General features: G+C 35.2%; 8 protein-coding genes across 16 annotated transcripts; 4 read left to right on the top strand and 4 right to left on the bottom strand.

Moving 5' to 3' along the window:
• Window positions 1-19,676: 19,676 nt before the first annotated feature.
• LOC114306746 (uncharacterized) lies at window positions 19,677-20,472 on the top strand. The gene has a single exon (XM_028252029.2). The coding sequence runs from the start codon at window positions 19,844-19,846 to the stop codon at window positions 20,294-20,296; it is 453 nt and encodes a 150-aa protein (XP_028107830.2). The 5' UTR covers window positions 19,677-19,843; the 3' UTR covers window positions 20,297-20,472.
• A 3,760-nt stretch (window positions 20,473-24,232) lies between these two features.
• Window positions 24,233-30,936, top strand: LOC114306800 (uncharacterized). Its single transcript, XM_028252102.2, has 5 exons — window positions 24,233-24,503; window positions 24,699-24,862; window positions 26,515-26,733; window positions 29,344-29,563; window positions 30,461-30,936. The coding sequence occupies exons 2-5, from the start codon at window positions 24,729-24,731 to the stop codon at window positions 30,725-30,727; spliced, it is 840 nt and encodes a 279-aa protein (XP_028107903.1). The 5' UTR covers window positions 24,233-24,503; window positions 24,699-24,728; the 3' UTR covers window positions 30,728-30,936.
• A 28,302-nt stretch (window positions 30,937-59,238) lies between these two features.
• Window positions 59,239-72,656, bottom strand: LOC114306801 (phosphatidylinositol 4-phosphate 5-kinase 7). Of its 6 annotated transcripts, none has more exons than XM_028252105.2 (10): window positions 72,407-72,656; window positions 71,497-71,631; window positions 70,318-71,364; window positions 69,949-70,116; window positions 68,992-69,157; window positions 66,741-66,851; window positions 62,770-62,957; window positions 61,860-62,017; window positions 60,509-60,667; window positions 59,239-59,915 (listed from the first exon to the last, which is right to left on the bottom strand). In XM_028252105.2, exons 2-10 carry the CDS (start codon window positions 71,520-71,522, stop codon window positions 59,899-59,901), a joined length of 2,040 nt encoding a protein of 679 aa, XP_028107906.2. In that variant the 5' UTR covers window positions 71,523-71,631; window positions 72,407-72,656; the 3' UTR covers window positions 59,239-59,898. The 6 variants fall into 6 exon arrangements, 4 of the variants coding, with proteins under 4 accessions (XP_028107906.2, XP_082753843.1, XP_082753845.1 ...); XM_082897717.1 differs by having other exon boundaries at window positions 60,499-60,667; XR_014345714.1 differs by having other exon boundaries at window positions 59,378-59,915; window positions 60,509-60,695.
• A 1,866-nt stretch (window positions 72,657-74,522) lies between these two features.
• LOC114306802 (RNA demethylase ALKBH9B) lies at window positions 74,523-79,131 on the bottom strand. Its single transcript, XM_028252106.2, has 6 exons — window positions 78,644-79,131; window positions 76,970-77,419; window positions 76,122-76,207; window positions 75,724-76,034; window positions 75,048-75,119; window positions 74,523-74,943 (listed from the first exon to the last, which is right to left on the bottom strand). The coding sequence occupies exons 1-6, from the start codon at window positions 78,813-78,815 to the stop codon at window positions 74,655-74,657; spliced, it is 1,380 nt and encodes a 459-aa protein (XP_028107907.2). The 5' UTR covers window positions 78,816-79,131; the 3' UTR covers window positions 74,523-74,654.
• Window positions 79,132-97,070: 17,939 nt separating this feature from the next.
• EMB3103 (Pentatricopeptide repeat (PPR) superfamily protein) lies at window positions 97,071-111,800 on the top strand. Of its 4 annotated transcripts, none has more exons than XM_028200428.2 (11): window positions 97,071-97,462; window positions 100,053-100,137; window positions 100,475-100,738; window positions 102,691-102,993; window positions 103,671-103,775; window positions 105,145-105,244; window positions 109,484-109,803; window positions 109,961-110,137; window positions 110,221-110,349; window positions 111,072-111,327; window positions 111,417-111,800. In XM_028200428.2, the coding sequence occupies exons 1-10, from the start codon at window positions 97,173-97,175 to the stop codon at window positions 111,300-111,302; spliced, it is 2,004 nt and encodes a 667-aa protein (XP_028056229.1). In that variant the 5' UTR covers window positions 97,071-97,172; the 3' UTR covers window positions 111,303-111,327; window positions 111,417-111,800. The 4 variants fall into 4 exon arrangements, with proteins under 4 accessions (XP_028056229.1, XP_028056230.1, XP_082753847.1 ...); XM_028200429.2 differs by having other exon boundaries at window positions 97,098-97,462; window positions 111,466-111,800; XM_082897721.1 differs by having other exon boundaries at window positions 97,112-97,462; window positions 100,053-100,249.
• Window positions 107,310-108,217, bottom strand: LOC114305242 (protein TIFY 6b-like). Its single transcript, XM_082898039.1, has 3 exons — window positions 108,083-108,217; window positions 107,713-107,813; window positions 107,310-107,678 (listed from the first exon to the last, which is right to left on the bottom strand). The coding sequence occupies exons 1-3, from the start codon at window positions 108,215-108,217 to the stop codon at window positions 107,315-107,317; spliced, it is 600 nt and encodes a 199-aa protein (XP_082754165.1). The 3' UTR covers window positions 107,310-107,314.
• A 3,228-nt stretch (window positions 111,801-115,028) lies between the features above and the next one.
• LOC145803973 (protein CLAVATA3 INSENSITIVE RECEPTOR KINASE 5-like) lies at window positions 115,029-118,199 on the bottom strand. Its single transcript, XM_082897373.1, has 7 exons — window positions 117,799-118,199; window positions 117,658-117,743; window positions 117,378-117,541; window positions 116,990-117,063; window positions 116,699-116,837; window positions 115,602-115,757; window positions 115,029-115,076 (listed from the first exon to the last, which is right to left on the bottom strand). The coding sequence occupies exons 1-7, from the start codon at window positions 118,197-118,199 to the stop codon at window positions 115,029-115,031; spliced, it is 1,068 nt and encodes a 355-aa protein (XP_082753499.1).
• An 8,155-nt stretch (window positions 118,200-126,354) lies between these two features.
• LOC114260342 (putative 3-hydroxyisobutyrate dehydrogenase-like 3, mitochondrial) lies at window positions 126,355-127,889 on the top strand. The gene has a single exon (XM_028200427.2). The coding sequence runs from the start codon at window positions 126,603-126,605 to the stop codon at window positions 127,518-127,520; it is 918 nt and encodes a 305-aa protein (XP_028056228.1). The 5' UTR covers window positions 126,355-126,602; the 3' UTR covers window positions 127,521-127,889.
• Window positions 127,890-144,179: the final 16,290 nt, after the last annotated feature.

Consider the following 144,179-nt stretch of genomic DNA (forward strand, 5'->3'; position numbering starts at 1 on the left):
TTCTCTCCACTCTTCTTTGCAAAAATTTCTCCAACTTCTAAAATTTCTAAGTGTTCAAGTCTTTCAGAATCTCAAAGTCTGTAACATAATCTTTGTAAGTATACTACATATTAATATGCAGTGTGAGTAATCTCTCTTTTTCCTTAGATATTTCAAAAGGGTAATTCTTCTGTTCTAAAATTTATTTTCTTTTTGGAAAAACTAAGTTTATGGAATGCTTGCTTGCTCATTAATATTACATGCTTTGAACCTTCATAGTATCTATTGTTTTCAATTTTATTACTGAGTGACCTTAGTTGAAGAACCCGTGTGAGCCATGGTTTGGCATTGAGGGTAAATTGTAGGCAGAAAGGGAAAGGTAGGGAATAGAAAATAAAAATATACTATGTTAAACGAGGCTTAGGTTCAAGGTGGGAATGCATGTAATAAAAGCAAACATTGCTTAAAAATAATTTTACCAAATAAGAAAAGAATTTAGAATATAAGGAGAGCAACCTGAGTAGAAATATCAAGGAAATATTTTTCATAAAATAATTTTAAAATCAAAATTATATGCTTTTAAAAGAAGAACTTAGAATTAAAATCAGATCCAGTACTGAGCTTATACAAGAATTAGAAGATCAAAAATTAAGATATCAATTTATGTTATCATTAACCTCGGGTAGATCTCTAATACATCATAGTTTGAAAATCACACAAATAAATGGACAATAACTATAAAACAAGAAGCCTTACAGCTAGCCATACAACAGCTTGAGGATTTATTAGCATAACTATAGAATTAATCAGATAATTCTTAGCCCAACTTCAAAATAGTGGTAAACCACTAACTCACCCTCAAAAAATGGTATCAGATCAGTGTTCGGTTTTAGGACAGTTTAAGTTAGTCTATGTATTTTGTTTATGGAAATAAAGTAGTTTTTATTTTTGGACAATTTAGTTATAAATTTCATATTATAGTAGCTTTTAATGATTTTAAAGTAAGATTTAATTTTGTGTATGAAAAAAGTAGAATATTTAGATTTAGAACAAAACAATCATAACCATCGTCTTAATATAAATAAAAATAAATTTCGTTGTAATTTGAAGGTACTTTTACACATTAGCTCCATAGCGAATATAATTCTCAGCTAAATAGTATTATAGATCATCAGATTAATTTCGTAGAAAACATTAGAAAAGATGTAGATAAAATTAGTAATCTTTTTACTTCATCTATAGACCATCTTCGTAATACTCGCAATATAATTAAAAATCAAGATTAAAAATTATATTATTTTCAAGATCAGGGTAGTTCAATCCTACAAAAATGAATAGATTTAAATTTAGAAAATTTCCCCTCCAAACTAGAAATAGAAACTCTAATTTCAGTTATAAATATTAGTAGCTCAAAGCAAATAGAGTTAGAATTTAAGCAACTAATTGAAAAAATTCATAATCAGATAAATTAAATAACTAGACAAATATAACAGATCAACCAAATTCAAGATAATTTAAAACAGAAATTAAAAATTTTAGAACAACTAATAAGATCTTAATTTATGATTAGTGATAAAAAAAAAAAACAAACAAACAAACAGAGACTACCAGATTATTTTAAAACAATCAGAAGACTTTCATAATAACCTAGAGAGAATTAGTAGCTATCAAGGAATAAATCAGTCAGATAAAATATCAGTAAAACAAAATAATATAGAAATTTTATTTCTTATCCGATTATGTGAAAAAATTGAAGAATTATCAAAACAACTACACAGTTTAGAAAATCATTTAGCTTTGTTAAAAAGATTAATACTTCAAAAAGGAAAAGGAGTAGAAGGACAAGCAAGTAAAACCCAATCCCGAATAAACGAAGAAGATATAGCTAAATATTTTGAAAAGCTAAAATTACCAAAGAAATCTACTTGTAGAACTTATAAAAAAAAATGTTTAAACAGTTTATAAAAGGAAATAACAGTAAAAAGCCTAATGGGGATGAAGATGTTAGAGTAGAAGAATTTATAGATGTAGAACAACAAATAGAAAAATCTTAAAAAGAAAAACTATGATTAATTCCAGCTAAATATGTATATAAGTTAGGAAAAATTCATAAAAAACAATATTTATTTAAACACTATAGTGAACAAATGATTAGTGTAACTTAAGAAGATGAAAAAATATAGCTAAATTTAATAAATAGAGAAAGTTATAAATATGCTGTAAATGAACACCTCAAAATGACTCACTTAGGATTAGTTGTGATAGGAGTTAAGGCTTTAACTAGAGAAAATTTAGGAGCTAAATTTTTTGTATGTCTTTATAATGGTAGGTTTAAAGATGTAGGACAAAGTATCTTAGGTAGCTACGAATTAGATATGAATTCGAAAGGAGGAATAGTTTATTTTACACCAAATTTCCTTTTACCGACTTCTGCCTTTCATAAAAAGATAAAAGTATGAATAAAAAGTAGATGATACAAAATGAAAAAAAAGAGAAAAGAATTTATTAGTTTGCACAGGGTTTTTAGGCTTAGCGGTCTCAAAAAGCAATACACATTATAGACTTACAAATGATCAAATAGTTAAGATATTAGGTGCAAAAGGAATAAAGGCACTACCAGTTAAAAAATATAATTCTGAAGATAATGCAGCACTAGATTGGAATTTAGGAGATTTTTTAGGACAAAAGAGGTTAGCCCTTAAGATAATTTATTATTTCAAAAAGCAGATGGAAGTTATGCAGTAAGATTTACTCAGTACACATATGTAGCACCGAAAAAATCCGAAGATGATGAATTTAGTAATGTAGATAGAGAAGAAAGTCAAAATAATCATAGTGACATAAATCGGCTTTATGTAATGACAGAAGAAAAAACAATATCACAAAATAAGATATATAATATTGATGAGATAGATTTGAAAAATTTCACCATATGAATAAAATATTAGATACCAGATACTATGAATATACAGCTAGGCGAGATACCCATAATGAAGCAGTATCATTTTTAGACCAATAATTTCATACGAAATATGTAGATGATATTTTAGAAGATGAAATACATCCTAACAAAATATTTAAAATACCAAAACAATCTAACTTAGAAAACACTTTTTATACGAACACTCGAACAACAGAATGCACAGGAACTAGCAACACACAACATACGGTAGAAGATCCAGTAGAACCAATATATTATGAAGTAGAAGGAAGAAGACCATTAACCAATACAAGACGTGGTACAGTAGATCCTAACAAAAAGTATAAATTTCATGGAAAGCGAAGACAACCATATATGAGTATACAATTACAGCCAGCAACTAACCAAGGAACCCTTTTAGACTTAGCAAGATTTGACTCTCAAATATGGCAAGAAGTGATAGAAAAATGGGAAAAAGATACGGTAAATGCATAGATGAACAATCCCTTTGAATCAACTGATATGTGGGAATATATGGAAAAACTTTTAGGAGATTCAACTTTTAATATATATTTTTCTTTTAAAGGAAAATATGAGGAGACAATTAGACAGCTTAAAGAACTAGGAGATAATCCCTGAAATTTTACTAGTTTTATAAAAGAAATGCTTATAGGATACGACCATTTTAGAAGAAATGATTATACTCAAAGTACAACATTAACTAAGTTGGATCACATAACATTAGGAAGTTGGAAATATGTTGTACCCTTTAGCAAAGAATATTTAGCCATAACAGCCAGAACTAGAAAAAGTTTTGATGAAGAAATATGAAATAAATATTTTAGGAAATTACCAAGAGAATTAGAAAGAGAGATAGAAAATAAATGGTCAATTTATTATACCAACTTACCAGGAAGAATAGCATCAGGAGAAGTAAACATAAGAGAAGCTTTAGGAATAGGATCTAGAATAGTTTTTACATTTCAAAGACTTAGAGAAAAATGTATAGAAGTCAAAATACAGAAAGACTTGAAAAAACAAAACTATGATTTTTGTAGCAGCATAATATATACTCCTCAGCAATGTAGATAAATATAATAAGAAAAAATATAAAAAAATATGAAAAATATAGGAAGGAAAAATATTGGAAGAGAAAATACAGAAAACCATAGAGAAAACAAAAATTCATTAGAAAAAGTAGAACTTTTAATAGAAAAAATTGTAAACGACTACCTAAAGAAGAGAAAGATAAAAGAAAACAAAAATATGTTAGAAAACCTAGTAGTAAAAAATGCAATTGTTTTATATGTGGAAAACTGTAGACACCCCATTTTTGACCGTCCTCAAGACTTGGACGTCACCGCTTGAAGACTCGGTGATCATCCATGTTTGTGTTCGTCTTGAGTTCCCAGAGGTCTCGGTTGCACGCCTTGCCTCAGGATCTCTCGACTCGACTGTTTTGTGTCTGGTTTTGCACCAAACACTTGTGTTTTGCCTTGAAGGGGCAGGGAATGCCTTGTGAGGCATCCCCACACATCACCGGCCATGGCTCGAGGCCACCGGCCAGTGATTTTATGCCATCGGCAATATATATTGCCGGTCGGCATTGTTTGTTGCCGATCGGCCATTTATTTTGTCAAAATGACAATTTTGGATGGCTGATCACTGTTCATCTACTTTTAGTAGATATTTTGTGCCAGCTGTGATAGCTGGCACCCACTCTGTTCCCCTCCATACACGTGTATGGAGGGATTTCCCTCTTGAATGGCTTGTTTTGGAAACCTTACAAGAGGGAGTTGCCTATAAGAAGAGGCTTCCTCTCTTGGCATTAGGGTTAGAAAACATTGTTAAAGAAGCTCTGGTTCTAGGTTTAGGGTTTTATATCTATCCTATATCTATATCTCTCCTTCTCTTGTATTGTGTGTGTTTAAGCCTTAGTTTTGTACACAAACACCTACTACTACACCTTTCTCTTGGAACTGAGGTTCTAGAGGGTTGTTTTTGAAATTTTGAAACTGGTTTGGACCTAAGGAGACTGCTGGTCCACCATTTGTGAAGAGGGTCTACAAGGGTAAGACTTTTGTCCCTTTTTATCCCATTTTTGCAAAGCTTTTTAGCCTATCTTGCATCTATATTTGATCTTAGTGTATAACATATAAAAGTTGTGTTTTTACTTGCTCTAAGTAGTTGCTTAAGGGTGCTTCAAGCTTTGGGGTTGTTTGACCCCTCTTAAGCCTTGAAAGGCTCCATTTTGTGCCATTTTGGTTGAGCTCCGGGATCATTGTGTTTGGGCCTCCTCACCACTGAAATCTTGAGGGATTTCAGAGGTGAGGATGGTGCCTTGAGGTCCCAAGAAGGAGAGGGCCACCCCCTCTCCTTGTTGTCCTTGAAAATGATCATTTTTGCCTCTTGAGGGAGCACCTAGCTTAGGCTCATGTTGACCATGCCTCGGCTATTTTTTATGCTTATTATGCCATGATATGGCATTGTTTTAAGTTAGTTTTGGTACACCATGCTTGCTTAGCATACATGCCTTGTAATGCCATTTTGTTGCCTTAACATGCCTTAGGTTGTAAACCATTGTTCTAGCATGCTTTAGGCTTGGCTTTGTGAAGCTTTCATGTTTATTTCGCCATGTTTAAGGTCTATCCTTAGTTGTTTGGGTCGACTTTAGCATGCATTGCATAGCCCCTTTGCATTTTAGCTTGTAGGCTTCAAGTATGTGAGTGTATAGCATGCATTACTTGCTTTGATTTAGTGAGTTGGGACTATTTTCCATGTCATTTCAGTCCACTTAGCATGCTTGTATACTTGCATTTCATGGCTCTTTGATGTTTCAAGAGTTTGTGTTTCATGCTCCTTGAAAGTGCATTTGTGCATGCTTCCATGTGTAAGTCATTTAGATGTCATCTAAGTGGTTTTTGGGGTTCATTTTGACATGCTAAAACCCTGATTTTAGTTGCTTAAATCATGCCATGTTTGGTCTTGATAAGTGTAGTCCAATGCCTCTTTGGTGAGCCTTAGGCGTTGGGCTTGGTTGCATGATATGCTTGCTTTGTTTAGTTGGTTTGGCACCTCCTATAGCATGATTTTCAGAGCTTCATTTGCATGTTAATTGTCCATGATATGCCTCTTTTAAAGTGCGCTTAAAAGTTGCCTTTATGTGCTTAAATGTTGGTCCATGTTGTCATGTATGCTTGCATGTGCATTTGGCCTCATTTCCTTGGTTGATGGCCACTATTTTGGGCTTCCTTAAGGGCTGCCCAAACGAGCTTAAGTCCATCCTTTGCTTGTTTGCATGCTTGCCTTGCATGTTTGCTTGCATACTTGCATAAATGCATTGTATGCCCATGTTGCATGCTAGTTCACATGCCTAGGTTGCACTCCATCTAGCATGCATGCCTTGTTCCTTCATTTAGTGATGGGAGTTGGGCCTTTGTTTGTTGGTTTGCATTGCATTTGAAATCAACATGCATAACTTGGTCTCTTGGGCCATCACACATTGAAATGCGCGATTGATGGTCCGAGAACCAAGGACCATGCCCCTTTGAGTCATAAACATGATAAGGGATATGGTTGGTGCATACATTGCTTGAATTGCATTGCCATGCAAAGCTCTGTCCTCTACTGCTGTCAAACAGATTCTGCAGGAACTTTTTGCCGATCGACTGCACAGAGTGCCGACCGGCAATCCATCGGTGGCCGATGGATTCATTTTTGGTCGATCGACACCAAATCACAGCCGATGATGATTCCCTCCAGCCGGTGGCATTCCCCAACACCCAGTGAGCACATCCTGAGACTTTGGCAATTTTCAGAGGAGTATAGGAGGGAAAACAGAGGCAGCTTGTGCATGGCAGTGGACTTTCGAGCAAGACCGAGCATGCATTACATTGGGCTCTTTTCCCGAGGCCGTTTATCGCTTTCTTAGATTAGTTGATTTGCTTAACTAATTTAGTTGGTCTGTAATAATTAATTAGCTAGGATAGTTGGTTTGTTATTCGGACTGTATTATTCTTTTGGACCCTCCGAGCGAGGGCAATTATGTAATAAATGTGGGTGTGTGTATGCATGTCTTCCAACCCTCGCTTCTTTCTCCCTTTTACTTACCGGCTTTGATGGCTAGTATTAGGACATGTTTACTTTAGCATACCTCATGCTATGCATGCGTGCATCATTCATCAGTATTGCATGCACCGGGCTCGGCGCATCATGCTAACTGCATCGTATTTCAAATCTGACTTGAATACACGCTACTTGCCGCACTTTACATGCCATTTTAGGATTAGCCGAGCCTATCCTAATTGCATTCTGTATGCGTTGCATTAGCCATTTTAACATGAACTAGGATCATGCATATGATTACTAACTAGTTTTTGTTTTGGCTCGGAGTACTCTGTAAGCATTTATGCTTTAGCATACCGCATGCGTGTGAGTGTTGCCATAATAGCTTGATTACCATGAGGCTAGATGCTTATGTGATATAAACTGCTTGAATGCCTGTGGGTGAAGGTTAGATTGTTTGAGTTGGAACAACTCGTTAAAATCCGTGCTTTAGCCTACTTGCGAGTAGCAAATTTTAAACTGTTTTTCAAACAAACGGATATCCAATACTTCGTTCCAATTCAGGCGATTTGGTCTATATTTGTTTGCTGTGCGCATAACATAGTAATTCTAGGCTAATAACCGGAATAAGAACACATAACGTTTTCAAAAATGGATATCACGGTTAGTAGAGGCCGATCTTCGGATCGGGCGAGAGAGGGTGCTCATAGCTGACCTTCCCCAATCGTACCCTAGCTCCAGAGCCGAGGCAACTTTGGTGATGATGGACATGTGGCCTTTGGCACCGAGTCAGAGTTTCCTAAATTCCCCCTTAAAAAAAATATTTAGGTGGCGACTCTATATCTGGCAAAGCAGTCCATGTTTGGCACTTCTTTTCTAAAAATCTGTTTTCTCAAAACGATTTGTCGGATTTGGACTCTTTGGTTCAGATTAAGAACCGTGACACTAATTGAGTCCGAACTGTAGCACGAAGGCCTCACGTGGGCGCGTCTACAATAACCCAATCATTTTGTAAAAAATTTCCCAAAAAGACAGAGGCTTAATACTAATAAACAGATAGAAAGACTACATATTATAGAAGATTTAAAAGAAAATATAGTTAGTATAAACAGTGATGACTTAGAAGTCTATAGCATAGTCAGTGATTATGGATACCAAATAAAAGCCATAAGTTTAGATAGTGATTCAGAAAGTGATACAGACATAGACAATCTGTTAGGACAACTTAACCAAAAATAGGAATACCTCCTTCCCATGATTATTTCTTTATGATGGAATGCAATGGAAATACTGAATGTTAGCATAATTTTAGGATAGGACTAGGATTTGATATCACTAGATGCAGTTATTGTAATTGGTCTCCTGCTAAAAGTAAAAGAGCTCAATGTTTATTATGCATTACAACCTATTGTATAGTTTGTCTAGAAAAATTAAATATGACACATAAGATAACATTAGAAACTAACGATGAGATGCAAGAAGATCAAAGTATAGAAAACAAAGAATTATATCTAACAATTAGAGAATTAGAAATACAAATAAGAAAACTTAAACTACAAATACGTGAGATAGAAACTAAAGGTAATTTTGACATAGAATGTCTAGAAGCATAAAATAAACAGCTTAAACAACAGATAGAACAATTTCATACTAAATACGCGTTAAAAGATAAACTTGTTGAAAAACATATAAACTCTTTGGAATTACTAAACCTAGTTGATTCTCAACCCTTTAGTCAATATTCCCAAGCACAATCTGACAACACATATTTACCATTTAATTACCCTGTCATACCCAAGCAAAATTTAGTTGAGATCTCTCGTGTAATCAAATTCTTAGTATAGATGCCATGATAGATACAGGAGCCAGTAAACCATATATTGAACAACACATAGTTCCACCAGGATAGAATACAGCTTTAATAACCCCAGCTTTACTCAGTATAGCCGATGGCACTAAACAGACATATGCACATTGCATCAATGGAGCACAAATTAGTTTTCATCACATAAGCTCTCAAACTCAGCATATAGAGTGGTTCCCTTTACCCCAAGTTTGGATTGGCAATACTCGACAAAACCATCCCTTTATATTAGGCCTTAATTTCATACTTAGTCTACAAGGTGGCATGTTTATAAGCCATAGCAGCATTAGTTTCTTTAAATGAACAGTACACACACCCACAACATATGCCCTCAGTACCATTGCCCGTTCATCAGAGTTGAGCGCGAAACGTGATGGTACCATAGGAGTAGATTCAGTTCCTGCTAGTTTTATATTTCCTAGTAGAAACATTTTTCTTGAGCTAGCCCAAAAGTATATACTAAATGAAGAGATAGCAAATACTTCTTTAGAAAATTTAGACATAGAAGATTTTGAATTCGAAGAAAAATGTGACTATTGGAACCCAAAAGACTTTCAACAAATTAATTTAGAATTAATTTTCGCAAAAATAGGAAAGCTAAAGAAAAAACCAGTATACAGCAGAACAGAAAATGATTTATATGAAATAATAAAATTAGCTGAAACAACATAAATTTTAGGAGAACAACCTATAAAATACTGGGAAATAAATAAAGTTTTAGCTAGTTTAGATATAAAAAATAAAGATTATAGGATTGCATCAACACAAATAGATCATACTCCAGTAGATATAGAAGAATTTAGAACACAGATTAAGGAGTTATTAGATTTAGGAGTAATTCGATCTAGTAATAGCCCACATAGGAGCGCCGCATTTATGGTCAGAAATCATGTAAAAATAAAAGGAGGGAAAGCTAGAATGGTTATAAATTATAAAAGATTAAATGGCAATACAGAATATAATAAATATAATATACCAGATAAAGATCAGCTTATAAATAGAATATAGACAGCAAAAATATTATCAAATTTGATTACAAGTCAGGGTTTTGACAAATCAAAATGGAAAAGGAAAGCATACCTTGGACAGTCTTTTGTTGCCCACAAGAACACTATAAATGGCTAGTCATGCCTTTTGGACTAAAAAATGCACCTTCCATATTTCAGTGTAAGATGGATAGTATATTTAATAAATATAGTTTTATACTGGTATTGTACGAGCAAAGAAAAATCACGTACTTGTTGATAAATAAATTCAACAAAGAAAATGAATAGTACCACCACACAATCGCTATCTGCAAGACAAAACACCCCTAGCTGTAGCCGGGGGTCCTCCGACGCCCAAGTTAGTCTTCCAATATTATCAAAATATTTAATGGACTAATTCATAGAGAGAAATTGCATACCTTAACTCATAAGAGTGTTGCCTATTTATAATATCCAATGACTTACCTCTCAAGTAATTTGAATGTTCCAGAAGTCCTATCCCAAACAATTTCCAGTTGTTCAGGACTTCTATATCAATAAGTTTTCATATCCTGATAAGTTTTGCATAACATAAAACACTAATGCAGTGTTTGATAAGAATTTGATAACTGTCATATACATGATAATCCATAACCATGCCACATGGCAATGCCTGGACTCACATAATTCTTGTGGTTATTTTTATTCCCTCTCAATTGCCCCCAAGTTTTCATTCTCTTTGAACCCAGTGAAAGAGTGGAAGCTTTCTGTTGTTATAATAAAAATAGCCGTGTAATAATGCCTAGCTAAAACCATACATATGTGCTAAGGCTTATTCCAAAATGCATAACTTTATTGGGACTTATTTTGAAAATGTCTAGCCTTGCTGAAACTTATTCCAAGAATGCCTAACCTAGTTAGGACTTATTCCGAAAATGCCTAATTTTGTTAGGAACTACCAAAACACCAACTTGCTTATTGGCAAGCAAAACCTGCTTGGCAAGGAATCCCATTGTTGGACAAACCACCAAGCTGCTCTAAAAAATTTTCAAAGTTTGTCAAACTTGCCAACCCACTTTGCCAAGCAAAACCCGTTCGACAAAGATTTTTCAAGTTGGTCAAACTTGCCAACCTACTTTGTTGAGCAAAACCCGCTTTACAAAGATCTTCAAAATTGGTCAAACCTGCCAATCTACTTCACTAAGCAAAACCCGCTCGATAAAGATTTTTCAAGTTAGTCAAACCTGCCAACCTACTTCGCCAAGCAAAACCCGTTCGACAAAGATTTTTCAAAATTGGTCAAACCTGCCAATCTACTTCACCAAGCAAAACCCACTCGATAAAGATTTTTCAAGTTAGTCAAACTTGCCAACCTACTTCGGCAAGCAAAACCCCCTCGACAAAGATTTTCAAAATTGGTCAAACCTGCCAATCTACTTCGCCAAGCAAAACCCGCTCGACAAAGATTTTCAAAATTGGTCAAACCTGCCAATCTACTTCACCAAGCAAAACTTGCTCGACAAAGATTTTTTAAGTTGGTTAAACCTACCAACCTACTTCGCCAAGCAAAACCCGCTAGACAAAGATTTTCAAAATTGGTCAAACCTGCCAATCTACTTCACCAAGCAAAACCCGCTCGATAAAGATTTTTTAAGTTGGTCAATACCTGCCAACTTATCTCTTGCCCAAACCAACTTGGCAAAGAGATAAAATTTGTAACCAAAAGGTATTGTAATTCATCTTGCCCCCATGATTCATAAAACGCGAACTCCATCTCAGCATATTTCACCCAAATAATAGTCTTCATCCACGTTTGGTATAAAAACTCATATTTTTCAGATAATAAAAATCTGATATAATAATTTGATCTTCCATGTATTTACCAAGGTGTAGTACGGTAAGCCCATAAAATCTGAAGGCTAACGATTGTGATTCCGGTTGGCTTATAGTATACAACTTTGGGTTGTATTATTAGAAAAGAATCATCCACAATAAGGTCACACGAACGAGATTAATTTTGTCTTCTTCTATGAATTTCATCGATTTCCACAGACGGCGCCAATTGTACGGGCAACGAAAAATCACGTACCTGTTGATAAAGAAATTCAACAAAGAAGATGAATAGTACCACCACACAATCGCTATCTGCAAGACAAAACACCCCCAGCCGTAGCCGGGGGTCCTCCGACACCCAAGTCAGTCTTCCAATATTATCAAAATATTTAATAGACTAATTCATAGAGAGAAATTGCATACCTCAACCCATAAGAGTGTTGCCTATTTATAATATCCAATGACTTACCTCTTAAGTAATTTGAATGTCCCAGAAGTTCTATCCCAAACAATTTCCGGTTGTTCAAGACTTCTATATCAATAAGTTTTCATATCCTGATAAGTTTTGCATAACATAAAACACTAATGCAGTGTTTGATAAGAATTTGATAACTGTCATATACATGATAATCCATAACCATGCCACATGGCAATGCCTGGACTCACATAATTCTTGTGGTTATTTTTATTCCCTCTCGGGTATATATAGATGACATACAAGTATTTAGCTAGGGGTGTACACGATCTGGATTGGTTCGGTTCTAAGAGAATCCAAGAACTGAACCGATCTTAACGGTTCTGTGATTTTAAGGACCAGACCAAACCAGACCATTACCCTTGTAAAACCTGTCCAGAACCAAACTGAAATAACGGTTCGGTTTCGGTTCGGTTCACAATTCCAAAAATTTCTATTTACAAAAATAAATTATTAATATTAGCAAAATAATTACTCAAATTAATTACATTTAACTCTGATAAAAACTAATAATATTAAAGCTTTACTCAACATTACATATCTATATCATCCTAATATCATTAAAATTACAAAAAACGAATTAATAAAAATAAAACTTGATATTTTATATATATATATATATATATATCTTTTAAAATTCGATTCGGATCGGTTTAAACTATGGTTTTTTCATAAAATCGATTAACCGAACCGTTTTTACGGTTCCCATATTTCTTAAACTGAAACCGAACCAAATTGTACAATTCGGTCTGGTTCGGTCCAGATTACCGGTTTGAATGAATTTTTGAACAGCCCTATATTTAGCCCAAATAAAAATAGTCACATAGATCATTTATATATAATATTAGAAAACTTTATAAACAATGGAATAATAATTAGTAAGAGAAAAATGGTATTAAATAAACCTCATATAGAATTTTTAGGAATGGAGTTAGGAGATGGAAAAATCAGACTACAACCCCACATAGTTAAAAAAAAAATTAGATTACCTAGATAAATTAGAAGATATAAAACAACTTCAATCATTTTTAGAGATTTTAAATTATGCACGAATGTATATTCCTAACCTTCGTAAAATAATAGGACATCTATATAGCAAGACCACACCCACAGGACAAAAATATTTTAACCAACAAGATATAGCTTTAGTAAGAAACATTAAAGACATTTGTAGAAATTTACCTGACCTACAATTTCCCTTAGAATTAGAATATATAGTCGTAGAAACAGATGCAAGTCAATTACAATGGGGAACAGTACTATTAGCTAAACCTAGCAAGTATGATAGTAAAAATAAAGAGCGTATTTGTATATATAGTTCTGAAAAATTTAAAGAAAAAGATACAACCATGACCAGCTTAGATTTTGAAATATTAGGAATAGTATATGTAATAAACAAATTTAGATTATTTTTACACAAGCCCTTTACAATTAGAACAAACTGCGAGACTATAATTAGATTTCATAATAAACTTAATAAGTGTAAACTTAGTAGTAGAAGATGGGCAAAAATTTTAGATTGTATAGTAGGATAATGATATAAAGTAGAATTTAAACATATTAAATAGAGTGATAATAAATTAATAGATTGGCTAAGTAGGAAAAATTATTTAGTTTAATTTTTGTGCAGATAATGGAGAATAACAAAACAATGAACTTCGGGAGATTTGCTCTTCCCATTTATGAAGGCAAAAACAAATTCAAACCATTAATAGGAATCGAGCTAGACCCAGTTCAACAGTGTCTTTTAGATAACCTTTGGAACAATATCAATCACCCAGCCAAACGTTTGTCAGCCTTAAACTCTCTCAGTATATATTTTTCAAAAATCCAGAATAAACCTTTATCTAAAAGCTTTTCCTTCTATGTAGTAGCAAAAGGAACCAAGCCTGGTATTTACCATGACTAGATAAAAGTTGAACCTTTTGTTAAAAATTTTCTCGTACCTCAGTTTAAAGGATTTTATGATTTTGAGTCAGCCGATACATATGCCCGCAAACAAATAGGAACCAGATACTTTATTAGCCAAATAGCTAAAAAATATCTGAACACATTAAACAAGATGCAGTCAACTATTCTTGCTACTAGTAGAGTTCCAGTTAGCCAGATAACAGGAAGCAGTAGTACTAACCCTCGGCTAGATTCTCAAAATCCTCTCCAAATGTGCAGACATTGTAAAGGTCTTATCAGAAATTTCAAGAAAATTATGGATAAAGGTAAAAAGGTCAGTGACGAACTAGACCAGCTTCGAGATGAGAAAAAACAATTGAGAACAACCATTCAAACCCTAACCAACCAGCTTAAAAAACTAACTCCAGAAAAAGCACCTACTCCCTTTCCTAACCTAGAAATCAAACAACTTACCAGTTAGGAATTTGAACAATTGGGTGATAGAATGTATTTCTTCAGGCATTCTATCATTCAATCTTTTTGTAAGAAAAGTCGAGAAATAGAAGACCTTAAACTTTATATATACACCTTAGCCGAAGATAGCAGAAATAGTGAGTTAGTCACTATACAGCAGTTTTTTGAAGACCTCTCCATAGCAGGAGTTCAGTGCCTTGGTATGGCATATCAATGGACTTATCTCTATGAGGATGAAGAACAACCCTGTTTACAAGAAGAAACATGTATAGATAGGCTAGAATATTTTGGAAGATGTCGGTGTAATTTAGATTTCAGCATCTGCTTTTGCTATCTGGCAACTTTTGAGCCACTAGAGAAAGAGATTAAAGGCAAAACGAGTCATCTAATAGCCGCACAATTGTTAGATTACGGCTTTGTTTCTAGAATAATTTTTTCAAATCCATATCAAACAAACAATTTTGAAAATAAACTTGCTCATTCAGTACTTTGTGTACTGAAGAGCATCACCCGTTTGTAGAAGTATTAATTCATAGCAAGCTACCAGAATGGAAAGGAATAAGGTGCATTCCAGCTAAACATAAAATGTACCTCAGAGGAACTTCGACATTTCCAAGATACTTCTCAATCGGAGACCCTGGCCATGTAGAAAATTTTCACTCAAAGATGAGCTCAATAAATAGAGGAAATTTGCTAGTAATCCATTATTAGCATATAATGGAAGCTATGGTAATCCCGTCTGCAAAGATAGAAATCAGAAGATATACTGCAATTTAGCCATTCTAGGTTTTCCATTCAGCAAAGAAACATTTATAGATGAAAGCCGGTACCCCAACTATCAGCATAGTGTCTCTCATGATTCACCAATATTTGAAGAAGAAGGTAACCAATGGGAGAATGAACAAGATAATAAGGACGATTTTTACAATCAACTCTCAACAACAGATCTTGAAGATCTTGAAGATAGAATGTATGGGTGGAAAAAAAAAATTACTTATCAATTCACTCAAAATGTAAATATATGGCCTTTGTACCCATTGTGAGTTCTCAATAATATAAATATTTTTTTTGATATTGCCAAATATATCAACTTTTTAATAATAATTAAATTTTAAAAAATATATATAAACTTATAAAAATAATAAAAATACATTTGCCAAAGCAGCCTTAAACACAACTGTACATTTTTTATGAAAGCAACCAGATTTACTTTGCCAATAGCCCTCATTGCACTAGTTCAAAAAAATAAAATAAAACAAAACAAAAAAAATAGCCCTCATTGCAATAAATTATAGTAATTGTACTGAAGGGAGATTTGGGGCCCACACAGTAGGTCCAGATAGACGACACTGTTTGGGTCGGGTCAATGTTTAGAGCCAAGGTTCTCTCATTGCAGCTTCGTACTTGCGTCTGTCCTTACAGGCCTTCGGGTCTATTTTTAGGCCCAATTTTGATAATCCGAACCGTTCATATTTTATAATTTATTCAGTATATCATACCTGTAAAAAATCAAGTTGATCGAATATCAGAAAGCATGTGTTCGAAAAATTGAACTAAAAATTATTTTTTAAAGAATTTAATAAACAGTTTTCCGAACACATGCTTTCTGATATCCGATCAACTTGATTTTTGACAGGTATGATATACTGAATAAATTATAAAATATGAACTGTTCGGATTATCAAAATTGAGCCTAAAAATAGACCCGAAGGCCTGCAAGGACGGGCGTAAGGATGAGGGCTGCAAGGAGAATATCGTCATTCCAATGTTTATGGGCATGTGACCTTTTCTATATATTGCTTCGTGGGTTTGACTTATACACTCGAGGCAATCTATTTTGGGCCGGCCTTGGGTTCATTAACTTTTGGGCCATTGTTGCTGGTCCAAAATTTAGGGGTTGCTTGGGATGTTCTAAATAAGTATATTTTTTAACTTTTTATAAAAAGATATAGAGAAGATATGTTAATTAATGTGATCCAAAAAAGATAAAAAAATAAAAAGTATGGACTTTTTTAATCTACCCAAACTAGGCCTTAGTTTTTTTTAGTAGTAGTTGGCCCACATTTTAGTTGATCTACTTAGGCACTATTTCACATCACTATATTAATATACTTTTTTATTTTTCTATTTTTTTAAGCCCTCGTTTGGGAACAGACTAATTTAGTAACTTTTTGGCTATTTGGCTAAAATATGAGCTAAAAAAAACTAGTATGTTTGGGATGATTTTTTGACTTTTTACGAAAAGATGTGCAAAAAGTAGAGAGAAGAGAGAATCTTTGACTTTTTGGTATGGGTTGTTGGCTTTTTGGCTAATTTAGTAACTTTTTGACTTTTTTGCCAAAAAGGAGGGTTCCCAAACGAGGCTTAAGTCATATTTTATCTCTATTTTTTTTTGTATATCTTTTCATAAAAAATTAAAAATATACTTATTTAAATTATTCTAAACACACTCTTAATGAGTCTTCCAAAATAAGTTATTTAAATTATAAAAATAGACTTAGGGTAAATCTCACTAAAGAGTACAACAAATTGTCAGCACACTAGGGATCCCTAATCCATAATTGGATCGTTTGTGAACAGATTAATTTAGTAACTTTTTGACTATTTGGCTAAAAAGGTAGATAAAAAAAACTTACATGTTTGAGATGACTTTTTGGCTAATTACGAAAAGATGTGCAAAAAGTAGAGAGAAAAGAGAATCTTTGACTTTTTGGTATGAGTTGTTGGCTTTTTGGTTAAAATGGTAATTTTTTAACTTTTTGACTAAAAAGGTAAGTCCCCAAACGGGACCTAAATTTTGGATACTATCACATACGTCACTATGTTTTAGAATGAAACATAAATTGTTAAAAAACATGTAAATCCAGCCAAACAACCAAGTTTGGCTTCTTAAAAAACTCATTCATTTAATGGTGACTTAATGGTAAGTCATCATCCAAACCCTATTTCATGCATCAAGACTTGTGTAGATTCTGATTAACTTAGTTTAGTAAATAGAATGTAGATTTTTATTTCATGTAATAATATTTTAACTTGCCCTTCTTAAAAAAACAATAGTTTATAACTACTATATTGTCATTATAACCTCTATAACTTTTGTTATATTTAATATAAATATATCATAAATCTTTAATCACCATTGATAATATAAAAAGAATAGCTCCATTCCATATGTGAAATGCGAGAATTTAGATTCGAGTTGTATAATAGCCTGCCCTATTTATTGATACGAGAAATATTAGAGATTTATAATTTAAATTTATAAAATAATTATGATAAAGGAGGTTTTTTTTTTTTGTTTATATTTTTTTATCAAATGTGATAAAGGAGTTGAATCCTATATATTTAAATGTGTGTGAATCAAATTAAAATAATTTTGAGCGAATTATACTAATAATCCTTATAATTTGAGACTCGTATCATTTTGATCCATAACTTTTTAATTGTGACACATTTGATCATGGATTTTGAATCTTATTCCAAATAAAGACAATTGAAGATACTATTACTCAATTTTAAGGATAAAGTCATCAATTTGATAAAATATAAACTAATTTGACAAAAATAAATGTCAAATTTTTTTTAAAAATTATTTATATCCACCAAAGATAAAATTATGTAAAATTTTTACGCATTTATTTATTTACCAAATTAATTTTTATTATGTGTTTGGATGATGGTCATATAATGTGTGGTTATTAGGCTTTTAATGTGTAATCAATATATTTAATATATGAAATGTTTTTAATTTTGAATTTTTTGATTTAGTGAATTGGTTTAATAATGATATTAAAGTTGTCACCAAATTTGAGTTTTAAAAAAATAAAAACTAATTTAATAAAAATAAAAATAACTATTCATTACATGACCGTAATCTAAATACATAATAAAAACTAATTTGGTAATAAATAAATAAATAAATATGTAAAAGATTTATCAATTGTACATAATTTTTATCTTTGGTAGGTAAAAATAATTTTTGAAGATTTAAAAATATTTTTTTGGACATTTATTTTTATCAAATTAGTTTATATTTTATTAAATTGACGACTATTTCCTGGAAATTGAATAATAGTATCTTCAATTATTTTTATTTGAAATAAGATTTAAAATTTAAGATCAAAAAATCAAAAATTAAAATGATACAAATTCTAAATTATAAGGACTGTTAGTATAATTTACCCAATATTTTTTTTTTTTAAAATCACAAACATTTTCTTCTAGTGTTGTATAATCATGCACATTGTAATAAATGAAATGATAAAAAAGGAAGCATGAGAAAGGAAAGCCACTTTTGTGATCTAGAATTCGAAAGGAGACAGCTAGATTGGTGCAATGTTGACTAAAGCCTCACTTGGCGAATGATGATTTTAATTAGAAAGTTAAAAAATTATTTTTTAAAAAATCAATAATTTATATTAAAAAATTAAAATATATATATATTTTATTTTTTACACATTTTTTCGTTAAAAATTAAAAAATTATAGTAAGTTTGAGGTCAATACATTCAGAATAATCGTTTTTTACACATTTTTTCGTTAAAAATTAAAAAATTATCTCAAATATATTAATTTTTTTACATCATATTTTAGTCAAAAAATTAAAAAATTATTAAAAAAACTGTTTCTAAACCAGGCATAAATACATTTTTTTTTTTTTTTTTACATTGGAAAGTAACTAAATGCAATACTCATCTCATACCTAAAAGAAAGAAAAAAAGAAAAAGAAAAAAAAAACAGCAATACTCATCCATGACCCCACTCTACACCAATCTAGATTCCCAAACAATGAATGAGATAAGGTAACCTATTCCCATCTCCATCTCCATCTCCACCCATATTATGAATAAATAAAATCATTTTGAGCACTCTAATTAGAATTCCATAAAATCAACCAAATTAATTATTAATCATAATTCTTGCATTTTATTAGAAAGTAAATAATTAAGTTTTGTCATAGGCAAAATTCTCTCACAAAACAACATATATATTTAAAATGCCTTAATGAGTGAGAATACTTTGTTTTTCACCGATACTCAAATTCAAATTTTTTATTCTTACTGGTAGTAAAAAAGAAATGAGAGAGATAGAAAATAAAATAAACGAATTCAATTCTGAAATGTGTTTTGTTTTGAATATTCAAAAAATACTCCTTGTGTAGTTTAAATTTATTTTATATATAAAATAAATTTAAAATTTGTAACATTATTGCATTAGTCCAAACCTACCGTTGCCAGTATTGCTCATAGTGAAAACTTTTTCCACATTCCACTCCCTAAAATACCCTTCATTATACAAATAAACAACCCCCATTAAATCATTCTCATCCCCACTCTGCAACACTCCACACCACAAAGAAAGAAAGAAAGAAAATCAAGAATGGAAGATCTCTTCTCCCAATTCATCATCCTCTCAGACCAATCACTCTATGACAAGAACTTTGATCCTTCCACCATTGAAGACCTCATGAAGCTCTTTGAATTAGAGTCCTACAAATCATGGGCTGCCATGGAACTTGAGCATGAAAATGAAGTGGAACAAGCAGAGGAGTCCATGAAGGAGGCAGAGGATGAGCTTGACTCTGCCATGGAAAGTGCCATGGAAGAGTTTCGGCTTTTCGAGGAGGAAATGGAGAGGGAAGCCAAGGCTGAGCTGCAGGGGTTGGTTAGGATTGGTGAGTCTGCTTGGAAGATGGGAAAATCAATGGAAAAAGCAGCATCCATTGCCTCAAGAAAATATGTGGAGGCTGCTATGAATTCTGCTAGTGCATCGATGAAATCGGCTTGGAAGGGACTCTCTTCTTCTAATACCAACAAGGTTCATCCTTCTTGAAGAAACTGTAATTGCCTTGAATTTAATATTGTGTCCAAGATTTTTTTTTTTTTTTTTTTGGGTGTTGGAGAATAGTAGATCCATGGACTTGTTTGGAAAAAAATCAACTACTCTTCTTGATCTTAGTCTTGGGAGAATATTTTTATTAAAAAATTCAACTACTCTTCTTGTTCCAAGGACGATTTTTCTGGGAAATCATTTACTTTTTTTTTTTTTAATACTCTCATGATGCCTTTGTTTCTCACCTTGCTCATTGATTTGGTTTATGTTTGGATTATGGAATTGAGTAGAGATTTGTGGAGTGAAAAGAAAAGGGTTTTTGCTCCACAAATCAATATTAAAATTGAAGATCCAAACACTAGTCATTGTGACAGTGATAGTAATAGCGATGATGATAAGGATGATTAATGGTATTATTCATGGAAGGTAAGCAAGAACACTTGTTTTCATGGATTTTCTTGATCTAAAACAAGATTATGATTTAACAAAATTACATTCAAAAGTATTCTTTTATGATCTCTTGGTTGAGGCCTAAAGTGTACATCATATGAATGATTTTTGCTATGAGCTAGTTATGGTATTAAACTACAGAAGGAGCTCTGTGTGCAATGTGCAAAGGGAGAAAAAGGTTGTGCTTCTTTTTTCTTTTTCTTTTTTTCAATCAGTAGAAGAAGAATCGGGAAAGTAATAATAATGCGTTCGTATCAGTAAGGAGCCAGACATTGCACCTAATAATACACCACCTACCAAACTTATTTAGGCTTCGTTTGGCAACTATATATTTTAATTAAAAAATCATTATAAATGGTTATATCACTTTCTTTATTTTTCGACACATTTTTTTATAAAAAGTCTAAAAATTACTAAAATAGCTTATTGTCAAACGTGGCCTTAGTCTTAAAACTATTATGGAATAATGTAAAATTTGTGTGATCAATACTTTGTTATTTGGAGGAATGCTTTCCAATTAATAATGCTACACTTACCAAGTCATACCATGTGGTATTACAATCGCTCAATCAATACTCATTTAACAATTCACACTCATGCAATATGACTTGATGATATACACATCATTTGTAATATTTTTCAGAAAATTGAAGGATCCTAATTCCTATGGATGTACTAGATTTTTTAATTGCTATTCATAACTAGAGTAAGAAGATGCTCTTGAAAGAGGGACATGTCATCAGCTCAACAATGCTCATATCTCAAATTTGGTAATTGGTGAATCTGGGACTGTTGCCTTTGGACTAATAGCATGATTGCTTGATTTGTCTGTGCTTGAACTTGAAGGATAGTGTGGATTAGGTAAGACTTAATTAAGAGGTTTTATTATCGTTTAGTCAAAAATGAAGGTAATTAACAAAAGCAAGGATCCTCTAAAGTGATTTTTTCCTAAAGTTTCCTAGAGTACTACATTGTGTGGTTGAGATTTACTGGCAAGTCACTTCAATTTTTTTGATGTGACTTGTCAATAAATCTCAACCACACAATATAGCACTCTAGGAAACTTTAGAGAAATTTCACTCTAGAGGATCCTTGGTGAATTAACAATGAGTTAATGATGGCAAGTACATTGATCGTCCCGTGCCTTTTTTTCATCTACTTTTTTTTCTATTACAAAAATTCATAGTTGGGTCAAAATATAATTTGATGAGAAATGTAAGAGTTAATTGTCAAAATGAAAAATTAACAGACCGAAGTGGTACTTCCTGTGAAATGTAGGGATAATAAGAGTAATTCACGCGTAACAGGTTTATACATGCCCCAGCCTTAGATAAAGAATAGTTGCATAGAGATATATCTGTTTCTTCATGCATTGTTAAGATCAATATTGGTTTTTACATGTAAAACAAAAAAAACAAAAACAAAAACAAAATCAGTGGTAAAGCTAATGGAACATATCTACACTGAATTTTTTTTCTTCTCTCTACTCTCTTTTCAAATCTCTATCTCTATTCAAATTTATAATCCAAACATAATTTTAATAAAACTCATTTTTTCTTTTTATGTTGCTTTTAGTCTCACTAGATTGTGTTTGGACTATAGATATGGGTAGGAATTTGAAAAGGAAAGAGAAAAGTTAATGTAAATGAAATATAAGTTTAATTTTTTCTACATTTGTTTTTTCATTTTTCAATTCTTTATTTAAATTCATTATAGGCCTCATTAGAAAACATATTATTTTAGTAACGTTTTGACTTTTTACGAAAAAATATGCAGAAAAGTAAAGAAAGTGATGTAATAACTTGTAATGACTTTTTTTTATTTTTTTTATTAAAATGTATAATAAACAAATGAGCCATAAATATAAGGACAATGAATATAAAAACGCTTCAAATTTACGCTGGAGAGCAATATCAATAATTATATTCCATTTTCTTTTTTAGTATACTCTATGATTTTTTTCTTAATATTTTCATGTTTTCAAAATTTTAAGTATTAAGGTAGAAATAAATATTTCAAGATAGTGAATGCCAACCAAACTATACCTAACAATGCAATTATTGTCAATTTTCAAGCTACAAATGCGTTAACTAAAATATTTGGTCTAGTAGTTATATAACGTGGGTGTTTGGAAAATAACTATTTTAGTAGGTTATTTTAGTTTTTGGTTATTTTAAGAGGTTAAAATTTTTTGTTTGGAAAGATAGTTATATTTTTTTGTAGTTAGATGTGATATTTATGAGAAAAAAAATGAAATGATTATGAATTTGATGTGACATTTTGCCTTATTAATTATTTTAACTTATTTTCTTTTTTTAGTGTTATTTTAACCAAAAAAGCTAAAAAAAGCACTTCACAAACACCCCTAGGGGTGTTTGTATATTGTATATTTAATTTTTATGAAGAAGAATTTTATATTCAAAGTGTTTGTTTCTCCTCTATTACAAAGATTATACGTTGTTAGTTATTTGGGTCTGTTTGACAATCATTTCGTTTTGAGTTTTTAGTTTATATTTACAAAAATTTTTAAAAATGTCATAAAAATTTATTTGATAATTTTTTTTTAATTTATAAATGATTGTCTCCGTTTGTAAATTTAAGGAAAAAACGTAAACTCAAAAATTGAGTTTACGTTAATTTTTAAACAAAAATTTAAAAATTTGACTTACAAATTATTTTTTTCAATTAATTTTGTTTTCAAATAATTTTTTTTTTCAAATAATTTTTTTCAATTATTATTTTTTTAATTATGCTTGGATTTTGATAAATAGCAGTTTTATATCATACTTTTAAAATAAAATGATTATGTTTTTTTTTTAATGTATTTTGTTTATCATTGTACAAGAGGAGACTACCAAAATAACTTTTTCACAAAGGACTCACTTGTGTAACTTCATACAAGCTATAAAATAGTAACTGTTAAAAAATAAAAAAATTATTCATTAAGTAGGTTAAAATTTATTTTTTTTTGATTTTTTTATAAAAAAAATATGTAAAAATAAATAAATAGAGAAGTGATGTTACTTAAAAAAATCAAAAAATTAACTTTTTAACTTTTAATTCAATTGCCAAAAATAGGCGAAACTCTTTTAAACTTATTTAATTGCACCACAAAATTTTGGATAAATTACAATTTTTATTCCAGGTTTGACCCTATATTAAAATAAATATTACGTTTTTAATTTTATCAATTATAAATTTAACCTTTTGATATGTTTTGAATCTAAATTATTTGTTTATTTATATTAAATAAAAATAATAAAAAAATATTTTACTCATTAAATTTAACAAAAAATAATATTCTAGATATTTTATACATACTTACATTGAATTTAATAATTAAAATACTATTTTTGTTGATTTTTTTTTTTAAATAAATTAATAATTTGGATTAGAAAAAAATCAAAAAAAAAGATTTAAATTAATAAAATTTAAAGTTTTTTATTTTTATTTTTAATAAGGGGTCATATGTTTTTGTTTGTTTGTTTTTTAGATTAAAAAAAAAAAAAAAAACTATAACTATAACCAAACATGCCAGAGAGAATCAACTTGACCCAACTCCCAAATTCCTGATATCTCTTCTTCATCGTCCTCACATAGCCTCTCTTTCGAGAGGCCAAACCCTAACTTTCAAATACTCCATCGAGACTATTTGTTTCCTTAAATTTACATTTTCCAACTCATTCACTCTCTCTCTTAGGGTTTAGATAAAGATCGTCATGCATAGATCTGATTCATCTCAGAGATTTTTCTTAAGGTAAATACAAATCCCCAACTGAGCAAAGCCCTGTTTGCTTTCCCGGAAAATTTCGCACCCAAAATCTTCCCTAGAAAGTAAAACTAAGATCTTCAAGTTCAAATACACATATTTCTCACAATTTTTTTTTTTTTAAAAAATACAAGTTAATGGACATAAATAAACCAATTTATCAATGGAATTTTGAATTTGCAGGTGATATTGTTGTTGTTGCGTAATCAGTTGATGGGTAGGGATAAGGATTTGTCGAGGTCGCCGTCGTACCGGCGGAGGTATTCGCCGTCGCCGGCACCGGTGCGGGACAGGTATAGCAGGAGGAGTAGAAGAGATAGAAGCCGATCTCCATATTCTTATAGCAGGTGATATGATACCTGATTACTTTCTCTATCCATGTCTGTGATCAGTTTATTCATGTTAACTATGGAGACTCACATATCTGATCTTTTGTTGTTTATCTGTGCTTTTTGTTTTCCCCTTGAAGAGTGTATTCAATTCAGAATCACAGTGGTAATTTGTTTAGCAGAGAGTTTGGGGTTATGTAATTTTACATTTCAGGCAAAAATATGGGGTGGGTTGGTGATCACTGACACTTGAGCACACGTGTATGTGTAGTTTGTTAGAGGGGTTTTTTGCTGAATTTCTTGTTAGTGCTGGGATTTACGTGGCTTGAATTCATGGATGCTCACATTTGAAAAAAAATGGTTTCTTTTCCTTGTCGGACTCTTTGTTATGGTTTATTTTGAACTGGGTGCAAATTTTAAGTTCATTGCTAAGTTTGTTTTTTGGATTTGGTGAGCGAAAAGAAAAGGAAAGGGGAGAAGGAAGGAAAAGGAAAATGAGGTGGGAAAGCTAAATTTCTTATTTTTGAGGCCTCGTTTGGCAAGAGGCTATTTTAGTCAAAAAGTCAAAAAGTTACTAAAAAAGTCAAAAAGCCAACAACCCATATCAAAAAGTCAAAGATTCTTTTTTCTCTCTACTTTTTGCACATCTTTTCGTAAAGAGCCAAAAAGTCATCTCAAACATACTAATTTTTTTTACATTACATTTTAGCTAAATAGTCAAAAAGTTACTAAATTAGCATGTTCCCAAACGAAGCCTGGGTTGAGAAAATGAATAGGCATTTATCAGAAAAGCCATTTTTTGGTTGGTTACCTACAAAAAAATGCATAGGTACAAGTAACTTCACTTGCCTTTTTATCTTTCTTTCCGTCAACAAATTTAAGATCCACATATTGCTCAATTCTCTGAAGAATCTAGGGCACCAACTTTATGCTACTGCAAAACAAAATGATATTTGCATGAGATGAAGTTTTGTATGTACCTAAACTTCTTTGCCAAATTTGAGTTTCCAACCAAAGACTGACCTTGACATCATTGGACATGATTATTTTACATGATGTTGCTCATTTTATTGGCTTCTTTGTTTTACTTTTTATAGGCAGACGGGTATGGATAGTTGTATACTCTTGGTATTGCTTATGACGCATTGCTGCACTGAGAGTTTTCACTTTCCATGACTGTGCTTACAGTTGATGACCATCATTCTTTCCGCGAGTATTGCGCATTCTTTGCTCATTCTGATGATTATGTTACCCAATTTGTAAGCAGTAGTGATTGGGCTATTGACTTCTGGGGAATTTTATATTTTGCACTGCATTGTGGAAATATGCTAAAGAGAGATATTTGTAGCATAACATTAAAAATGTTTCTTAGATGAGTGTGATAGAATACATTATTTTTTTCATAGAAATTTAAAAAGACGCAGTTGCTTCCCTTAAAATGGGAAGTGAGCAGGTGATGGGTGCCGATAAGTGTCCTTTTGTTGCTTGCTTCTTTAGCTGTTTCATGGGATAGAAGAGGCTGCACCCAGTTTATTCTTAGCAATGTTTGAGGTAACTGTACATGTTCCTATATTATGTTGCTAGATGGTGGGTTGGCATGATGCTATAAATGTATATACTATGATTTGCAAAATCATAGTCGTTGCTCAGTAACATATGTTATTACACAGACGAAGAAGTCGTTCAATCTCCCCTCGACGCCGCAAAAGTCCTTCCCCAACTCCAAGACGCCGTAAGAGTCGCTCTCCTACACCAAGGCATTATAAGAGACAAACAAGTATTAGTAATTCATTGTCTCCACCTAGTAAATCTCACAGTCCAAGTAGCGGGTCAATTGAGCGCAAAAATGCCATTGAAAAACTGAGAAAAGAAGAAGAAGAGAAGAAAAGGTATTAATCACTTTATATCCTGATTCTGATTCACTCTTTTTTATATATAATTTTTTTTGGGCACATCTTTAGAGTATAATAATGTGTTTGTTTCTATCCTTATTTCACCGTTGTCAGCATTTTTAAGTTTGATTTCCTATGAACTATCTTTTCTTCATGTTTCCTATCATCTCTACTTGGTACAAAACAAGTTTGCAGTCAATATATTTTGACCTGTCCATGTTCCCTTTTGTTTCCTTCAAATGATTTATCGAGCAAAAAAGAATGAAATTAAATTAGTTCATTTTTAAAGGGGAAATAAAATGTAAGTTAAGGTACTAGTATTTATAAGTTCATTTTTGTCAATGATTTATTAAGACAGGAAGAGGTTTTTGTCTTTTATGTGGCTATATGATACCAAGTTAGCATTGTCAGCGCGTGCAAGGTAGAACATTTATTCGCTCTTACTTACCCCCCAAAAAAAGTCGCTTGCAATTTATTATGATGTCAGATAAATGAGACTCTTAAGGGAGTTATCATCCTCCTTTTGGGAGAATGTTTCCTAAGAAATTCCCATGTCTAGGTTTTCATAAATAGTCAATGCAGATTTTGTTCTTAGAAAGCTTTTCAACAAGCTTTGGGTAAATTATTGATTCTTCGTAGATCAATTAGCCATATGATCTGGGTATTATACCCTTCCATTCATATTGCTTTCTTTATGGTAACCATGCTCCTGTTGCCAATTGTGGTTGGGTGCCTTCTGATTATAAGAAATGTAGCAAACTGTCACATTGGATGCAAGTTGAGCCTAAATCAGCTAACCTGGATATTACATCCTTGCTTTCGTAATGATGGCCATGCACCTGTGACTAAAACGTAGTTTGTTGCTTTCTAATTGTAAGAAATGTAATGTAACTAACTGCCATATTGGATGTGAACCTAAATTACTGAAGTGCAAGAAAATAAAGTGGTGAGGTTGGCTTACATTTTGGCCCTTTTGGGACATAGGATTTGGATTGAGTTGAGGCTTTATTGCTCTCAAGTTACAAGAATGTGATGTGTGTAACTTTGTAATATTGAAAAAACATCGTAGACTTAAACTTTTTGTCTTCACCATTCACCTCTTTTTTCTTGTATCAAATGTTATTTTTCTTCTTGCAAGTGATGAGATTTTAGTTTGTGTTTTTAAATTCAACATTTGTTTTCAGATGGCCAAGTTCTTTATCTTTCGAACTTTTCTTTCTTTCTCTTGTATTTTCCTTATTTTATCTCGGATCTGATTGAGGCATTGAAACCAAGGCCATTGAACAGGATAACCCTCCTATACTTGTAAACCCTAGACCTTGGTGAAGGTAAAAATTTAATTCACGCATCAAGTAACTGTCTAGTTAGGTTGATTGATAGACTTGCTGGCATCTTCTAGTTCTATTGTATAGTTAGTGATAGTACCTTCTGGTGGGGGTGGGGGTTGAGAGAGGTTCTCTGATTTTTTCTATCTGTTCGGGCCCCCCATAGGTAAGAAATTTCTTTAAGTTATTTTTTGTCGTGCACCGTCTAGGATTTTTTGTTGTGCACCGTCTGGGAAGTTGATGTAACTTGACTGGAGTGATGGAGATTGCGTTAGCCTGGTTGGAAAAGCTGAGTTCTGTTTGCTCTTGGGGTAGGTTGGCCTCTGGGATATTTTGTCCCACTTGCCCAAGTTGAAGTGTCATTTGTCATTTTTTTTTAATGCTATATTTGGTACATGGGGTGGAAAGTAGGAAAGAAGGGGAAGGAGGGATGGAATTGGCATCCCTGGTAATGGATTGTGGGTTCTGGCCAAGTTGTTTGGTTGAGTGGAAGGAAAAGAGGACGGAGCAATGGTTCTAACATCATTTTTACAATTATATGCTTATTTTGTTAAAAATTGAACAAAAAATTGAGGGACAAGAGGTAGCTGTTTCCCTCCTCTCTCCTGCCCAAAATTTGGGCAGATTGGTTTTTTTGGGCCAGAGAGGATTTCTTTACGTCTCTTCCTATCCCTTCCATCTTCTCATCCCTTCTGCCAAACAAGGGAATATGGTTCTTTCCCTCCCTTCTTCCCTCTTTTTCCCCATCTTTTCCTCATACCAAACATAGCTTAACTATTTTCCTGCAAGTAATTTTACAAACAATGGAATCACTAGTGTTTTGTCATTGTGTTCTGCTTTGACAAAACTATTTTAATGCAAGGATTGAAGTATGATGGTGATTAGTTTTAAAATTGCCACAGGTTACTTAACATTCTTCTCCACAGGCTTTTTTGAAGGAAGATACTGCTATAGTTCAACTTGTTATATTTGATGATGAATTGGATGCTTCGTTTATCTACTGTGTACCAGTTTTGAAACTCATTTGTTTGGATCAGGAATCGGTTAGAGGTATGCCTTAAAAGCATGAGCATATTTTTTTGTGCTTTTGTTGTCATGAAGGTTAGTTTGTCAATAATTAAATATAATAAAGAGAGAGGAAAAAGGGTGATTTTGTTATGTCAATTACCATTTCGGTTCTAATGTTACCCGACTTCAAAGGCATTTCTAGAATAAAAAATGATGTGTTTCCCTCCCAGCTTCAGTGGCCATTTCCTGCTTAACTTTCCTCTTGTTCTATCAGGCGTCAACAGGAGGCAGAATTGAATCTGATAGAAGAAGAAACTACAAAAAGAGTGGAAGAAGCAATACGGAACAAAGTCAAAGAGAGCTTGAACTCTGAGGAAATCAAGCTGGAAGTACAGAGACGATTGGAGGAAGGTCGGAAGAAACTTATTGATGTGGTTGCAGCTCAACTTGAGAAAGAAAAGGAAGTTGCTCTTATTGGAGCGAAACAAAAGGAGGCAAGTATTTTCAAAAAGCCCTTCACATATCACTTTCTTTTCCTTGGGCTATGTTTGGATAACATGAATCTTGAGGGAAAATGAGAATCTTATTACTAGTAACCAATTTTGTGTCAGTACTATTCAAGCATTTGCTTTTAGTTAGAAATCCTTCATTGGAAACTGATAAAAATTTAAATAGTGGATCCAAATTTTTTTCTTCTTTTAAATGACTTCCAAGAATGTAAGATTTACATGGGGTAGTGGAGGAATTAAATTCTTACTTAGTTTGGGAATGTGAGTGATTCCTGTTGAAATAGGTAATCAAGAATTACTTATGGGGATCTAGGATCAAATTCGCATTCCCACTATAGATTCACTTTCACATCAAATTCTCTTTTTAATGTCTTCCTTACTATTGCATTCATAGGTTTTGGTGTACATGACTAAACTATATTAATTTGTTCTCTCTCAACTATCTTCAATTGATACTACTCTTGCCATTACACACATAATATATTCATTTCTAATTCTATCCTTCTTATTTGTACCGCACATCTATCTAGACATTCTCATCTTAGCTACTCATTTTATGAAAATGCTATTTCTTAATTGCCCAACATTTTGCCCTGTAAAGCATCTTTAGCTTCATACTTATTCTATAAAAAATTTATTTCAATGTTGTTGGTATTCATCAATCCAATAATAAGCCAGATGCACACGTCCACTCGAGCCAACTTATTTTGATTCTATGGATGACATTAGCTCTAACCTCACCATCCTCTTATTTTGATTCTAACCTCACCATCCTCATTAATAACCAAGCCTAGGTAACAAAAATGTTCACTAGTTGTTATTTCTTGATTTTCAATTTTAACTTTGGCAATGCACGAAAAATAATTGGAATTTGCCATGCAGGAACAAGCTCGAAAAGAGAAAGAAGAGCTAGAGAGGATGCTTGAAGAGAACAGGAGGAAGTTGCAAGAAGCTCAGATGAGAGAAGCATTAGAGCAGCAACGGAGGGAGGAGGAACGATACAGAGAACTGGAAGAGCTTCAAAGACAAAAAGAAGAGGCCATGCGGAGGAAGAAGCAGCAAGAGGAAGAAGAAAGCACAAACCAGACTAAAGTGTTGGGTAAGAACAAATCCCGGCCAAAAGTCTCATTCGCGCTTAGTTTGAAATGATTTTGGTAACCTGGGATTCAATTTCGTGTTGTTTATTTACATTTGTCAAGTTGCTCGGTGTAATTTGAAGAAAATTACAGTTTTTGGTGGCATAGGTTTTTGTTTTTTTGGTGTGGTCCAGTCAAATGTTGCACATATCTTTCTGGTGTAATTTATCAGTGTAAGCATGAAGTTTAAGTGCTTGTTTTTGGTATCAGTTGAATACCTAATGCCCTGGTGCTTCTTGTGTTTAATGATATAACCTCTGATATAAAATAAAAAATAGAATAAAGCTTGTTAGCTCAAAAACTTGGAGGCTCGACTGGCTTGAAATTCAAAACGACGTCGTTTTGAATTCCTCCCTCCCCCCTCCTCCCTCTTTTTTTTCCTCTCTTTTCTCTCTGAAACAGGGAGGAGAGGGAAGAGAGGAGAGAAGGGAGAAGAAAGAGAGAAGAGGGAGGAAGAGAGCCGATGAGTTTGAGGGAGGCAATGAGCGACGGAGAGCAACGGTGATGGCGACGATGGGCTAGGTATACACAGAGCAACGCGATGATGGGCTTCTTTCTTTGTTCTTCTCTGTTCTTTTTATTTCTTTTCTTCTTTCTTTCTCTTTTTCCTCCACCTCCTCCCTCTGTTGCTCTGGGTTTGTTTTTTTTTATTTTGATTTGTGTAGATTTGGTTTGTTTTATTGATTTTTTTGAATTTGATTTTGATTTTGATTTTTTCAAAGAGCAAAACAAAGCACAGCAAAGGGGGAGGGAGAAGATGGAAGAAAAGGAGGGAAAAAAAAAAAAAAAAGAAGCCAAAACGATGTCTTTTTGGCATCTCGAGCCATTTGAGTCACAGTAAATTTAAACTATTTAGGAGGATTGTAAAAAATAAATGGCATATCAAAATTATTAAATTTTTTAAAGAAATCACACCCCAAATTCATCAATGGAATGTGTGCCCAATGGCCAAGTGATATATTTATAGGTGTATCTCTTTGAATAGACAAATACAATGACTCTATTTCATTTGTTTGGAGCATGCAATTAAAAGTCCTCTCTTTTTTTTCCTTTTTTTTTGGTTTTTTTGGGGGGTTTCGTTTTGGTTTCTAGTGATTTCTTACAAAATTGTCATTGTTTACTTTTTTTAATTTCATCCACAAAATTTGAAAGTAATTTTAAAAAAAAAAACATCAAAAGAAATAACAAGAAAAAAAGCTTAAAAGAAATAAATAAAAAAAAAAGTAGATTGTTTTTGATATTTTTGATTTTTTTTTTTTTATACTTTTTGATCGATTTAGTCTAGTAGAATGTGTAAAAAAAAATTTAAAAATTCACTAAAAAGAAAAAAAAAAAATCAACAAAAAATTACTATAAAGGTCAACTCTAAACACCTATTTTTATTCCAAGAAAAAATAAAAAATAGATTAATTTTAGAAAGTGCCCAACATATTTGAGAAGCTTATGCAAGTGGATTCGTCAAATTTCAATCCATTCATGTCAAATCCACCATATATGGATTTTGATTTATCAAACAGAGAAAAGTGAACAGGAATTAAAATTGCTTCACATATTCAATTTTTATAATTAAAGAAAAAATGGATTTTTAAAAAACTGTCACTTTCTCTTCATTTACCTAACCCAGTTTTTTTTTGTTTTGTTTTTTTTTTTTTTTTTTTTTTTTTAAGAGGGAGAAAAAAAGGAGGAGTATTTTCTACTTAATTTTCTTTTCCTTCAACAAATCTGAAATTCAAATACAACCTAAATACAGCATGAATTAGACATTTACTCCGATGATGCAAAACGTATGTTCACGAACAGAGGATAACAAACTCACAAGCCCTACAATACCGAAAAATTAAAAAAAAATGTAAACCTGTTTAGTTTTTTGTACAAATCTTCCTTCTCTTGAAAACATACTAAAAAAAGAAAGAAATAAAATCATTTTTTTCAGCACATCCTTTCTTGGCAAAATGCAAAGCAAAATGCTATGAAAATCAACATTATGATCACCGAAATAGTTACGGATTTAATTTGTATATTAAGCAATTTCAAGCTGAAAGATATACACTAGAAAAATAAAATAAAATAAAAAAGAAATTGGATAAAAATCGACAACTCCGTGTGCTGAAATTTTCTGCAGTAACTACAAAAGCCATACCTGTAAAACCATATGATACCTTTAACAAAACAAAAACCAAGATCTTCCCTCATCAAGGTTGCTCAGGGTTGGGGAAAACTTTCTCGAGAAAATTGATGAAACGCCTAGAATACAGCTTTGGTTCATAGCAGTTATACGTGGTACATCCAATAGCAAAACAGTACAGTAGGTCTTAACAGACCGAACAGTCAATTGATGGCCATCATAACAGTAAACAGTAATGGTTCCAAACATGGGAACCGACAAAGATTTCTATGACAGTAGCAGTAAGTTGCTATGGATGCCCCGAGTACAGTTCATAATTAGGACATCATTCATTCAGTAAACAATAAACAATATTACTTCAGAAAACAGTACAGTTGATTATTCAGAAAATAATCATCATTGAACATATATTTACAACATTGTTACTCACAGAGCACTGGGTTACAGATAGGCTAGTTCGCGTCCTCGGATGCCAACCCTACAGTTACAGAATGAACACACACTAAGTTATACACTTGGATTTAATAACTTAACCCCTAACTTGACTCGGTGTGGTTCTACATCAATATTCGTCTTAAGATGCCTTAAACATGCCCTAGAAATGCCTAAGATGAAAAGAGAATGCAAAGATGAACTTTAAAACACTTTTCAAAATTTGCTGAAACAGGGGTCCACGCTCGAGCGCGGATTTCTACGCTCAAGCGAACATGCAGACAAAGGAGCTCCGCTCGAGCGTGACTTTCCTCGCTCGAGCGAACTGCAAACTTAGGCAAAAGTACTGGATGCATAAAAATCATGCTCGGTGGGCGCTCGATCCATGCTCGAGCGTAAGACTCAGGTCCACGCTCGAGCGTGAAGTCTCTCGCTCGAGCGGACTGCAAAACAAATGAACTTTTGGGCATATGAATTTCACACTCGAGCGTGGCTTCCTACGCTCGAGCGCAAGTACAAGACTCAGAGTGTACGCTCGAGCGTGAAGTCCTCCGCTCGAGCGTAGATCTAAAATTTGGAATTTCCAAATTGAACCTCAAGCACAAAATTCAACTTTCAAAACTTCAAATTCGATCCTTTTGGGCTAATTTTCTGGAAAACGCTATAAAACCCATAATATGACATGTTTCAAAGATCAATTTGCAAAATCAAAGCCCAAAGGTAGATCAATTAAACACAAATTTCAAGAGGCTAGAAAAACAATGCAAATTCAACACATGCATGGGTTCCTAGGAACTCCAATGTTCTAAAACAAGATCAAATGCAAGATTTAACTTCAAAACATGGTGAATTCATGGATCAAGACCCAAAATATGAACATGCAAGTAGAAATTCTCATGAAACAACTTCAAAACTCAAGAATGTGCACATGCATGCATGATCTAGCTCTCAATTCAACATTTTAAACCAATTTATGACTTTAAAACTCTAATCTTCCATAAACCATGCAAGAACTAACTTAAATACACAATTGAGAGGATGGATTCCTTACCTAAGTTTTGAATTCCAAGTTTTGAAGCTTTAATTACACAATCTCTCTTCAATTTCTCCTAAGTTCCAAGCCAAACTAGGTGAACTCAACTTCTTTCCTCTCACTCTCCTCTCACCCACGGTTTGGTCTTCAAATATGAGCAAATGATATGAAACTAAGCTCTAAACAATGTGTAAAAAAGTGGCCCACTGTAATGGTAATTTGGTAATTAACCTTGATTCAATAATTTAACATTATTTAATCTAATTTAATTATTCTAAATCAAATTTCAGTTAAAACTACCATAAAATCACATAAATTCTAATTAACATAAAATACCAATCGATTTCTGATTCGGTCGCCGATAGGACCTTCAATTTGCAATTCGAAATTAAAACATGAACAGATCGTTTAATGACTAACAGATAGAAATGCATTTAAAACAGTATACTCTTGCAATCAATTCAGAATCTTAGTCAAATCAGTCGCTTATCATTCTCAGTCACAGTTTAGCATTAATCAGAGGTGAGAGTTGTCACAGATGTCATCACCATTTTCAGTACTGCAATCACAGACACACACACACAAAGAAAGAATTACAGACAGAGTTGAATCACGGATGGTCCAGGCGCCCGAAACTTCAACGACGAGTGGGTCGTCCCGCCTCCTCGGGTTACAAACACATTGATCCAAGCGCCCGAAACTTCAAGAAAGCGGCGGAGGCAGATGACAGTGATCGGCCTAGGAAAAAGAGGAAGATTGATCAGGTTGAGGATGAGTAAAGTCCAGATCCTCTGTTGCCGTGGTGCCAAAAGTATTTTGGTCTTTTTTTTTTTTTTTTGCCTTTCTTTCTTTCTTCTTTTCTTCTTTTCTTTTCCCATTGTCTTCTCTCTCTGAGCTAAAAATTAATCAAAAATCATGAAGTTGATTAATTTGTGAGTTTGGTATTGAAATCTAGAATAAATAATTTTTTTGTTGAAATTATTACAAAATTATGATTATATATTTATTAGTATTCTTTTCTATTTATATTTTTAACCAATCCAATTGCTTGGTTCATGATGGTTAAAATATTGAATTAGGTAGATGATTAGTGGATTAAAGACGGGTTACAAAATTGAAAAAATTACAAGGGTACGTTTTTAAAAAAATTTACAAACATTAAAGTGATAATTTTTTTCATCAACAGTAATTAATTTTTTAAAATTTCACTACGTTGTAATTTTCTGTAAAAAATTCCCAATGTTAAAGAGTAGTTGTAATAAAATTAATCATTTATTACGTGATTATAAATTTAAATGAATATAGTTTAATTTTTTAAATCACAATAATAATTTATATTTTAAGTAAATTACAAATATATTTTAGAGAGAGTATTATTTTGAGTAAATTACAAATGTATTTTAGGTTTACTTAAAATATAAATTATTTTTTGTCATTTTAAAAATTATAAATGTTCTTTTGTTATAATTTTTTATTTAATAGAATTAATAGAAAAAATAAAATTTTTAATTATTCCTCTATATAATAATTAAATTATTTAAATCATTAATTAAAATCTTATAATATTATTAAAAATTATTAATTAATTTAATAATTTATTAATAAAATTAATCATTTATTATGTGATTATAAATTTAAATGAATATAGTTTGATTTTTTAAATCACAATAATAATTTATATTTTAAATAAATTTATGAAATATATTTGTAATTTATCTTATTATTATTAAAAAATTCCAGGTCAGCAGGGCAGCTATGGTGGGCTGAAAGGCGGCTAGCCCAAGTTCACATTCCGCTGACAATGAAAGTTATTGGGGTGGATATTAATTCTCCATCTCTATTCTCCTATAATAAATTTTTCCTATTTCTCATTCCTCATGGGTACCACTCTCCCCATTTCTTAATGGGTTTGGATTTTTCTCAACCCACTTTAATCCCCATTTTTATTTTTTATAATTAATGTTAACAACCACTTTTTTATTTTATTTATTTATTTTTTTTAAGGTTCACAACAAAAACTAAATATACCTTCAATCTTTTTTCTTTCTTTTTTAATGTATTTAATGTTAACAACTTCTTCTTCTTCTTTTTTTCTTTTTTTTTTTTAAAGGTTTTAGGTAGTTATACCTTCAATTTTTTTTCTTTCTTTTTTAATATATTTAATGTTAACAACTTTTTTTTTTTTTTTAAAGGTTCACAACGAAAGCTAAATATACATTCAATCTTATTTTATTTTATTTGGTTCAATAACAAAATCAAATACACATTAATTAATTAATTAAAAAGTTTGTTTTATAATAATCAAATATATAATTTTGAGACAATCAAATAAGTTTTAGTAATTGAAAAAAAAAATGTGGAAGAACGTGGAAGATTAAAAAAAAATTGCAACCATCTCTCTCTTGTTGGAAAAAAATGGTTTTTTGGTGACTTTAATTAAATATTAAAGTGGGTCCCAACCATCTATTGTGTTGGGTCCAAGTGGGTCTAGATACTTTGCAATGAGATTTTTACACCACAGATAGAATGGCCAAAAACTATTGTGATTTGAATGAGAAATTGCCTCATGAAGTTAGCTTCATGAAAGAGGTAATGGGATTTGTAACTTTTGCCTTTATTGCAGAGTTTAATAGAACATTAATGGGGTTTGTAACTCCTACATTAATGGGGTTTGTAACTCCTGCCTTTATTGCAGAGGTTAATGGTACATTAATGACCAGCCATAAAGGCTGGAGGCTTCTCCTCTCTCCCCTATACATGTATAAATTGAGACCCTCCTGTCAAGTCTCAAACACAGAAATTGTTTCTTCCATTATTTAGTTCGTTTGCCAGAAATTTCTACAGTGAGAGAGTGCTGCCACTGTTTTGTTTGCTAAGCTAGACAGAGAGTGCTTCTACCGTAGCTGGTTTTGACCGCCGTATACTGGGAGACAGACGCCGGGATTCCTCAAGCATTCGACCCATGAAGCGACGAAATCTATTTTAAGAAAACTGCTACCGTGCAGGCTTCGGTTTGGTTTCTTTACCATTTTTTATTGTTTTGTGTATTGCTATTGAAATTCAGTTGTAATTATCAGCATATGTTCTTGGTATATAATTTTGATTTCTTCATAAATCTATTTCTTTAATTTCACAAATATGAACAACATCTCTCACTCTCACTCTCTCCCCTACATGTTATAAGAGCCTGTTTGAAGAAAGTGTTATAAGACCCATATTAAATTGCATCAGGACATAAACAATGGATTGTTTGTTGATCTCTTAGCCACAGACATTTTAGACATTAAACCATCTTTCTCTTAGCAAATTTGAACCATTCATTTTAATTTATCCAAAATCTAATTATACCTTTTAACAAATTTGAACTACTCATTTTAAGATATCTATGCCTTACCACACTCAATTCATCCTCCATCTTCTTCCTTTAGTCCCCACGAATTTTGTAGTTTGTTACTTTTAAAAAATAAAAAATGTTTTTTCAATTAAATTTTTACTAATTTCACAACACCATCACCACTATTCTCACCTTCACTATCACATTACCATCACCATAGCCACTACCATCATCACTGCCACCATCACCCCACCACTATGTTATAATCTCTACTTTCACCTTCGTTCCATCACCACCACCACCAAATATAAAAATATATATTTTTAATTTTTTTTATAAAAAATATTTTTCATTAAAAAATATTTTCTATCTAAATAAATGAAATATAACATTGGGAAACAAGCTGATTTCAGTTAAATCTGTTCATAATTAAGAAAAATTCTCTTATTTTAAAAAAAAATTATTTAGTAAGACTTTGTATTCCCTTTTTATTTTTCCAACAAATAAATCTTTGTACCTATGCTTTCAAACCAATCACGACTCATGCTTGTTTCGATTCTCTACAATTTCCTTATTTTCAAATACATTCATATATATATATATATATATATATATATATATATATATATATATGTTGTATAAATTGTGTGATAACATAAAATAAATAGATTCATACTCGTTAATTAAAATTTTAGAACAAGCAAACCATCCTAAAAATTACAATACACAACAAAATAAAATAATATAGAAAAGCAAACCGAAACTTGCACTAGACAGTATCCTTAATTTTTTTTAAATAAATTTAAAAAATTCTAGATATGTCTAAATTTTGACAAGAATAATGAGACAATGTTAATTAATGTGTATTTCATTTTATTGTTGAGCCAAATAAAATAAAATAAGATTGAATGTATATTTAGCTTTGATTGTGAACCTTAAAAAAAAAAATTTAAAAAAAAAAATTTGAATGCATATTTAGTTTTGGTTGTGAATCTTAAAAATTAAAAAAAAGTTGGTTGTGAACCTTAAAAATAATAATAAAAAAAGATTGGATATATATTTAGCTTTGGTTGTGGATCTTAAAAAAAAAAAAAAAAAAAAGAGTTGGTTGTGAACCTGAAAAAATAAATAAATAAATAAAAGAAAAAAGATTGAATGTATATTTAGTTTTGGTTGTGAATCCTTAAAAAAAAAAAAAAAAAACATATGGGAAAATTAGTGGGTACCTATCCCCAACCCATCCCCTGTGGATATTTACCCCACCCAATGGATAAGAAAAAAAGAAAAAACCCATATATTTGGGTTGGGTCTCCATGGATACTCACAGGGTAGGTTATCCATTGCTATCCCTACTGACCACGTCTAGAAAAGTTCGCTCAAACCGTTGAAAGGAGTTGGATTGGGCCCACACTCATGGGTCCTTTGCGTTGCAGATATGACAGCGGCACATGCCTTGTTTATTTAAAAATTAATTTATGTTTAAAATTAGACAGAAAAATGAGTTATGTTATAGCGATCCCGGGTTTACCCTTGATATACAGTGATCCGGACATGTGTCCGTGGATGTTGGTAGTTGTTTATTATCTTGTTTACATCCTTTTTACTTAGTATTTGAGTTATGGGATGTGTTGGGCAGGTTTGTTACAGGTTGGTTGAGTTTAGAAACCAAAACTAGTTGCCCAGATTTTGACCTGTCCGCTCGAGCGGGGGTTTTGGCGCTCGAGCGGGAATTGCACTGTAACAACCCTCATACTGTTTACTGATTAAGGACTGATTGATTACCGATAATCACCGATTACTGCTAAACGGAACTGATAACTGACTGATAATTGAACTGATTAAAAGTACTGAACTGACTGACTGAAATTGGAAACCGAACTGATCCAGTATATGTTAGTTAATTGCATTTTATCTGTTTGACCGTATGATTATCTGTTCATGCTTATACGTATAAACTGCTAATTGAGGGCCTTATCGGCGGCCGAATCAGAAACCGATTAGTGTTCTATGATCGTCAGAATTAATGTGATTTTATGGTATAATTATCTGAAAACTGATTAGGTATGATTAAATTAGATTAAAATGAGTTAATTGCAGAGTTTGCCATAACTACCAACTTGCCACTAAGTGGGCCACTCACACACACACACACATGAGCCTTGTAAACACTCCACGTATTGATTAAACCCACATTTCTTCTCACATTTTGAGCCTCAACCGACCCTAGAGAGAGAGAGACTTGAGGAGTTGGTTTTCATCTTGAATTGCTTGGAATTGCTTGAGGATTGAAGTGTTGATTGCTACTTTGAGCTCCTAGACCTTAAGCACAAGACTAAGGTAGGACATCCATCTCCTTGTTGTTGTCTTGTTGTTGTCTTAGAACTCATTCTTGCACAATTCATGCTTCAATTGTAGAGCAAGGCCACGTTTTGGTGCATACATGTTGTTATAGAGTGTAATTCATGCATGCATGTTGGAATTAATGAGTTTGGAGTTGAATTCATGGTAATTGGTGCATGCATGTTCATGTTTATGTTAAATCCATGATTTCACCATGTTTTGAAAAGAATTGGCTCCTTAGAGCATCAAGTTGGAGCTTTGAATTGATTTGAATTCATGCATGTTTGCATGTTCTTCATGTTCTTGAAAATGGTTTGAAATTGAGTTTGAATTAAACACCCTTGGGCTTTGATTTCTCAAATTGAGCTTTAAAACATGTTGTGCTATGTGTTTATAAATGTTTTCCAGAAAATGAGCCCAAGAGGATCGGTTTTGATGCATTTTAGCTTGAGTTTGAGCTTGGAGGTGCAATCTGGAATTCCCAGATTTCGCACTCCCGCTCGAGCGGGGAACTTGGCGCTCGAGCGTGGAATCCGAGCATCCAGCATCTCTCTGCACTGTTTTACAGTCCGCTCGAGCTGAGGATTGGGCGCTCGAGCGGAGTCTTGTCTCAAGCTCGAGCGGGCGTCGAGCGGAGATTTCACCCATCCAGTACTTTTACAGTACGCTCGAGCGGGGAAGTTTACGCTCGAGCATGTACCTTTGTTGCATGACCGCTCGAGCGGGGAAACGTGCGCTCGAGCGGGACTCTGTTTTTCTGAAAATGCTTTTAAATGTGCATTTTTGCATCCTCATCCCATCCTAGGCATTCTTAGGCCTAGTTTAAGACATTTAGATGAGGATATCGTTGTAGAACACACCAAGGCAAATTAGGGATTAAGTTATGATATTTCCCAACTGTGTAACTTAGTGTGTGTTCAACCTGTGAACTGTGTAGGGTTGGCGACTGGGAGGCACGCTCTAGCATACTGTAGCCCAAACTCTGTGAGTAACAATTGTGTAAAGATATGTTCAACTGATATCTTTTGAATACTGAACTGAACTGTTTACTGAACTGGTATTACTGAATGAATGTATGTCCTTTATTTCTGAACTGTACTGTGGCATCCTTAGTACCTACGGTTTACTGTTACTGTTACTGTTACAGAGATCTCTGTCGGTTCCCTCGTGGAACCACTACTGTTTACTGATTGATGGCCATCATTACTGTTCGGTCTTTCAAGACCTACTGTTACTGTTATGCTAATGGATGTACCACATATGACTGTTTACTGTACTGAACAACTGAATGACTGATTGAAATGAACTGTTTTCATACTGTAAGGACATTCATTCTTAACCCCTTTACATATTGTGTTATTCACTGGGCTTTAGCTCACTGCTCATATATATATGTAGGTGTACAGGCACCAGACCGCAGCTAGAGGCGTCAGGGTTACTCCAGTTTTGTCAAGCCAGCCTTTGTGCCTCACTGCGAGGTTCCGAGTTGCCATGCTATGGCTTGGGGGTGTTTTGTTTGTTTTCCCCCTTCTGTACTGTTTTACTGTTCTGTATAGACCGGGTGTTACTGTACTGTTACATAGGGTTGAGTCCCTAGTCTGAATGATTGTAAATATTGTGTATACTGCTCTGTACTGTTTATGTGTAAATGTATGAAAAGCCTTTTTGCATACAGAATGTCACAGCTCAATGGACACTATTTACTTACTGTATTGGCTTCCGCCAGGCCCTGTACTCTGTTTTACTGTACTACTGTTAAGCAGGCCTTCGGTAATCTTGGATTACTGGCCGGTTACGGTGCTAAACCCATAGGGCCGGGTTTGGGTCGTGACAGAGTGGTATCAGAGCGATACTTACCACGAGTTATACCGCACACACGTGTCCAAATGAGCTATAGGGTGTCCTAGAAAAGTTATTAGGGCATCTCATGAGCATGATAAGTGTGTGGTTATGTTATGACTGAATATCTGCTAATGTGGTAAACTGTTAAACAAATGACTGCTTACGTTTAAAACTGTTATAACTGCTTATAGTGAAATGGACAATGCAAATGAACCTGAGTCCTCGTCTACCGAGGAAAGAATGGAAAGAATGATAGAACTGATAACTGCTAGACTTGAGCAACAACAGAACCAACCGCCTCCTCCTCCTCCTCCGGTACAGTCGGAACCTAATGTGAATGTGGATGATGGGGATATTATTGCTCTCACCCATAAGTTCAGCAAAATGAAACCGCCATCCTTTCAGGGAGGCCTTGAACCGTTAAAAGCTGAAGCTTGGGTTCTGGAAACAGAAAAACTATTTGAAGTGTTCCCATGTTCAGAAGCAAATAAAGTACTGTTAGCTACCTTCACCCTACAAGAAGAGGCTAGAAGGTGGTGGATGTTGATCCGTGATACAAATACTGTTATGACTTGGGCTCAGTTCAAGGAGTCCTTCTTTGAAAAATATTTCCCTCAGTGTGTTAGGGATAGGAAAGTGACTGAATTTGAACAGCTGAAGCAGGGCACCACGTCGGTTGCCGAATACGAAACAAAATTTACTGAACTTGCCCGTTATGCACCGCATATGGTGGATACCGAGTATAAGAAGGCCAGAAAATTTGAAGGCGGCCTTAATGTGGCAATACTGGACCGAATAAACGTTTTGAAACTACCGACTTTTGTGGGTGTTCTCGACCGGGCATTGATGGCCGAGTCAAACATTGCAGCAGTGAAACAATCTGAAACACCAACAACTGAATGGCATGGTAAAAGGCAGGGTTTCAAATTTAAGAAAGGCAAGTACAACCCGTTGAACAAAAAGCAAAACACAGGGTCAATGACTACTTCTAGTCAAGGAAACCGTACAATACCGCCCTGTTCTGAATGTGGGAAAAATCATAAGGGAGTTTGTTACAAATTATCTGGAGCCTGTTACAGGTGTGGCAAGGTGGGCCACATGGTTAAAGATTGCCCTTCTGCTCCTCAGGGCAATAGCAAAGCTGCAGCCAGCGGCGCAGCATCAAATGCTCCACCAAAACCGAACCCTAAAGCTACCGGGAAAGAGCCTATGAGGCAGGGCCGAGTGTTCGCCCTAGTACCAGGAGACGTCCAGAATACCGAGACCGTTGTGTCAGGTATTCTCTCTATTTGTACCCAGAATGCTTATGTATTAATTGATTCGGGGTCTACGCATTCTTATGTATCGCATGCTTTTTCACGGAAATTGAATAGACCCTTAGAACCTATGAACTATCTGCTAGCCGTATCATCACCCGTAGGGGGATCCATGACATGTGCTTATATGTACCCCGCATGTGAAATCATTGTTGGGGATATGCATCTGTTTATTGATTTACTGCCATTGAACATTGATCATTTTGATGTAATATTGGGGATGGATTGGTTACAAAAATATCATGCCACTATTGACTGTGTGACCAAGCAAGTTGTTTTCCGTCCACCTGGTCTACCTGAATTTGTGTTTAATGGGAGTGGAGTAGTACCTCCTCCGTATTTGATTTCGTCAGTAAAAGCTGTTAAATTAATTAGAAAGGGGTGTAAAGGATATCTGTGTTCTGTACTGACTGTGCCTACTGATGGTAGCATTAAAACTGATGTGAATTGTATTCCTATAGTCAGGGAATTTCCAGATGTTTTTCCAGATAATCTTCCAGGAGATTTGACTGACAGGGAGATTGAATTTACTGTTGATGTGATTCCCGGAACACAACCAGTTTCTAAAGCTCCATACCGAATGGCTCCAACTGAATTGAAAGAATTGAAAGTACAACTGCAGGAACTGCTGGATAAGAAGTTTATCAGACCTAGCACTTCGCCATGGGGTGCTCCTGTTTTGTTTGTCAAGAAGAAAGATGGCTCACTGAGACTGTGCATTGACTACCGTGAACTGAATAAGGTAACTGTAAAGAATAAATACCCATTACCGCGCATTAATGATTTATTTGATCAGTTACAGGGTGCACAAGTATTTTCCAAAATTGATCTCAGATCCGGATACCATCAGTTGAAAGTTAAACCAGATGACATTGATAAAACTGCTTTTAGAACAAGGTATGGCCATTATGAATTTTTAGTTATGCCATTCGGAGTCACGAATGCCCCTGCTGCATTTATGGACCTTATGAACAGAATCTTTAAACCGTACCTTGATGACTTCATTGTAGTATTTATCGATGACATATTGATTTACTCCAAAAGTATAGAACAGCATGAACATCATCTGAGACTTGCCCTACAAACCTTAAGAGAACAGAAACTGTATGCTAAACTGTCTAAATGCGAATTTTGGCTTGACCATGTTATGTTTTTGGGGCATGTTGTTAGCAAAAATGGAATTTCTGTTGATCCGCAGAAAATTGAAGCTGTAGTGAACTGGCCTAGACCGACCAATGTGACTGAAGTCCGTAGCTTTTTGGGATTGGCTGGATATTACAGAAGATTTGTCAAAGATTTCTCCAAAATTGCTCTACCATTGACTCAGTTAACTCAGAAGGGGACATCATTTGACTGGACTGACCAAAGAGAATCTGCTTTCCAGGAGTTGAAAACTCGATTAGTGACTGCACCGGTGCTTACCTTACCCTCAGGTACGGATGGTTATACTGTATTTAGTGATGCTTCTCATAAGGGTTTGGGATGTGTTTTAATGCAGAATGGGAAGGTTATTGCTTATGCTTCCCGACAACTGAGACCACATGAAAAGAACTACCCGACCCATGATCTGGAACTTGCTGCAGTAGTATTTGCACTGAAAATCTGGCGTCACTATCTGTACGGGGTGACATGTGAAGTATACACCGACCACAAGAGTTTAAAGTATTTCTTCACACAGAAAGAACTGAATATGAGACAGCGGAGATGGCTGGAACTGATTAAAGACTATGACCTACAGATATTGTACCATCCGGGAAAAGCCAATACCGTTGCCGATGCATTGAGCCGGAAGTCGATTGGAAACTTAGCCTATCTGCTTACAGGACAGAAAGAGTTGCTTTGTGACCTTGAAAAATCTAAAATTGAAATTGTTTTGAGAGAACAAGGTGGAACCTTAGCTGCTATTTCTGCTCAACCGGCGCTGATTGAGGAGATTAAGGAGAAACAGCAACTGGATGACTTCTTGAAGAAGATCATCGAAGAAAGAGAATCTAAACCGAGACCGGGATTCAAATTTGAGAATAATGTACTGAAATTTCAAGAAAGACTGTGTGTACCAAATGATACTGAACTGAAAAGAAGAGTTCTGCAAGAGGGCCACAACTCAAGATTGTCTATCCATCCGGGGAACACGAAAATGTACCAAGATCTGAAACAGAATTTCTGGTGGCCGGGAATGAAGAAAGAAATTGCTGATTTTGTATCCAAATGTCTTCATTGTCAACAGGTCAAAGCTGAACATCAGCGACCTGCCGGATTATTGCAACCCCTACCCATACCAGAGTGGAAATGGGAGCATATCACGATGGATTTTATCGTCGGATTACCTCGCTCCAGAAAAGGTATGGATTCAATTTGGGTGATTGTTGATAGACTAACCAAATCTGCTCACTTCTTACCTGTCAAGACGATTTATAATGCGGACAAATTGGTTGTTATTTATATTGATGAAATTGTAAGACTGCATGGAGTGCCTGTGTCTATTGTTTCTGACAGGGATTCGAAGTTTACATCGAGGTTTTGGCAAAGCCTACAAACTGCACTGGGTACTGAACTGAGACTGAGTAGTGCCTATCATCCTCAGACAGATGGCCAAACAGAAAGGACCATCCAAACTCTGGAGGATCTACTGAGAATGTGTGTCCTTGATTTTCAGGGAAACTGGGAAAGCCATTTGCCCTTAGCTGAATTTGCGTATAACAACAGCTACCATTCGAGTATTGGCATGGCGCCTTTCGAGGCATTGTATGGCAGAAAATGTAGATCTCCGATTTGCTGGGCAGAAGTTGGAGATGGGCCGTTGCTTGGGCCCGAGATCGTGTATGAAACAACTGAAAAAGTGAAACTGATACAGCAAAGACTGAAAACTGCACAGAGTAGACAGAAAAGTTATGCAGATGTCAGAAGACGAGACAGAGAGTATGAAGTGGGTGATCACGTGTTTGTGAAAGTGACACCAATGAAAGGCCAGACTCGTTTTGGAGTCAAAGGCAAGTTAGCGCCGAGGTATGTCGGACCGTATGAGATTATCGAGAAAATCAATCCGGTGGCGTATCAAGTTGCGCTCTCTCCTGAAATGGAGCATATGCATAACGTCTTCCACATTTCTATGTTAAGAGACTACCTTCGGGATCCCTTCCATGTAATTGAGCCTACTCGGGTAGTGTTGAGTGATGACTACACTTACGAGGAACGGCCTATACAGATTGTTAACAGACGGATCAAGAAACTGAGGAACAAAGAGATCCCGCTAGTGAAAGTTGACTGGCAGAACCATGGTGGTGTGTATGCCACTTGGGAAAGGGAAGATGACATGGCCAGAAGATATCCTGAACTGTTTCCACTGAATCCTGTTTTCTTCCAGAATGAAGGTAACTCGAGTTTAGAGGACTAAACTCTTTATAAGGAGGGGAGACTGTAACAACCCTCATACTGTTTACTGATTAAGGACTGATTGATTACCGATAATCACCGATTACTGCTAAACGGAACTGATAACTGACTGATAATTGAACTGATTAAAAGTACTGAACTGACTGACTGAAATTGGAAACCGAACTGATCCAGTATATGTTAGTTAATTGCATTTTATCTGTTTGACCGTATGATTATCTGTTCATGCTTATACGTATAAACTGCTAATTGAGGGCCTTATCGGCGGCCGAATCAGAAACCGATTAGTGTTCTATGATCGTCAGAATTAATGTGATTTTATGGTATAATTATCTGAAAACTGATTAGGTATGATTAAATTAGATTAAAATGAGTTAATTGCAGAGTTTGCCATAACTACCAACTTGCCACTAAGTGGGCCACTCACACACACACACACATGAGCCTTGTAAACACTCCACGTATTGATTAAACCCACATTTCTTCTCACATTTTGAGCCTCAACCGACCCTAGAGAGAGAGAGACTTGAGGAGTTGGTTTTCATCTTGAATTGCTTGGAATTGCTTGAGGATTGAAGTGTTGATTGCTACTTTGAGCTCCTAGACCTTAAGCACAAGACTAAGGTAGGACATCCATCTCCTTGTTGTTGTCTTGTTGTTGTCTTAGAACTCATTCTTGCACAATTCATGCTTCAATTGTAGAGCAAGGCCACGTTTTGGTGCATACATGTTGTTATAGAGTGTAATTCATGCATGCATGTTGGAATTAATGAGTTTGGAGTTGAATTCATGGTAATTGGTGCATGCATGTTCATGTTTATGTTAAATCCATGATTTCACCATGTTTTGAAAAGAATTGGCTCCTTAGAGCATCAAGTTGGAGCTTTGAATTGATTTGAATTCATGCATGTTTGCATGTTCTTCATGTTCTTGAAAATGGTTTGAAATTGAGTTTGAATTAAACACCCTTGGGCTTTGATTTCTCAAATTGAGCTTTAAAACATGTTGTGCTATGTGTTTATAAATGTTTTCCAGAAAATGAGCCCAAGAGGATCGGTTTTGATGCATTTTAGCTTGAGTTTGAGCTTGGAGGTGCAATCTGGAATTCCCAGATTTCGCACTCCCGCTCGAGCGGGGAACTTGGCGCTCGAGCGTGGAATCCGAGCATCCAGCATCTCTCTGCACTGTTTTACAGTCCGCTCGAGCTGAGGATTGGGCGCTCGAGCGGAGTCTTGTCTCAAGCTCGAGCGGGCGTCGAGCGGAGATTTCACCCATCCAGTACTTTTACAGTACGCTCGAGCGGGGAAGTTTACGCTCGAGCGTGTACCTTTGTTGCATGACCGCTCGAGCGGGGAAACGTGCGCTCGAGCGGGACTCTGTTTTTCTGAAAATGCTTTTAAATGTGCATTTTTGCATCCTCATCCCATCCTAGGCATTCTTAGGCCTAGTTTAAGACATTTAGATGAGGATATCATTGTAGAACACACCAAGGCAAATTAGGGATTAAGTTATGATATTTCCCAACTGTGTAACTTAGTGTGTGTTCAACCTGTGAACTGTGTAGGGTTGGCGACTGGGAGGCACGCTCTAGCATACTGTAGCCCAAACTCTGTGAGTAACAATTGTGTAAAGATATGTTCAACTGATATCTTTTGAATACTGAACTGAACTGTTTACTGAACTGGTATTACTGAATGAATGTATGTCATTTATTTCTGAACTGTACTGTGGCATCCTTAGTACCTACGGTTTACTGTTACTGTTACTGTTACAGAGATCTCTGTCGGTTCCCTCGTGGAACCACTACTGTTTACTGATTGATGGCCATCATTACTGTTCGGTCTTTCAAGACCTACTGTTACTGTTATGCTAATGGATGTACCACATATGACTGTTTACTGTACTGAACAACTGAATGACTGATTGAAATGAACTGTTTTCATACTGTAAGGACATTCATTCTTAACCCCTTTACATATTGTGTTATTCACTGGGCTTTAGCTCACTGCTCATATATATATGTAGGTGTACAGGCACCAGACCGCAGCTAGAGGCGTCAGGGTTACTCCAGTTTTGTCAAGCCAGCCTTTGTGCCTCACTGCGAGGTTCCGAGTTGCCATGCTATGGCTTGGGGGTGTTTTGTTTGTTTTCCCCCTTCTGTACTGTTTTACTGTTCTGTATAGACCGGGTGTTACTGTACTGTTACATAGGGTTGAGTCCCTAGTCTGAATGATTGTAAATATTGTGTATACTGCTCTGTACTGTTTATGTGTAAATGTATGAAAAGCCTTTTTGCATACAGAATGTCACAGCTCAATGGACACTATTTACTTACTGTATTGGCTTCCGCCAGGCCCTGTACTCTGTTTTACTGTACTACTGTTAAGCAGGCCTTCGGTAATCTTGGATTACTAGCCGGTTACGGTGCTAAACCCATAGGGCCGGGTTTGGGTCGTGACATGCACCCATCCAGTATTTTCTGTGCAGTGTTGGACGCTCGAGCGTGGTATTGGCCGCTCGAGCGGGGTTGTGTGAGTTACGCTCGAGCGGGGAGTTGGAAGCTCGAGCGATGGCCTGGTTCTGTAAAAGTTCTAGGAGTGTGTATTCGCCGCTCGAGCAGGATTGTTGGCGCTCGAGCGGAAGTCTATGAGTGACGCTCGAGCGGGGTGTTTGACGCTCGAGCGGGTCGACTGGGTTTAAGTTCCGTGTTTTGACTTTTCAAATCACTTTTTCACTTTCTCTTCTCTCTCCTACTTTTCCAAAAACACCATTGTTGAGCCTCTCACTCTAGAACTCAACCTTCTCTCTAGATTTTGATCTAGTATGAGTGATTTGCTCATCTTTGGCCTTTACAAAAAAGTTGTTGATCGTCGAGGGCTACTTTTTAATCTGAAAATTTCGAGATTTGGAGCACGTTGGGTTTTGTCTTCTTCTCCCTTGGAGCTCCGAATTTGAGGTAGGGATATCCTACTCCTCTCTATGGATTTTGTCTTTAAATTTTAGTATTTTGAGATGTTGGGGTTGGTTTGGTAATTTGGTGAAAGTTTGGGGCTTTTGTGTTATTTTACAAAAGTTAGGGTTTTATTCATAATAAACCTAGATGCATGTTTGGCATAGAGAAATGGAATAAATGTTGAATCATTGATGAAAATGGGACCTAAGGGTTGTAATGTTAATTATGGAAAATGACCTAATTACATTGATTGATTAATTGAGATAATTAATTGTTAGAGATGGGGAAATGAAATGAAATTGTTGAGATTGGGAATGTAAAGGGTTAAAGGGTGTAGTTGAATTATCTATCACTCACCGGAATGAAATGTTGATTGAATATCCATTTGTGCATTTATTTTTATTTTTTTTGTTAAGAAATAATTGTTTTGGGCTATCGGTGGAGGATAGTCGTGATTGTTGTAGACAATGCATGATGATTAGGCAAACGGAAACTAATCAATAGAATGTGTCATGGAATTTGACGGTTGATAGAATACATGAACTGCATGTATTGAGTGATTGTATATAGAACCAATGTGTTTGTATACGTTATGTGTAGAGGAGGAGATGGGGGATGTACTCCGCGGTTTAGGGGAAGATATGGGATGTACCTCGAAACCGGATAGTGTTGGGAGAAGATAGGGGATGAACTCCGTAGATACAACTCATATGCTTGTCTAGAGAAGTGAAGATAGAGCTCATATGCTTATCTGTGAATATGGGATATTGTTGTTATACATATCTGTTGAGAATGTGGATATAGCTTATATGCTTATCTGTGAATATGGGATATAGTTTTTATACATATCTGTTGAAATAATGATAGAGCTAACATGCTTATCTGTTGAAAAAGGGAAAATGAAAAGTAACTTGGACTCATAAGTCGTATGACATAAATGTGTAATTTATGTGAATGTATCAGTGTTGGCCATCTATCAATTGCTAATCTTTTAGTCATTGTTCATGGTTGGTTTAGTGTATTTCTACTGGGCTGTGGCTCACCCTATATGGGAATATCATTTTCAGGTACAGGTAGCATGCCACCTCCAATGACATAGCTTGGGAGGCTAGAGGCGGACATACTTTTGTCGTTTTATTTTTGATGTATTACATGTAAATTCAAGCCAAGGGCTTAACGTGTAAATGAGTTAGTACTCTTTTGTTGTAACCAAATGTTAACTTGGAAAGCTGTAAGCCCGTAGAGCATTTTGCTTTTGTTGTTAACATGTAATACTTTTGTAATGAAACTCCGATGAATAGAATAATGTGGTTATTTCATATGTTAATGAATGTCTTATTTGATGGGTTTAATGTTATTATTTTGAGGGCATTACAACTTGGTATTAGAGCGTACCGGGTTCAAATACTTTGGGTACGTGGGAAGTGATTAGTATCACAATGGGTTTGTCTCGCTTGCTAGAGACTTAAATGTAGTGTCATATGCTACGTGCTTAATTGATAACATGCTTATGTGACTATGTGGGTATGGGATTTAATTTCTAGGATGTTGATTGGATCCTTGGGTTTCTGGGAGTCTTGTTGGAAAAGCACTTGATCAATGCTGTTTCTAACCAGAACTCTAGTAATGCCTCGGGACTATCATTATCCGGAAATGAAATTCGTAAGTGCTTATGTGTTTATGTGCTTACGTGGAGTGAATTACTGTTGTCCATGCATTAGGACGTGAGTGTTTAGTTTCGGCACATTTATGAATGTGCTAACGTTCTGTATTACCTTTATTAGGATGTCAGGACGAGAAAGAGGTGCTAGGCGTGGTAGACCTGCGAGGCAGGAAGTACCGTTACCGGGAGAGATTCCGGCAGTGCAGGAGGGAGTTGGCTAGGCCAATGTGGCCGAGCCAGCGGGTCAGCAGGCTATGGGTGCCTTGGCCAGAGAGATAGCAGGAGCTTTGGGTATTCTTAGAGCTGGGAATCAGGCAGCTGAGGTAGGGCCTTCTTTCTTGAAGAGGGAGTTTTTCCGGTCTAATCCGAATGAGTTTATCGGGGATCCGAAGGAGCCAGTGAAGGCTGATGAGTGGCTAGAGCAAATGAGTAAGATGTTCGAGATGCTTGGCATCGAGGACGGAGCACTGAAAGTGACCTTGGCATCCTTCCAACTGAAGGGAGATGCGGGTCAATGGTGGAAGTACGAGAAGGCTCGTGTTGGTGGTACTTGGGAGGCGTTTGTAAATGCTTTTCAGGAGAGGTTTTTGTCTGCAGCAGCTAGGGAGAAGCTGAGGGATCAGTTTAGCCGGCTTAATCAGCAGGGCTTGTCAGTGGCCGAGTTTGAGGCTACTTTTACCAGTCTGTCCAGGTTTGCACCTGAACTGGTGGCGTCTGAGGAACGCCGTTGCTATGAGTTTGAGCGGAAGTTGAGGCGGGGCCTCAAGTTGAGGGTTGGTGGGTCTTACATCCGGGAGTACAGACACCTAGTGGACGCCGCAGCTCATATGGAGCTCATGATGCAGGAGGAGGATGAGGGGCAGAGAGGCTCTAAGAGGAGCCAAGATGGCCAGGGCGATGGCAGGAGGCAGAGGGGTTCTAACCCTTAGCAGTCACAGGGTGGTGTTGTTAGATCGACCTTTCCAGTGCCGAGTACAGGCTCCGGGAAAGGTGGTCAGGGGGATTTCACCTGTTACAAGTGTGGCCAGCTGGGTCACAAGGTTTCTGTTTGCCCGCAGAATGGTGGGGGTCAGAGAGCTGTTTCTTCTTCAGGTAGGCCGCAGAGTCAGAGTTTGGGCAGGGGGCAGCCCTTGTCTTGTTATCAGTGTGGACAGCCTGGGCACCTGAAGAGGTTTTGCCCACAGTTGAGTGCCACTTCAGGAGCGTCTGGTTCTAGACAGACGCAGGGATTTCAGCCAGCTCAGTCTGTGCAGGCCTCGAGGGCCAATCCGGGAGCTTCGTCATCCCAGTCTGTGCAGCAGTCTTTTGCTCCGAGGGGTGAGCAGGTAGACCAGGGGCCTACGGGGCGCGTGTATGCTGTTACCGCGCAGGATTTAGTACCGGCTCCATCGATAGTGAGAGGTACTTTTCTGTTTTGTAACTCAGTTGCTAGTGTGTTGATAGACACGGGTGCATCTCATTCTTTTGTATCTGCTGCATTTGCATCTGTTTTGGAATTAGAGTTAGCACAGTTAGCATCTCCTATTTGTGTGGTGTCACCTCTTGGTGGTGAGTTGATTCTGAAACAGGGTGTTAGAGGCTGTGATATAGAGGTCGCCGACTATAGGCTTCCTTTTCCGTTTGTCGTCATGCCCATGAAGGGCTTTGATGTTATTTTGGGTATGGACTGGCTATCGTCATACCGGGCTGTTATCGATTGCTACCGCCAGAGGGTCACGTTATGTACCTTGAGCGGGGAGTGGTTCCATTTCTTAGGAGACCGGGTTGGTAGTGTTTTGCCACCGGGGTATAATTCGCGAGGGCGGAGTGAGCTTAGTGGTTTACTTGCTAGCTTTGAGAGTGGTGAGTGTGTTGAGACCCAGATTGTGTTGCCGAGGGTGGTTTGTGAGTATTCGGATGTCTTTCCCGAAGATCTTGTTAGTTTGCCACCTCACCGAGAGATAGAGTTCTCTATTGATTTAGTGCCTGGCACGGCGCCGATTTCTATGGCACCTTACCGTTTTGCTCCAGCAGAGTTGGTTGAGTTGAAAGTTCAGCTCCAGGAATTGCTAGATAAGGGTTTTGTTCACCCTAGTGTTTCGCCGTGGGGAGCACCGGTCCTCTTTGCTAAAAAGAAAGATGGTGCCTTGAGATTGTGTATAGACTACCGGAAGTTGAATCGGGCTACGGTTAAGAATAAGTACCCTATGCCCCATATAGATGATTTGTTTGACCAGTTGAAGGGTTCCCGTTGTTTCTCTAAGATAGACTTGAGATCGGGTTACCACCAGTTGAGGGTCAGGGAAGAGGATATTCCGAAAACGGCATTCTGTACACGGTATGGCCATTATGAGTTTCTGGTGATGCCATTTGGGCTTACCAATGCACCGGCAGTCTTTATGGACTTGGTGAACCGGATTTTCCGGGAGTTCTTAGACCGATTTGTGGTCGTCTTCGTGGACGACATCCTTATCTATTCACCTTCAGAGGAGGAGCACGAGGAACACTTGAGAGTGGTGCTTGAGTTGCTTAGAGCCCATAGGCTGTATGCCAAGTTTGGGAAGTGTGAGTTCTGGCTGAGGGAAGTCAAATTCTTAGGCCACGTGGTATCCGGGGAAGGGGTGTCTGTTGATGCATCCAAGATTGAGGCAGTGCAAGATTGGGCACAGCCTAAGAGTGTGTTTGAGATCCGCAGTTTTCTGGGATTAGCTGGGTATTACCGTCAGTTTGTGAAAGATTTCTCCAGGTTAGCGTCACCGTTGACTCGACTGACTCGGAAGGGAGTCAAGTTTGTGTGGAGTGAGACTTGTGAAAAGTTGTTCCAAGAGCTGAAAGTTAGATTGACCACCGCTCCGGTGTTGATTATTCCGGAGAGAGGGTTGGGTTATGCGGTTTATTGTGATGCCTCACGAGAGGGTTTGGGTTGTGTGTTGATGCAAGAAGGGAAAGTGGTAGCTTATGGCTCACGTCAGTTGAAAATACACGAGAAGAATTACCCTACACACGACCTAGAGTTAGCGGCTGTGATCTTCGCCTTGAAAATTTGGAGGCACTACCTTTATGGTGAGAAGTTCGAGGTGTTCTCGGACCACAAGAGTTTGAAGTATCTGTTTACACAGAGAGACTTGAATTTGAGACAGAGGAGGTGGATGGAGTTCATCGAGGATTATGATTTTGAGTTGCATTATCATCCGGGAAAGGCCAATGTTGTGGCCGATGCCCTTAGTAGGAAATCCATTAGTGATGTAGCTAGTATAGCCATCCGAGAATGGGAGATGTTGGGAGTACTTGGCGAGTTTGATTTGCTACTGGGCGAATCTGTTGAGGCTGCGGCCTTGTTTTCTGTTGTTGCGCAGCCTACACTTGTGACTAGAGTGTTAGAGGCACAGAGAGGTGACCTTGAGGTAGAATCCCTCCGAGAGAAGATCTCCAGTGGAAAAGTTGAGAAGGGTTTGACGGTGTATCCTGACCTGAGTGTGAGATACCGAGACCGTTTGTTAGTACCGGAGTCTTGCCGAGAGGAAGTACTCCGAGAGTTTCATCATTCGCGCCTTGCGGTGCATCCGGGAGGTACTAAGATGTATCAGGATTTGGGTCGCCAGTTTTGGTGGCGGGGTATGAAGAGAGATGTGGCTGTTTTCGTATCGAAGTGCCTTACTTGCCAGCAAGTGAAGGCCGAGCATCAGAGGCCAACGGGTTTGTTGCAACCCTTGCCTATTGCCGAGTGGAAGTGGGAGCATATCACTATGGACTTCGCTGTAGGTCTTCCGAGGACTCAGCGGGGTAGTGATACTATTTGGGTAGTTGTAGACCGGTTGACTAAGTTGGCGCACTTTATTCCTATGCACGTGAGAGATTCGGTGGATCATCTTGCCGACTTGTATATTCGGGACATAGTGAGATTGCACGGGGTCCCAGTGACGATCGTCTCAGATAGAGATCCTCGTTTTACTGCCAGGTTGTGGCAGAGTTTGCAGAGTGCCTTGGGCACTAAGTTAACCTTTAGTACGGCTTATCACCCTCAGACTGACGGGCAGTCCGAGCGTACTATTCAGATCCTTGAGGATATGCTTCGGGGTTGTGTCCTTAACTTCAGTGGGACGTGGGAGAGGCACTTACCCTTGGTAGAGTTTGCCTACAACAACAGTTTTCAGTCTAGCATCGGTATGGCACCGTTTGAGGCCTTGTATGGCCGACCGTGTAGGTCTCCAGTTTGTTGGGCCGAGGTGGGTGATGCACCTTTGTTGGGTCCGGAGTTGGTTAGGGAGACGACGGAGAAAGTTGAGCTTATCCGTAGGAGGCTTGTTACAGCCCAGAGTCGTCAGAAATCTTACGCTGACCGTAGGAGGAGGCCTTTGGCGTTTGAGGTAGGTGATCATGTCTTTTTGAAGATATCACCTAGGCGAGGCTTGATGAGGTTTGGGAAGAGTGGGAAGTTATCCCCTCGGTTTATTGGTCCTTTTGAGATCCTTGAGAGGATTGGCGAGGTTGCTTATCGGTTAGCTTTACCGCCGCAGTTGTCCGGAGTGCATGACGTGTTTCATGTGAGTATGCTTCGGAAGTATGAGCCAGATCCATCACATATGTTGGATTGGACCGATTTAGAGGTAGATGAGGATGCCTCGTATGAGGAGAGACCGGTTCGGGTCTTGGATAGGCGGGATCAGGTCCTGCGTGGCAAGACCATTCCTTTGGTGAAAGTCTTGTGGAAACATCACGGAGTGGAAGAAGCCACTTGGGAACGTGAGTTGGAAGTCCGTGAGAAATATCCGGACTTGTTTGTTGATATGTAATCTTGTATTTAAATTTTGAACTATTGTTGAACTTAAGAGCTTTTATATATGTCTTAAGTTGTGAAACATTGAAAATGTTTTGGTTTATTGGAAGTATGTTTTGGAACTTGCCTCATATGGAAGTTGAATGTAACATTATATATGTTGAATATATTGTTGAAATTGGAAAGGAAATGCGTAATGTTGATGCATGTTGAGAGTACATATGTTGTTTACATATTGTGAAATGCCCCTTGTTAAAGGGATGGGATGACCAGTAATGGGTCGAATTGTTGAATGTTAAAATGTAACATTGTTTAAAATGGAGGAAAACTTGTTTTTGAAAACTTGTGCTTAATTTCGGGGACAAAATTCTTTAAGGGGGGGAGGTTATAGCGATCCCGGGTTTACCCTTAATATACAGTGATCCGGACATGTGTCCGTGGATGTTGGTAGTTGTTTATTATCTTGTTTACATCCTTTTTACTTAGTATTTGAGTTATGGGATGTGTTGGGCAGGTTTGTTACGGGTTGGTTGAGTTTAGAAACCAAAACTAGTTGCCCAGATTTTGACCTGTCCGCTCGAGCGGGGGTTTTGGCGCTCGAGCGGGAATTGCACCCATCCAGTATTTTCTGTGCAGTGTTGGACGCTCGAGCGTGGTATTGGCCGCTCGAGCGGAGTTGTGTGAGTTACGCTCGAACGGGGAGTTGAAAGCTCGAGCGATGGCCTGGTTCTGTAAAAGTTCTGGGAGTGTGTATTCGCCGCTCGAGCGGGATTGTTGGCGCTCGAGCGGGAGTCAGTGAGTGACGCTCGAGCGGGGTGTTTGACGCTCGAGCGGGTCGACTGGGTTTAAGTTCCGTGTTTTGACTTTTCAAATCACTTTTTTACTTTCTTTTCTCTCTCATACTTTTCCAAAAACACCATTGTTGAGCCTCTCACTCTAGAACTCAACCTTCTCTCTAGATTTTGATCTAGTATGAGTGATTTGCTCATCTTTGGCCTTTACAAAAAAGTTGTTGATCGTCGAGGGCTACTTTTTAATCTGAAAATTTCGATATTTGGAGCACGTTGGGTTTTGTCTTCTTCTCCCTTGGAGCTCCGAATTTGAGGTAGGGATATCCTACTCCTCTCTATGGATTTTGTCTTTAAATTTTAGTATTTTGAGATGTTGGGGTTGGTTTGGTAATTTGGTGAAAGTTTGGGGCTTTTGTGTTATTTTACAAAAGTTGGGGTTTTATTCATAATAAACCTAGATGCATGTTTGGCATAGAGAAATGGAATAAATGTTGAATCATTGATGAAAATGGGACCTAAGGGTTGCAATGTTAATTATGAAAAATGACCTAATTACATTGATTGATTAATTGGGATAATTAATTGTTACATAGTCTTTCGTGATTACGATGTATTAAAAACCATATATTCAAATTTGGAAGCATAATCAAATCATAATGAGGTCTCCAATGGTGGAAGGATCAAAGCATTGGTCTGGGAGAATGATGAATTGGGAGAAGAGATCTGTGATAGTAAATTCTTTAATCATTCTCATCCCCACTCTGCAACACTACACACCACAAAGAAAGAAAATCAAGAATGAAAGATCTCCTCCCAATTCATCATCCTCTCAGACCAATACTTTGATCATTTCACCATTGAAGACCTCATTATGATTTGATTATGCTTCCAAATTTGAATATATGGTTTTTAATACATCGTAATCACGAAAGACTATAAGTATGGATGTCATTCGTCACTGCAATCACATACCCACAATACTCACACAGTGAGAATTTACTATCATGGATGGTCGAAACTTCACTTATGGGGTAGGAGGGGTGGTCGTCCCGCCTCGTCGGGTTATAGAGCCATTGATCCAGGCGCCGCCCGAAACGTCGAGAAAGCGGCGGAGACCGGCTGATGGAGACGACAATGATCGGCCGAAGAATAGGAGAAAGATCGATGAATGAGTAGACTCCAGATCTGTTGCCGTGGTGCGCCGAAAGTAGATCCATGGACTTGATCTTAGTCTTTTTTATATATAATTTTTTTTGGGCATAATAATGTGTTTGTTTCTATCCTTATTTCACTGTTGTCAGCATTTTTAAGTTTGATTTCCTATGAACTATCTTTTCTTCATGTTTCCTATCATCTCTACTTGGTACAAAACAAGTTTGCAGTCAATATATTTTGGCCTGTCCATGTTCCCTTTTGTTTTCTTCAATAAAGTGGTGAGGTTGGCTTACATTTTGGCCCTTTTGGGGCATAGGATTTAGATTGAGTTGAGGCTTTATTGCTATCAAGTTACAAGAATGTGATGTGCGTAACTTTGTAATATTGAAAAAACATCGTAGACTTAAACTTTATGTCATCACCATTCACCTCTTTTTTATCAAATGTTATTTTTCCTCTTGCAAGTGATGAGATTTTAGTTTGTGTTTTTAAATTCAACATTTGTTTTCAGATGGCCAAATTCTTTATCTTTCAAACTTTTCTTTCTTTCTTTTGTATTTTCCTTATTTTATTTTTTTTCTTTATTTTGTTGTTCATTATTTTTTTTTTCTTTCAAACTTTATTTTTTGTTCTTTATTTTTTTTTTTCATTTTTTGGTTTTTTTTGGGGGTTTCGTTTTGGTTTCTAGTGATTTCTTACAAAATTGTCATTGTTTACTTTTTTTAATTTCATCCACAAAATTTGAAAGTAATTTTAAAAAAAAAAAACATCAAAAGAAATAACAAGAAAAAAAGCTTAAAAGAAATAAAACCAAAAAAAAAGTAAACTGTTTTTGATATTTTTGAATTTTTTTTTTTTTTTTTATACTTTTTTGATCGGTTTAGTCTAGTAGAATGGGTAAAAAAAAAAATTAAAAATTCACTAAAAAGGAAAAAAAAAATCAACAAAAAATTACTATAAAGGTCAACTCTAAACACCTATTTTTATTCCAAGAAAAAATAAAAAATAGATTAATTTTAGAAAGTGCCCAACATATTTGAGAAGCTTATGCAAGTGGATTCGTCAAATTTCAATTCATTCATGTCAAATCCACCATATATGGATTTTGATTTATCAAACAGAGAAAAGTGAACAGGAATTAAAATTGCTTCACATATTCAATTTTTATAACTAAAGAAAAGATAGATTTTTAAAAAACTGTCACTTTCTCTTCATTTCCCTAACCCAGTTTTTTTTTTTTTTTTTTTTTTTTTTAAGAGGGAGAAAAAAAGGAGTATTTTCTACTTAGTTTTCTTTTCCTTCAACAAATCTGAAATTCAAATACAACCTAAATACAACATGAATTAGACATTTACTCCGATGATGCAAAACATATGTTCACGAACAGAGGATAACAAACTCACAAGCTCTACAATACTGAAAAATTAAAAAAAAATGTAAACCTGTTTAGTTTTTCGTACAAATCTTCCTTCTCTTGAAAACATACTAAAAAAAGAAAGAAATAAAATCATTTTTTTCAGTGGCACATCCTTTCTTGGCAAAATGCAAAGCAGAATGCTATGAAAATCAACATTATGATCACCGAAATAGTTACGGATTTAATCTGTATATTAAGCAATTTCAAGCTGAAAGATATACACTAGAAAAGTAAAATAAAATAAAAAAGAAATTGGATAAAAATCGGCAACTCCGTGTGCTGAAATTTTCTGCAATAACTGCAAAAGCCATACCTGTAAAACCATATGATACCTTTAATAGAACAAAAACCAAGATCTTCCCTCATCAAGGTTGCTCAGGGTTGGGGAAAACTTTCTTGAGAAAATTGATGAAACGCCTAGAATACAGCTTTAGTTCAACAACAGAGATTGATTCGGGATCATATTGCAGTGACTTGTACGCATGCTCTATTTTCTTTTTCAGGTTGTATTCCTGCAATATATCAATTATGCCTAGGTAGAGAACAACATCATAAACCTCAAAAAGTTTGATTTCTGCTGAATCAGTCTCCTCCTGCTGAAGCTTGCGAATAGCCTGAGCTGGCATGTTCACTCCTACCTGCACTCGTAACCTGAACAAATTGAAGATAATTGGCAATTAAATAATGATAGAGGTTATTGGTTTCTGTTGATATTTACAAAAATTGGAAAGACTGTTAATAAAAACTCATTTGGTGAAATGGTACAGAAAAAGGAAAAGGAAATGGAAAACTGCTATCCTTCATATCTCCTCTACTTGGCTGAAATTATAATTAAAAACTTTCCAAATCGTTAAAAATAAAAAAGAAAAATGGCGTCTAAAATTAAGAATTTCTTCTATTTTATCTTCTTGACTATTTTCCACAGTAACCAGACGACAAAGGCTTTTCATTGCATATTATTTCCCATTTCCTGCATCACAACTGAAGCCTAAAGGTAGCAATATTTCAATTACTAGCTAAATGAAAAGTGACCCAGTGCCCAGGGATCCCGCCACTACGGGATCCAGGGAGGTTCAAATAAATATATGTAGCCTTACCCTCATGTGAGAAGGGGCTATTTCCGTATTTGAATATTTCGAACCCATGACTCCCAGGCTGCATAGAGCAACTTTATCCAATGGCCAAAGTCCACCCTCAGTTACAAGCTAAATAAATTGAAAACACAAGAAACTACCTTGCATTACCAGGCAGAAGAAGATCAACTTCCTTGTCCCCTACAGAGAATGCTCTCAAAGTATTTCCTCTAATGTGAGGACCTGGTGCAAAGCTGACAAAGCTTGGTTCATGAGTAACTAGGAGCAGACCCTTTGGAGGAATCAAGATCTCCCCTTGAGAGATTTCACCTAAATGAAGTAGAACATAAGCTGCAAACTAAAAGATGAAGAAAACCAAAGTTAAAGAGTATTGCCTAGTTTAGTAATTATGATCATGTTGATTTTTTAAGTAATTAAGATCTCATTAGAACAATAATTGATGGTGAATTATGAAATCAGGACTACCCTTGGGATCAAAAGATAAGAAGAGATGCATAATCATAGCAAAGAGGAAAAGGAAGACTGCGAGGCAAATGCATGGAAAGATTTTCTATCAATTGCACACACACACACACACACACAAAAATGGTAAAAACAACTCAAAATAATTGCACTTTCATAGTGTGCAAGTGGGAGTTGTTCCCATACCACAAATTTCACTTGCATTGGATACTACCCACTTGCACCTCCATAAAAGTTGCAATTATTTTGAGTTGTTTCCATTGATTGGCAATTCCCTCTTTGCTGCATGAAACTACCAGATTCAAAATCTCACAGATATACAGCAAATACCGAAGGTATGTGCACAACAAAAATTTTGAACAAGTTGGATTTAGAGATCATACTTATTTAGAAGCTTGGTCTACACTATTTCTACAATTAAGGCCAACTAATTTTTTATCAAGATGTACTGAAATTTTAATTTTTCTGGGTGACATATGAGTAATCTCTTTTGTAAGTGCATTTCAGATTTTGCGAGTAGGGCAAGAAAAATTCAGTGTGGTGAAAATAAGTAAAGAATCATTAGAAGCCTCCATTTTCATTCCATCTTCACACTAACAAACATTTTGTCATTCAAAGTGTCTCTATTGTAACTCAAATTCAGGTGTTGCACATCTTTGTACTGGCTAGACTCTAGAGATAAAGAAGCTTCTTCATACATGTGAATTATAATTTCCTATAAGCAATAGAAATTATTGGTAAGCCATCGTCCAGTTATACCTGAGAACATCCTGAAATCTATCAGACTTTAAATAAGTATGCTCTCAAATTTCATGCACAAATTTTAACTGTATCACAATCTAACAAATGATCTAAGCAGTCAACTATTATCATTGCAAGCAGAGTACAAAAACAAGAATAACCCCACGAGCCAAAATATTTCAAGTTGTTATGCAAGCACACAAAAATTAAAAATTAAAGAAACAATACAACCATGAAATCCAAGCAAAATAACTATAAGTTCTAGCAAAAGATGTTTGCATCGGAAATGGATAACTACCATCAATTTGAGGCAAGCTGTCATGCTTGTGCAGTAGTGTATCAGGGGGTTCCAAGAGGGCATGCAGTTGCTCAGGAGCTCTAAAATGCACTCCCAACAGAAGGCTATAATCAATTATTTGCTGAGATTCTAAGAACATGCAGTCTAGTTTGAGTTGTCTGAAAAGGAAAAAAGGAAACAAAAATCTATTAGAATGTGGTTGAAGTCATCCACAAAGTCAATGATATATGAAGAACAGTGTTTAAATGCATATGCAGGCTGCAAGCTGTATATTAACTCTACTAAGTAGTGGAGATGATAAGTGAAAAGAAAAGCACAATGCATGGCAGAAACAAGCTTTCTTCATTCCCAAGTTGAAAGGTTTATAGCTGTAAGATGACAATGCGTGTTGGAAACAATAATATTTTCATTTCCATTTGACATGATATCTAAAAATATAATATCTTGCAACCTGTCTAAAGAGATCTGGGTATCATCATTGATTGCAACTAAACTAATAAACTAACTCCATGGAATGTTTAAAGGATATCATCAACTTTGTTTGAAGCAGTTTCATCACAATCAATGTGGTTTAGTCAAACTGGATACCTCTAGTTTCAAACAGTGACATCAAGGTTTTGAATGGAGTTTACCTTTAACTGTGACTTTCTTTAAACAGACCCACAAAATGAACCAAAATAAAGATATTTTGCAGCATTGAAAGGCTTGAAGTGAATTGCACTAAATGTGAAATTCTTAATTACAAATTAATATATTTTTTATCAACAAAGCAATCTATGGCTTGAGCTTAATGTGAATCTTTTGACATTCTTTACTAAAATTTATCAGTAGTACTCTCGGCTATACATCTATGAACTAAAACAAACAGCTCATTTGCAAACATCAAAGACAGCCAAAGAAAAAAGCATACTCAAAAAGTGACTCTCGCAGTAATTTGTCCATATGAAATTCATATGATAAATCGAGATCTTTCAAAGTGGTACTATCATCAATCTCATCCGGTTTTGTGAATCTTCCTTGCTTTGAACCCTTCAAATCAAAACGACGGTGTATTCGCAATTCAGTGTAAAACATATTCCCCATGACCACAAAACGTACCTGAAAATGAAATACAATATAAAAACCTGTGTAAGATAAATGGATAGAAAGAGAATTAATTGTATGTATTATTGATTGATTGATAGATGTGTTACAAGATTGATTAAATTACAATTCCTATACAATCTATATATAGAAGAAAATGTGGTAGTAGGTGTAGTGGAGGTGATAGTGGGTTAGGTGAAGTGGAGTATATAGAAGAAAATGTGGTAGTAGGTGTAGTGGAGGTGATAGTGGGTTAGGTGAAGTGGAGTGTGTGGTGAAGTGGAGGTAGGTGAAGTGGAGTGTGTAGTGGAGTAGGTGAAGGTAAAGATGGGAAATTCTAACAGCCCCCCGCAAACTCAAGGAGGAGAGAAACTAACCAACTTGAGTTTGGAGAGAGTAACAAAACAAGAAAATACATAAAAATAAAAAAGGATAGGAGACACTGTATGGTCGTGTCAGACCGTTGGTGAAGACACTGTATGGGGTGTCATAACGTTGTAGAGGACACTGTATGGTGGTGTCAGACCGATGTAGAAGACAGTTTATGGGGTCATGTCGGACCGTTGTAGAAGACAGTTTATGGGGTCATGTCGGACCGTTGTAGAAGACAATGTTGTGACAGTTTACGGAGTCTTGCTGGACCCTTGTAGAAACTAACCGGAATCAATGTCGGGACAGTTTACAGAGTCTTGTCGGACCCTTGTAGAAACTAACCGGAATCTATGTCGGGACAGTTTACAGAGTCTTGTCGGACCCATAAAGGAGCTAACCGGAATCAATGTCGGGACAGTTTACAGAGTCTTGTCGGACCCTTAAAAAAGCTAACCGGTATCAAATGTCGGGACAGTTTATAGAGTCTTGTCGGACCCATAAAAAGTTGCACCCTCAAAAGGTGTGCCCAATTTTGTCAAAAAGCGTGCCATCAAAAGGCGTGCCCAATTCATCAAAAGGCGTGCCATCAAAAGGCGTGCCATCAAAAGGCGTGTCCACTTTGTCAAAAGATGTGCCATGAAAAGGCGTGCCAGTTTGTCGGGCGGCAAGAGGCGCGCGATACGCGTGGCTGCCTCGGCTATTTAACCAAGACGAAGGCTGAGGCTGAGGCATACCATTCTGAAACCTCTGAAACCAACCCTTCGCTGAAAAAAACTCTGCCTCTGCGGAGAGAGAAACTGTGGAACACTTTGTTGCCAGTCTGTCATCAACCCTTCCGAACATTACCAGTCTGAAATTGCTATTTCGCTGAAACACTTAGCAACCCAAAAACATGGCCTCTTCTTCCCGTCCAGCTACCCAGAACCTGCTCACGCTCTTTCCAGAACTGAACGAGCCCACAAGAGAAATAACTTGTGCGGTGGCCAGTGAACCTCAACTAAACACCTCTGGTTTTGCTCCATTAAACTTTCCGATGCGGTCGGTGGAGCAAAAAATGGCGGTGCAAACTGATATTGAGGCTAATCAGTATACTCTGAAGTCATGCGTGGAAACCATGACGGCGGTCACAAATTTGTCGAACCGGCTGCAGAGTAGGACAAATGAGGTGCAGCATTTAAATTCCCAGCTGGCTCTGCTCCAACGCATGTATAAGGATGCGCGAGCAGAGATCAGTGTGCTAAAGGCAGAAAATAAGGAACTGAAGCGGAAGGCCACCGTGATGTTCCGATTTGGAGGGCCGCCATATGCTGCAGTGGAGGAGCAGGGAGTAGTGATCATGCCCAGTGGAGTGGGAAATACGGAGGCAACACCGTCAAGGGCCGCTCAGGACGGAGGCAAGAAGAAAAGACCGGCGGCAGAGTAGAGAAGAAAAAATCCCGTCTGTGGATGGGTGTTTGTGGGTGATGTTTGTTTGTTTTTTTTTTTTTTTTTTTTATGTAAAATTGTGATCGGGGTTGATCCCGGAAGATTAGGTCTACTGAACCCTCCCAAATTACATGCTTACGGTTTACTTGCAATAACCAGCTAGAATTCATGAGGACCAATATAACATATTATACTATAACAATATAATATATTATACAAGAACGTACCAGCCCACTGAAATAGAACCGTGGTTTAAGCATCCCATGTGATTCCACTTCCCAAAAAAATTAGCTTCACTTCAAGCTACACAAATAGCGAAGTACGCCCACGTGAGCCCCCAAAAAAAAAAAATCAAATGGGCCCCACAATCTACTCTTCACAAGGCCACCAATATAATCTGCAGCTTCTTCAACAAAAGCAAACGTGTGTGCCTCAAAACCAACCACTAGCCGAATATAAATATATACACCCAATCAAATGGACCCCACCTTGAGTCAAAACCATCAAGCCAAAACCATGTGCTGGTTTTTAAGCAAACTGTGGGCCAAAAAATTTACCATCAACATCAGCTCAGATTGTCACTAACCTGTCTTGCATTGGCGGGAAAGTTGAAATCATCAAAAATCAGATACAACGTGATTCACCACACTGCAACGCAGCGCGTGAACCGCACTCATCTCCTCCAAATTTCATTTTACAGAGCTTACGGCACTGGAGCAAAAACACCAGTACGTAGAGAAGCCCATACATGTAACGACGGACAATAAAGCATCCACCGGCATCACCACCTTGCAGCAACAACGACACCAGAGTTGACTGAACCCAGCATAACTCTCATACCCTTTCACGGTTCCCACTGCAGAAGCATTGCCAGAATAACCCAAACAGTCCATGAGTTAGAGCCATAATCCATAGCAAATCCGTCGGACCACCATTGCTAGTCAGCAAGACCAAACAATGACCACCATTATATGCGATTCTCTCTCTCCTATGAAGCTACAGTTCATACTCAGAGAAGCAAAGAACCATGAACCCAGCAGTTGGAAACTGAATTATGAACCCAGTACATGGGCAATGGTCACCCGAGGTTAACACAACCATGGAGATGAGAACCCAGGTGTGAAACCTCCAAGAAAACCCAAACCAGCCGTGAAATAGCCGGACTGAATCAACAGGAACCCAATTGAATCTTCCATAAAACCTCCACTTTAACACAAAGATAGAACCACAGACCTCTTGCTGTTGAAAAATCATCACTAATCCAACAACCCAGCAGATTACATGCTCAATCCAACTCAGATTATTGAGAGGACGAGCTAAACAATCTGGCCAGGAGTGCACCAGAACACACCACTAGGAATCACCTCCGGGGGGAGCTTTCTCTCTCTAGAATCTAGAGAGAGAGGCTCTACTTTCTTCCCCTTTGGACTTGCAGAGATTGAAGAGAGACTCGGCTTGAGAGCGCTGGTCGTTGGCGGTGGACATGGAATTTGTTAGCAGTAGCAACAAGAAGATCAAATAATTTGTGGCAGCGGAGTGAATGTATGTGTAGAGGTCCGGCGGGCGGCCAAGGCGAGGCTGCCGCCCGCCGGTGAAGCGGAATTACTAGGTTCTCAACCTTGCTCTGATACCATGTAAGATAAATGGATAGAAAGAGAATTAATTGTATGTATTATTGATTGATTGATAGATGTGTTACAAGATTGATTAAATTACAATTCCTATACAATCTATATATAGAAGAAAATGTGGTAGTAGGTGTAGTGGAGGTGATAGTGGGTTAGGTGAAGTGGAGTATATAGAAGAAAATGTGGTAGTAGGTGTAGTGGAGGTGATAGTGGGTTAGGTGAAGTGGAGTGTGTGGTGAAGTGGAGGTAGGTGAAGTGGAGTGTGTAGTGGAGTAGGTGAAGGTAAAGATGGGAAATTCTAACAACCTGCACTGATCACAAGTACACATTATAGAACTAAAGAAAACACGGGGCTGCAGGGATTACCACATACCTTTTTTCCACCTCTCAATGTTATTTGATGGAGCCCGAAAAATTTTGTTATGAGGGTGTTTTCATGTGCTTTCACATGATCATAATAGCTAGGCAGCATATTGAGTAGAACCTACAGAGCACTAAAGAAATCATGGTCAATAACCTTCACTAGAACCTTAGGGCAAAAACTATGTCTTATTCATCCTTTATTATTGAGGGCATATGGACAAGGAGAAAGAAGGCTTTTACTTTCTTGACTTTTGGATAAGGTAGTCTTTTTTTATAGACCTTCAGATATGGAGGGCTTTTTTATATGGCAACAAGCCTTAGACACGGAGGGATTTATTATTTTGTTGGGCCTTTAGACAAGGAAGTTAAGTATCTTTGCTTCAAAGATCATAGAGTAAAAAGCTTTGGAAAAATTGGCAGCCTTATTCTATTTTCAAAAAATATATATATATATATATAGAACTAAGCAATTTTACACATGAGGGTCGTTCCAAAGTTTTTGCTCAGATGTCTCTTTATAAGAGTGGCACATATAAATAGTCATTCATTGAAGTGGGATAAAATTAACAATGTCTTGGTGCTCGGCCCAACGCCAGACTTACACCAATGGGGCGAGCTTAGGGCTTGGCCCAATGACCAAACACTAGCTCCAAAGCGAGGCAATCACGGTAGCTCGGTCTAGTGCCAAGCCCACTCCAAAACGGACCGAGCAACATGTTGGACAACCACTCTGAATTGGACAACCAATCCAAAGTGGGCCGAGCAATATGTTGGACCTCCCGGTTGGACAACCACTCCGAAGTGGGCCGAGCAACATGTTGGACAACCACTCCGAAGTGGACCAACTTAGAAAAGGCCAACTCATTAAAGATCTCTCTTGGAGCTCGCAAGAGAAACAACTCGACTCCACTCACATTGTTTGGACAGCACGTGGAGACATAGAGTTGCAAGGCGCATGCACGCCAGACCTGCACCTGAGTGTCAGGTGAAGTGGTTGTCCTCCATTAGTGGGAGACGGCCACGAATGAGACTGACAGGATAGACCCGCACCTAAGTGTCGGGCGGAGTGGTTGTCCTCCACTAATGGGAGATAGCCACAAACAAGACAGAGGACAAATGACAGAGAGAGATTGGCAGGGAGGACAAGTAGCCTTCTTCTACAAAAGGTGAGCACTACTCACCCTGGAGGGATCCGAGATCCACACACAAAACATATACACACTCTTGGCACTCTCTCTATTTCTTCTCTCCTAGTCCCTGACTTTACCATCGGAGGGGTTTCCGACCAAACCCCAGTCGGACAGCCTCACCGTTTGTTGCTCTGTGCAGATGTTCACTCCTCTGAGCACACTGTTCTTCCACGAAGTTCAACCTTCTTCATAGTGCGGAAATTACCCCCGCACATTCATAATCTTGACAAAAGATCTATGCATATTTTAGTATGACATTCCATTAATTAGAAAGGAGAGGATTAAAAGTGAATGCCTTTAGAAGTAACACCAATTGAAGATAAAATGATCAAAAGCCGTTTGAAATGGTATAGTCATGTCATGTACAACATAGATCAACTAATGCAAAAAAAAAAAATTTAAAATCAATTTGATCCTTTTTTTTTTGGCGCGGGGGGGGGGGGGGGGGGGGGTTTGGTTATAAATAATCGATTTGATACTTTTTAAGAGCCAAGGAAAATTTGAGGCAATGGGAAAGGACATGATTGCCTACATATATGACTTTAAAAATATATATATATATATACGGATTTATCAATATATATACGGGAGGAAATTGGATCCATGTAGTCAACCCCAATTAATTCAAAAAAAGGCTCGTTGAGTTGAGTCTAGTTGAGTAGATTCCATTATCTAAGTGGGTTCACAATGTGTAGAATTGATCTAAGACATCAATAGAAAGAACTCTTTATGTTTGCAATAAGATATTATATATTGTTTGTTTCATTGGTTTCCTTCTTTTTCTTTTTCTTTTTCTTTAGAGGGAGGGAAGTGGAGAAAAATGTAAGAAATTGGAGTTCAAAAATCCAAAATAAAATGGAGCACAATGGTTTATACTTATATTCAGATTCAAAAGTTATACATGAAAAAATCTTCAATCAAAATTACTTTATTTCTTTAAGGTTATAAATCTTAGTAGGAGATTATCTGAAGACCAAGTTCAAGTCAATAGGCAATTGTATTAACTAAAATGCTGGGTACGAAAGTATGTATCAAACAAGCCCCAATAAAGATGTTTCTCTATGCTCAAACCTTCAGTTCAGATCTTCGTAAAGTCTTAATGCAAAACCTATCGTCGTGAGAAACATAGAAAATGCTGCCACTTTTCCCTGGAGAAGAAATCTCCCTCAGACCGTCATCACCACAGATGGACATCATGTACTCTGCAGCATCAAGCTTGAACATCTCCCTCAAATTCCTGAAGAAATGTGATTCCACCCATAGTTTCAAATCATTCAAAAATGACAATCATGTTCTAAAAATAGAACAGTGAGCACAGGAATTGAAAGGTCATAAATTGATAAAATACTAAAGGCTCCAAAATAGATGATGGAGGAAGGGTATACTTCACATACAAACAGAGACAATAGCTCTAAAGTACAGAGAAATGAACCACAATATCATGTTTATTGCTGCATTTTAATGAGATGATGATGAACTTCAACATGGTCAGAGTTTTCAAAAATTGAATAATACCTGGCAATGTAAAACTGTCACTTAATTTTCATAATCCTAAAGAGACCGAAAGACACCTCCTTACAAAGAGTGTTAATCCATAGCATATCACACTCAGTGACCAAAGCTTATCCTCGTTTAAAACTACAAATGGTAACAACATTTTGCTGGCTCCTGAAGAAAGATGGGTTAATATGTATGTATAAAGAATGTTAGGTTAGTATCCTAGTGATCAAACTATATTTCCCTTACCCCAATTTTTAGTCTTTTTTCTCTTTACTTCTCTGATTTCTCTTTCCTTTCCACTAATTATGGATCAGACACCTTCCGGGAAAACGTACCAAAACTTAACCACTGAATTTTTCCAAAATCATTGCAGGAGCATAATTCTTATTTGCAAACTTCAATATCAATGAAATATATAGTTAAGGCTTTGCTATACACATGACCAAGCTTTCAATTATAATGAATGAGAAGATAGAAAACCACTGGCCCATGCTAAGACAGATGTTGCATCACAAGATCAATAAATACCTGAAGACCATAGGGCAGTAGTCCTTCCAATAGAAATCAATAGAAGAGTGTGCAGGTGTAAACTGGGAGCCCTTCTTTGGAAAATACATTCTTATTCTAGCTTGTTTTCCAAAATCTGAAGCTCGAACTTCACGCTCAGGCACTGGTGTGATCTTTCCAACAGTGTACCTGTGAGCTTTAAATGAGACATTTTAGCAATAAAGCATACTTTCTTGCGTTATGTTGTACATTCCAAGGAAAACAATCAAAATCAAATAACAGCGGGCCAGAAAATATAAAGGATAGATGAACTTATTACTGTTACTGATAATAACAATAGCCACAATAGTAATAGTAGAAGGAAAGGAACAACTTCCTCAGTTTGGTTACCTGATTCCTAGTTGCAGATTAAGCATCAGATGATAACTCCTATGACCTTCAAAAATGTCAATACATGACCTCTTTTTCACTTTTTTGGCATGAAACTTATTCCGCTGTTTACTTTTGTATGATAGTCCTGTAGTTTTTCTAATCCTTTCTTTGATCAAAACTCCTTGCATGTATTCCCTTTCAAAAACTACAGTAGTATTATCCTGCACCTCATGCTGACACCCATCAGAGGAACGCGATAACATGCATGAAGTGTAGCAAGATGAGACCTTGCTGGTGGAATCACAAAGGCTCCGACCTTCATCCAATGGCGTACTCCTCTGGGATCGACTTGAACCTTTTGAAAAGCTGTTAATAATCTTCTCGGAAAGACTACGCTTGATCCTAGGACTGGGAACCCTGCACTCCTCTGAATTTAAGAATGGACTATGAAATAGCAACCCTTTCCTCTTCAGTGATGGATCGTTACTTCCAGCAGGATAGTATGTTCCTTGTCCATCCTTCAGACCCTTAGTCCATGTCCCAAAATAATAACTCCCATCTGCAAACCTGTAACAGCCTGAGCCATGTCTAAACCCATTCAACCAAAAGCCATCAAAAAGATCACCACTCATCCATTTCATGACCCCTCTACCACACATTTTCCCAGCTTTCCAATTCCCAATATATGTGTTACCATTACTCCAAACATACCTACCTCTGCCTTCATGTATTCCCTCTTTCCATGAACCATCATAAATATCAGAATTACAGTACTCTTTCCTTCCAAGCCCATGTTGAATGTTCATCCTCCAGTACCCTCTGTATACAGACCCATCAGCACTAGTAAAGGTGCCAAAGCCATGAAGGTAACCCCCAGAGAAATCACCATCAAATGTTGCTCCCGATTGCCAAAAAACCTGTCCTTTCCCAGTCATTTTTCCTTCATCCCAATCACCCTCATAAACCATTCCATCTGACCAAGTATACTTTCCCTTGCCATGGGGAAAGATTCCCTTGAAATTACCAACATAGACGTCTCCATTTAAGAAGACCTTATCACTGAACCTGAAAAAATAGGTTACACTTTTACCAAAATAAAATCAAATGTACTAAAATACATAAGAATGAATATTCATGTGTAAAATCTTTCCTTCTATCACCAAATGGAAAATATGGATGCTAAAGAATAAAAAACACCTTTCACTGCTCTCCATGACCAGCATATGACAACTGATCTAGCAGTCCTTGATGATTTCCAATGAACTCATCTTAAACACCTTGCTTAACCTTAAGCAATGAGAAAGAAACTCTTTCATGTTGAATTGCAATGCCCTGAACAATGAAAACAATTGCCGGATATATCATAGGACTGGGATTATTAATATACGTAACCTTGAAGTAATAAACATGTAAGCCTAACATGCAGCAAAATAGATATACATAAAGGGCCTGTTTGATTTGGCAGATTATATCATAGGACTGGGATTATTAATATATGAGACCTGTTATCAGGATTAGATTTCGACAGACATTCTATCTAACAAAATTGACGGCTTTTTTAATCCTACAACTAATAATGCAATAAAAACATATAATTGAAATTATATATTTTCATATCAAGTGCAAAACAAGCATGAATAAGAGGAAATGATTTGTCTCACTAGTCCGGTTGAATAACCAATTCTTCGCTAATTTCATGATTGTTAATCCTCTCACTATTAATCTTACTAATCAAATAGGCTCAAAGAGAAAAACTACCCATCACCGATTTTTTATCACCATTTTATATCATTGGTTCTCTTATTTGGATATAATTATTACGCAATTAATGAAAGTAAATAATATCATGTATGAAATTCGGTGATATAAAGCTTTCATAAAAATAAGTGATACGTAGCAGTCCTCTATGCATAAATCAGACGAAGCAGAACCACAGTGTTCATCAAATTGCAATCACCAATGACAATACTCTCAACTTTTTACCGAATGAATGCAATGTAATTTTTCAATCGCGAGTTCCATTATTCTATTCAATTCAATTCAGTGAATAAAAAGTATAAATCATTGTGGTGATTCAAATGCGGCCGAAGAGAAAACGCAAACTCACCTGTGATAGATTGATTCCACGAAGTGAATGAAATCAATCGAAACCCTAGCGCGTAATTACTCAGCAACACACTGATCCGAATCCGTTTCAGAGTCTAAGCAACCAATCTAAAGATCAGAGAATGTCTCTCTCTAAAACTCTCTCCCTCTCCCTCTCCCTCTCCCTCTCCCTCTCCCTCTTTCTAATTCATATTTTCATACTGTGAGTTTCACAATAAATTTCATTCTTGTAGAAAAATTAAATCCATCAAATAATTATATATTATAAAAACAAATCGCATTTTATAATAGTTTTAGTTTAATTATATTTATAATTTATTTATTATATATTATAAAAACAAATCGCATTTTATAATAGTTTTAGTTTAATTATACTTATAATTTATTTTATAAAATAGAATATCTAGTGTGTGTTTGGTTTGTGTTTTGAAACATATTTTTGAAAGAAAATTTTCAAAAATATGTTTGGTTACAAATTTTTTCAAAAATAATCTAAAATTACTTTTCTCTATTATACATCAATCAATCACTTGTTCTCTCATTTCTTTCGTTCTCAATCACTTTTTGAGATGATTTAATATTTTGTTATAGTTAAATAAATATATATGAGGGAAAAAGTAATTGAGAAAAAGAAAGAAAAGAGAAAAATTGATTTATTTGATATGTAGGAGAGTGAAAATAATTTTTAAATTTTAAAAAAAAAAAACTAAACCAAACTAAATTTTAAAAAAATTTATCAAAAATTATATCTTAACATTAAACTAAACAAATCCATAATTTTACGAAATAAACTATTGTTAGGTCTAGGAGGGCCACCCTAGAAAAGTCTAGAAATCGACACGTGTCAAGCATCCAAGTAGTGGAATCACGTCGCTCTGTGATTTTGCTTTGATTCATGGGTCCCAAAGAAAATGTACGGTGTGATTTGAAGTGGCGTAGTGAAGGTACTGTGTACACGGCTTACGTGACATATTCTCCGCTTTTATTTTTTTTTAATTTTAATTACTCTACTATTATTATATACGTCACCACGTCACGACCACGGATAAATTATACTAATATTAGATTTTGAAAATCTTGCAAAATTCTCTTTATCAATAAATCTTATTTTTTTAATAAAATAATTTGTGATTGAGAAAAAAAATTTAAGATAAACTATAAATAGACTATAATAGTTAGATTTAATTTTCGTTAAATCTTATCTTAATGAAATTATCGTAAAAATAATTTTTTGTAATATTTTTTTACATATATTGTTAAGAATTAATAATTTAGTTATTTTTTTATCAATTTTTTTTAAATTATTCTTAAAACTTACAATTAATGACTTTTTTATAATGAATTTTTTAAATTATTGTTAAAAGTTAAAAATTAATAACGATTTTTTGTGATTTTTTTAAACTATCGCTAAACTTATAATTAGTGATATTTTTTGTGATAAATTTTTTAAACTGTCGCTGAAAATTAATAATTAGTAACTTTTTTGATAATATTTGATAAAAAATATTATTAATTATCATAAGACCTATTGAACAATAACTTACACGTAATATTAGAAAAAATTATAAAAATATTTATGGACCATAAATTGTATAACCACAAGTTTTTGTGTTAATATTATCCGTTTTTATTTTTAAATTATAAATTATTATTAATTTGGGAAGAAGTTAAAAAGATTAACTTTTTTACACACAAAAATCACAAAAATCGCCAAAAAAATTAACTTTTTACAAATTTTTCAAAACACCACAATATCTCATTAATAATGTTGTCATCAGAGCTGAAGAGTAGAGTGTCCTATCACCACGATCAAAATACATAAATTACAAGGTCGGTTGGATTTGAATCTTATCAAATTCTCTTTACAAATACTCCATATTTATATTAGTCATCCTAATCACATTAGATAGATTATAAGGTCGGTTAGATTTGAACCTTACCAAGTTCCCTTTAATATTTCAATTCTAATTTTCCAAAATAGAACCAACAAACTTTATTTTGTCCCAAAGAAATAAAAAAAATTAAACATTTGATTCCTCAACCTTTTGTAGAACACTTTTTAGAGTAATTTTTTTTTTAGTCAAAAATACAGAGCCTTGTGCTTTCCCAACCCATAATTTTATGTCAAAAATACATGTATATAATTCCAGCATAATATTTTTAACTCTACATCACACTACCATAAAGTTAAAACCTACCAATTGCGTGAAAAAACAAAATAAAAAATAATACAATGAACTGCCGGAACCTCATTGCCTTCGACCATATCGGTTACCCCTCAGCTTGTTCACCGGATTTAAGCTACCAAGCGGAGGAAAATCATCTTTCACATTGAAAATGGAGCTATTGTTTGCCTCTGCAGCGATTCCTACAGGTTCTTGAGGACGGGTAATCTTATTATTTTCCTTTTGGTTTTCTTGGACCCGCGACTTGATTGTTGGAGAGTACACAAGAGGTTTTATTCCCACGAGGTCTGGGTCAGCTGCAAAACTGTATGGTTGTTTGCTGTCATCCATTTTTCTAAAAGTGATCGAAATCCTGCAACAAAGAAAGTACTAGTAATGAGAAAGATGTGATTATTAGAACGAGTGACAGAGATTAAAAAAAAATTAATTCTATACACGAGCGAAAGAATAACATGCCTTCTTGCCGGGACACCAGGAACACAATGTTTAGCAATGTCAGCTCCATTGCCATTTAGAATGAGCACCGATCTGCAAGATGCAGACAATTTAGGATCAGAGGTGAAAATATTTGCAAGTTGGGCAGAGTTGAAAACAACCCACGTGTTACATAAGATCTATACCCATTGGTTAAAGTCAAACAATGATAATAAACACTAGAAACAACCTTTGTGGTATTCACCCAAAACAAAACCTTTTTGGAGTTCCCATAACGTTTGTCCCATTTATGTAGGGAAGGCATTGAGCTATAACTTTCTCAAAACACTAGGCCTACCTCTCTTTATTTTTCATTTTCTTAAACGCCAATGTAAAGAAGTAGAAGATAACAGTTAAAATTTAAAAGATGCTATCTTTGTGTTTCTGTGTTTTTATGCTTGATTTGGTTGTGTTTTTCTATCATCTTTATTTTTGTGTGAAAACTGCTTTCGAATATTTGAAAACAACTTTCAAATGTTTCCTAAAAAGTAACTTGCCTGCATAATTTTCTTTCCGTGTAAAGAGTTCTCTAAGTTTTCCGAAAAATGAAAGCATAACCAAATAGACAACTTAATGCATTAACTAACTACCAACCCTTGCCATAATTAAAGAGACACTTAATAGCTACTGGGCAAGAAACAGGATCGTGATGACGTACCCGACTGGCAAAGCTATAGAAACAGGACCAGAAAACTCTCCCGGGCCAAGAATTTTCAGATTTGCACCAAAGAGTATATTGCACTCAGTCAAGAACGAAACAGTGCAAAAAGGTCGAAAGAAGTCATGGTGATCAATGTGAGGTGGAATGCAATCCCCTTCATCATAGATATTGACAATACAACTGTTGGGGACACATGTTGGAGGCAAAATGTGCCACCTCACCATCCTCTGGATCATTTGCTTGAACAAGGGAGGTAGCGGATCGACTTCCTCATCTCTAATAATACCTGGGGGATTCCCATTTTTGTCCTGTAAAAATGAGTGAAAGAGAATCAGAGATAATTGGGGAGTTATAATGGAAAAAGAATAAACAAGCAAATTAGATCGAAATATTACCACTGCGTAGTTATAACAGCAACCAAATTGAATCGTGACACGTCCTTTACCTCGCATCCACTTCTTTGGTTCGGTATATGTTCGAGCTGCAACACGTTTATAGCAGAAATAAGATAAACAAAAAGAATATAATCTTGCAAAAGTAAATTGCACTCATTAGCATGAATACCACATGTCAAACTTTGCGCAAGTACAAGGGAAACATAGACAAGTTTGGAAGTCATTGGACATTTAAAAAAAAATCTATATTTCTATTATTTAAGGAATCACAAACCAACACCGTCCAAAAAAAAATGCGAGAAGTATTACATAAATCACGTGACGCAAAATTACAAGGTCAACTACTTAAACATTCAATGCCATTAGTCTAGTCTAAACACACCTTATAGTTTTCCCAAAAACTGCTATCAAAACATGATGAATTAATCATTTCATATCCTCCGTAACAAGTTCACGAATTTACTTAATTTGAAAGGACCATCCAAAATCCAATGACAACTTAATTTCAAAGCTTATTTGCAATTTAAACAAGCATGCAATACCTGCCCAAACACACATTAATGTGTACTAATTGGGTGTTGTTTTATGCAATAACTGCCCAAGACAGTAACACTCAAGGAAATAAATACTTCTTACGTGCATAACAAAGAACGGAAGAAAAAAGACGTAACCAGTTCAAAACAAATTTCTCACTTAACTTTGTCATATTTCTGTCATTTATTTTTATTATTATTATTATTATTATTATAAATTACGTGCAATGGATAGAATAAAAGTATCTTAATGGATCTAAAGAAACATCTAAAATGAGATAAATGACATTTCGACTGCAGCTTTAGTATACATACCTCTAAGCTGACCGTTTTGCCCCATGCGCTGTAAATTATAAACACGATCAACAATCTTCTTCTGCTCCTCGGTATTAAAAACTTGAGTGTGAAGTTCGAGTCCTTGGAGGACATTTGTCGCCTTCCCATCGATCCTCTCAATATGAACATAATCCTTTTTCCTGCCAATTTGAGCGAACCTAGTACGCTCCTTTTGCTCCTCCATTACACCAAGCCCGTCGTTTAGTGATATCTGTTTTATGTCCACTGATGCAGGTGATGAATTAACAAATCCGTTTCGTATTCCTGAGTGACCAGCAGGCTCAGGGGTTCGGATAGAGCTCCATGATGTGCTCTTAGTAGAAGATTGTGAATTTTTCTCTAATACAGAAGAGCTAGACGAGTTTGCAGACCAGAATTCTACCGAATTTTGACCATTACCACTTGATACTGATAACTCACTCGTTTTTTCTGCAAAAATAGAAGGAAAAGAAATAATGTCAAGGTACTTTAAGTCATATTGCAGCATTCAAAAGATATTACACACAAAGTACAGAATGCAAGGCCATTTATCTAATTATTTATATCACAATAATTTTTCCATAGATGAAAATAAAAATTATTTGACTATAGAAAAAAAATTCTATTTTTTCAGATAAAATGTTACGCCCAGGAACATTAGGTTTCTACTATTTGACTATGGATCTATCCAGCGATTAGTGCTTTTTATTTACAACTTCAAGATTGTTTGAATAAATGTATAGAATGCATATATGATATAGTGTGTATAAAATTTGTACCAATTGGGCACACCGATCCACAATGTGGATATCCATATGAAGCAAGGGATGTAGGAACAACTTTTCTAAAGTTGGAAGTTGATAATCATATAGTAGCATAAGCTAATAGCATCCCTCCTCCAACTTTTCGATTTCTTAGCTTATTTTAAACTATTTATGCTTCATAGGTTGTTTGACTCAAATGCTTCTAACAGATGATGGGGTTGAAAGGTTCTTGCTCAATTGCGAGTTCAAACGAGAACAGAATCTCCAAGAAATTAGGAGACAATGAGTGGAGGTACTATGAGACAGAGCAATGGAAGAGGACAGGAACATCACTGATGCTGAACAGTTGATGAAACAGAACAAATATCTAAATTTTTAGGCAGTTATAGGGGTTGTTTCGGAAACCGATTTACCCAATGTGACATGTTTATTCATTCACTTAGCAATTCTAAGGTTTGTGCTTTACACAATACTAGGAGCGGTGGCACACACGATGCATGGGCATATTATAAAGTGTATGATTGAATTCGAAATTTGAAAAGGTGTGTGGTTTATGATATACAATACATAGATATCAAAAACTCTGTGGTTTATGATACAATAAATAGATAACTAATTTTTTTGGGGTGTTTGTTGAATTAGAAACATGGGTTGGTTTTGAAAATTGATTAGCAGTTATTTTACCTAATGTGGCATGTTTATTCATTCATCTTGCAATTCTATGAGCCTTTTTTATAATCAAAATTGTGTGACAACAATTCAAAAAGCTAACTACTTTATATAATAGAACACAGATACAAATCAAAAAACATAAACCCTAATCATAACTAATTTATACGAGAGAGAGAGAGAGAGAAAGAGAGAGATAGAGAGAGAGAAAGAGAGAGATAGAGAGAGAGAGAGAGGTTACTATTAATTAGATTGAGAATACGAGTCTGCAATAGATCTTGACAGTGAAGACAAAACCCGCCTCCATCAGACAAGGCTTCCAAAATCTCATCACGCCCTAGATTCTTCAGCAACCCTGCCAACCCATCTCCGGCTGCGGATTCCGGCACCTTGCTGGAAGATTCTCCCGTCATCTTCACCAAAATAAATTCAAGGAAAAAAGCTCAAGCAGAGAAACAGAACAGTTTCAGAGAAAAGGAAATCTGAGAACAATTCAACTTGAAAATTTCACAAACTATTATGTGTATCTTTGGCTGTGTGAGTAGGGTATACATACAACGGATTAGAGAAAGATGGGGTTGGTTTAAATACAGTCTCCCAATCCAACCCAACTAGGCTTTGAGAGAAACAGAGACTGAGACCGAGACACAGAGGGGGCGACCACAGTTTCTTTCTTGCTAGTTTCCTAAAGCGGTATTTGATTTTTCGATAAATTACACTGACGTCACTAAAATTTATATTTATTACCGTGCACCCGTATTTGAAAAATTATATTGATCGCCTTATCATCGTAATTATTTAACTATATTAATTTTTAAGCTAAAATAACATATTTACCTTTAACTTTTACATTTACTTTAAAAGGTAAATTACATTCACACCCCCCTAAGATTTTCATTTAATACGGATCCCCCTTTATATTTAAAAAAAAAACTAATTTAATAAAAATAAATATAAAGAAATATATTTAATTTGTAAAAAAATATTTCTAACCACTCGAAAGATAAAAGTTATATAAAAATGATAATTATTTTTTATTTTTTATTTTGTAACCAAATTAATTTTTTATTTAAAAAAAAAATTCTAAAAATCAAATCATACATAACCTAAGAATCTTTTAATAAGTCATTTCGTAAGTTGGTATCTTATTTAATTATTTGTTAATTTTACGATATTTTTAATATCTGAGACTTGTTTGGTAACCATTTCGTTTTCAATTTTCAATTTATATTTACAAAAATTTTAAAAACTGTCATAAAAACTTGTTTGATAATTTTTTTGGTTTATAAATGGTTGTCTCAATTTGTAAATTTGAGAAGAAAATATAAATTCAAAAAATGAGTTCACGTTGTTTTTAAACATAAATTTTAAAATTTGACTAACAAAAGAATATTTTAATAAGTCATTTCTTAAGTTGGTAACTTATTTAATTATTTGTTAATTTTACGACATTTTTAACATCTGAGACCTATTTGGTAACCATTTCGTTTTCAGTTTTCAATTTATATTTACAAAAAAATTTAAAACTGTCATAAAACTTGTTTGATAATTTTTTTTGTTTATAAATGGTTGTCTCAATTTATAAATTTGAGAAAAAAAAAATATAAATTCAAAAAATGAGTTTACGTTATTTTTAAACATAAATTTTAAAATTTGGCTAACAATTTTTTTTTCAACTAATACTAACCGATAGGACAATTGGTAATGCTACTTTAAACTTTGCAGAGGATATTGTAATTTCTAAAATATGAGGAGTGTCAATGTAATTTACCTAGTGAGGGCAAAATTAGTATTTAAAAAAATTAAATTGCTGGCATCAGTGAAATCTGTTAGTTGACTTAGCAGTCAACTAACTGAGGGAGCTATCTGTAATGAAACTTTAAATTTCAGAAAGAGAAATGTAATTTCTAAAATGTGAGGAAAAAACTATAATAAATATAAACCTCAGGGGATGTCAATGTAATTTACCCTTCATTTTTTTTACAAACCACAAAGCCTTCGTCTTGGGAGTGAGTTAGTTTTTTTTGTCTTTTTATTTATTTTAATAAGCCTATGTTTGGGAAGTTGGGTTTGAGAATTTTTTAGCTAAAATAGTTACAAAAAATAAAATACACTTTTTAACTTAATAAGATAAAATATCACATCTAACTTATAATCATTATATTTTTTCTCTCACAAAAAAGTCAAAAAAGATAAATAAAAAAAAAGTCAAAAACCTTTTTTCAAACCAAGCTTTTTAGCTCCAGGTTAAAATAGTCAAAAAAGTCAAAAAGACCAACCCACTTCCCAAATGAAACCTAAGTGTTTAGCATGTTTTCTTTTGAGCTTTTTTGATAAATCTCTTTTCTAAAAGTTTTATTTCATCCAACACATATTTTTTTTTATTATTCTATTAAAAATCTTATTTGAGGGAAGAAGACTAAAACACCCTAAATCTCTCCTCCCCATTAATGTTGATATTTAATGTTGATTGTCATTATATCTTCACTCCAAAATATGCATTAACTACACACTACTATTTAATGTTGATATATATTACACATAAAAAATTAAACATGGTTCTTTATTGATTATCATTATGTTTTGGTCATTCCCATGCATCCAAATGTTGACTGTACGTGATGACGTGAATGTTCACATTAGATGACGTGAATGTTCACATCAGATGACGTTATAATAAAAGTGATGTTAAGGTTCACATCAGCATTGCATCAAATTATACAACCACAAGCCTCAACTTTCATTTGAATATAAATATGACGTAAATGTTCACACTAAAACATATGAATGTGAATGTTCACATGAATTTTGGAATATAGATATTAACATCATGAACATTAACATTTGTATTCATATTCATATACTTTAGTGTGAACATTCACATATTCTGATATTAACATTATGAACATTAACATTTGTATTCGCATTTATATGTTTTAGTGTGAACATTCACTTCATCTGATGTGAACATTTACATTTACTTCATCTTTTTTTTTTTTTCTGCGCAAACATTCACGTCTTCTGATGTGGACATTCACGTCATCACTTACAGTCAACATTTGGATGCATAGAAACTATCAAAACATAATGACAATCAATAAATAACTATTTTAATTTTTTGTGTAATGTATATCAACATTAAATAGTAATGTGTAGTTAATGCATATCAACATTAAATATAAGGATATAAGAGTCTAAGAAAATAATGTATTTTAAGAAAAAAAAGACCTTATGAAATAAATATATAAATACATGCGACTAAGTGGACTATAAATTTCCTTCATTGACTTATTGGAGTAGAACACTACTAAATAGGATTTATCAATAAAAACTACATTAAAAAAGTGTATTTATATATATATACACTTATTTAGGTCACATTAATCAACATCTCATCTCTACTTTTCTACCCTTTTTTTTTTATATATATAAAAAGTCAAAAAGTGTAATTATTTAGAACATCTCAAATCACCCATAAATTTGGATTAAAAAATATGTCACATTTAAATTATAATTATTTTTTTCCCTAAAAAAATTCAATAAAACTAAAAAATCCATCACAAATTATTAATTTTTTAATCTATTTTATATTTTTATGACTAAAATAACCTCAACTTCACATGCCAAACATAGCCAAAAAATACTTACAAAACTAGGTTGGAAACTCTAAACTAGTTTCCTTTTCAGAAAGTGATAGGTTATTTCTGGAATATCACGTGTATGTACCCTTAACCAATTATAATTTATTTTATTCTTTTATATTTCTCAGTTACTCAACATAGTATTTTATCTATTTATATTTTTTATCAATCATAATATTATAAAATATCACGTATTTATATTTCGAGATTCCGACGACGTGCTTACCAGGAAAGAAAGAAAAGAAAAAAAAAATAGAGACACAAACAAATACAGGTGTTTTACAGCCGTTAATATTATATATATATATATATGTTTTGGAGGAGGATTCCTTTGGATTAGAGAGTTGTTTGGGGTCATGGGACTTATAACGGATTTTGTTTTAATGTTTTGAATTGTTTATTTTATTTGATATTTTATATATTTTATTTACATAAAAAATTATGTCAATTCAATAATTATAACTTATTTAATTTGTAATGTTTTTAACTAAAAAAATTTGTGTTTTAAAAAATAAATCATACATTTTTTTTTATTAAAAACGTGATAAATTGAATAAGTAATAATTATCGAATCAACTTAATTTTTTGTGTTAATGAATTATACAAAACGCCTGACAAAATAAACAATCCGAATTATTGAAACGGGGCCTGTAGTGGGCTTCACAAACCCAAACAACGACCTCAAATTCAAAATCTGGACTTGAAATAATCCTCCTATATTTTTTGTGTTTTCAATCTAGAAAAATCTAAAAGCTATAAAAAAATACTTCAAAAAATATATTTGTTAGAAGACTTTTTTTTCAATACCAAAAAAAAGAGGATCTTTTAATTTAGTAGGATTTAAAAATGAAATAAAAAAATTAAAAGTTTAGAAGAAAAAAAAAATCAACGGAAGGTTCTAATGTGCATAGAAAATTTTAATATTAATATACGTGTAAAGAATGTAATGAAATTAAAAAAAAAAAGTTCATATTAATATTCATCAAACCCCTAGGCGGTAGCACAGTTGGTTTGGAGAGAGAGCCTCGTGGTGCTACTTTGCAGCAAATTAGCATGGATTCGACTCTTCTTTGCTGCATGAGTCTTGACTTAAAGGTTTGTGTTGAGGGGTCGATGCAAACTCTCAGCTTATAGTCTCTTATCCGAAACGGAAAACAAAGACATGCAAACTCCCATGTTATAGGCCAAATTTGACATCTGGCCTAGTTTGGGAAGACTAAATAAGTGCACTTTTTGACTTTTTATGAAATATGGGTTGGGTTTGGGTTGGGTTTGAAGTGATGTGTTAGAGAGGTGATGTGATTTAAATAAGATGATGTGACTTAAATAGGATAGTGACTTTTTAACTTTTTGACTTTTTTCAATCATGCCAAACTTGGCATAATAATACAAAAAGTCAAAAAGTCACAATCCTATTTAAGTCACATCATCTTATTTAAATCACATCATCTCTCTAACACATCACATCAAACCCAACCCATATAAGCCAATAATATATTTTTTTAGAACATCCCAAACCAATCTATAATCTCTAATCTGAAACGAATAATAGAACACCTTCATGATCTCGCTTTAGACCTACAAGAAGGATGTGAAAAATTTTCTGTAACAAAAAAAGAAAAATAAAAATAAAACATATAATAAAAAATGAAAAATGGAGTTTAAATTTTAACATTTCGATATTGTTTAATACTTATCAACGACCATCAGCTGATTGTTAATAGAAGCCAATATATATATATATATATATATATACATGAGATCGTAGTTAGAGAGAGAGCTTGTGCGGTTTGTGATGATTTGGTCAATTAATTTATAAGTTTATTAATAAATAAATTTGATAATCATGATTGTGTATTTTTTATAATAATTGTTGAATTGTTTTTATTGTATTTGGAAATTTTTATTTTTATTTTTGGTTTAGTATGGTTTACTAATTACTTTTAAAAATGTTTATTTATTTTTAAAAAATTACATTTAATAATTGCTAAAAAAATATTTTGTATTATGCAAAAAAGTTTACAAGTTTGTTCAAAAGATTTATTATATTATCAACATAATAAATTACATCTTGTTTTATTTTATTTAGGTTTATTTTGACAATTGCTTAAAATAATTAAAAAGCAAAATATATATATATATATATATATATTAAAAAAAATTAACTAAAAAAAAAAACAATTCTTCTATTCCTTCTCTACATAATTTTTTATAAAAAATTAAAATAGTTCCCAAAACAGCCATAAAAAAGTCCCTAAAAAATTGTTACCGAACTAATAAATGCTATTAGTTAAAAAAAAAACTAATAAATACTAGCTTTTTTTATTTATTTTTATTTAAGAACAGCCAAACAGATCCGGAAGCGCAGTCAATTGAAACGTACTTCGTACGGTGTTTATGATGGAAATCTATGGACTGAGAGTACCGTGTATCGCGATGATAAATTGGGATAAAATATTGATGGTCTTCACTATTGACAATGTCCATACTATACTTGTCCAGTTATTTTTTCTGCTAAAGATTAATACTTGGTATGAATTAGCTCAAATATTCAAAACAATATTGTTTTAGATTTTTTTTTCTTTTCTTTTCTTTCCCTTTCCTCTCTGAAACAGAGAAGAAAAAGAGAAGATGCGAGAAAGAGAGAGGAGAAAATATGGAGAGAAGAGGAGAAGAGAAGGAGGGAACGGCGATGGCGGTAATGGCAGCGTCGGTTGGCCGGTTGGTGGCTCTCTCTCTCTCTGCTAGTGGGTGGCCTTCTCTCTCTCATATATATAGATGTGTATGTACAGATCTGTGTATATACACAAATTTGGTGTTGATGATGCTGTGTGTATATAGATTTGGTGGCTCTCTCTCATATATATATATATATATATAGGTATGTGTGTACACACAGATCTGGTGCTGATGATGATGTATTAATGAGATGAGAATGAAATAATATGAAAAAGATGATATGATGTTGATGATGATGCTTTCTCGATTTTTTTATTTTTATTTTTTATGATCTGTGTATAAAATTTGATGATTTGTGTATACATTATTATTATTATTATTATTATTGTTGTTGTGATTAATGGTTGTTGATGTCGATGATGTGTTGTTGTTGATGTTGATGCTCTCTCACTTTCTTTGAAAAAAAAAAAAATTTCAAAACGACGTCATTTTGGATTCGAGCCATTTCGGGCCAAACGTCTTTCGAGCTAAGTAGCAGCTCTCTAAAATTGAAAATGACTCCCTTCATCCTCATATTTCCTATATTTTTTTATATTTTATTTTTTGAAATTCAATCTAAATCTATGATGAGAATTTAAACTGGTCATTTTATAAATTTTATATTAAAAATTATCTATGCAAAAATTTAGCTTTATATGATAACGATAAATACATGAACAAATCACTTTTTTGTTTTATAGAATAAATGCTTAAATTTTAACTCACAATTATAGTTCATTTTTAAAAATAAGATACAATTTATTTATGTATCTAGTGATATTTAATGAATGATTTTATGTATGGACAATTCCTCAATATATTGTTCATTGGCAAGAAAATATTTTCTTTGTGCGTTGTAAAAAAAAATATTGGTTCACGTAGGAATAAACGTATTGGTTGACGTAAAAATATATGTTCAAGCTTGCTGTCAAAAAACTTCAATTGGTACACGCAAGAAATAGGCCAATTCAGCAGTTTTTTGTTCAATTTTTTATGGAGTAAAATTCTCATCAGTACGAGTCAAGGGGATGGCCCCTAGTCTCGGATTTCCATATAACAATTTTGAAATAAGAAATAAGAGTTTGAAAAAAATTAATTGATTGATATTATTTGCATCATTAGAGGAGTTGTTTAAAGAAAGTTACTCCCCCAAATGTTGAACCCAAACATCTTATATGGAAGGAGGATAAAGCTCCATTGGACAATCACCCCGGTGGTCACATGTATATGGTCTAAGTTAACAATATCTCAATAATAATTAATACAAATGTATCAATAATATATAATGTGATATGTATTGATTTATTTATGATAATGCCTCTCCTACACTCTTATCTTCTATACTTTTCTATATTTCATTTTTTAGGCTCAAGTATAAATTCATATTGATAATTTAGAACCATTCATCTCGTAATCTTAACAATTTAAAGGAGTTATGAAAAAAATTAGAACTCGTGGTGTCTTTATCACATCATTGAGGGAGAATTTAGGAGAGAATTAGGGGATGTAATGTAGCATTGCTATTTTATTTTATCATGTATGTTTAAAAAAAAAAAAAGTAAATGATCTATTTTTAAAAATATATTTGTCATATATATTTTTTAAAAAATAATTGTGATAAAATAAAAAGATTATAATTATTAAGTGAAACTAATTTTTTTAATTAATTATGGTGATTTTTGCTACGTGAGTTGAATGTCAAATGAGCAGTATTAGAAATACAATTTTTTTTTTTTTTTTTTGGATGTACCGAAAAAGAAATACAATTTTTTTTTTACCAAACCCTCGTGTTAGACCTATTGGTAGTAGATTTGGAATGTCTACCAACAAATTTTTTATGCCAAATTGATGTGAAAAAAACTATGGGCAATAATGCATTAATTATGGTGATTATTGGAAAATTTTTATTTTCACACACTAATTTACCTTAGTTTATACACTTAATGAAATTTTATTTCAATGATAATTATACCCTAAGTAAAATGACCATAATGGATATCAAAATCATAGCCAACCCATCTCATCTCTTCTTTCCTCTCTCTATTTCTACCACTAACAACAAATTCTCCACTTCTCTTATGCTTTGCTCTCATTCTTCTCCTCTGTTACCAACGTCCTTCATCTCCTTCATTTCTGACACCTCTTTCTCTCTCTCTCTCGACATCTTTTTGTGGTGAGTTTATCCCTCTCCGACAGCATCCTCCTACTTTATCTCTCTAAAAACTATTAATTAACATGAGAGGTTTTGCTTCAAAGCTTCCAAAGCTGCGCAAAAAAATATCTCATTGAAAGATATCAATTTAAATTATGAACCAAATTACAAACAAATTTACATGATTTCAAGACAAACCCACATCAAATCTGTTGGACAATCTTCACTGTATTTAATTAAATTAAATTCTGTTGTGTACTAAACAACAACCAGAATATAAAGAAATAAAGAAAATGAGAGAATTTGTTTGATTACAAAAATCAAACTCGATATAATAAATAAATAAATAAAACCACAGATTTTATTTTGTTACAAAAACAAAAATAAAATCTAATTAAATAAACAAATAAAACCAGAATAAAATTAAACAACTTACTTGGTTAATTTATTTGAATAACTTTTCTGATCAAGTCCAGTGTTTAACACTGTGTCCTTAAGACAGATTCGTCCTCTCCACGGTGCTTTCAGAATTTGGACGTCTATCTCCCAAGATAAAATGATCTTACCACAAACAATAGCAGTACTACAAATTGTTTGCCTTACGAACACACTAAGTGTTTATACTCTTTCTTTCAGAAATAAAATGTAGCAAGATGAAGAATATAATTAGCAGAGGTGAAATACGAAATTTCTGAATGCATAACATCAAATGAGGGTGGTCCTATTTATAGATGTGAAGGTGGCTCTTGGTTTTGAATTGAACAGGTATGATACCTGTTGGTTTTGAACTTAAACAGATTTGAATCTGTTTATAATTCAAACAGATAGCAAAAAACGGGAAGGGCCCTGTTTGGGTGTGCGTTAATACCAAACTAGTTTATTTTGGGAAGGGCCCTGTTTGGATGTACAGAAAAAATCGGACCAGATTATTTCCGGTTAATTTGAATTCTGAATTTTATTTTACCAAAAAATTAAAAATCAATTCAAATGTTTTTGGCCCAAAAAGATTAGTATTGGGCCGAACAAACCCAACCCAACCACACACCACGCACCCGCGCCCAAGCCCAAGCCCAAGCCCAAGCCCAAGCCCAGGCTCAGCCCAGCCTGCCCGGACGGACGGGGGCGCGCGCGCGCGTGTGGTGATTTTTGGGTCCAATGGGTCTAGCCCATTTTGTCCATAACCTCTCCCTCTAAAACACTTGGGTACCCCTTGGGGCACACCCCAAGTATCTAACCCAAGCCTTATAAACCCTTTCAAAACTTCCCACCAAATCAATGTGGGATAAGCCATTTTACAACCTTAAGGAATTTCCACCAAAACTCTATTTCCATGGAGCACACTTTGGCTTCAATTTTCCATTCACTCGGTAATAGTTTTGAGCAACCAAATATACCACGTGAATCACAACGCGGCATAGAACACGTTACCACTTTGACCCGAGTAAATCGACGCTCGGGGCCCACCTAAAAAATAGACCAAACTTGAGAAAAAATTCTGGTTTTACCCATAATTTTTCTACCATTTTCAACAATCCCCCATATGAATGGAATTTGATGACAACGAAAATGCAACAATATGCAGACTTTTACGAAAGAGTATAAGTCAAAAATATCTTGCATCAGGATAGGTAGTTTTCGGCCTTGAACCTTCCATAGTGATAACCTATCGGACTTACTGGCTAACCAATGGACGCGATGCCTTGAATTGTTCAGCCGTTTGTGTAAGCCAAGACAATAGATTTCACATAAAATATCTTCTGACATATCGTGGTTCTCACTGTTGTGTTCATTTTGGCCTTGAACGCACCTGGTTTTCATGAGTATTTCTAGAGAATGTAGCCTTTTTCATTCTCATAGAACCGGCCCAAGTTCAACACTCATATAGGTGATTCTTATTGTGAGTATCTCCTTATACTCGTCTTGATTTTATGCCTTTAATCAAGATATAAGTAATCATTAAAAGCAAAGCTTATCCTTATACCCCTGTAGACAACATATGCTGCAGATATCACTATTACCATAGGAATGGGTAGGAATTTTAATCCCTTGGTGATTTCTGACGAGCCATACATAACTTAGTTGTCCCTTTGAACTTAGTTCTTGGGATCTCCAGTCATATAAGTAGGGTTACCATTATGACGACTCTTATGTAATAGGCTTTAATCCCATCCCCTTTGATGAACTATACACTAGCTCTTTTGTCAAACCTTTTGTTAACGGATCCGCAATATTCTCTTTAGATTTTATATAATCTATTGAGATTATTCCGTTTGACAACAATTGCCTTACGGTATTATGTCGACGACGAATATGTCGTGACTTACCGTTATACATGTGATTCTGTGCCCTGCCTATTGTAGATTGACTATCACAATGAATGCAAATAGCTGGCACAGGTTTCGGCCACATTGGAATGTCTTCTAAGAAGTGACGAAACCATTCTGCTTCTTCACCTGCTTTGTCTAAAGCAATGAACTCCGATTCCATTGTGGATCGTGCTATGCAAGTTTGTTTCATGGACTTCCAAGAAACAGCAGCGCCTCCTAGAGTAAAGACATATCCACTAGTGGATTTTGAATCTTTAGTATCTGATATCCAATTGGCATCACAATAACCTTCGAGTACTGCTAGATATCGAGTAAAGTTCAAACCATGATCACGAGTAAATCTTAGATATCTAAGAACCCGAATGATCGATTTCCAATGGTCTTCTCCAGAGTTACTAGTGTACCTACTTAATTTACTGATAGCATAAGCTATATCAGGACAAGTACAATTCATTAAGTACATTAGGCTTCCAATGATTTGAGAGTATTTTAACTGAGACACTGCATCACCTTTATTTTTCAATAAATAAAAACTGATGTCTACAGGTGTTCTAGCTAAATTCAAATCATCATTGATAAATTTATCAAGAATTTTCTCAATATAATGAGATTGAGATAATGCATATCTGTCAGATGTTTTAGTAATCTTCATTCCTAATATAACATTTGCGACCCCCATATCTTTCATATCAAATCTTTTGTTAAGCATTTGCTTAGTTGATTTGATCATGTTTTGACTGTTTCCAATGATAAGCATGTCATCCACATAAAGACAAACTATGACATATTCTTGGTCAGTGTTTTTAACATAGACTCATTTGTCACATTCGTTTATCTTAAACCCATCAGTAAGCATTGCATGATCAAATTTTTCATGCCATTGCTTAGGTGCTTGTTTTAATCCATAAAGGGATTTTACAAGTCGACAAACTTTCTTTTCTTGCCCTGATACTACAAACCCTTCGGGTTGTTCCATATAGATCTCTTCATTTAGATCACCGTTTAAAAAAGCTGTCTCAACATCCATTTGATGTATTTCTAAATTAAACAACGCTGCTATAGCAATAAGCATGAGAATGGATGTTATTCTTGTCACAGGAGAATATGTGTCAAAATAATCCAGACCTTCCTTTTGTCTGTAACCTTTAACTACAAGTCTTGCTTTATACTTGTCAATTGAACCATCTGCTTTCATTTTTCTCTTGAATATCCATTTATATCCAAGAGGTTTAGAACCTGGTGGAAGATCCACCAATTCTCAAGTATGATTTTGCATAATGGATTCAATTTCATTATTAACAGCCTCTTTCCACAAAGGTGCTTCAGGACCTGTCATTGCTGCCTTAAAGCTTTGAGGTTTATTTTCTAACAAGTATGTTAGAAAATCTGGACCAAAGGATTTTGATGTTCTTACTCTCTTACTTCGTCTTGGTTCATCATCAGTTAAATCCTGTTGGTCGAGACCATTACTAGTCTCTTGTGTTTGATTGTCATTAGTCTCTTGACTTTGTGTACAATCATAAGTTCTTTTCTGTGAACTTAATTCCTGTCCTTTCTTGTAAGGAAAGACATGTTCAAAAAACACAGCATTCCTTGACTCTATAATAGTGTTCACATTTATATCAGGTATTTCTGATTTATAAGTCAGAAACCGATATGCACTACTATTTTGAGCATAACCAATAAACACACAGTCTACTGTTTTTGGTCCAATCTTAGTCTTTTTAGAAACAGAAACTTCAACTTTTGCCAAACACCCCCACACTTTTAAGTATTTGTAGGAAGGTGGTCGACCTTTCCACAATTCATAAGGAATGCTTTTGGTTTTCTTGTGGGGTATTCTATTAAGAACATAATTAGCAGACAAGATTGCTTCCCCCCACAAGTTCTGTGGTAAGCCTGAACTTAGTAACATGACATTCATCATTTCTTTTAGGGTTCTATTCTTCCTTTCAGCAATTCCATTTTGCTGTGCAGAATAAGGGACTGTAGTTTGGTGAATAATGCCATGTTGTGCACAAAATTCATTTAATGGTGCATCATATTCACCACCCCCTATCACTTCTAACCATTTTAATGGTTTTACCAAGTTGATTTTTAAATTCTGTTTTGTAGAGTTTAAACATTTCTAAGGCTTCATCTTTACTTTTAAGTAAATAAGCATAACAATATCTAGTGCAATCATCGATAAATGTTATGAAATACTTTTTGCCTCCTCTAGTTTGAAAAAATTTTAGATCACATACATCGGTATGAATTAATTATAGAGGTTCGGTTTTTCTTTCAACCGATTTAAATGGAGCCTTAGTTAGTTTCGCTTCTACACAAATTTCACATTTATGATTAGGATTAATTTCAAATTTTGGTATATAATCTAAACTAATTAATCTACGCAAAACATCAAAATTCACATGTCCTAATCTACCATGCCATAAATTTGACTGAAGAATATAAACAAAAGATGTGTTATTCTTATTCATAGCAATTTTTGGTACAACTGTCATTACATTCAACTTAAAGAGACCATCACTCATGTATCCCTTACCAACATACATACCACTCTTTGTTAATACAAATTTATCAGACTCAAAGACAAGCCTAAAACCATTTTTACTTAACAAAGAACCAGAAACTAAATTCTTCCGGATGTCAGGTACATACAGTACGTTGTTAAGGGTCAGTTCTTTCCCTGATGTCATCTTCAAGATCACTTTCCCTTGTCCAGCCACAGTAGAAGTAGAAGAATTTCCCATAAAAAGTTGTTCACCATTTGCAGCCTCATTGTAGGAAGTGAACATCTTCTTGTCCGCACATATGTGACGAGTTGCTCCAGTGTCAACACACCACTCTTTGGGATTTCCAACCAAGTTAGCCTCAAACACCACAGCAGAAAGGTTGATGTCATTCACTCCGTCAGAGATGTAATCCAATTCTGTTACATTGGCCTGATTGGTGGTCTTCTTACTTGTACTTCCATGATCCTTCTTAGGGCAGCGGCAGTCAGAAGCTCGATGTCCAGTTTTGCCACAGTTATAGCATTTTCCTTTGAACTTTTTGCTACTATCGCCTTGTTTAGGACCATCTCCAGTAAACTTTCTCTTTTTGTTATGTGGTTTACGAACTTGTTCAACCACATTAGCCTTTGACTCAATGGGATTTTTTCCATTCCTCTTTTCATCCTTTCGGTTATCTTCCTCAATTCTTAATCTTACAATCAATTCATTCATAGTCATCTCTTTGCGTTTATGTTTTAAATAATTTTTGAAATCTTTCCAAGCCGGTGGTAACTTTTCCACTAAAGCAGCGACTTGGAATGACTCGCTAAAAGGCATACCTTCTGAATGAATATCATGCAAAATTATTTAAAAACTTTGAACTTGAGATATTATCGTTTGGGAGTCTACCATAACAAAATCCAGAAATTTACCGATGACAAATTTCTTTGTGCCGGCATCCTCTGTCTTGTATTTCTTCTCCAAAGAATCCCACAATTCTTTTGCTGACTTCAAAGGACTGTATACATTATACAACATGTTGTCAAGGCCATTGAGGATGTAGTTTCTGCACAGGAAATCTGAAAGTTTCCAAGCATCTACAGCGGCAACAACTTGCCGATCACTTTCACCCTCTTTAAGTGTTGGAGCCTCTTCATGGAGAAACCGAACCAAATTAAGAGTTGTAAGATAGAACAGCATCTTCTGCTGCCATCTCTTAAACTCGGTACCGTTAAATTTTTCCGATTTTTCTCCATGATTGATTGGTACATGAACATGGTTCTGGATAGGGACCGATGTAGGTGTAACAATAGGAGTACCACTGCCAGTTGCAGTTTCAGTTGTAGTAGCCATAATCTCTGATTACAAAAATCAGGAAAAAATTAAAACACAAATTAGTTTTCTAGTTACTAAAATCAGAAAATAAATTATAACAACAAAATAATTTTATTTTCTTTGTTACTGAAACTAGAAAAATAAAATATCACAATAATTTTCTGTAATATCAAATAATATTCTGCAATTATTAATGACACCAGTATATTACTACTAGTTGTCAAAGAAAAGAGACAGTATATTACTACTATCTGTCAAATAGCATAAATCACTATTTGTTTTTCCAACCAGAATATTATTTTGAAAACACAGAAAATTAAATACAATGAAGATGCCAAAAAAGGAATCTGTATTAAGATTGTTGGACAATCTTCACTGTATTTAATTAAATTAAATTCTGTTGTGTACTAAACAACAACCAGAATATAAAGAAATAAAGAAAATGAGAGAATTTGTTTGATTACAAAAATCAAACTCGAAATAATAAATAAATAAATAAAACCACAGATTTTATTTTGTTACAAAAACAAAAATAAAATCTGATTAAATAAACAAATAAAACCAGAATAAAATTAAACAACTTACTTGGTTAATTTATTTGAATAACTTTTCTGATCAAGTCCAGTGTTTAACACTGTGTCCTTAAGACAGATTCGTCCTCTCCACGGTGCTTTCAGAATTTGGACGTCTATCTCCCAGGATAAAATGATCTTACCACAAACAATAGCAGCACTATAAATTGTTTGCCTTACGAACACACTAAGTGTTTACACTCTTTCTTTCAGAAATAAAAATGCAGCAAGATGAAGAATATAATTAGCAGAGGTGAAATACGAAATTTCTGAATGCATAACATCAAATGAGGGTGGTCTTATTTATAGATGTGAAGGTGGCTCTTGGTTTTGAATTGAACAGCTATGATGCCTGTTGGTTTTGAACTTAAACAGATTTGAATTTGTTTATAATTCAAACAGATAGCAAAAAACGGAAGGGCCCTGTTTGGGTGTGCGTTAATACCAAACTAGTTTATTTCGGGAAGGGCCCTGTTTGGATGTACAGAAAAAATCGGACCAGATTATTTTCGGTTAATTTGAATTCTGAATTTTATTTTACCAAAAAATTAAAAATCAATTCAAATGTTTTTGGCCCAAAAAGATTAGTATTGGGCCGAACAAGCCCAACCCAACCATACACCCGTGCCCAAGCCCAGCCCGCCCGGATGGGCGGCGGCGGTGCGCGTGTGGTGATTTTTGGGTCTAATGGGTCTAACTCATTTTGCCCATAACCTCTCCCTCTAAAACACTTGGGTACCCCTTGGGGCACACCCCAAGTATCTAACCCAAGCCTTATAAACCCTTTCAAAACTTCCCACCAAATCAATGTGGGACAAGCCATTTTACAACCTTAAGGAATTTCCACCAAAACTCCATTTCCATGGAGCACACTTTGGCTTCAATTTCCTATTCACTCGGTAATGGTTTTGAGCAACCAAATATACCACGTGAATCACAACGCGGCATAGAATGCGTTACCACTTTGACCCGAGTAAATCGACGCTCGGGGCCCACCTAAAAAATAGACCAAACTTGAGAAAAAATTCTGATTTTACCCAAAATTTTTCTACCATTTCCAACAATCCAATAGAGAAAAAGTGTAAGAAACACATTTCAAACAACATCCATGCGACAAAACAAACATTTCTCAACAATCCAAGTGAAAAAAAAAAGGTCCCAAGCAAAGAATACCAAAAAGACACAGATAAAGAAGTCCGAAGGGTGCCAGCGGTGGGGTGGTTGGAATCCGCTGAATCTTGTGGTTCTTCTCTCAGGAGGCTGTGTGGGTGTGTGTTTGGTTGGAAAGTGTGTATACAATTTGAGTTAAAGGTTATAATTGGAATATGCAGTGTTTATAATGAGACAAATAATATCTAATCAAATTCATAAGTGTGTATATTGAGAAATGATATATACTGAGGTAAGTAGGTGTGTAAAAATAAAATTTCCTTAATTATTGCTATGTGAACCAAATGTCAAATTGATGTGAGAAAGCAACTATGCCAATTATGCATATGGTTTGTGATCCTTGGGGAATATCCTACTTCCTAGGATGAGATGATACTTATATTTGAATTATGAATTTAGATAAAATTTTAAAATTAAAAAAATGTATTTCTTTCACATTTTATTTATTTTTTTATTTATTCAAATCTCTACTTAAATTTATAATCTAAATATGCTTTACTTAAATGAATATGTATCAAGCCTTGATGATAAGGTACTTAAATAAGAGAAATAGAGAGACGTAAAGAAAATTTATCTTTTATTCGAATATTTTGGTGCAATTAAAAATTAGAATATGATTCTATTTGGTACTCAATGTGAAACAAGACTTTCACACTAGCAGAAGTCCTATTTCCCTATGCTTAGGCGAATCTCACATCCATGAAGAAACATTATTTTAGAATAAACTGACTCACAAAATTTAAAATTATATCATATTTGTAGAGGATTCATAATCAAACCCAAAACTCGAATTACATTAACACAAGATACAAAATAAATTTGTTTTCATACGTTACATACTTTTAGTGTGGCTGAATAATACATAAATTCTAATTGTGTAAAATTTCAAGTTTCATATTTAGAAAGGCAAAAAATTAAAATATATAAAAAAATTATTCAATTTTCTGAAAATTGAGTTTTTTTTTTTCAAATTTTTTTATTTTTAGGGAGTATTTTTAAAATTTTTAGTATTTGTTTTTATTTTTTGGATGCACCTATATTTAAAAAGTAAAAGACTAGTAAAAAATAGTTTAAAAAATCGATAAATACACAGAAATATAAAAATGTACTAAATTTTTGTATTTGTTTATATATTTGATAATTAGTGAATTTTTTAAAGAATTTTCACAAATATTATACTTTTTAAATATATTTATGTAAGGTGTATTTAAATATTTTAAAAATTATTGAAAATATTAAAAAAATTTAGTAAAAATTAAAAAAATACGAAAAACAAAAAGAATAATGCTAAGGAACCAAATGTTTTACTAAAATTTTTATCAAATGTCTCACATGAGTGTTGTGAATTGCACATCTATATGAAATATCTAATAAAAATATTGATAACATATTTAGAGTTCTTACCATTTCTCAAACAAAAAATTTTAATTTTTTAAAAAGTAAATCTTGAAAATTAAAACCAAACATTATTTTTTCGGAAATGAGCCGTAGCTCGACAGGGGAGGCTCGAATTGGCTCGAAAGAGGGAGAGGAGAAAGAGAAGGGAAAGGAGGGAGAGGAAGAACGGAGGGAGGAGATCGTCGCGCAACACCACCGCTGTCGTCTCGCCGCCGATCGTCGCAGCTTCAGACCGTCGCCGCCGTTGTCGCAGCACCTTTGCTCCTCGCCGATCGTCGCACGTGGAAGCTCCGCCACCGCCTCGCCCTACCTCCTCCTCCAGCAGATTTTTATGGTCCCCTCCCCTCCTCCTCCTCCCTTCTTTTCTCCCTTCTTCTCCTTCTCTTCTTCTCCCTCCTTCTTCATCTCCTTCTTCGTTCTGCAACAAAGAGACGGAAAAAAGAAAAAAAAAAAAAAAAGAGCCGGATTTCGAGCCACGGGTTTCGAGCTACATAGCACTACCGTTATTTTTTTTAGGGCCAAACTTGTAAAGACTGGATTAAGCAATGTATCAGGCCGGGGCCCAACTTTAAATGACACATAGTTTGGGTTTGGAAAATTACTATTTTACTATGTTATTTTAATTTTTAGTTATTTTAATAGATTAAATATTTTGTATTTAAAAAGATAATTAAATTTTTATATAGTTAAATATTTTGTATTTAAAAAGATAATTAAATTTTTATATAGTTAAATATGATATTTATAAAAATAAAAATAAAATAATTATAAATTTAACGTGACACTTTTTTTTTTTTTTAAATTTTAACCAAAAAAAATCTCCAAAAAAAACCGTTGCAAAACACCTCCGTAATATCTTATCCAACCCGACCCGACACACGCCCCCACCCCCTTCTTCTTTGGGAAAAAACCATTATTTCGATTCGCAGAGCGAAAACCAAGGAGAAGAAGAAGGAAGAGATATGGAGTTGTCATCAGTGTTTGCGAGTCGATTTCATCCCATTTTCCTCACCCAATCCTCACCACCCATTCCAACCTCTTCTTTCTCTCCCTCTTCACCATTGCTTCCCACTTCCAGACCCAACAACCTCAACTCTCCATCATCAACCTCTTCCACTATTTCTTCTACTATTACTAGACCCAACAATGCTTCCCATACTACCCAAAACCCTCTTTCAATTTCACACACCGCAAGACAATCTGCCATTCTCGATATTCAACAATCGTCCGATTTGGACTCTGCTCTTGCCAGGTTATTTATTTATTTATTTTATATGCGTATATGTGTGTTGTCTTTCTTGTGTTTGATATGTGAAATTGTTTTTTTGTGTACGGGTTTGAGGGGATGTGTTGGTGGGTCGTGGATTTTAAGCTGAAATCTCAACTGGGTTTCTTAGTTTGTTGAAAAAAATCGACTTTTGCTTTGAATTTTAATTTTGGGTTTTGTGTGTTTGATATTTGAATTTGTACCCTTCGTTACTTAATTTGTAGTGAAGACGGTTTTGAGGGGATTACTTACTTGACCATGAATTTTAAGCTTCAATCTCAACTGGGTTTCCTAATTAGTAGAAGCAAATCGTTTTTTTATTTGAATGTAAATTGCATAGCTATGTGTTTGATACTTGAATTTGTAGCCTTCTTGCATTTTTTGAAGCGGTTTGTTAAATTTGCTAAATGGTACTTAATTTTAAGTGAAATCTGACCTCGGTTTGAAGTTATGTGTTTGAACTTGTGATGGAGGTTGTACATTTTTCATACGTGAAGTTGTCTCTTCTTCCTTCTCGCACACCGAAAGATGGGTGGGGATTTGTTGTTTGGTAGGTAACAAGCAGAGGTGATTTCACATATCTTTGGTTTTAACATGCCTTCTGGTTGTTTTTCTAATGTATTCTAGAAAAAGGGTGGACATATAAGAGTCAAAATCTTTTAAGATTATTAAAACTGAAATTCAATGTATGTGATGTAACTTTCTTAAAACTATGTGTTCAAATGAGAGAGGGGTTAAAGCATGATGAAGATTAGGTACTCAGCAGTGGTTGGTTTCTTTGTCTTGAATTAACCATGGGGGGAGAATATTGAAGGGCTGGGCACATATATTAGGACATCATGGATGAAGTGGAGAAGTACTGCTGGGCATTTTGTGATAAAAAAAATTCGTGTTGAGTTAAACTGAAAATTATAGATGACAGCTACAATGCTGTCCTTGCTCTTCGGTACAAAATGTCATGAATTAAGAAAGAATATCTTTTGTTGCCTGAAGAGTTTTCTATATATACATATTGACACGTATAATATACTAAGGCCTCCTTTGGGAATAGGCTATTTTAGTAATTTTTTGGCTTTTTGGCTAAAATATGAAGTAAAAAAAATTAGTATTTTTTAGATGACTTTTTAGTTTTTTACGAAAAGATGTGCAAAAAGTAGAGAGAAAAGAGAATCTTTGACTTTTTGGTATAAGTTGGTGGCTTTTTAGTTTTTTTAATAACTTTTTGACTTTTAGGCTAAAACAAACACTTGCCAAACGAGGCCTAAGTGTAGTTAAGAAGATGTTGATTTGTTGGGATAGGTGAGTGACAAGATAGAAAAAGGTAGATTAAGAAGTGAAGGCATATAAGCATAACTACAATTGAGGATAAGCAGGGATTTTGGTTCAAGTTGATGTATGATAAAGACAGCAAGGACACTGGCGAGGAACATTAGGGCCTATGGTTTTGAACTGCATTCTAGATAGAGTTAAAATATTAACTATCCTCGTAACCATCCTGAAGTAAATGTAAAAGGTTTTTGAAGTGAGTTGAGTTTAGTTGTGTTTGGTGTACTCAACTTTTTCTTCTTACGCATCAGCTTCTTTCATCTTTAATGGAAGATATATGATATCAAGTTTTTATAATTTTTATAATCTTTCTTTATATATATGTTTGTGTGTACATAGCTTGTATAGCTTTCTTAGTCAATTCACTAAGACTTTCGTCTTCTTGACATTCTTACATTCTTGACATGCTTTAGTTGGAACTACCATCAAATTAGATGTAAATTCAAACAAACCGTGCACCAACATTTCTTATTTTATTTCAATTTCATGCTATAATTCAGTACACTTCATGTCTAGAATAAGGAAATGGCAATGACAAAATGAATAACCAATACCAAAGCATCCCAAAAATAATTTATCCAATTATTCAGTCTTCATTGTGTTTGGTACAACAACGGAAACATAGATCCTCAAATATGTTAGAGAGAGCTCTCAGTTTGAGCATTTTGGGAGGAGCACGATCAATAAAGTTTCCCATCACATTATGCAATTCCAATAAATGAATTGGATGCCTTTCTTTCCCTTATGCACACATACAACGAATTATGTTTTGAATAAACATGGTGGTTTGCACTTTCAATGACATCATGAAATGCTCAATCATGTTGCACATCCATTGTATGGTCATGATAAATACTTGCCTTATGCACGAGCATAGGTAATTCCACATATTAGTACTGCATTTTGAATAAACATTTTGGTTTGCGCTTTCACCATGATATGCTCAATCATGTAGCACATCCATTTTATGATCATGACAAATATATGCCTTATGCAAGAGCATAGATAATTTTTATTTTTTTAATTCATTGTCTATTGAAGCAAACATATCTTTGTTTCAGCCTCTTGCCACAAATAGAAATTCTGTTTCAGAATATAGATGAAGGGGTCTTGTTTTTACTTGATTTCTCCAGTTCTGAACTGTCTTCTACTGCTATATCTGGAAAGAAAGGATTTTTTTTTGGTTCCATATAGAAGTAGTACTTTTTGAAATTTTCTCAAAACAGGTGATGGTATTTGCTGTTTATAGGTCAGGCGGGATGTTGAGGGTGCAGGACTTGAATATCATTTTGCGCCAGTTTGGGAAGCTAAATAGATGGAAGGAGCTTTCTCAGGTTCTGCAAGTTGAAGACATCTCTTTTCCCTGTGCCACTACTTACATTTCTTTGATTATCTAATCAAAATACTACGACTGTTTTGACCTCTCTGTTTTATTTGCTGAGCTGGGTATACATTCAAATTAAAACAATGTAGATATATATATATATTTCCTTTTTTGGGTCTCAGTGACTTTGCATTTGTTTCTTTTGTATGTAACCAAACCAAACCAAAGCTTTATGATTTCCTTTCCTTTCCCCATCCTTTTGGACCTACTCATTTGTGAAACTCCCGTTCCTATTTTTAGTGACGATAAATTCATCACTAAGGTACTTTATCTTGGTATTATTGCAGCTCTTTGATTGGATGAGAAAAAATGGGAAGATCAGCAGTTCGTCTTATAGCAGTTATATAAAGTTCATGGGGAAGGGCCTTAATCCTGTAAAGGTGCTACAAATATACAATAACATAGAAGATGAGCCAACAAGGAATAATGTCTCCGTCTGTAATTCTGTTCTTAGCTGCCTGATTCGGAATGGCAAATTTGAGAGCAGCATCAGATTGTTTCATCAGATGAAGCAAGATGGTCTCAGACCAGATGTTGTTACATACACTACAGTATGTCTCTTTGATCATAATATTGTTTATTTCCCTTGCACAGTTGCACTTAATAGTTGTCATTCGGTAATGTAAAATTGAGTTGCAGCCAAACTTAGCTAAATGATGAAACAAGAATATGCTCATTTTTTATTTATCAAAAAAAAAAAAAAAAAAAAAAAAGAAAAGAAAAGAAAAGAAAAAGAATATATGCTCATTTAAATGTTCAAAAAGAAAATTAAGTTCATTACAAATATTATTGGAAACAAAATGGAACAAGCACATTATTTTGTGGTCTGTTTGGGAACAGCCAACAAAAGCCATATTTTTATCCATTTATTTTTTTGCCTTTAGTGATTTTTTTAATATTTGTGTCAATTTTATTTTACATTTTTTTAACTTTTCAAGTCTGTTTAGTCTAGAAGTATTTAAAAAGAATTTTTTTTATTATTATTAAAAAAAGCCTTGAGTGAGCTTTTTTCAATTATTTATTTATTTTTATCTTTTTACATCCATCCTATGAAGCACGGACACGGGACACGGACACGGGGATACGCAAATTTTAAAAAAATCAGGGACACGACACGTTGGGGACATGTTTAATATATATAATTTTATTTATTTATTATATGTCTAAAATAAAAAATATATATATTAATTTTTATACAATTACAATAATAATAAAATTAATAAACATATTTTAAAAAAAAAATTAATAAAAAATGAGTGTTTTTAAATAAAAATAATTTATTTTATGAATTTTAAGTTTAACAAAAATAAGGATAAAAAAAAGAAAAAAGAAAAAAGAAAAAAAAAAGAGTGAAGGAAATAAAAGAGGGGAGAGAGAGAGAGAAACGGGTGAAATAAAAAAAGAGAGGAAAGTGAATCAGCAAAAGGGAGCAGTGAAATGAGAGAGAGAGAGAGTAGGTGAAGTCGAAGAAGAGGGAGGAGGAGAAGATGGAGACAGAAGATGGAGAGGACGAGGCGAAGACGAAGAGAGCAGACAAATACCTCAGCTTCTTCATGATCTGAACAGGTTAGACTCCTCTCTTCTCCTCCCTCTATCTCTTTCTCTGTCTCTGTCTATCTCCTCTCATCTCCTCCCTCAATCTTTGTCTTCTCTCCTCCCTTGATCTCTTTCTCTGTCTCCTCTTCTCCCTCGATCTGTTTCTCTCTTTTAGTTAGGGCTTCGATCCACCTCAGGCGTGTCTGGAAAGTGTCACAGCGTGTCCATGGCGTCTCTGACTGCAAAAATTCAAAAAAAAAAAGAGGACACGTTAGAGAGAGTGTCGGACACGTGTGCACCGCGTGTCCGACGTGTGTCCGTGTCCGACACTCGTACGCAGGCCCTAGGGATGTGTCGGTGCTTCATAGCGTCCATCTAGTGTAGTAGAACCTAAAAGTGAGAAGTCAATTGTTTTAGCCTTTTTTTTGTTTTGTTTTGTTGTTGTTGTTGTCTTGAGTGGACTTTTTTCAAAAAAATTTAAAATTTTTTTATTTTACTTTTTAGGTCTACCTAGTCTAGTAAAACCTAGAAGTGTAAAACTTTTTGGGGAAAAAAAAAAGTTCACTAAAGATGAAAAATCTAAAAAAAAAGCTGTTAAAAATGCAATTGCAAAATTGCTTTTTTGGAGGAATCTGAGGAGGAAGTTTTGTGGGATAGGATGAGGCATTTCGCATTAGTCTGGGCTTGTGTGTCTCCTCCTTTAAGGACATTCCCCTTTTTCTGATATCTAGGGATTGGGCTGTTGTTTGCCACTATTAGTGGTGGGATTGTTTTATGTTTTAGTTGTCATTTTTTCGGATTCTAGATGTGATTTCTTCACTTTGTATGAGGACTTCTTGTCCAACTGTTTTTACTTTTTTTTTTCCCCAATAAAATTGTTTTGTTGCTGTTAAAGAAACAAAAAGAAAAGAAAAGCAATTGTAAAATTAGTAAACTTTCATCAATATTGTCTTCAGTTGTCCTTTAGCTGCTTGCAGGCTGCACCAAAGTAAAAAATGGCTACTCCAAGGTGATAGAGTTGCTTCAGGAGCTGAAGTCTAATAGACTGCACATGGACAGCGTAATCTATGGGACACTTATAGCTGTTTGTGCTTCCAATAGTCAATGTGAAGAAGCTGAGAATTTCTTTAACCAGATGAAGGATGAAGGTTATTCTCCTAATATTTACCATTACAGTTCATTGCTCAATGCTTACTCAGTTGACGGAAATTATAAGAAGGCTGACATGTTGGTTCAAGATATGAAATCCGCGGGGTTAGTACCGAATAAGGTTTGTTTTCATGTTATCTTGCATTGTAGGGTTATGTGTTCGAACATTGTGTATTCACTTTAGTTTCTTGTATGCTTGTGGTTTAAGTGTAGGTGTTGATCATGACATTAGTATGCTATCAGCTGCACATGGGCCTGTTTTGGGAAATACTAAGCAATTTAAAAGAAAAAGAAACTAGAAAAACCAGGGTAAATTGGCGAATTCCGATTGGGAGCAATTATTAACAGACATTTTTCTAAAAAGCAGAGATATTTTTAAAATGGAGACATGACCATGTTGGATTTGAATCTTGTGTCCAACACATATAATGTGCTCATGATTTAAAATTGAACTCATGACACTTACTGAGACACTTGCTTACGTAGGAGCAGCACATCTTCCCATTGGAATATGTTTTTACATTTATAGATAGAATTACAAAAAAATAAGTATAATCACATTGGAATAAGACTTTCTTAACTTTTTTCTTTCTCTCCCCCATACCACCCACAAAAAGAAAAAAAGAAAAAGTATACAAAATCCAGGATTGCTTGGTTTTTATTTGCTGCTGCTGCTTGCACTCTCTCTTTTCTCAGTCTTTGTCCCTTTTGAACTTTTATCTTACTATTTGGTATATTGCTCTCTTTAGCTGTCAAGCTTTCACTTACAATATATCCCCCACTATGTTATTTCTGCAGGTTATGTTGACAACATTGTTAAAGGTGTATGTCAGAGGAGGTTTGTTCAAAAAATCAAGAGAATTGTTAACTGAATTGGAAGCTTTGGGTTATGCTGAAGATGAGGTGTGCCTGATTCCTTGTCTGGAACATTACATTCAAAATCTGTTTCAACCATGCCAGGAAAATTCTTAGAAGGCTTCATAACAAACCAAGGATTTGAACCATAAAAATATTATTCAATAAGATTGTGGGAATTTACATAGACTGCTGTCATATTAATTCCACAATTTTTTCTGAGGTTCATCACATCCCATCTTATAATGATTGACAAGATATGACAGTGAAGTTCAGTGTATTTGGGTTTTTTATGGAATCTTTGGCTGTGTTTAGTGAAACTCTCAAATCATAATTCCACCCCTCCATTTGCACCCTCCGTTTGGATAGAGTTTAGAAAATGTGATTCCACCACACATTTCAAAACATATTTCTCTTTCACGTTTGGCATATCTCTCTCTTTCGTCTTCTCCATTCTGAAAAGTAGGGGAATTTTTGAATTTTGTGTCTATCCGGTCATCCTCCCGGACGTCCGGCCGGTTGACCGGAACAGTGTAATTTTTTTTTTTGCCAATCGCCACCTGTTATTTGGAAATAAATAAATATATTTGTTTTTTGATATTTTTTATATATAGAATTTTTTTTTTTACACCAAAATGACAACTTATTTTTTTGAATTGAATGTTAAAAAGAGTTTGGTTATGAGTTTTGAATAGAATTTGCAATAGAGTTTTGAGTTGTGCGTTTGGTTATGAGTTATGACTTTTTGAATTAAGTTTTGAAAACTCTTTTCAAAACTCATAACCAAACAAATTTTCTCAATTCATATGTCGCATCAAAAATTCAAAACTCAATTAAAAAATCTTTTCAAAACTTATAATCAAACAAATTTTCTCTTTTCAAATCATAATTTCAAAACTCACAAACTCAAAATACAACTCTATTATCAAACCATAATTTTAAAACTCTACCAAACGCAACCTTTGTTTTTCTGATTGGGGAACAGGACAATTATTTGTTCTACACGATATGAGGCTTAGATTTGTTGTTGGAATCTGGTATGTGATACCTTTGGCTTCTCCACTAAGAACTGTTCGGGAATTAAGCATATGAAAAGCATCAACGACAAACTGATTTTAAGGGATTTGAAAAGCATCAATGTGACATGATTTCTGAATTAAATTTGCGAAATGTTTATAGAATGTTGAAGTAGAAGTCAAGTATTGGTCCTAATAATAATAATTTCACAATGTAGATTACTTGTTGGTTCCTTTCATGATTGATGCCAGTCAAAATTGTTTTAGTTTTATGTGTTCTTTCATGCTGACATAGGTTTAGGCATGGTTGATCAGCAACAATTTTTTCAATTGTTTGTTCTAAATTGTTCTATAAGGTCCAGCTTTACTTCTGTAGCTCATCAGATGTAGATAATTTGCAGATGCCATACTGTTTATTGATGGATGGCCTTGCAAAGGTTGGACAGATACATGAAGCAAAATCAGTTTTCGAGGAAATGATGAAAAAAAATGTGAAATCTGGTATGTTTTCTGATAAGAGTGAGATTTTTGCATGAAGAAATTTAATGTATAAAGAGAAATAGAGAATTGTATTATTGATTGATATATATTTGTTGTTCTAATTACAATGATTCATGATTCCTATATATAGAAGAGGGTGAGTGTGTAGTAGGTAAGAAGTAGGTGAAGTGGAGGTGGTAGTGGTGTAGTGGGTTAGGTTTAGTGGAGTAGGTGAGGTGGTAGTGGTGTAGTGGGTTAGGTTTAGTGGAGTAGGTTTAAGTGGGTGAAGTAGGTGATAAATTTTAACAGCCCCCCGCAAACTCAAGGGGGATAGGAACTAGCCAACTTGAGTTTGGAGAGAGTAACAAAACAAGAAAATACATAAAAATAAAAGAGGATAGGTGACACTCTATGGTCGTGTCAGACCATTGGTGAAGACACTGGATGGTGGTGTCATAACGTTGTAGAGGACACTGTATGGTGGTGTCATAATGGTGTAGAGGACACTGGATGGCGGTGTCAGACCGCTGTAGAAGACAGTTTATGGGGTCATGTCGGACCGTTGTAGCAGACAATGTTGTGACAGTTGTTGTGACAGTTTACGGAGTCTTGCTGGACCCTTGTAGAAACTAACCGGAATCAATGTCGGGACAGTTTACAGAGTCTTGTCGGACCCATAAAGGAGCTAACCGGAATCAATGTCGGGACAGTTTATAGAGTCTTGTCGGACCCATGTAGAAGACAGTTTATGGGGTCATGTCGGACCGATGTAGAAGACACTGTATGAGTGTGTATATAGGCTGCCCAAAAGATATACATGTAGATATATATATCGAACCCTCAAAAGTCGCGCCCTCAAAAGGCGCGCCCACTTCATCAAAAGGCGTGCCCGACAGAAAGCGTCGAGCCATCAAAAGGTGAGCCGGAGACGCGGCGAGGCACGTGACTACCTTGGCTTGCGCGCCCGTTTTGTCGTCTGTCGGCAAGTGGCGCGCGATGCGCGGATCGGCCCTGGCTATTTAAACCAAGGGTGAGGCGGAGGCTGTGCAAACCAGTCTGAAACCGCCGAACATTTGCATTCTGAAATACTCTGTGTTTTCTGAGAGAGAAACTCTGTAACCAACTGTTACACTCTGGATCCAACCCTTCTCTGAAAGTACCAGTCGGAAAGCGCTGTTTCGCTGAAACACTCAGCAACCCATAACATGGCCTCTTCTTCCCGTCCAGCTACCCAGAACATGGCCTCTTCTTCCCGTGGTCTGCTTACTCTCTTTCCCGACCTCAACGAGTCCACAAGAGAGATAACCGGTGCGGTTGCCCTTGAACCTCAACCAAACGCCCCTGAGTTTGCTCCGTTGACCTTTCCTATGCGGTCTGTGGAGCAAAGAATGGCAGCGCAATCAGATATTGAGGCGAATCAGTATACATTGAAGTCATGTGTGGAAACCATGACTGCGGTCACAAACTTGTCGCACCGGCTGCAGAGTAGGACAAATGAGGTGCAGCAGTTAAACGCCCAACTGGCTCTGCTCCAATGCATGTATAAGGATGCGCGAGCAGAGATAAGTGTGCTAAAGGCGGAAAATAAGGAGCTGAAGCGGAAGGCCACCGTTATGTTCCGATTTGGAGGTCCGCCATATGCTGTAGTGGAGGAGCAGGGTGGAGTGATCGTGCCCAGTGGAGTGGGAAACACGGAGGCAACACCGTCAAGGGCCGCCCAGGACGGAGGCAAGAAGAAAAGACCGGCGGAATAGGCGAAGAAGTGAGGTCGGTTGGTGGCCGGCTGCAGAAAAGAAAACAAAGCTTTTGGTGTTGTGTGGTGGTTTGTTGTTGTTGTTGTTGTTGTTTTTTTTTTTTTTTTTTTTTTTTTTTTTTTGGTGTAAAATTGTGATCGGGGTTGATCCCTGAGATGAATAAAATATGGTTTGGTGTGCAAAGCTATAAGGTATGAATGGAATTGGAAAAAGATTAAAAATAATGTGAAAGAAAAAAATAAAGAAAGAAATAAAAATATATTTGAAATCAAAATGAAAGATGGGGAAATAAGGAAAGTGGTTTGGAAAAAATAAATAAAAATAATGGATTTTGAAATCAAACGGAGGAGAGAGAGGGGACAATTTTGCTAAGCGGAGTGGTTGAAACCCCATTTGGTTTGGCTGCCATCATTTCACCATTGGCAGTAAGCCCATTACCAGAGTGACCAACTGGATGTGAAGAAACAGAGATAGGGCTGGAAAGGCCAGAGTTAGGTGGAGTATTATTAGTGGGTTGATTGCCAAGAACACCATCTCCCCCAGTCTGCTTGGAGGTAGGGACCTGCACCTGAGCTCTTGGTTGTGCCTTGTTAGAAGCCCCATTTCCAGCCAAGAACATAATAGCCTGAGCCTTCTCAGGAGAGATATCATTATACACGTTCACTGTTCCCGCATAGAAGATGGTCAATTGAGGAGGAGCCCTTTGAAAATGCTGAGTCAATTGAGGAGGAGCCCTTTGAAAATGCTGAGTCTTTACATCCTTCAACAGCCTCTTCCTTCACAACAACTACAGAATCCTTAGAATTCAAACCCAAGAAATCTCTCTCTCCTTTTTGCTGCAGTTAGAAGCATTCTCGCAGATGAGAGTTTTGCATTTTCTCTCTCTACTTTCTCTTTCTAGCTACTAGTCTGCCAAAACGGTTTGTGGGGGAGAATTTGGCTTTAGGGTTTGGTGGTTGCAGTAGCAGAGAGCTGCTACTCTGTTTTTGATCTGCAGAATTTGAGTGCTTTGACTTGGATTTAGAGTTGGGTTTGTTGAGTTCCTTTCTCACGCAGCAGCTGAGAAAGTTCTGCAGAGCTTCAATGGTACTACAATGCCAAATACCGAGCAAACTTTCCGCCTAAATTGGGCAACCTTCAGCGCAGGTGCGGCGCCGCCAGCAAGAGTAGGGCGGAAGCAGCGGAAGCTTAAGGGGCCAGAGGCGGCAGCCCGTATTCCGACAGTGACGCACCTTCTCATGTAAGAAGAGAGCATGTACTACCACCACAACCCAGATCATGAGACCAACAATAGTCAACAACAGCAGATTCAAGCCCAGCAATACTCAGATTACTATGCATTTAGAGGCCATGAGGTGTACCAAACACCATTCAAGGAGGGGAAGAAAAGAGGGCTGAGAAGCTTGATCAGAAGCAGGTTGGCCATAGGAAGTCCATTGATACATTTGGACAGAGGACTTCACAGGATAGAGGTGTCACAAGGCATAGATGGACTGGTAGATATGAAGCCCATCTATGGGACAACAGTTGTAAGAAAGTTGGAAGATGCAGGAAAGTGAAGGTATGTGTACAAAATTCCAGCGGGCAGCGAAGGCAAGGTTGCCGGCCGGCTGCCCGCCGGTGAGAAAACAAAATACGGTCCTAAATCTTATGGCTCTGATACCATGAAGAAATTTAATGTATAAAGAGAAATAGAGAATTGTATTATTGATTGATATATATTTGTTGTTCTAATTACAATGATTCATGATTCCTATATATAGAAGAGGGTGAGTGTGTAGTAGGTAAGAAGTAGGTGAAGTGGAGGTGGTAGTGGTGCAGTGGGTTAGGTTTAGTGGAGTAGGTGAGGTGGTAGTGGTGTAGTGGGTTAGGTTTAGTGGAGTAGGTTTAAGTGGGTGAAGTAGGTGATAAATTTTAACATTGCAAGACCCTCTTAAACATCAATCTGTGTGTCCTACCATGTATGATCCATGATGAGCCTAGATGTTGCTTTTTTCCCTTGGTTTGAAAGGCTTTCCTTTTAATGGATAACAAATGTATTCGACTTTTTAGAATGTTGTTTCAATTGACTCAAATACTTTGCCTTGTAATCCTCTGGTTTTATGTCGCAGCAGTTTTGTAATCTCTTTCTTTTTTCCCATTTATATTTCTTCCTTTCTATTCCTCTCTTTCTATCCTCGTTTTTGGGGGAGTAATTATCACGTGTGCATAATTGTTGTTCATGGATCTCAGGGAAAGGTCACTCAGAAATGCCCTTTTAACATTGAATGTTTTTTCTTCACTGTCAGCTTAAGTAATTGACAACTATATACACATCTTTTTTTTCCCCTTTTTTTTTTCAATTGAGATTTCCTGCTTGAGATGATATGATGACTAATTTATAAAAAAGCTATGTATTTTCCGTTTCATTATATTTTAGGACTGTTTGCTGAATATATGTACCTGGGATTGTGCATAATCTGGTGTCTTTGCTGGAAATATTAAAATTTCTTTTGTATACGTACAGATGGATATGCCCACAGTATTATGATATCTTCCTTTTGCCGAAGTGGGTTATTTGAAGAGGCAAAGCAATTGGCTTGTGATTTTGAAGCCACATATAACAAATACGACTTGGTTATTATGAATACAATGCTCTGCGCCTACTGCAGAGCAGGAGAAATGGAGAGCGTTATGAAAATGATGAAGAAAATGGATGAATTAGCAATCAGTCCCGATTGGAACACCTTTAATATTCTAATAAAATATTTTTGTAAGGAGAAATTATATTTGCTTGCTTATCGTACTATGGAGGACATGCACAAGAAAGGCCACCAACCAGAGGAGGTATGATTTCTTTTTCCTCTTAAAGGTAAGTTTGGGGATCAGTTTGGATCATTAAATTCACCATTTTGGAATGAAAGTGTACCACAAAACGTAAATTGTTTGGGTGTTAGTGTATCCTAGTAACACTGGCTCTTTCGAGGTTGTTCTTTACCTGCAGGAACTTTGCTCCTCCTTAATTTTCCATCTGGGTAAAAATGGTGCCCATCCAGAGGCGTTTTCTGTATACAATATGTTGAGATATAGCAAAAGAACAATGTGCAAGTCCCTTCATGAGAAGATTCTGCATATCCTTATAAAAGGGCGACTTCTCAAAGATGCATATGTAGTAGTCAAGGTATGCTATATTGATTAATGAAATCGTAAATATTATTTATTTATTTGTAGATAAAATGTTCTCTTAAATTTCTTATCTCACAGGATAATGCAAAGTTGATCTCCGAGCCTGCTACGAAGAAGTTTGCAACCTCGTTTCTTAAATCGGGTAATATAAACATGGTAAATGATGTTATAAAGGCTATCCACAGTTCTGGCTACAAAATTAATCAGGTAATGTAATTGATTTCTATACGGTAAGCAATTTGCATATTGGTCTCATAAATGAATCCTGCATTTTATCAATTATTCTTGAATTGTCTTGAAATATTATAAAGGGTTAAATATACTTTTCACCCTTGTACTTTGACTTAAATTTCGCTTTGATCCTTATAGTTTCAAATTGAACAATTTGATCCCTACAATAGTTTTAGTTTGCCCCTTCCGTTCAAGTTGGAGGTTATAGTTAATGATTTTAGAACACTTGTTTGTCTCCTAAGGTGGTGTATACTTAGGAAAAATTAATGGAAATTTGGACTGAAGGACCACATTGAAACTAGATTTAAAGTGAAATTTAGGTTAAAGTGCGGAGGTTAACAGTGTAATTAACCCTATATATAATTTCCACATTTCATAATTTCTAAGTTATTCCAAATAACTATTGAATGACATGTTTTGCTTTCGAACTTCTTAACATATTCCACTTTTCATACTTAGAAGTTTGTCTAGAAACTTTTTCGCATTTAATGAGCTATAATTTTCTAGAATAACTCCTGCATAATATATTATGCGGGAGTTATTTCAGGGGAGGCTTTTTTTTAGGCCAAATCTAAAAAAATCTCTAGAGAAGGCTTATTTCAGGCCAATAATCATAAATATTTCATTAACTATTAATTTATGAACCCCATATTTGCGATGATTCTTACGGGACTTGGACTCGGCCCTGTGCATTTCAGGGACTCTTTCATATGGCCATATCACGATATGTCACGCAACCTGAAAAGAAGGAACTGCTTCTCCAGTTGCTACAATGGATGCCGGGTCAAGGCTATGTGGTTGATTCATCAACACGAAACTTAATCCTCAAAAACTCGGACTTGCTTGGACGCCAACTCACTGCTGAGATATTGTCCAAACAACATACGGTATCAAAAGCATTAAGATCTAGTGAAATGAAAGATAAATAAAGTTCTCAGAATCGAGACATTTCAGGTAAAATCCCATCCCATTGTTTGGCTTACGCTTTGAAAAGATAAATGAGCATATGTCCAACCCCTTCTTTGAATTTTTTTTGAAAAAAGTTCTCAGGAACCAGAGTGCCAACTACTACATGACATTGCCGGTTTGCAGAATGCATCAATGAATCAGTAACATGCACGAACGGAAATGAGTTTTAGGGGTTTACTTGTGAGACCCATTGGCTATCAGGGAGCCCTTTCGCACAAAGGTACAACTATTCAGCACGAGCATGAGGTATGTGTGCAACACAAAGGTAGCATGTTACCTTCAGATAATCATGATAGGATATTCATCTGCCGTGTAGAAATGTGATCAATTTATTCACCGCACCCCATTAAAAATAGTAAACTGTAAACACTACGAAGCACCCCCTTAATGTTGCAGACCTGGTTTGTCATAAAGCTTCAAGCTTATTGTCAAGGAAGGTATAATTGATTATTGTAAAATTCCTAGCCTCTATTTTTTTGGATTTTTTTTTTAATTTTTATAATCCTATCAATAAATCTGTGCTTGTTGATGGCTTTATGAATCAAAAAAACAATGGAAAAACAGGATGAAAACTTTAAATTTCTGTGTTAGTATTGCGTAATTCCTTTCTCCAAATTTGACTTAATTTTTTTTTTTATTGCCAATTCTCAAAATACCCTTGTGGGGTACGATTTCCGTCAATTTTGGACAAAAAAATGGTTTTAAATTAGTTCAAAACCACATAAGATATTTTTTTTTATTTTTTATTTTTGCTATTTTTAAATATCAAGGGTGAAATGTTGCACAGGTAAAGTGAATTTTGACTCATTTATTTAAAAAAAAAAAAAAAAAAAAACTACTTTCACCAACAAATTAAGTTCAACATAATTTCCGGTAGGGCTGGGGACTGGGCAGTTTTCCTTTATTGAAACTCTCTCTATTTTGAAACTCTGTATGGAACAAAATCACACTGCAAGAGATCCTTTCAAGGGTAAATTACTTGGAAGTCCTAATTACTGGAGGATAAATTTATTTAGTCTTATACCTTTTTGAATATTCTTGAAAGTCTATTATGTATTTTTTTTTCTTCATTCTTCTTTGTGTTCGATTGTCTCTCTTTCTCTTCTTGATTTTTGGTGATCGGCGCCTATACCTTGTTTCTTTTCTCTCTTTATAATATATAGTCATCGGTGATTGACGACCATCATTGTTTGGAATTTACCGGTAATCACTGACTATTGACTCCTTACTTCATCCTTACCGACGGTGAAAGAGATAAGTTTTCGACAAAGAAGATTAGTAGATCTATTCAAATCTAAATGAGATTTGAGTAAATCTATACGAGATCTAACTAGATCTAAACCAAAAATAGTTGCTGGAGTATAATATTCTCTCTAAATTTGTTTTTGTCATTCGATTTCTTAATTTTTTTTACATTTTCTCTACTACACACTTATATTTTCCTATTTTAATGAAGAAAATTTTAAATTCTGAACAAGTTGTTTTTAAGTTTTAGTTACAGACTGTGAAAACTATAAAATTTTACAGTTTCGGTTTTTTTGGTACTTAAATTAATCATGCTTTAAAATTGTAAAATTTTAAAATTCTAACATTCTTTAGAACTGTAAAATTTTACAATTTTATAACATGTTTTTTAGTTTGATTAATAAGGATAAATGCTCAAAGTTTACTTTTCAGTTTGAGCAATATTGAAGATTATTTGCTTAAATCTTACAAAAATTGAAAAATAATATATTTTTTCCCGTTGTTTTTTTTTTTTTTTTTTTGCCCCTTTTTAGTTTATCAATATTTAACACATTTTGCTATATTTTTTTCACTATAATTTCTCTATTTTTTCTTTTTCTTTTTCTTTTTTTGGCAATATTCTAGATATTACAGTGAGTCTTCGATGATATTCTTGATGTTCAACGAACATTTTGGACATTCTGGCGACTTCCAGTGACGTTCGGAACACTCTGGCGAATTTTCTAATGTTGAAAATTTGGGCAAATCTTTAGTGGCTGTTTGACGGAAATCCGATGGTGGTGAGATGTAACAACGTTTTTGAAGTTATAAAAAAAAAAGGGTAATAATTAAAAATATATAGAAGTAATTAGTATAAGTGTTTTATTTTGAAAATTAAGTAAATTTTAAACTTGGTGTGTGAGATTTACTGGTATGTGCCCCATCTTTCAATAAGCAAATTTTATTCATGGCCCAAAATAAGGTCTGACCCAATACCTTTAGGCCTGGTTTGGAGTGTTTCATAAAAGTCAAAAAGTTATAAAATTTGTTTTAAAAAATTATCACTATTCACAAATTAAAAATATTAAAAAATTAATATACATAATATTTTAATCAAACAAAATTTACACATTTTTTGGGGCTGAATTGACCCTTTCGTACCGTGAGAGGGAAAAAAAAAATTACATATATAAAATCACTAAGTTAGACGGAAATGTTGAGCCGTGGGGGCCCACCACGGGTCATGTTTTGATAATCCGAATTGTTCAATATGTAGAACTCGTCCAGAACTATATGCCCGTAAAAAATCATGTTAATCGGAAATCGGTAACTATATGATCAAATTAGTTTTGTATAAAAAATGGATGGTGTTATAGTTAACAGTTGACAAAAAAAACTAACACGATCAGATAGCTATTGATATCCAATAAATGTGATTTTTTATAAGCATATAGTGCTCGACGAATTCTATACATTGACAGTTCCGATTAGCAAAACGGGACCCGTGGTGGGCCCTCATAGGCTGAACAGCACCGTCCAATTTATGCCCGAAAAAGAGAGAATCAATCTCCTACCCCTACCCCTCTGCCCCTTACGCTTCCGATCGAACGGTCTATTCCATTCTTAGGCCAAGTTTGGCATACCCAAAATAATCTATCTTTTTATTTTTTTATCTTTTTTCTATCACATCACCTTTCTACTTTTCTGCACATCTTTTCGTAAAAAGACAAAAAGTACACTTATTTAGATCATCCCAAACAACCCTATACACTTATTTATATAATTTTTTAATACACATTTTTTCATAAAAAATTAAAAAATTAACCCAAACATCCATATTTTTTTCCTTAACTTTTAGTCCAAAAAGACAAAAAATACACTTATTTAAGACACCCCAAACAATCCCTTAAACACCTCAAAAATTCAAATGTGCTTTTTTGTATCTATATATTAATTTTAATAATATTTTTTATTTTTTACATTGTAAAATTTATTATTTAAAAAAATCATTTTTCTTCCCATCTATTTTATTGTGGCATTTTTAGACAAATCAGAGTCTTTTTTTTGGAATTTTTTTTTTTTTGGAACAACGAATGTCTTATTTACTATTGAGGGCCTATGTTCGACAGGGAGTACTCCTATTAACTATACAAGAACATGTATTTTAAATTGCGGCTTCTATATATATATATATATATATATGATTGGGGCCTAAAGCGATAGTTTAATGATAAGTCTCATGTAACAGTAATTATATATGAAGTTTGTAAACATTACTTTTTCACATAAAATGACAGGGTCCATAGGGACCAAAAAAACTAAAAATATGAATTTAAAAATTATTATTATAAATTTTACACAATATTTATATGAGTGTGGGTAGTGTATGTAGTGGGTTCCACAACCATGTATTATTGTACACAATTATACATAATTTTTTTGAATTCTCAAGCATTTCTGATTCACTGGCTGGTTGCTGCAAATTGATCACCACGAACCACAGCTAAAACCTGCAATGGTATTATTATCACATTAGAACTACCAAATTGATTTAAAATTGATACCACTACTAGGGTTTGTTTTTAAAACCACTTATGATTTCAATAAGGGAAAACACAAAGTTAAGAGAATCCCACTGTGTATTTATTAATGTAAATTTTAGTAACCATAGTGAATACCACCACCACCACCACAATATAAATATTACCAAACCTTCCCAAACCAAACCAACATAAAAATTAGAAGAGAAAAATTAAAAATTAAAAATAATGAATAATAAATTGTATATTATAAAATTAAACAATTTATTTTAATTCAATACTAAAATTTTTATCATCCAATTTTGCAGCGTTCAATTTTTCAGTAACCATAGTTAATCTCACGTGTTTACCAATGTAAATTTCACTGTGTTCGTGTTTAGTGACATGAAAATATGATCATAAAAAAAAAAAAAACCCGTTTATGTATAATATTGAATAAAACCAAATAGACCTGTAAACTAGGCAAATAATAAACCATAGTAAGTCAAAACATACCTCACTTATGGAAAATTTGTGAGCCCCAGCATTATTGTTTAGACAGAGCAAGGCAGCTCGTGCAATGTGATTGACAACCTCGGAGTCACTGCTCATCTCCATTAACCTCGAATCCATCACTTGGTTGAGTGAACCATTTTCCAGATACGGAATTGCCTGTTGTTCCACAAATACAAATATGTCAAAACAAACTTGATAACCTTGGTACTCATGCCAACTTCAAAATGAATGCTATGTGATTATAACTTTTCGGATGTGCTAAATAAGTCGATTCTTTGATTACAAAATATAAAAAATAGTTTTTAAAAAAAATCAAAAAATTATTAAAAAAGTCAATTTCAAACACTCTGGTAACTAGGAACAATATTTAAGTTCTAGCTTAATAATCAGGTTATTGTTTTTATATTTTTTGTTCACATTCTTGTTTTGAGATTAAAGTATGCTTACCTTAGTCCACATTGGATAGGATCTCAGAGGAGTGAATTGGGTATAGAAAAAATTTCATATTATTCACACAAATTTGTGGCATCGCTTGGCTTGGTTAGTCTTGTTTTGAGATTATTCTTTTGAAAAAAACAATGCTACAAATGACTTCATAAAGTGTTCTAAGAACATTTCTTAGCAAACATTAAATGATTATATATTATTTAATAATTCACTTTTATGGGGGAATGTACAACTATTTTAAGCATGATAACAAATGTTCTGAGGATATCTATTAACAAGACTTTTTTTTTCTTATAATCTTTTGGTTGGCTACTTTCTATGATATTGTTGGGTGGGGGGGTTGTTGAATGCCAGGGATTGGTATAAAATTCAGTATCAACATTCAATTTGTAGTAATTATTCATGAAGCTTATGAGGGAGGTTGGATTCTCTGTCTGGAATTTTTTCTGTCTCCTTATTCTAAAGCACCTCGCTACTACACGATGTCTCTCTCTAATCTAATCATATGGTAGAGAGCAACCTTGAGACAAGAAGACATGAGAGATCCAAAGAAAGAATTTCCTTTCTTTCTAGGAGATCACCATTGATATATATATATATATATATAGAGAGAGAGAGAGAGAGAGAGAGAGAGAGCCTAGACAGCTTACCCAATCAATTAAGGACAGACCCTTTTTCTTCTGAAAAAGGCGGGCACTCTTCCCTGTTATGAGCTCAATGAGGAAGATCCCATAGTCATTTACATCACCCCAAAGCCTGTTTTCTTGATCTTCAGTATTATTCATGCATCTTCAACCAAACCATGCATCAAAATACAATTAATTCTAGTTAGCATCTCAATTAAGATGAAACAATTGAAGTAACTTTTGGTTAATTGAGCAACATATTATAACAAAAAAGAAAAATGAAAAAAGAAAGAAGTTAAAAAGAAGATTTCTTACTGATCAGCTGGTGAATCGTCTTTACATGGATTATCATCTTTGATCCACTTGGGTGTACTGTTGAAGATGGAAAGCTTGAATGCATGACAGTCAAAAGACCAAAACTTTTAGTTTAATTTTAAGGTTTAACTGTTGTACAATACAGTGAGGGCTTTTCTGAGCAATTCTAGGTAGTCAAAAGAAAAAAGAATGGGCGTGAAAGTGATACATTTTTATAATGAAAAGGCCAAAATGTATAGATTCGGTGCTATTCACTAATAGTTGAGAGAGTCTTAGTAAAATTAACCCACAAATTTACCACATTTCTCTTTTTTTCTTTCCTCATCAAATCCAAAATTCAAATGCAGCCTTAATTGCAATCATTCCCAAAGAAGAATGGTGGACTTACCATTACAGAGGAACCATGAGAAAATACAACATGAGGGGAACAGACACAGAGGTCAGCAATAGGTCCATCAACACACTCCTCATGAAGATAGCGTAAGCCTATCCCTATTTCCAGAGCAATGTACCACCTAACCCTCCACGAAAGCCTCTTAGCCAACTCATCACCTACAAAAAAACATACTTATTGTGCACCTCAATTTAAAAAATTCATTATAATACTGGCAAAAATGTGTAAGATATTATTTTAAATGATTTAAATTTCTAAACAAGAAATCAATCACAAGAACAGTGATACAAAATAAGAACAGAAAAAGTTGAATTACTAGGCAAGCAATTCTTACAGAGTAAGTTCATTTCAATGGTGCCACTACAAGGATAGTCAAATAGCAAGAACACAGAAGCATCAGTGCAGCAATACTGACCAGAACTGGTCATCATTTGCAGCGAAACGCTTGACTAGAACCGGTGTTTCCTGGCAAATCCCCTCAAAAGTCTGTTTATCAACCTCTGGTTCTTCCTCGACAAGGTTCTCGATGGCAAAGCCATTAGTGATCGCTTCAAGCTCATTACTGGTGAAAGCTCGAAGGAAAGCAGTCCTCCATGAAAGCGGGTACCAACAGGGACTCTGAGGGGTTGGTGCAGGTACACATGTTTTTTCAATAAAAGCATTGAGAGGTTCTTCATCTTGGAGTGGTATGTCACGTTCACTGGCACCAGTGAAAGCCTCATGATCATCAACCTTTCCACACTCTGTTGGCCATTGTTGATCGTACTCAGAAGTTCTTGACGGCATTAATGTCACGACGCCTTTCTCCTTCATCATTGCTACATTGCAGGCTACATGCCCATATATGTAAATTTTATGTTTCTTCAAGTAACTGCCAGTGAAAAAATGTCATTGAGGTTAGACTAGAGGGACTATTTGGGCAATTGACGAACATAAGATTTAGTGTTTTATTGTAGGATTTTCCATAACACAAGTAGCTAAGGAATTTCTAGAATAATAGGAGCAACAAAAGTCCATGAAGAGGTCGGGAAGAAAAGGTTGATTTGACCTGCCGGAAGTGGCTTACATGCATGTATGGATCGGTCTTTCCGTCGTAGAGCGTAAACTTGGGCTGGTGGAAGCCCGCGGGGAGAGGAGTGGTTTCTATCTCAAGGGAGAAGGGGTTGACGCTCAGCCTCACCAAATCTGTGTCTAGAAAGAGAGGCACGGCTGGGCGGGTTGGTGGCATTATGACCTCCTCACTGGCATGACCCCCGTAAGATAGCCGCTGGAGCGCCGGCACCCACTGAGTCTCTCGCCGGCGAGCCCACTCCTTCAACACTGCCCGTAAGTCCTCAGAGCACGCGGAGTAGGAATACCTCAACGTCGTCGCCGGACATGAGGGTTGATAGGTACTGTCTTGAGCGCTCGAATTCTCTGCAGGCGCGTCGGAATCTCCAACCCTGAAACTTCTAGTAATAGAAAGGGAGGAAGTGTGCCGCTGGCTCTAACTGCCTGAACGGTGTGGTTAGGTGCGCTCACTGTGGTCTCCCACTCCAGCAACACCCTTCCCTTTGACATGCCGCTTAAGATCTTCCATCTCTGCCGCCATTCTTCGGATGACGGCGTCTTGGTCTCTTAACTTGTGCTCTAGATGTCTGGCGTGTGATTCTCTCCGCCGCCGATGTCTGTCTGGGCTCCGAGAGTGACCAAAACTCCTTCCGTGCATATCCCACGTGTCTCTTGAATGTCCTTCTGGGGAAGTCTCCAGGTCCGCCATGGATGGAATAACGGGGAGTCTGTCTCTCTGTCTGGCTGACTCCGGGGTAACTCCGTCGATGGCGGACAACGGTATCTCGTCGTTGTTCGCAATGGATGGCGATCAGATGAGCTTGGAATACAAGGTTTTGTCTATCAAGCTTCCCACAGACGACGCCAATTGTACGGGGAGTAGATATTCCGCAGAGCCCGCACTCCTTTCTTCCAAACTCCTTGTCCGTCTGATCGACCTGCGAACACAATGGCGGCGAGCTACCTGGCGGTGTGTGGCTGGAAAACCCCTCCGACGGTCAAGTTAGCACACACCCAGAGATAGAGAGAGAGAGAGGAGAGACTTGAGTGTATAGATTTATCTCATCAAATTATGTTCCATCCCTAGCATGGAGGGCGCAGACAAGCTTATATACTTTCTGTGCTCAAATTTGCTCCCATTAGTCTCTTGACACGTGGTGCTGCTCTCCTATCTGTCAGCACAAATCCTTAGCAGAGCCCGGCAGACCGGGGGAACCACCTCGGCCTTTCATGACCGCACTGCGCAGCGTACCCGAGTGCTCCACTCGCCGAGCTCCAGAACGACTGAGTTCGGTTGCATTCCGGCAAAGTCGAGTTCAAGATAGGTCGAGCCAGCAAACCGCAGGCCTTCCTACCATGCTAAACGCTTGAACCGTGGAATCCAGAATGGCAGGCAATCATCTCGGCCGAGCAACTCAAGTAGCTCGGTCCCAACATGATCCTGGGCCTCAACCGAGCAAAACCTTATCTGGACGAGCCCAAGCTATCATGGCCCAAACATGTTCGGCCCCTCATTTTGCCCGGCCTTTACCATGGCCCATTCCAGCTCATAAATCTCCCTCTCAAGTACGATATAGAAGAAAGATTTTAAATGGCTTTATAAAACTTTTAGAATTTTACATTAAAAATAAATAAATAAAAAGTATACAAGTTTTTCTATAAATTATTCTCTCCATAGTTACCCAAAAAATTAAAATATAAAAATATTTAAATATACTCCATCCGTCTTAAAATATGAATCCCTTATTCCATTTTTCATTATCCCAAAATATTAGTCACTTTTAAAAAATTAAGGAATAAAATAATATGAATGTACTATTTTGCCTTCTTTTAAATTCATTAATAATACAAAAAGTACAATTATGACATATTTTAAAAAAATGTATTATCAAAAGGTAATTTTAGAAAATTAATATTTTTAAAATATAATAATTTTACTATTAAAACAAATTAAATTTTCCAAATTGACCATTATTTTGAGACGAATGAAGTATTCAGTCATTTCAATTTGCATAAATATAAAAAATTTCAAAACTGTATATTATAAAAAAACAAATAAAAAAGAGTAATTCTACTCACACCACCATTTTATCTCTTTACACCCTCCATATGAGTTTTTTTTTTTTTTATACCAATTTTATCCATGTGTGAAATTACCTTTAAGGACAAAACACTAAAATTAAATATATTTGTTATATCTTTACACCCATTGGTCTTCAATCCCTACTCCTCCTTTTCCTTTCTTAATTCTTCTTTTTTCTGACACATCTTTTTTCAAAAAGCGAGAATGGTGAGTTTTTTTTTTTATTAAAGAAAGTAGTGGATGAAAAAATGGTGGTGAAGAACCATCAAAAAAGTGAAATAGTAAATTTTTATTTTTTTTTTGTTTAGTTTTTCTGGACTGGTCTTCGACTTTTCGTTCAGTGGTTCGAAATTGAACAAAATAAAATAGTCTGGCACCACATGTCGAATAAAAAACATAATTCTGGTAACCAACTGCCAAATAAAATATACATTTTCGATAACCCAAAATTGAATTTTTTTAATCTGTTCGGCTTCTCATTACCATGTATTTTCAGTTTCATTTTTTTATATTTTTTATTTTTTGCCTGAAAGGATTATACTTATATTCATTGCAACAACACAAGTACTGCAATATTAATGGACTCTAGTTATGAATTCATTACATATGGGGTTTGTTAAGTTTTTTTTTATGAATACCATTTTTTTTATTTTTAATTTGTATTGAGTTTTATTAACAATTTGACGTATAAATGTATTTATTATCTTTAGACTTTTAGTAGTCATAAAGCATTAATTAAAAGGGCTTCTGATGTTGGGAAGAAGACAGGATTTGTCATTATTATAAAAGCATCAGATGCGGGAGGCAATGACAGAAAACTAAGGCTTACACTTGCTTGTGAAATAAGTGGTTACTATAAGACAATAGGAAGATCAAGGGGAAACGATTGAGGTTGACAGGCTCTAAAAAGTGTGGATATCTATTTCTATTAAGGGGGAAAAAATTATCTACAAATGATGAGTGGATGTTGCATGTCTTATGCGGAGTGCACAATCATCCGCCTGTTGAACATCTTGAAGGGCACTCATTTACTGACAAATTATCTGAGGAGGAAACATCATTGTTAGTTGACATGTCACAAAGTATGGTGCGACCAAAAGAGATATTGGTTACATTGAAACGAATGAATGCCTTTAATACAACAACAATGAAGACAATCTACAACGCACGTCATTGATATTGAGCAATACAAAGGGCTGGAAGATCACATATGCAACAATTATTGGGACAATTATTGATTCATAATTATGTTGAGTGACATCGATGTAATGATAGAGAGATGGTGACTGACTTGTTTTGGGCATACCTGGTTAGTTTGGAGTTGTTATGTGCATTTCCACATGAATAATTTTATGGATACTTTTTATGTATGATTTTATGGATGCGTGTTTGATTTATGATTTTTTTTATTGATGCTTGAAGGAAAAAGTAAATATTTCAATATACAACGACAGGGGGCTAGACAATTCTATTGTAGTTTGGCAACATGACACTAGAGTAATTTAATTTGTATAGCAATGTGTCACTGAACAGGTACTTCACAAGTGGCCCAAATTAATTTCTTGTTATCATCCAATTGGACAGCAACATAATGTTGGGGAAAAAATATTATCCGGTAACATGGCACTGTTAATTAGTGTTATATTACCGAACATGCCCACCACAAATTCAAAAATCATTGTTTTGAAGAAAATGGCTCTGTAAATCTATAGCATCAAAATGTTGGAGAGATCTATTTTTTCCGGCAGCATAACACTAGAATAATGTAAATTGTTTAACAACGTGTTACCAAACAAGCACTTCACTGTGGGCTCCAATGCCTTTGTTGTGAAGCAAATTGAAATTATCCAATTGAACGGCAACATAATGTTGGGAAAAAATAGTTTGTCTGGTAACACAACACTAGAGTAGTTCAGATTCATTAGCATTGTATTATCGAACAAGCCCAACACAAATTAGATCATTGTTTTGAAGAAAGTGTCTCTGTAATTGTATAGTAACAAAATGCTAGAGAGATCTATTTTTGTCGGCAATATAACACCGGAATAATGAAAATTGTTCAGCAGTGTACCACTAAACTAGCCTGTACGCTGAAAAAACATTGTTACTTTCAGAAAATGGCACCATATCACTCCAAAATACTTTAATATCATTACAATGCATTACAAACAACAACAAATCCATATGTTCACTAAAATGATTTTTCATTAAAATCATAATGTAAATATTGAATACAAAATAGATATGAAATTGTTTAAATTTCATACAAAAATATAACACTTCATTACTTGTCCAACCAAACATTCAATTTATATTTTATCAAAGACATCCACAAAAACTATGCCATTAGGAGAAAGTATATCCTAAACTATGAACGGGCTATACAATTACAAAAACTATGCCATAAAAAAAAAAAAAAAACTAGATCTCAACTCTCATGTACGGTCAACACAAAAGTATATCTCAAATTCTATACGGGTTAGACATTCACAAAAATTATGCCATCAAACAAAAAGTAGATTCCAACTCTCATGTATGATCAATATATTCACATAACTATGACATCAAAAAAAAAAAACTAGATCCCAATCCTCATGTACGGTCCATCATATGACGTTTACGGTAGTAGACTTGATGCTCTGTACGTGTCGATATAGATCCCCCGCTCTGTCCATCAAGAACTTGCAGCATCCTACCAATAGTTTCATACAGCATCCTACCAATGGTCTCATAGATAAAATGCAATTTAAAAAATAAAAAATAAAAAAAATTGAATGTGCAAACGTATAGAAAAAGAAAAAAAAAAAAATCTAATTATAGGTATGAACTCTATTTCCCTGGCCAAAACGTTGTCATCATTCATTAGATTATTAGAAGTACACAAAAGCAAGACAATAAATATATTAGATTCAGATACATATAACATGTGTGCATAGCTAGATGAGATTTCTGGTTAAAGAGCAATTGTACAACATTTTGTAAAACCATCTAAGTGTATGGATTCATTTTTAGACGAAGGTGAAACTCATTATCTTGGGTTATGCTTGTTTATTGTTATAAAAAAAGTTTATTATACTCAAAATTGTATGAAATTCTTTTTGTTTACGTTTTGTATTAAAAGTTGACACATAACAAATTGCCATGTACCATTGTGGATCTCAATTTTTTTTCCTAATTTAATTTTATAATCTTTTCTCTTGTAATGGAATTATTTTTAATTACATCTTTTTAAGTCTGTTTTATTGTAATGATTTTGTATGTATTCTAATTTAATTGTTATTAGATATATAACTAAAGTACTAGCTGCTTTTAAAGTTCTCTCTCTCTCTCTCTCTATATATATATATATAAGTATTATTCACAAAAGTGCCAAAAAGGGCACCACCTTAGTACATAGGCTGAACATGACAAGCCTAAATCCGATTTCTAAAACTAAGCTGACCTATGAAAAATGACCTGAAAGCCAAAAATAAAAAGTATACATCAAAGTTGATTTTAATCTATGTGGAGGCTATACAACATCACCAATTGTCTATTGCTTCCTCTCCCTTGATATGTACCACCACATCACACACACATAGGAGCTATCATTGAAGCCTTCCTCATTGTTCTAATTCCTACAGCTTGTAACCCAAGATTCATACAACGAAATAACTAAAGCCAACATGACCCAATGGGCACAAAAATAGAAAATAATGAGCTCTGTAACTCTCACGCTACATTACGATTGATAAGAAGGTGATCCATGTATTATTCTGCTCATCAATACATGCAACTCAATTTTGGTAACGTCTTAAGCCTGTTACCTAAATGATTAGTAGTGAGGATAAAATCCAAGGCTATTGTCCAAATAAAAAAAAGCCACCTTAGACAAAGCCCCTAATTTCTAAATTTTAAATTTTTTTCAAGGAAAATATTTGTTTGTGCTAATGCCAAGAATATCATGGTAGGATTTGAATGAGAATTTTCCATTATTATCTTCCCACATCATCCTATCCTTATTTTGTCAAATCACTTCCACCGTGTATAGGACATAAAAAAACTCATTAACTACTTTTTACTACTATGCTTCACAATCCAAAGCTAAAAATTAAAAGCCTCCACAACCCAAAAGTAATGGGAATATGGTCCAAGATTGAGCATGGATAAAGATGTTGAAGAACAGGGAGAGAAATGCTCTTCCTAATCCAAAGAGATAAAATTAAAAAAAAAAGAAAAAAAGGTTAATCCTTGAAAGGGTATATATCTCTCTATTATTACATAACATTTATCTTGCCCCATCTAAAGGTACATCCATCAACTCAAGAACATCTATGAAATCCAAGAACTCACTCATAGTCGTGGAAATGTGTGTGAAACTCCACGTCCCTCAAATGGGTATGTATCTAACAACATTAACATGTCTTCCAATGCGCCATGGTTTCTCCCATCTATCATTAGCCTACAATAGATCCTTTAAGAGATCCTTTACGTGAGCATACAAAATATTATTAGTGTTACTACATATTTTTTTTCTCAATATATTTGGGAGTCCCTAACTCTCATCTCAAGTTTAGGTTCCTCAATTAGAAAGGTCTTTTAAGAAAAACTTCACACAGATTTACAAATTAGTGATAGATTATTATTATTTTTTAATTTTTTTGAGGGGAGAAGTGTCAATTGGTGATAGTTTTTTAATAGTTCAATATTTTGAATTTTGTATTATCATTTTGATCCAATTAATCTTAGGAATAAATCAATGAAAAATAGAACCAACAATAAAATAGATCTTGCTCTATATAAAGTTCGTAGACCTAGGTAAAGTTTCATGAAAAGCAAATAATACATTTGCCTACAGCAACCAAAAAAAGTAAATAAGAACTGATTTATAGTTGGTTGGATTTTGTTAAGGAAAAACTGTAATTGACCTTCAAAAAGGAGGTTTCACCATTCAAAACCACATGCAAAATAGAGAAAAAAAAATCTGACAAAACAGAAAACAAAAATCTAAATTTCAACATTCAAAACTAGCACAAAAAATCACAAACCTACTTAAATTTGAAGATCAAAACCACCAAAACTATGTTGGGAATGTGTTATTCTTTGTTTATTCGTAAAAAATGATGATACAAATGATAGAGATACATATATATGTCTGTCAATATAGAAAGAGAAATAAAAGTTTCTCACTTATCTTTGGTAAATGAAAAGAATGAGTTCAATCGTTTTAGCCAGTAACACAGACCATAACGCCTTTCAAATTCTTTCTTGCCTTCCAAACAACTCGTCTTCTCTGCGTCGGAATCCCTTATCTTCCATGCTTTCTCCTTCTCTATTTTTCCTCAAAAAATTGGTGATGTAAAGAGATGAAATAGTTAATTTATGATTAGTTTTGATAATATATTCAGGATGTAATGAGAATTACATTTTTTTTTAGTGAGGTAATGAAATGAAAAGTATAAAAAGATTAAATAGTGGTGTAAATAAAATCACTCATAAAAAAATAAAAAATAAAATTGAGATTCGATGAAATTTTCGTATGCTCTTAGGGCATGTTTGATTGGGTGGATTAGAGTGTGGGATTAGGATTATTAATCCGTTGGCCCAATTATCCTATATTTGTTTTAACATTTTTGTTTAGGATTATTAATCCAATGGATAATTAATCCAACAAATTTGTAGGATTATTAGTAATAGGGTAAGGGTGAGATTATTAATCCAATGGATATTAATCCAATTGGATAGTGAATACCACACTAATTTACTAGGACTATTAATACTTCACTATTAATATTGTGAATCAAACATGACCTTAACTCAAACATATAAAACAAAGCTAAAATGTCATCAACTTGTCTTTACTTTTGTCCCTAGACACATACCCCTGTTTGGTTAGAGATTATTTGATTATTTTACAAACGCGGCATAATCGCTGTACATCACTTGGGGTTAAACAAACAAATGCTCCAATCTTTGACATCGAACACTCACTGAGACTCCTGTATCAAAAAAAAACACTCACCGAGAGTCACTAGTCCCCAAATTCTTGCTCAAGCTCAGATCAACGCAGACCCCCAATTCATACTCTTTCTCTCTCCTCCAAAAAAATGAAAACTCCCTACCCAAAACCCATAACCCCAGCCGAAACTCGCATTGGCTGGATTGGCATAGGCGTCATGGGCTCAGTCATGGCCTCTCGCCTCCTCTCCGCCGGCTACTCCCTCACCATCTACGCCCGCTCTCCGTCCAAATCCCTCCACCTCCAATCCCAAGGTGCCCATCTCGCCGATTCCCCTTCCTCCCTCGCCAATTCCACCGACGTTGTCTTCACCATGCTCGGACACCCATCAGATGTTCGACAAATTGTCTTAGAGAACCCCACCTCCGTTCTCGCCGGCCTCAACCCCGGCGGAGTCGTAGTTGACCACACCAGCAGCCACCCAACACTTGCCAAACGGATTTTCACTGCTGCCCGCGAAAAGGGTTGTTGGGCCGTGGACGCTCCGGTGTCTGGTGGTGATATTGGGGCCAGGGATGGGAAATTGGCTATATTGGCAGGCGGTGACAGTGACGTTGTGAAGTGGTTATCGCCTTTGTTTGATGTTTTGGGGAGGGGGACTTATGTGGGTGGTGCTGGGTTGGGGCAAAGTTGCAAGATTGCTAATCAGATTACCGTTGGGGCGAATTTGGTTGGGTTGAGTGAAGGGTTGGTGTTTGCAGAGCGGGCGGGGTTGGATGTCAGGAAGTTTTTGGAAGCGGTGAGAGGAGGGGCAGCAGGGTCGATGGTGATGGAGCTGTTTGGGGAAAGGATGATTGAGAGGGACTTTAGGCCTGGTGGGTTTGCTGAGTATATGGTGAAGGATTTGGGGATGGGTGTGGATGTTGTGGAAGAGGAGGGTGACGTGGTTGTATTGCCTGGAGCTGCATTGTGTAAACAGTTGTTTTCAGGGATGGTGGCTAATGGAGATGGAAAGCTTGGCACTCAAGGTCTTGTTACTGTCATAGAGAGGATCAATGGCAAGTAAGACCATCTCTTTAGATTATCTATTTACTTGGTGAGATTGTTGTATAAGCTTATTCTGTTGCTTTAGAGCCATTTAAAGCACCAATTTGGTCAATGTTACCTTAAATTCCCTCGCTACGACAAAAGCTTATGTGAAATGTAGTTTTAACTTACGACGTTGCTGTGTTGAATAAAGGAGCAGGAGAGGTGTGCTTTAGTACACCCTTTTCCCCCTCTTTTTGTTTGGTCTAGCTGTTGGGAGTTGAATTGCTATTAAGTCCAATATGTTGGGTGCTATGAATTTGAGCTCAAAGATGTTGTAAAGAATGAAAACAGTGTATTTATGCATTTTGCTTGTTGAACTTCTTTATCATATTTCAAGTTGTGTTAAGTGCTTATGTGTGTATATATGTATTTCCATGTACAAATAATAGAAAATAACGGAAGGTTATTCAAAAACAGTGTTCCCATGTTTGTGTGCTAGCAATTGAAAGTTCAATGCATTTATGTTCGAATCATTGGTTTGTTTGTTTGCTGACCTAAAGAATATAGCAAATACATTCGTGGCTGAATGAAAATTTTAGAATACACAAGGTTTTTTCATCAAACATTTGGATTGCTACGTATGGTTGTTGGTTCTTACAGCATTGTATACTCGCATTAGTCGGGTTGGGGACATATATGCTGCCCTTATTTTTTGCAATTGTAAGTATGAAGAAGAGAGTGATCAGTAGACAGAAGAGTAAGAGGAGCTTATAAGATCATCAGAGGTCTTAACGACAAAACATGTACCCACTTTGTGTTAATGGAATAGGGGAAGAAAAGTTCCCTTTCCGTTCTAAAATGAACTGTTTTGATGACCTTGTTTTTTTGGCTTAGAGATGAGTTTCCTTTTTCTTTATCCTCCTCTGTTAAAATTTATGGAGGGTTGTACACCCTCATAGATATATTATATATAGGAGGCTTTTTCTGTTCAGTTTTTGTGTTAGTTTTTGCTTACATGGTGTGTTATACATCATGTATACAGGTTGTGTTCCTTTTTGGCATTTTAAATGAAATATTTTGATTTTTCAAAAAGAAAAGAAAAAAAGAAAAGATAGCTACACAATTCCGAGAAGGAAGAATAAAATTAGCAGGGGAAGGGTGAGTAGTTCCTAACAGAGGGAGAAGAAGAGGAAGAAGGAAGAAGTGACTCAGACATGTCCAGATATTCTGAAATAAAAGATGCAAAAGAGAAAGCTGATGTCCTGGAGAAATATCAACCAATTAGTAAGACAGATCAAAGATGCATGATTTGAAGATTACTTCTAAAGTTCCTACAAAAGAGAGATAGAGTTAACTAGGATGGAATCCAATATCTGAAAGTAGTATGCCCCAAAAAAGACGTGATTCCTATAGTAGAACCAAACCAAACCAAACTGACCTCAAATGCTCACAACGCAAAAATCGATGATCCAAAGTTTCAGAGCGAGAAACACAGAAGGACATGAATCAACCACCAAGCAATTCCATTTAATGAGAAGAGGGCAAGGGCCGAAGGGTAATCTGTTAATACAGACCTGTGGAAGAGCTCTATATCTTAAAAGAAATGGGGGAACCAAATTTTATGCCTGGGAAATGAAGAGGAGGAATCAAAAAGAGCAGAAGAAAGAAAAAAACGCCTAAGAAGAAGAAGGATTGTAAACACGGGTTATAAAACTGACATTATGGACAAGACAAGAAAGAAGGGAAAAAACAGATTTTGCTGAGAATTGTCCCAAGCCTGTGTAAAGCCAATAAAGCCTGTTTGGAAAATCCCAACTGAAAATTGGGATGGCTAGAATTAGATGAGTAATTAGCCTGTCCCTGACCTTTGAAGACTTACTTAAATGAGAATCAACATCAGGAATACGGGAAGAAGACGAAAAAATTAGAATAGAGCTTAAGAAGGGGTTGGGTGGGAAGCTGAATATCATGCCAAATGGAAATGCTCTGACCAGAGCCAACTTGCCATCTCATATCCAAATTAAGCACCTCTCGCCTAAGTGGCGGAGGGGTGCTGGCCACCAGGGGATCTGCCCCCTCCCCGCCAATTTTTTTTTTTGAAAAAGCCCACTTCTCCACATGATATGAAATATTCAGTAATTGACCTCTTCAAAAAGTAATAATAATAATTCCACTCACTGTGGCCCCTCCAATTTTATTTTATTATTGTTTCATTCACTATGGTTCCCTAATTCAACAATATGATAGCTTGACTCATCTTGTCTTGTCTTGTTCGTATAGAATGCTTCTCCAACACCATGAACTAGAAGAAGATATTATGACTGAAAAGAATGTAGAAGAACAATATTTAGCTTTGAACAATTGTGACTTTGAATGCTCTGTGAAATCATTGGATATTCATTGCGATTGTGTGTATGATAAACTCAACCATGGCACAAATTGTAGTAGTATTGTGACCAGAAAGGCCAATCAGATTAGTAAACTGCTACTTGGTCAGTCCCTTCTCTGGTTTGATTGTTTGATAAGAATGTTTTTTTTGATAGAGAACTTGGTAAAGCATTTGCATACCTCTCATCCTGACTTCTAAGTGCCATGGTGTGTGGAGCGTTTTGTTATGCCATTTACATTTATTAGAGATGTCAAAACTTGATAAAAGGCCTGAAGAATTATGTGAAATGCTGTTTGATGCTACTTGCTGGACCGCCTATTAACACATGTTGGCAGGACCCATAAGCAAGGAGGGCATATGAGGAGCGGCCAATCCATTAGGCGAGTTAGATAACTGGCTAAGGTCCCTATAGACACTCCATTTTTGACGGCCTTTACGACTTGGATGTCATTGCTTGGACACCCAATAATGAGTCAATATGCTTGTCAAGTGCTCGAAGTCCTCAGCGGAATGTCACAGCTTTGAACCTTTCAAAACCTACACTTCTGTTGCCTTGTTTTGGACCAAATCCAGTGATCTTCAAGCCTGCAACCTCTGGTGGCCTGCCGGCCACTTCTATGGGTTGCCGGCCACTTCTTCTGCTTGCCGGCCACTGATGTGTCCTACCGGCTACCAATGTCTTTTGCAGGTATTTTGTGACAGCTGTGCCAGCTGTTTGCACAGATGCTTGCATCTGCTTTCATGTATATGGTTGGATGTTTCTGAGGGAGGTTCATGTTTTTCTATATATAGAGGACCTCCCTTTCATATTTTGAGGTTAGAAAAATTTTGGAGCAAAACTTTTCCTCTCTCTACAATTCTTTCTCTCTCTTGCAAATTTTTTCACCTTTGCCTATGCACTCTCCACCTTTGCCTATACACTCTTAACCAAACCTCTCCATCTTTGAGTTTAGGTATCTTTGAGTCTTGTTTGAGCTCTTGAGGGTGTGTTTGCCTTGTTTTATTCCCTAGAATTGGTTCCCCTTTTCAAAGGTATAAAGTTTTATCTCTTTACTTGCTTTATCTACTCTTTTTCCTACAATTTTCCAACTGTTTTTGAGTTGTAAAAACTCTGTATTTTTGGGCTGAAACTTGGGTTTTAAGGCCAATAAAGGTTGAGAGATGGTTCACCTTTCTTTGCATCTTGCTCTTAAGGCATTTATCCTTATGTTTTCCACCCTTACACTATCTTTTTTTGAGCTTTTGAACACTGTTTTTCAGAGTTATTGCAGTCAAAGTTTTTAAAGGCGAATGCGTACTTGAAGGCGTTTTACCTCTCATGAGGCGAGGCGTAAGCCTCAAGGCGTTGAGGCGTAAGCATTTCAAATTTCAAATTTTAATATTTACTGAATAAATTAAATATTTTTAAATAGTTAAAAAAATAAAAACAAAATTAAATATAAATATGTAAATACTTTTCGCTTTAATGCGTTGAACATTTTACTGCATAGAATGAAGTTTTCTTTCACTGAAAGAGAAATCGATATTCTTAACTTCAGTGATTGAGCTTCTCACTTGACCATTAACTGTGTTTTTCTTGATTGACCATTTACTTAATTTTTCCTGTAGAATATAGTTGTAAAAATGGATTCTTTTTAATTTTTTATGTTTAAACAATCTAATAGACTAAGTTTAACAAATGCCCAAGGCAACTTCTGTATGTGCATACTCCTCACATGCTTATGCGCAAAAAGTGTAAAAAGCGCACTTAAGGCGCATGTCTCAAACTATGATGCTCAAGCCTTTGGGGAGTAATGCCTAAAAATCAAAGCCTTGATGCGTTTTACCTTAGCCTCGAGGCGAGCATCGAGACGAGCCTCAAGTAAGCCTTTTAAAACTCTGATTGCAGTAGCTAAATCATGGTTTGAAGTCCAAAATTGGAGGGATTAGCCTCCCCTCGTTGTGTTTTGTTTACTAGCCTAGCATGATCCATGTTTTAGCTTATTATTCTAGCTATTTTTGTCTTAATTCCAACATGTTTTAGGACTTATTTAGGGCTGTTTTTAAGTGTTTGTTGCATTTGAGTTTTGTTTTGCATGCTTGTAGTGTAATTGTCCTTATGAGTTTGGTGTTTTAGGCCTTACACACCATCTTATTTGAGTTAATAGTGTTTATTTATGGCTTTTCATATTTGTGATCACTCTTAATCACCTCTGCAACCTCCCTCATTTCTTGACTTTTGTTTTGCTTTGAAAATGGTTTCAAACTACTTGTTTGTTTAAACATGAGATTGAGATGTCATGCTTAATGGCTTAATCCCTTTGGAGGTTCATTATCAACGGTATGATGTCTCTTTCATGCCTAAAACAACACTTGGTTTGAACCCTATTTCCATTAGAGGACTTAAATTCACCTGAGGACTCAATTGATTAAAGAATGGATGGTAATCTAAAATGAAATAATAAAATTGAGGCTAAAAAGGTTCAATATAATAACTTGGTTAGGGTTCAATCGGACGTTAATTGAACCATTGGGTCTTGAGTCGTTTCATACTCATTAGTGATGAAAACGGTTCAAAATTCATTGTCAACTACTTCCTTTGATCTTTCATGATAGGGAGGTGGTTTTAAGAGTCTTGTTTTATTGCATTCATTGAACTTGTACACTTGATTTATAAGCCATCATGCAATGAAATTGCATCCATTGATGGTTTTTGAATTAAATTTACTACTCCTTTGAGCTGTTCAAATGATAAGGAGGGGTAAATTGTGCAAACAAACCCTTGAGAATACACTGTCTCTGCTCTATTTGTTCTCTGTTGCAGCAGGACAACCCAGTCAGCAGTAGCCGACAGTCCATCATCAATGGACGGTAGGCCCCTCTGCTGGCCACCAGTGCAAAATCAAGTAGTGTCCATTTAAAGCAGAACAAAGTTGGTCTGGAGGTGAAAATCAGTGCAAGTATTCTGCTGTGCAACATAGGCATTCAGTAGCAGAAACAGTGAATTTTTCATGTGGAAACTGCATTCATGCATGAGCTCTCCATCGATCCTCGAGATCTATGTTATAAATATATTAGTGTTGTGATTAAAATAGTAGCTTTGTAATTAATTAGTTAGAATAGCTAATTCGTTTCGTGTTGTAATTATTTTAATTAGTTAGATTAGTTAATTAATTTGTTGTAATAATTAGTTAAGTAGTTTAGCTAAGTTATTCATTTGTTGTTGTAATAGTTAGGTAATTAGTTAGCTAGTTAGTTAGTTTAGTTCATTCGGACCCTCCTGTGTGAGGGCGCAATGTTGTAATAATGTGTATATTTTTCAACCCTACGTCTTTCTTCATTTTATTTACTAGCTTATGATGGTTAGCTCAGAGCATCACATTTCGTTTAGCATTCTCTATGCCTTACATCCACTTGTATTGCATGCACCGATGTTCGGTTCATCATTCTAACTTGCATTGATTAGTTAACATTCTTTGAATATGTGCTTAGGCTGCATGTTATCAACTTGATTTACATGACATGTTAAGTAGTCGAGCCTATTTAAATTGCATATCGCATGTATTGTATTAGTCATATCGCATGGTTAGGAATCATGTATTTTTCTAATTCGTTTCTCTTTTGGCTTGGAGTACTAGGTGAACCTTTAATAAGTTTAGCATATTGCATGAGTGTAATTGTTACCATGTCTAGCATACTTGCCATGAGGATAATTGTAACAATCAAGATTTTTAATTATTTTGTAAAATTTATACTAATATTATTTAATCACAGTTAGAAAAATATACGATTTATTTTGTATTATTATGTATAATTTTGTAAAATAATATAATTATTAAAAATTTAGGGGTCAAAGTATAAATAAATAATTAAGTTAAGATAAGCTTAAATTAATTTAAATAAGTTTGAATTAATGGGGGAGCAATGGGAGCGTAGCACGTGGCAGTCGTGGCTTGGTGCCCACGGTTGCCTTTTCTATATATTGGGGGGGGATGTGCTCAGAAGATAAGAAAGAAAAGTAAGAGAGAAAGAAAGAAAGGACAGGAGAGAAAAGAGAGAAAAGAGAGGAAGAAAAGAGAAAAAAATAATGGAAATTGAAATGGTCTTTGGTGGTGAAAAGAAAGAGTGAGATATTAAAGTTAAGGTGAGTTATATTATACCTTGAGTTATTAAAATGTATTTTACTTTTGTTTTGACTTACTATATTTATTTTATACAAATTATGTTTTAGAAATTATTATAAAATATATTAATATTTTAGTTACATGGATTATTTTCTGAACCCTATTTGTTAAAAGGAAACGCATGGATATGTTTGTTTTATATTTTAAGAATATTTGACTATGATCTTATATACAATTATGTTTTGTAAGTACCACCACGGGAGTCCTACGCCTTGGGGAACTTAAATTTGGCTCTCTAATTAGTCACTTTGTAACCCTTTGTCTGTCATGGATCTATTGACCCTCTGAATTTCTGGTGTGGAGCAAAGTGCTGTACAGAGCTAAGTGTTACACTATGGTGGGAGCCACCTCTAGAGTTCGTACGAGCCACCTCTTGAGTTCATACATTTGTCCGGTTCTGTACCGTGGTTATGACTTCTGGTGTGGAGCAAAGTGCTATACGGAACTAAGTGTTACACTATGGTGGGAGCCACCTCTAGAGTTCGTGTGAGCCACCTCTTGAGTCCATATATCTGTTCTGTTCCATTTTGTACCGTGGTTATGATTATGTATATGGTTTTCGTATTTGATCTCTGCATTATATATTCTGTATTTTAATATCAAGCTCTGTTTAGCCAATAATTAGTGAATTTTATGCCCTTATGCTCTTAGTATAATATTTCTCACTCGGCCATGTGCGTTGTTTACCACTTTTAGGTGACATGTCAGGGCCAGCATGTGAGGTAGGCACGAAGCACTTTGTAGAGATAGTTCAGCTCTGACAAGTTAATTAAATAGAAACTCCAATGATTATTTTGGTACCCTCATTTAAATATTTCTTCCGCTTGCGTTTATTAATTTATTTAAGAATTGGCCGGAGGTAACCTCAGTTACTGGCCATTACGATGCTTAATCCTTAGGTACGGGGAGCGGGTTGTGACACTATTGCTTGAATGTCTGTAGATGAAGGTTAATTGTTTGAATTTGAATAATTTGAGTAATGTTTATATGCGATCACTTTTTTAAGTGGTATATATTCGAAACAATTTTTCAAACAAACATGAATCAAGTGTTTCAATTTTTGTAACTTAGTCTATATTTGTGTGTGTGCACATCACATAGTAATTGTAGCCTAATAAATCGGAACAAGAGTATATAATGTAAATAAGATTTATATCATGATTAGTAGAGGTCGATCTTTGATCGGACGAGCGGGAGTATTCAATTCATGATCTTCCCCTCTCGTACTTAAGTTCTCGAGCCGAGACAATTTTGATGACAACGGACATGTAGCCTTTGGCACGAGTCACGAGTTTCTTAAATTTCCCAAAATCATTTAGGTGGCGATTCTGTATCTGACAAAGCAGTCCATTTTTGACAATTTGATTCAAAATCGATTTTTCAAAAGATTCATCGGATTGAGACTCTTTGGTATTTATCTATTTCACATTGCACTTGTGAGATCAGATTTAGAACCACGACAGTCCGATATTATATGATTTATTCGTCTTCCGAAAGAAAACACGAAAAGTCAGGCTACAGTCCCTATTTGAGAAGGCCTCAAAATTTTAATGCCCTTAACAATATATTTTATTCTAATATATAATGTACACACTTTCATTCTATAGTTTTATTCTAATATATAATGTCCGCACCTCTGTTGGTGTGGACAAAGCTATGTAACTTTTCTTATATACCTAATAACCACCGCTCTCTCTTTGATCAAAATTTTTCTGGTAATTGCCATCCACTGCTTTGATTAAACCATTTGTGGCATGGATGGTTGGAACATATTTAGCGGTTGACACATATCGTGTGTGAGCAGTTGCTAATGTGTATATGTGAACAAAGGTCCTTAATAACGGCCAAAATGGAATTATCTTTTTGTTATTTTTCTAAACTAAAAAAAATTGAAACCTCGTGTTTTTTTTTTTTTTTTTTTCTTTTCCCTTTTATTATTTAAAGTTGATTGTAAAAACTTAATTAGTAAATGAATTCAATATATTGTCAATTGAAAATTTATGCTAGAAAAATAGTGATTTTGCATCTTGGACAGTAAGGAAATAAATTTAAATATAAAGCTATTTTTAAAGGGAGATTTATTAGAAAATCTTTTTTTTAAGTGTTTGTATTCCAATTAGTTCATAAGATATTTTTATATTTCAATAAGTCTTATAATTTGAACATTTGATCTATTAAATCTTAATTCTCATATTTAAAGTATTTTATGGATATTTTTACCCTTACAAATATTTTTTGAACGGTTAGCAATTTGGTGATGTGAACATTTATATTTTACAGTGTGAATATTTATATTGACGTGTGAATGTTCACATTGACATATTAATATTCACATTGATGGTGTGAACATTCACATCACATAATATTCATATTGTAAATGTGAATATTATTAGGGATATTTTGGTAATTATGTCACCCATATGACTTAATGGAATATTAAAAAATAATGTGAACTAAATGGAACATAAGTAGGTGAAAAACTATTTATAAAAAAATGTCAGGAAATTTTATTTCTACACACTACATTATCTCCATGCACACAATTAATGAACTTTATTTTTATTATAAATTTACCCTTAAATAAAATAATCAAAATAGGCATTTATCCACACACTTATACATCCAAAACAGAGATTTCTGTACACATTTTTTTTTTGTAAAAGCTCTTTGTGCATATCTACTGTCCATTACCTATGTTATTTACACTCATTCTTATACACTCCACTCTTTTTCACACTCTCCATTGCTACATTGTTCCTCCACTCTTTCTCACATTTTATTGCATACCTTCTTCATTAATTCTCTCTCACACTCTATTGCCTACCTTCTTCCTCTATCATTTCTCACACACTAGACTCCATTGCTAACATTCTTCCAATGTTCACTCATTAGGTTACCATTGTTTGTCAAACAAAACTTGATGGAAGATTTGCCAATCAATTCAGAAAATCAGGAGGATATGCAAAACAACCAATGCAGTGACGGAAAAATACCTTTTTTTACTAAGAAATTATTTTACTTAATTTCTGTTTGCGATCACTATTCGGCAAACCAGTGCCGAATACATAAATAGTATACAAAAAATAACAATTGAATAAGAATAATAGTTTCGGAAGTACAATACCGAATTAAAACTTAAAATTCAGAAGTACAGTATCGAATGGTCTAAAGTAATTCGATTGTTTGTTTTTGAATGAGTTAAAATGATTCGGCAAATTAGTACCGAATGGTTGTTTTTCGTTTCAGTGTGTGCCAACTACAAATGGCTATCAAAAATGGAAAAAAAAACTAACCTAGATTGCATGTTATTTTATATAATGATGGGCAATATTCACTCACCTTATACGTAATTTACGATCGGAGAATGGCTGTCAAAGATGCCTATCAATCTTCTTCAATGTCGGTCTTCAACAAAGGAGAATGGAGGCTACAGGCTACCTGAGAATGCTTGTCGGAGATGGAGAGGCTGGACCGTGTACGGTGGAGGGTAGGATGTGCAAGTTGAAGGGGGGGTATTTTGGAAATTTACGTGGGCTAATATGAGGGTGTGCACACATTTTTTTTATTAAATGAGTATATTTGGAATGTGGGGTGTGTGGATTGAGATAAATACTTAAGAATCAAACTACTAAATGTGTGGAGTGAGAAGACGTAAACAGAGAAATGTGGTGTATGAAAATAAATGCTCTGTTTGGTAGAGTTTTTGAAGTTTAATTCTACCCCATAGTTTGAGTGTATTGTTTGGTTACAATTTTAGAAAATTAATTTCACATCTACTTTTCAAAACACTCACTTTTCAATATCATATGTTACATCACTCAATTCAAACTCTTTTCAAAACTCATAACCAAATAAATTTTTCACACTCAAATCATAATTTCAAAACTCACAAATTCAAAATACAACTCTAGTCTCAAATCATAATTCTAAAACTCTACTAAATACAAAGGCTTTGTTTGTTTGTGTTTTCAAATTAAGTTTCAACACGTGAAGTCCCACTTCATGTTTGGAAAGGACGTTCAAATTACAATTTCGCGTGTTAATTCAAACTACAGTTTGAAAACCCGTTTGGCAGCTTGTACTTCAGTTCTCCACTTTCAACGTTTCTGCCTTCTTCCTCTTTTGATCTGAAAAGCTTTCATGTCCTTCTCCATCGTCTCTGAAAATTTCATGTGAACCTCTTCTTTCTTTCTCTTTTGATTTGAAAAACTTCCATGTCATTCTCCATCGTCTCTGAAAATTTCAGGTGAACCTCATTTTTCTTTCTCTGTATTAAACATCAGTACTTAAGATTCATCACGGGTAGGCTTCTGTAACAACCCTCGTCACTGTTTACCGAATAACCACTGATTACCGTTAAACTGAAACTGATTATGACTGATAAGTGAACTGAATAAACTACTGAACTGACTGACTGAAATCTGAAACTGATTGATTAACTGTATCTGTTTAAATGCGTTTCTATCTGTTTGATTGTTTGACTACCTGTTCATATTTTTGTGTTTAAATTGCGAATTAAAGGCCTTATCGGCGGCCGAACCGGAAACCGATTAGTGTTTTATGATCATCGTGATTTATGTGATTTTATGGTGTAATTACCTGAAAACTGATTAGGTATGATTAAATTGGATTAAAATGAGTTGAATTGCAATAGTTGGCTTAATTACAATCTTGTCATCCTTAGTGGATCACTTAGGCAACATACTTGGAGGCTTGTATACTTGTAAACAAAACATTTCTTCTTTCATTTCTTGCACACAACCGACCAAGAGAGTGAGAGTGAGGGAATTGAGTTCAAGTGAGAGTCTAACTTGGGGACTTGGAGAATTTGTAGGAGATTTGCCTAATTGAACTTCTACTCTTGTAATTGAAGACCTAAGGTAGATCATTGACCTTCTTTATTGTGTATTTGAACTTATTCTTGCATAATTCTTGGGTCTTTAGTGATTTAAGGCATGAATTGGTTCAATAGTGTTGAATTGAAGCTTAATCTTTGCATGCATGGCATACTCTTGCATTTTTGAGGTTGTTCTTCATGGATTTTTGCATGCATGTCCATGTTAATGCTTAGGACCATGTTTTCATCTTGTTTTTGGAACAATTGGCTCCTTAGAGCATGTAATTGAAGCTTTGAAATGATTTAAATTCATGCATGTTTGCATGTTCTCCATATTCATGAAAATTGGTTTGAATTGAGTTGTTTGAAATACCCTTGGGTTTTGATTTTACAAATTAAGTTTTGAATCATGTTAAAGTATGAGTTTTGGGATGTTTTCTGGAAAATTGGCCCAAGAGGATCGAAATTTATGGTTTGAAACTTGGTTTCGAGCTTAAGGTTCAAATCTGGAATTTCCAGAATTTGGACTCACGCTCGAGCGGGGTGACTGGCGCTCGAGCGTGGAAATCGTGCTCCCAGCATTTTGTTCTGTTTTGAAGTCCGCTCGAGCGGGACATTGTGTCTCATGCTCGAGCGGGTGTCGAGGGCCCAATCGAGCGTAATTTTCACATATCCAGCACTTTTGACTATTTTGGCAGAACGCTCGAGCGGGTAAGTCTACGCTCGAGCGGAAACCTTTGTTTGCATGTCCGCTTGAGCGGAGTAACCTACGCTCGAGCGTGACCCCTGTTTTCTGAAAATGTTTTTAAAGTGCATCTTTGTATCTTCATCTCATCCTAGGCATTATTAGGCCTAGTTTAAGGCTTCTTAACAAGGATATAGATGTAAAACACACCGAGGCAAATTAGGGATTAAGTTATTATCTTTCCGAACTGTGTAGCTTAGTGTGTGTTCGATCTGTAACTGGGTAGGGTTGGCTTTCCGAGGAGACGCTCTAGCCTTACTGTAGCCCAGAAGTCTGTGAGTAACACCTATGTAAAGATATGTTCAAAATGATTATCTTCTGAACAATTGAACTGTACTGCTTTCTAAACTGTTACTGTTAATTGAATGAATGTATGTCCTATATTCTGAACTGTATTGTGGCATCCTTAGCAACTACTGTTTACTGTTACTGTTACAGAAATCTCTGTTGGTTCCCTTGTTGGAACCACTACTGTTACTGATTGATGGCCATCATTTACTGTTCGGTCTTTTAAGACCTACTGTTTACTGTTTACTGTTATGCTAATGGATGTACCACATATGACTGTACCGACTGAACGACTGAAATACTGATTTAATGAACTGTTTTCATTACTGTAAGGACATTCATTCTTAACCCCTTTACGCATTGTGTTATTCACTGGGTTTTAGCTCACTGCTCATATATATATGTAGGTGTACAGACACCAGACCGCAGCTAGAAGCGTCGGGGTAAACTCCAGTTTTGTCAAGCCAACCGCTGTGCCTCACTGCGAGGTTCCGAGCCTGTCAAGCTACGGCTTAGGGGTGTTTTTAATTTCCCCGTCTGTCTCTGTATCTGTTTTGTTCGACTGTATAGACTGTTACGGTACTGTTTAATAGGGATTAGGTCCCTGAACTGAATGATTGTATATATGTACATACTGTTTTGTCTGACCGTATATATTTGAATGAAAAGTCTTTTTGCATACAGACTGTCACAGCTCATTGGACATTGTCTATTTACTGTATTGGCTTCCGCCAGCCCCTGTACTCTGTATTACTGTATTACTGTTAAGGAGGCCTTCGGTAATCTTGGATTACTGGCCGGTTACGGTGCTAAACCCATAGGGGCGAGTTTGGGTCGTGACAGCTTTACAGAGAAGTCAGACTCATTTTATAAATAATGAATCCACCCAACCCGCTTACTACTCGTATCATCTTTCACAAATCGACTGACTTACAATTTGTGCGTTGTGGAAGATTCTTATTACGGTCAACCAAACAACGACGAGTGAGAGGTGAAATAACTCACAAATTTATTTAGATATTTTGTTATTGGGAAATGATTTGAAAAATTCATCCCTAATTAAATTTTTTTTTTCCAGGTCAAATTTATCAAATCTATTGTCGAATCTGACGAGTAAAGAGTGGCACATTCAATTAGTATACACATTCCATCACTGGCGATAACTATTCAACTCCCACTAATCTGGTAAATAAATCCTTCATCTGTTATGTGCAAATGATTTCAGACAAGTCGAAATCAGTTCTCAAATCTTTTCTGAGAAGTGTAGCCGAGTATTTTTTTAGTTTCAGATGTTTTGTGATTTTTGTGAACTGTTTCAACCTTTTGCCAAGAAGAATAGCCACTAATCTGGTAAATAAATCTTCATCTGTTATGTACAAATGATTTCAGAGAAATGGAAATCAGTTCCCAAATGATTTCTGAGAATTTGTAGACGAGTATTTTTTATTTCAGATCTGTTGGTATTTTAAATTCTGAACTGTTTGAACCCTTTGCCACGAAGAAAACTTGAGCCAGCAGTACCTGGGACACCCGGCCGGTCGACTTATCCGTCCTCCCCCTCGTCCCCAGCTTCTTCTACTTTTCCTTTTCTTCCTTTATTTTTTCCTTACTTCTTCTTCTACTGGTTTTTTTTCTACTATTTAAAGACAATGTTACCTGATTTTTTTTTATTATTTGTGGTTATATTTCTGCTATTTAAATTCAACTAATTTGTTACGTATTTTTTTCTTTGAAATAAAATCATCTGCTTTTTATTTTTTATCTGTGTTCTCCTTCAAACCATTTTGCTATGTTATTCTTGTATATCCACCCCAGACTAGTTTAAATATAATTTGTATGTTTATAGATTGATGGAAATAATTCCAATGACAATCAAGATACAAAAATGTGAACGCCTAGAATTGAAACGAAATTAATAAAAATGTTGAGAGATGAGGTTTGAAAAAATCAAACAACGGGTCATACTACTTCGTGGACAATTAGGCATTGAAATCATTATGCAAATCAGTTGCACAACATGTATGGATTTCGGTATACAAGAAAGCAGTGCGCCAAAAATATCAGCAGTTGAAAGCTGATTACCAAACATTTAAGCGACTCTAGGCACAGACTGGTCTGGGATGTGATCCCATTGTAGGCACTGTTGTTGCACCCGATGAATTTTGGGATAAGGTTTTTCATTAATCTGTATTATTTTGAAATTTTATTTTAAACATTTCATGATACATACAGTGCTTAATTCTTTAATTGTAATTGTTGTAGGCTAGCAGAAATGTGAAGAAGTTTAGGACAAAAAGATTTGAATATTTTTAAGAAATGGCAGAAATTGTTAAAAATTGTTGTGCTACAGGAGCCTTGTCTCGTGCATCAACACAAGGAGCCCTTGACTCAGAAGAAGAAGATGGCATGTTAAATAAATTTTGGAACCCTGATGTTGGTGAGAGTAATGCTTGTGGGAATAATGCTGCTGAGGCCATTCCTATTGACTTATTCGGCGATGAGTACATGGATCTAGCAAAGGGCAAAAGTCACAAGAGGGGCCTTACAACCAACCAGACTGACAGTGGTCGTTCCAAGAAGTCACGGTCAAGTGGGTTCGATGATGTGTGCGCAGCTTTCACATCCTACGTACAGGCAAAAACAGGACATTCACGTGCACGAGAAAAAGAGACAGAGGTTGTAAGTGCAGGTGGTGATGATTATTTCCTTGATGCATGTCAAGATGCATTGCTAGAACTTGGGGACATACCACCGGTGCAGTACGTTAGGGCACTGACACTGTTCAAGGATAAGGAATGACGAAGATTTTTTATGCGCACTGTAACAACCCTCATACTGTTTACCGACTTATGACTGATTGATTACCGTTAAACTGAATTGATTACGACTGATAATTGAACTGATTAAAGTACGGAACTGACTGACTGAAATTTGGAAACCGAATTGATTGAGTATATGTTAGTTAAATTGCATTCTATCTATTTGACTGGATGATTTTCTGTTCATGCTTATATGTTTAAACTGCTAATTGAAGGCCATATCGGCGGCCGAATTAGAAACCGATTGATGTTCCATGATCCTCAGAATTAATGTGATTTTATGGTATATTTATCTGAAAATTGATTAGGTATGATTAAATTAGATTAAATATCGATTAATCGCATAGTTTGAGTTAATTACCGTTCCGCCACTTAGTGGACCACTATCTCTTGAACCTTGTATACACTCCACGTATTGATCAAACAAACATTTTCTTCTCCTCTTCTTGCCTCAACCGACCCAAGTTAGAGAGTGAGAGAGAGTTGAGTTGTTCTTGAGAGATTTGCTTGATCTTGCTTGGAATTGAAGTGTTGATTGCTACTTTGAGCTCCTAGACCTTGAACACAAGACTAAGGTAGGACATCATCTTCTTGTTGTTGTCTTAGAATCCATTCTTGCACAATTCATGCTTTAATTGTAGAGTTAAGCCATGTTTTGGTGCATACATGTTGAATTGAAGCTTGATTGTTACATGCATGTACATATATTGAAGTTTTGAGGTTGTAGTTCATAATTCCTCACATGCATGTTCATAATTTCGTAATGGTCCATGTTTTCAACTTGTTTTTGGATCAATTGGCTCCCTAGAGCATCAAATTGAAGCTTTAAAATGATTTAAAGATCATGCATATCATGTTTGAGGATTGTCCTTGGAAAATGGTTTGAAATTGGGTTTGAATAAAACACCCTTGGGCTTTGATTTCTCAAATTGAGTTTTGAATCATGTTTAACTATGAGTTTACATGTGTTTTCTGGAAATTTAGCTCAAGAGGTCGAGTTTTGATGCTTTTGGACTTGGTTTTGAGCTTGGAGGTGCAATCTGGGTTTTCCAGATTTCGCACTTCCGCTCGAGCGAGGGAAGTGCCGCTCGAGCGTGGAATCCGAGCATCCAGCATCTCTCTGCACTGTTTTACAGTCCGCTCGAGCGGAGGATTGGGCGCTCGAGCGGAGTCATGTCTCAAGCCCGAGCGGGCGTCGAGCGGGGATTTCACCCATCCAGTACTTTTACAGTACGCTCGAGCGGGGAAACCTGCGCTCGAGCGGGACTCTATTTTTCTGAAAATCCTGAAAATGTTTTCTAAGTGTATTTTTGTATCCTCATCCCATCCTAGGCATTCTTAGGCCTAGTTTAAGACATTTAGATGAGGATATCGTTGTAGAACACACCAATGCAAATTAGGGATTAAGTTATGATATTTCCCAACTGTGTAGCTTAGTGTGTGTTCAACCTGTGA

The sequence above is a fragment of the Camellia sinensis genome, chromosome 12, assembly GCF_055761805.1.
Source record: "Camellia sinensis isolate YWXY chromosome 12, ASM5576180v1, whole genome shotgun sequence".
Lineage (NCBI taxonomy): Eukaryota > Viridiplantae > Streptophyta > Magnoliopsida > Ericales > Theaceae > Camellia > Camellia sinensis.

Coding starts and splice junctions, on each gene's coding strand:
- LOC114306746 (XM_028252029.2), top strand. CDS start 19,844: ATGGAAGATCTCTTCTCCCAATTCATCATCCTCTCAGACCAATCACTC.
- LOC114306800 (XM_028252102.2), top strand. CDS start 24,729: ATGGGTAGGGATAAGGATTTGTCGAGGTCGCCGTCGTACCGGCGGAGG. Junction 26,734..29,343: donor GAAGAAGAAGAGAAGAAAAG/GTATTAATCACT, acceptor TTGTTCTATCAG/GCGTCAACAGGAGGCAGAAT. Junction 29,564..30,460: donor TTGGAGCGAAACAAAAGGAG/GCAAGTATTTTC, acceptor TTTGCCATGCAG/GAACAAGCTCGAAAAGAGAA.
- LOC114306801 (XM_082897717.1), bottom strand. CDS start 71,522: ATGCTGGTCATGGAGAGCAGTGAAAG. Junction 71,365..71,496: donor GTCATGGAGAGCAGTGAAAG/GTGTTTTTTATT, acceptor CTATTTTTTCAG/GTTCAGTGATAAGGTCTTCT. Junction 59,916..60,498: donor CTTCTGCCTGGTAATGCAAG/GTAGTTTCTTGT, acceptor CAATTTGTTCAG/GTTACGAGTGCAGGTAGGAG.
- LOC114306802 (XM_028252106.2), bottom strand. CDS start 78,815: ATGACGGGAGAATCTTCCAGCAAGGTGCCGGAATCCGCAGCCGGAGAT. Junction 77,420..78,643: donor TATTCTCAATCTAATTAATA/GTAACCTCTCTC, acceptor CTATTTTTGCAG/AAAAAACGAGTGAGTTATCA. Junction 74,944..75,047: donor CCTGGTGTCCCGGCAAGAAG/GCATGTTATTCT, acceptor TCTTTGTTGCAG/GATTTCGATCACTTTTAGAA.
- EMB3103 (XM_028200428.2), top strand. CDS start 97,173: ATGGAGTTGTCATCAGTGTTTGCGAGTCGATTTCATCCCATTTTCCTC. Junction 100,138..100,474: donor GATGGAAGGAGCTTTCTCAG/GTTCTGCAAGTT, acceptor GTATTATTGCAG/CTCTTTGATTGGATGAGAAA. Junction 109,804..109,960: donor AAGGCCACCAACCAGAGGAG/GTATGATTTCTT, acceptor CTTTACCTGCAG/GAACTTTGCTCCTCCTTAAT.
- LOC114305242 (XM_082898039.1), bottom strand. CDS start 108,217: ATGAGAAGGTGCGTCACTGTCGGAATACGGGCTGCCGCCTCTGGCCCC. Junction 107,814..108,082: donor TTAGGCGGAAAGTTTGCTCG/GTATTTGGCATT, acceptor TTCTAACTGCAG/CAAAAAGGAGAGAGAGATTT. Junction 107,679..107,712: donor AAAGACTCAGCATTTTCAAA/GGGCTCCTCCTC, acceptor GCATTTTCAAAG/GGCTCCTCCTCAATTGACCA.
- LOC145803973 (XM_082897373.1), bottom strand. CDS start 118,199: ATGATGAAGGAGAAAGGCGTCGTGACATTAATGCCGTCAAGAACTTCT. Junction 116,838..116,989: donor GACGATTCACCAGCTGATCA/GTAAGAAATCTT, acceptor GTTTGGTTGAAG/ATGCATGAATAATACTGAAG. Junction 115,758..116,698: donor GTCTGTCCTTAATTGATTGG/GTAAGCTGTCTA, acceptor GTGGAACAACAG/GCAATTCCGTATCTGGAAAA.
- LOC114260342 (XM_028200427.2), top strand. CDS start 126,603: ATGAAAACTCCCTACCCAAAACCCATAACCCCAGCCGAAACTCGCATT.